General features: G+C 37.5%; 3 protein-coding genes across 7 annotated transcripts in view; 1 reads left to right on the top strand and 2 right to left on the bottom strand.

The window, feature by feature from the left end:
* Positions 1–70,544: 70,544 nt before the first annotated feature.
* On the bottom strand, positions 70,545–127,583 carry Slc38a6 (solute carrier family 38 member 6). 4 transcript variants are annotated; one of them, XM_015489900.2, is made up of 16 exons: positions 127,451–127,583; positions 126,158–126,288; positions 122,600–122,673; positions 107,061–107,113; positions 103,622–103,661; positions 93,714–93,792; positions 86,472–86,554; positions 85,950–86,008; positions 81,738–81,803; positions 81,452–81,505; positions 79,578–79,657; positions 79,125–79,225; positions 72,990–73,114; positions 71,704–71,848; positions 71,504–71,598; positions 70,545–71,337 (listed from the first exon to the last, which is right to left on the bottom strand). In XM_015489900.2, exons 1-16 carry the CDS (start codon positions 127,556–127,558, stop codon positions 71,257–71,259), a joined length of 1,374 nt encoding a protein of 457 aa, XP_015345386.1. In that variant the 5' UTR covers positions 127,559–127,583; the 3' UTR covers positions 70,545–71,256. The 4 variants fall into 4 exon arrangements, with proteins under 4 accessions (XP_015345386.1, XP_048654413.1, XP_048654411.1 ...); XM_048798456.1 differs by lacking the exon at positions 127,451–127,583 and adding an exon at positions 126,455–127,408; XM_048798454.1 differs by lacking the exon at positions 81,738–81,803.
* Positions 127,584–127,654: 71 nt separating this feature from the next.
* On the top strand, positions 127,655–134,157 carry Trmt5 (tRNA methyltransferase 5). Of its 2 annotated transcripts, none has more exons than XM_015489888.2 (5): positions 127,655–127,809; positions 128,916–129,571; positions 131,554–131,678; positions 132,946–133,597; positions 133,907–134,157. In XM_015489888.2, exons 1-5 carry the CDS (start codon positions 127,805–127,807, stop codon positions 133,990–133,992), a joined length of 1,524 nt encoding a protein of 507 aa, XP_015345374.1. In that variant the 5' UTR covers positions 127,655–127,804; the 3' UTR covers positions 133,993–134,157. The 2 variants fall into 2 exon arrangements, with proteins under 2 accessions (XP_015345374.1, XP_048654410.1); XM_048798453.1 differs by having other exon boundaries at positions 127,755–127,873.
* A 3,524-nt stretch (positions 134,158–137,681) lies between these two features.
* The window catches only part of Mnat1 (MNAT1 component of CDK activating kinase), a 226,978-nt gene continuing 226,463 nt past the window's right edge, over positions 137,682–138,196 (bottom strand). The window contains exon 8 of the mRNA XM_015489875.2: positions 137,682–138,140. Within this exon, the coding sequence (XP_015345361.2) occupies positions 138,020–138,140 (121 nt within the window). The 3' untranslated portion in view covers positions 137,682–138,019. The remainder of the gene's footprint in view (positions 138,141–138,196) is intronic.

Raw genomic sequence — 138,196 nt, 5'->3', positions numbered from 1 at the left:
ACCCCCCCCCCCTTTTTTAAATTTTGAAACAGGGTCTTGCTAAATTGCTTAGGGACTTGCTAAGTTGCCAAGACTGGCTTTGAACTTGTAATCATCCTGCCTCAGACTGCCCAGCCCCTGGGATTACAGGCATGTGCCTCTCTATTGGGCACAATACACACTATAAAATAGCAACCACTCTGGAAAGCAGTATGGAGATTCCTTAGAAAACTTGGAATGGAACCACCATTGGACCCAGCTATCCCAATCCTCAGTTTATACCCAAAGGACTTAAAATTAGCATACTATAGTGACATAGCCAATGTTTATAGCAATCAATGTTTATAGTAGCTCAATTCATAATAGCAAACTATGGAACCAAGTAGATGCCCTTCTATAGATGAATGGATAAAGAAAATGTAGTATAGACACACAACGGAATATTACTCAGCCTTAAAGAAGAATGAAATTATGGCATTTGCAAGTAAATGGATGGAGTTGGAGAATATTGTGCTAAGCGAAATAAGCCAATCCCCCAAAAAACAAAAGCCAAATGTTTTCTCTGATATGTGGATGCTGATCCATATTGGTGGAGGGACTAGTGCAAAATGGGGGAACTTTGGATTGGGCAGAGAGAAGTAGGGGAGGGGAAGGGGTGTGGGAGTGGGAAAGATAGTGGAATGAGACAGACATTATTACCCTTTGTACATGTATGATTGCACAAACGATGTGACTCTGCATCGTGTACAGCCAGAGAAATGAGAAGCTGAGCTCCATTTGTGTACAATGAGTTGAAATGTTCTGCTGTCATGTATAACTAATTAGAATAAAAATAAATAAAATGGCATGTAAACTAACGCCACCATTATTTCTGTTTATTAAATTTTTTCTATATTGGCTGATGTGCTAACTACTTGAGATAAGTTATTTAATTTGATCTTCACATCAATACTGTGGAGCAGGATTATTGTCTTTAAAGATAAATAAACTGGGGCCTAGAAAACTTATTTAACTTTCCTAACCACAGGCAGCTAGTAAATGAGACTGTTGTGATTGAAAAGTGTTGGTTTTAACCATTATATACCCAGTTGATTTGTTTAATAATTTGTGTATATATTATAAGCATACATCTAGAATTATATGTATATATATATATATATATATATATATATATATATATTCTAAAGTCAAGTGTATAAGTCCCTTCCTTATTACTCTCCTCCTTCTTCTACTGATAACTACTTATTAGATTGTTTATATTTATCCTTCCCTTTTATGAAACTATAATCATATAATACATGTATTTTTATACAAACATGTACTCCCATTCATAGAACAATAGTGGTCAACTATGATATTTTTCACACCTTGCTTTTTTTTTTTTTTTACTTGCCTCCCAAAATCATATACTGATCTTCATTCTGCCCTCAGTTGCAGAATACTCCACTGCATGACTACACCATGGTTTATTCAACTAGTTCCTGTGGATAGGCATTTGGCATTCCAGTCTTTTCTTTAAAGATGGTGCTACAGTGAACAGCTTCATGCACACCCCCCTTTTTTTTCTTTCTTTAAGAGAGAGAGAGAGAGAGATAATTTTTTTAATATTTATTTTTCAGTTTTCAGTGGACACAACATCTTTATTTTATTTGTATGTGGTGCTGAGGATCGAACCCAGCACCCCGCGCATGCCAGGCGAGCGCACTACCGCTTGAGCCACATCCCCAGCTCCATGCACATCCCTTTTAAAAACTCTTTTCCTAGTATATTTCAGCATAGATCTTTGAAGGCAGGACCACTAAGTCATAGGGGAAATGTAGAAATGTGTCTGCTAGATCTTCTGCAGAATATGCACTCCTGTAGTAAAGTCCTATGTCCCCATAGTCTTTTCAAGAAACCATGTTTTCAAATTTGGAGATTTTTTTAAAAAATAATTTTCCTTGCCAGAGAAATTGTGTGTGTGTGTGTGTGTGTGTGTGTGTTTTAAGTACTGGAGATTGAACCCAGGCATGCTCTCCCACTGAGGCACGTCCCCAGCCCTTTTTATTTTATTTTTGAGATGAGGCTTCACTAAGTCACCTAGACTGGCCTCAAACTTGCCTCAGCCTCCCAAATATCTGGGATTTGATACCACACCCAGCAATTTATGTATTCTTTAAAGAAATTTTGAGGAAAAATTAACACTACCCAATTCTCAGCAATCCCTTTCTTTGGAGTCATTTTCTCCTTACCTCAAAGCCACTTATGTGGGGAGCTTTCTTCCGGGTGGTTTTCAGAGGGCTTACCTATCTCTTGGTAGTACCAGGTTTCAAGTTATTATTGCAACTGAATCCACGATGTCTGCCTATGCCCTTATGTACATAAGGCACATCCTTTACCCTGCTTACAGCAGCACTTCCTGACCCAAAGAAACTCAGTCCAAAGTTGTATACAGAGCTGACTTTACTGATGGGTCTGGCAATGGAGAGGGATTACCCTCACATGACAGCCACTGGTCTTCAGGGGAAGAAGAGACAATGCCAGTCTCTGGCTCATACCTCCATGGGGGAGTTCTCACAGCTAGAGCCCCGGCTTTCAACTTCACCAGGCTTGCTGGGCTCCTTCTCACATAACTTCCCCTCTCTTCCTGCCATCAGGAAACCCAAACTTTTTCACTTAATTCGACAGAATATTCATTTCTATCATCTAGCTCACTCTAATTCTACTGCAGACTTTCAATCATTATTGCATTCAAAATAAGCCATCTTAGTGGTTTGACCACCAAAACAGTTTCAGCCATAAAAGGAATTCCACCAATATGTCAACACATTTCTCTACCCATCAAATTTAAATGTATAAGGAAAGAAATGAAAATCACTTGTGATCCCACAGATCACTGTCAACCCATTGGTATTTATCTATTGAAGGTGTGAGACTCAAGATTTTTCTTTTCTTTTCTTTTTTTTTTTTTTTTTGTGTGGTGGGTGGGGGGCAGTGCTGGGGATTGAACCCAGGGCCTTGCACATGCTAAGCAAGTGTTCTACCACAGAACTACATCCCAATCCCCAGGCTAAAATTTTTTGTTGTTGTTTTAAAGACTCTTTGTCTATATGAAATATCTGAGTCACCCCCAAATTAGCAGGTCAGCACCACTCTGACTGCCCAGTATTGAGCAATTCCATAAAAAAATACCTTGCCAGTTAGCAGGAATAACATGTTCTCCAGGGTGCTCTCCTGCAAATGGAGCCCAGCCAAGATAACCCCATAAACATGACCCCTGGTGCTCCTCAAAGCATCTGAATGGACCCTCTTCCTCCCACATATACTCAGAACAGGGGGTACAACAGTGTTCCACAAAGGAAGGGGAGAAATATGGCAAGGGTCCCAGTCCAAAAAAAAGGGTGGTACACTTGGCCTTCATTGTTAGTCCAGTCTGGTCCCAGCTACTCTAGGAGGACTTCCTTTGAGAAAGGCACTTAAAGTATGTATGCTGGAGGATGAAACATGAGGTGTGGGATCCAATCCAGGGGCCTGTTTGCTTATCTGAGGGTAGTACTGTATCTACTAACAGAGAGGTAGATACCAATGCCAGGGGCTATTCCCAGTGAGTCTAATCCAATTGGTATACAGCAGAGCTCCAGACACCTTTTCAAAGTTACTCAAGTGACTCGATTATGGACTTGGGGCTAACAATCATTCAACTTAGTAGTGTTGAAAATCCTCACCTATTCCTTAGAAACTAGGATTAACATATTGAAGGAATTAACCTCAAGTCACCTAAGAGGCCAAGACTAGAGCCCTGATATCCTTCCTCCTGATATCCCACCCTTACCTTCCTTTAGAGGATGAATATATATAAGTTGTGTCTTCTACCTATCACAACTTGAGAGCTCCTACCTTCTCTCTGGTGCAGTTTTTAGGTGCTCTACTTGCCATTAACATCTCTGCCATTACTGGTCCTTAACCTTTATGCTACCAACAGCCAAAAGTTTGCTCACCAATACTTGGGAAGTACCTTTATAAAGACCCAGTCTTTTTCAACTAGTCGATATTAATCATTTGCTCTGGCTAAACTGGCTGAGACGAAACCCAGAGTAGGGCTTGTTCTTTTTTGTAATTAGTGAAACTCCATGAGGAAGTACAGGTGATGTGACTTCCAGGCCTATTCTCCATGGGGTAGAACCAGCCTGAGAGCAGAGGGAAGATGAAAGTACACATTTCCCTCTGCTGATGGCCAATTACAGGGCCGACCTGTTGACAGCTGACGAGTCTGGTTCAGACATTGTAGCTTGAGCTGGGGTTTGGATTCTTTCAAACAATCCACACATAAGGAAAGGAAAATACCCATGTGATTTTCTCTGACACTTTCCCCAAGTTCCTTTCCCATTATTGTCGTTGCACATTCCAGAAAGAAAAAACATTGAATTGAGCATTACATACATTCCTCTCTGGAAGAAAACTAAGTATGTGGATTTTATCATTAAAGTCCCTGTATACCAACTTACTTGGTAACCCTAGAAAATCTAGAAAAATTCCATGCCCTTCTTCCTCTGGCTCTAAATAGAGTTAATACATTGACTTCAAAGGCCTGCTAACTCTAGCATTGCTTTCATTTTCCTTGTTGATTATTGGATGGTCAAGAAAGATTCTCTGAAGTAAAAGCGAGAGAGCTGGGATGTCACTTGGGTCCTGGCAGGGAGCAGAAGGCAAATTCAAAATGGGTGACTGAAGAGAGTTCATTAACAGATGATTTACAGAGATGTGGGTAAAACCACTAGGGATGAGGAAGCACCCCAGGGCTAACAACAGCACTGTGGCCTTTCCCATCCCCAGGCCTGAAGGGGCAAGAAGAGAAAGTGGTTTTAGGAATCTGGTGAGACCTGTCATTGTAGGAGCTGTGGTCTTCAGTAAGGAGTGCAGCTACCTCCAACCCACACCCCAGCAGGGAGAGATGGGGAGTAAGTACCCCAGCCTCATTCTCTCTGCCCCTGACCTCCTGCTGGGCCTCCCTTTCAGTGCATCCAACAGGAAACTACAGGACAAGAGAGCCCAGCCAGTGTAGTCCATAAAGGTCAACCTCCCAGGGCACAGAGCAGGGTGGAGAAAGGCAGAATGGATCCAGGGGACAAAAGGAGAATATCCCCCAGAGCTGGACAAACAGCCCCATAGTTCACCCTAAAATAACAAATCTATATAGTCATCTACAATGCACTCACTTCCTTCACAGTGTGTTATCATTTGAATAACTGGGAATACCTATACATATTCCAATTTATTATCACTGCTCTTATTGAAGCTAGAAAATTGTATTACCCTTAGATGTCAGAGTTGGAGCAAACCAAACTATTTAGCCACTGTGAGACCTTGAAGCCCTTATCAGGCTGCCTCCACCTCTGGTGACTGCCCCACTGTAACACAAGAGGCCCCCACTGGAAATTCCAACAGCATAACTACAGTTGCTCTGCCTGCTCACTGTTGATTTTCCTCTCTCCTCAGCTCCTGCAGGGTGGAATGTCAGCTAAATGGCAGGGAGCCTGCTCACCAAGGGGCTGGCTGATTGCTTTGGAAACCCAGCCCTCTCCTGGAATTTAATAAAAACCACCCCAAAACACCCAGACACAGGGTGGGGGCACTGGTTCTTTAAATGATGCTTTTCTTTAAGGGGGGAAAAAAATCTATCTATGCCGGTAAGAAAAAGGAGAGAAAGAATCTAGTTTTTCAAAGATAGAAAAAAAAATGTTTTTAATTTGCAAATTGGCTAATTCCATTCCTTTGCACAAAACTCTTTGATGGCTATCACTGCAGAGGGAATGAAGTTCAAGTGCTTTTGCCTGAGAGCTAGCCTCAGCTTTTTCTACCAAACTCATTATTCTCCTTCAATTACCCTTCTTTCATCTAACTGGGTAACCTGGAGGGCATTTTCTATGCGGTTCCAGGTATACTCCCAGACACAGCTTTTCCACACTGTAGGCCAGTGGGTTCCTGGCAAAGGTGATCCTGTTCCTCAGGATACATTGGCCATGTCTGGAGATGCTTTCGCTATGCTGAGGCAGGTGATGCTACTGGGAAGAGTCCAGGGATACTGTTAAACATCCTACAGTGCCCAGGACACCCCCATAGCAGTTATGCAGTATTTTAGTCAGTGTTTTCACTGCTGTGACCAAAACACTGGACAAGAACAATGTAGAGGAGGAAAAGTTGATTTAGTGCTCACAGTTTTGGAAGTCTTAGTCCAAAAGATGGCCGAATCCATTGCTCTGGGCTTGAGATGAGTCGGCACATCATGGCAGAAGGGTGTGGAGAAGGAAAGGAGTCCAGGACATGACAATCAGGAAGCAAAGAGACAGTTCTACTCACCAGGGACAAAATATATACCCAAAAGGCACATGCCCAATGACCCACCTCTTCCAGCCACACCCTACTGCCTACGGTTACCACCCAGTTTATTCTTATCAGAGGATTAATGCAGGATTAGGTTAAATCTCTAATAACCTAATCATTTCACCTCTAAACTTTCTTGCATTGTCTCACACCTGAGCTTTTGTGGAACACCTAATATCCAAACATGCTGCTCAAAGTGTCAGTTGTGCTGAGGTGGTGAAGTCCTATTAGAAACTATGCCCAATTATTATTCAGCTCTTCACATTGAAATCTCATCTATTCATCAGCGTCAAAGCACTCACTGTACAATCCAGTGGCCACTTCTCACATGTGGCTTTTAAGTACTTAAAATGCAGCTTGTCCAAACTCAGATGTGCTGTGTTGAACTACTAGTCAGGTTTCTAAGGGTTGGTATAAAAAATGGAATGTTGACTGTTTCATTAATTTTTATATGGATTACACATTAGAATGATACTATTTTGAATATTCTGCTTAAATATAATACATTATTGTGGTTAAATTTACCTATTTCTTTTTACTTAATTAATGTGGCTACTAGAAAAGTTTAAATTACATATATGGCACAATTATATTTCTATTAACACTGGTCTAGACAGAGATTGGCAAAAATTTTGTCAAGGGCTAGACAGAAAATATTTTAGGCTTTGCAGGCCGCATACTGTCTCTGCCACATGTCTTTCTCTTCTTCTTTGTCATCTTTATTTCTTCCTCCTCCTTTTAAAAATATAAATCTTTTAGAAATTAAAGCACTTTTAAATCTTTAAAAAACATAAAACCTCTTTAAAATATAAAATCTTCTTGAGATATAGAAACCATTCTTAACTCAAGGGGTAAGAAGTAGACCTTGGGCCCAGAGATAGCAGGTGGCCATGGCTGTGGACCTATGGAGGTCAGTGAGATCCAGAAGCCACTCTCCCTGCCTTCCTTTCATAGTGGACTTCTTGGACTTCCCTACACCCTTCCTTCTACAAATTCTAGTATCTGCATCTCAGCCCTTTCTAAATCCTTGGCTCCTAGAGAGTTGATATCGTCTTTCCCAAATGTGGATCCTCCAGTGACTGGCATGGTGCCTCATGCCCAGCACGGCCCAGTGAGGGAGACAGCAGCATACAGGGGGGAGGAGCCCAGGCCACTTGGAGGTCTTGGCCCTGCCCTCCTTGACCTTCCACTTTCTTCTTCTCTAAGTGGAGCAAATGAGGAACCTAACTCAGAGAGTGAGTGTGAAGATTAAATCCAAAATAAACAACAGAGTCCTTGGTCCTCTGCTCTGAGCATTGCCGTGCATCTCATTATATCATTATCACGTGTATGTGATTAATTGTTGCAATTACGAAAACATTTGTTGAGTTATAGAGATGAAAGGAATGTGAAGATGATTCTTATTATTCTCCATGTTGTTAATGATTGTTCTTAAAAACCCAACTTTTTACTGAATTACATTATAAAGCCTATAGAATTATGCTCTTCTATTTCCAAATATTTGATTGTTTTTCCAGGGATTATATCCATACATAAATGAGTATATGTTGGCAGCTCAGAATTAACAGGGTATTTTTTTTTAAGTTCTAAATTCCTTTCAAATGGGAACGAAGTGTTCTCCTGACCCTTCCTACACTCCATATTACTGTCGACATCTGCAACTAATTGATGATCTATAAGTCAAAACTGTGACCAATGCAAAAAACCTTTAGCTAAGCCCGCCTCGGCTTGGCTGACCCTCCTTAATATATTTCAGATTAAGACTAAAAAAGGCACCTTTTAACTGTCCAACCGAGCACCAAACAGTAGCCACGAGTATTTATCAAACATCAAATAATAACATGATCAGATAACATGCTTACCAGTGAAAATCTAATTTAGAGCTTTTTAAAAGTTTCATTTAAATTTTTAAACCCAGAGACATTTTTGAGAGGTATAGAGAAATATATTGTCAGCATGCAATTTAATTGATTAAAGTAACTCTTTATGTCAACAAAATCAAATTATGACCATCTGAATAAATTCATAGTAAATCAATGACATTAAAAAAAAAAACCCACAAGAAAAGCCAGCATGCTATTCTGGTAAAGGATTTGGGACCTCCTCAAGCCTGTTTCCTCATCTGGGAAATGGGGACAAGAAGAAGCTTCCTTACATAGGAATCCTTGATAAGAATTAAGTAGGATTCAGTTAAAGGGAAATAGAAACTATGTTTCAAATACCAGTAACAAAAGGGGGACAAAATGTATAATCTAGACTTAAAGTAACAATATCTTTTAAAATTAAATTAAATAGAGGTAGTAAAGTCTGGCTCTTTGTATTTACCAACTGGCCTCATCTGTATTCTTCAGAACAGTCAAATAAATAAACCTGGAGCCAACTTCACAGCTTGTTGCTAATCACCAACTGCATTGAACTGGGGGCTCACACACCATGATTTGTTTCATCAGGCCAATGTCTTAGTTCTAAGGCCAGTCCTCCCCAGGAACAGTCACAGATACCTCATCTAAGTTTTGGTTTCATTCTTCACAGAGGATGCTTCTCTTTCTGAGATGTACCATGGGATAGACTGCATTTTGTCACGCCACCCTAAACACATGCTCCCCAAGTTGGTAAAACTCTATCCAGACATTTTTATGAGATGTGATGAAGAAATAGAAATTTCACTTCAGAAATATAATTGTTTATTTAAAAACCAGATTTGATATAAAAGATATCTGTATTTTAAAATTATCAGTAGCCTTGAGAATGATGGTTGGATTTTAGATATATTTTTTTAATTTGTTGTTTTTAGATATACATGACAGTAGGGTATATTTTGACATATTATAGACTTTCTTTTTTCTTGACATCTGCACATCTCTAGCTCTGGGTCAGGTTGTAGACACCTTCTTCCATTCCAGCTGCCACTTCTCAGTGCTGGATGGCTAATCTATAAAATGAGGTGGGAGATACAAGATCCTCAGAGCCAAGCACATAGTCAGAGTGGCCGTATTCACCCCAAAGGGATAAATTCCTTGGGCTGGATGACTGACTTGCGTTAGTTTCCCTTTACCTTTAGGGTTCTGAACTTGTTCAGAGTTCAGGAGTGTACCAACCACCAGTCCACATTAAAGCCCTTCAGGCAGCTAGGCCAGCCCTGACTGAAGGCCAGGCCACCAAGAAGCCCTGAATGCCATACTCCGGATGCATTTGGAAGAAAAGTGGTTTTCCTACACTTGAAGCTACTGATGGTTTGGCCTGTCCCCCTTCTGTGGTCAGGATCGGGGCAATCAAATATCAATAGTGACTGGCACCTCCATCTCTCCTCCTACCCAAGCACACACTGAAGCAGGGAAGAGAAAAAGGTGGCTATTGACTTAAGTACCTCCAAGGTGCTTAGGCAAGATGCTTGGTGCTTTGTATATATTGTCTCATTTAATCCACCTCTGGAGTTAGGTGTTTTTATCCCCATTGAATAGCTGAGAAATTTCAGAGATCTTAAGTCAGTTGACTGAGGTCCTATACATAGGATCATAAGCCACAGAGACCAACCCAAGTTTGACCAATATATTCAGATTCACCCCCAAAAGGGGGTGTGCTAAAATTGTTCCATAAATCCCAGACCTGACAGAGGGTCACCTCTATCAGGGTCATTGCGACCATCTTTTTTCCAATGCTGAACACACACACACAGAGAGTAGAGGATGCCAGGGGGATATGGTTGCTTTGATCTGCTCCAGGTTCCTAATTCAGAGCCCTGGAGTCCTCCGCTCGGCTTGAATTCATCCTGAGCCGAGGGCTGGCCAGGTCTCAGAAACGCAGGGCCGTCCATCACTTGTGTCTCAGGCTTGCTCCTCAGAGAGCCCGAGTCGACCACAACCGCCTTGGCCCCATTCCACTGTGAGGGAGTCACAAAACTGGCATTTAAGTCCAGAGCGGAAAAAACACCCCAAGCTTGTTCGTTTTTCTGACAGGTGCTGGAGCCCATGAAAGGTCAGATTCCAGCGCACAGTCACATCCTGGCTTAGCCGGCTCCAGTCACACAAAGGCCTGTCTGTCTCTCCAGAGCGCTGGGAGCAGGGACCGAGGCCAAGGGCTTAAAATGGCTGCCCGATGGCCCGCTCCTGCTGATCCATTCCTTCACGGACATTGGCCTAAATGAAGCATTGGGAAGCCCAGCTGCCAAAGATGTGTGAAACAGGCAGAATGAAGAAGAATGCGGGCTTTTTCTTCTGTGTAATTGCCAGAGATATTACCCCCCACCACCAACCCCCCCCCCCCCCGCAGCCCATGAATCCAGGCCCTGACTTGGCCTGCTGTGGCTCATTTGTAAGAGCCCTGGGACACTTGGGTTTCATGTTCAAAGCCTTGCTGGGCTGGAAAATTGAGTGAGAGCTGTCCCTCCAAGCCCTCTGCAAGGATCGAGGGAAATGAAGGAGTTTGTTCTCTTCCTCACCGATGCATCCGGGAGTGCTCAGGGTCGCAGTGTTGTTGGAACAGAGGGTGTGTGTTTGAATGCACGTAGCCACATGCCTTCAACCAGGAACGTTTGTTTTTGCAGCCTTTATGAAAACATCCCCCTATTCAAAATGGCTCCAAGGACCCACGAGCCTGTATTTGAAGTTCCTTACCACCAGCAGTAGGCTGAAGTTCTTTTCATATCTCTAACCTTCTCCAAAGGAGCTCTAATGACCCCCCACCTTTCTAGTCACATGACTCCTTTCCCTTTCCTCCCCAGCTAACTTTGCACCAAACTGTGAGGCTGCTAGCAGGCAGGTAGTTACAGTAGCTACTGCACATCATCCTTGTGAAGATGATCTTGATCTTACAGTAAGAAGTGTAATTGAAACTTCTTTTAAATAGCAAGCTCAGAGTACCAATAAAAAAAAAAAAATTTTTTTTTTAACCTGCCTACTCAGGTAAATGTTTTTTTTAAAGTCATTTTAGAGTCCTTTCTTTTCCTACCACTTGAAAATTAAATCCTGACAAGAAACTTTCTCAGGGAACTAAGCCGCAGGCTGGAAACTGAGGCCTGGCTACTCATTCCAGCTGTGTCCTGGGGCTAACATGTTCATATTCAGAGCACCTGGAAGCCTCAGATTTATTGTGAGCACCACAAAAGACTGACAGCAGAGCTCTCCTTGGGCCATCTTTCCATGTGTCTTGAAAGTGTCCCCAAACTCTAAAAGTTCTGTCCTTGCCACAGTCCATTGGTAAGACTCGTAAGTTTCACCAAAGTGTTAATTCAGTGAATATTGGCTAGTAGCCTATGTGAAAAGGTAGGGTGTCCTTGGGGCCTGTCACATGGTCACTTTATAATTAAGTCTCCCCTTCTCTTATCAAGGGACACAGACACTTCCCTAGTAAGCATGTTGATGGCTGCACCCATTATGTGCACACATAGCTAAGCTCTTTTCAGGCATGGCCATTAATTTTCCTACTACTTTATAAAGTAGATATGTTTTATTCCATTTTATAGAAAAGGAGCCTAAGGCTCAGAGAGGCCACTTGATAAGTTAAAGTCAGCACACAAATCTTTACCAAATCAGACTCCAAAGACTGTGCTATTAGCCACCATGCTACAATGCCTCGAAACCTAATGGGGCTATTAAGAATAAATAATTTCTGATAATCTTTTTAAATAGTAGAAAACATTTTGGTGAAAATGACTACCACTTATTGGGCAGTCAGTATGTGCTGGGCACTATTAGGAGCATTGTGTAAATCTCTTATAACATTCCTTCAGGGTAGGTATTCATGTTCCCATCTTATATGTTAATGGCTTGATAGACACAAAAGACAAAACCAAACCCCCAACTTCATTCAAGAGTAAGAGACTTTGGCAATTCAGCTCAACCACATACAACATAAATTTGGCAGCAAAAAAACTCAGGGCTAAGTTGTGCTGTCGTTGTTTACAATGAATCAAAAGACATTCTGCTGTCATCTATACCTAATTAGAATAAATACATAAATTCGTTAAAAAATTCAGGGCTACATTGCTCTTATTTATTATTATCAGAAATCATAACTATGGCATTTCTTGAGCATAGAATGCCACATCATGTAGGGCTCCTTTCTTGGTAGGCTCATTGTTCCATGTGGAGGATGTCAGCTTTCCAAAAAAATGTGATTCCTGTGATTTCCAGACTGCCTGGGGCTTCATATGTGTGTGTATGTGTGTGCGCGTGTGTGTTTGCACATATCCCGCTATGTATGTCTGTCAAACTGCAGGGAGCTTTCCCTCATTTAAACAGCCAATTAAAACCCACTTTGGCACTTAACACACGTCACTGCTTCTCAGTGCTCAGCTGCCTTCCTGGCAGGCCTTTAATTTGATAAAGAGCTTCTAATAACGACTAACAGAGGCCCAGTAAGTTAATTAAACCCTGTCCTTTATTTTGCTTTCAAGGTGTGCCCTCCTCATAAAAAGCCCAAGGTTTGTGCTCGCAAATGACTTTAGACAATGTTCCATGCTTCAACGGGAAAAGTATGTCTGTCATGTCCTGGCAAGTTACAAGTAAAGACTCAATTTCAGCACCATGTCAGACTTTCACGGAGGCCAGAAGCAGATGGGAAAAAAAAAAACCCCTCTGCACCCAAGAGTATGGAGGCCAGAGTTAGAAATGGAAGATGAGTTTCCTCTGAGAGTATTATGCTGAAAGATGGCCTGGCTGTCATATCAAACTCCATTATCCCATTTCTTTAAAGTAATCTGAGAGTCCAGATGGGTTGTATAAACAGAAGAGGAGGTTCCTGCGAGTTCACTCTCTTAATGAAGCCCGTATGTTTGACTCATGTAATAAGTATTTAATCATGCTGATGAAATTCATTTAAACTTCAGCCACACACACTGTAGCCGAAGCCCTGATAAGGCCCTACATCACTTGAGTCAGCAACAGCGGAACCAGGTAGGTGAGGCCAAAAGTGGATGGCATCTTGCAGGGAAGTGGGCTTTGGAGGGCACCACATGGAAAAGATAATGAACCCTGAAAAGCTGGCTTGTAGACCACTGTCTCTGAGTCCTTGCCGTGGTATGCCACATCTGTCATGATAAGATGCTGAAGATATAACAGATCAGAAGGTACATTAGAAGCAAAGTTTCTGCTGCATGTAATAGAAACCCCCCATAAACCAGCTTGAACAATCTGAAGGTTTTCTGAATACAAAGCAAAAGTCCTAATATATACGGCTGCAAAGCTGGTTCATTCAGAGCTTTCCCCACCTCTGTTCTGCACTCCGAGGTATGTGCAGTTGTCCTCAGGCCAGCTGCCTCCATGATCACAAGATACGCCAGCCAGTACCACATTACAGTCAATAATGGCAGTGGAAGAAGAGAGTCATTCATTCCTTCATTGATAAAGAATCTTTTCTTAAAGTGTCTCAGTCCCACTCCTGAACATTTTCTGTTCAAAAGTCAATTACTGGCAGTGGGATGGGATCACCATGATTGACTCTTTATCTCTGAGTGGCAATAGGGCAGTGTCAGACTGGAGCCAGCACATACCAGCTGGAGAAAGCTGATAGTGAACATCTCTTCCCAGTCCTGCCTTAGTGACCTCATGGTGGTGGCTTTAAAGTGGCCATTGTTGGACTGTTTACACCACAGGGATTGTCAAATACTATATATCAAGGTTTGGTTTTGTTTCCTGAAGATCCAAATGATAAGCATTTACCAGTGCAGCACTGTGACAGGATCACCTTGCTTATAGTTGGGGCCAGAATAAAACTGGGGTGCTTGTAGCTAGAAGAAAAGTAGCTAAGTGAGCTCAGAATGAGCAATCCACAATATCTGCCTGAGAAGGGCTTGGGTTGCCCACTGGTTTTTCTCTGGGAAAACATAGCACTCAGAGACTAAGGAAGATTGAAATAACTTATAAACAGTAGGGGAAAAAAGTGGCTTTAGAACTATCCTTAAGGAACCTGCTCAGGTAGGAAGCAATTGTTTCATTGATTGGCTTCATTTTTCCACAAAAAATTTAAAAGCTTCTCTAAGAGAGATCTTGGTTTTCTTTTAGTTAAAATGGCTTTCACATTGCTATGCATTATAATCACCTAGTCTACTGACACAGCAGGCTTCTGGGATGTTCCTCTAGCAATCTAGCTCAGCAGGCTGGAGTAGGGCCCAAGACCCTGCACCTTTAACAGTCACCTTCCCCACCCCAGAGTGACCTAGATGTGAGTTATCTGAGAAGCACATTCATAAAGAAAAAGAAAATGCTTCCCTCATGGGCCTAACCCAGAGGTTGGCAAACTAGTCCATGAGCTAAGAATGGTTTTTATGTTTGTAATGGTTAAAAATACCAAAAGAATACTATTTTGTCATATTAAAATAATGTGAAATTCAAACTGCTGTGTCTATAAATAAAGTTTTATCGGAACACAACCACACTCGTTTGTTTACATAATGTCTGTGGCTGCCTTTGTACTATAATGACAGAGTTGAGTAGTTGCAACAGAGATCATATGGCCTGCAAAGCCTAAAATATTTACCATCTGGCCTTTCTGGAGAAAGTTTGCCAAGTCCTGGTCTAACAGGTTTCATTCAATTGAAGAACTAATGGCATGGGGAAGACTTGGTCTCCCAGTTCTCTAGCAGAAGGATCCCAAACAGTTAGGCACATGCCAGGGGCTGCATCAGACACCTTGCAGCCTGGGTGTCAGTCTGAAGCTCTGATGCCTTTGGCTCAAGGACTGACAGTCATGGCCAACTGTCTCTGTCTCGGACTGTGGCAGAGCCCTGGAGAGATGGATTTTGGAGATGCTAATGGTGTCTTTCCTAGTGACATACTCCAACCCATCTCAAACTGATAACCATCATGCCATCATCTATGGAACCTCTACTCTCTCCACACCTGTCTTTGTCCATTTTCTGTAGCTATAACAGACTACTAGAGATTGGGTAATTTATTTTAAAAGAGATTTACTTAACTCACAGTTCTGGAAGCTGAGAAGCTCAAGGTCACTGGCCACATCTGGCAAGGTCCTCATGCTACAGCCCAGCATCACTGATGGCATCACATGACAGCAGCACGTGCAAATGCAGCAAAAGAGGAGAAACAACCTTGGTGTGGAACAACCCCTTCTCATGGTAACTAATACAGTCCCACAAGAATAAGAACCCCCACAAGACAGCATTATTCTCTGCATGAAAAAAGATCACTGGTGACTTGAACACCTCTCAAAGGTCCCACTACTTATTAACATTGTGACATTGAAAGTCAAGATTCAACATGAGTTTCAGAGGGGACAAATCACGTAACACAGTAAGGTCAGAAGAGAGAGTGGCTATAAACTCACTCAACAAATGGCTCCCCTCCTCCCAGAACTTATACTTCAGCTGAGAAGGAAATACAGAAGACTTCTAGGCAGGGCAAAGATAGCAGTAGTTCCATTTCAAGCTGTGGGACTTGGGCAAAATCAACACTTAACCATCCTAGGTCAAGGCTCTTGAAGTCAGGGTTCTCCACAAAAGAGGGACGCCCCAAACCATGCAAAAGAACAACTTCCAAGGCTGCTGGCCTTCACTAATGGCTCTGCAAGGTTCCATTCAAACAGTATTGTTGACAGAATGTTGCTGATGAGGACACAGAATGTGAACCTCAGGAAGAGGGGGACTCAGAAGAGGGGACTAGACAAGGATGAGGGATGAACACACAGGAAGGTGATATGGAGAAGGATCGTGAGAGGAAGTGTAGGTTGGGTGAAGAGACCCTTGCTAGGGTTGCATCATGGTAGTTAGGCTACACAGATCAGGTCGTATTATAGAGGATGCAGAGCCAGAGTCCAAAATGTATACTTAATTCCAAAGGAAAAGGAAAGCCAGGGTTGGGTTTTTAAATGTAAATTTTGCATTTAAAAACATATTTTAAATAAAGCACAAGTCATAAGTAAATTTCCATTAAGTGAGTCCATCCATCTAACATTGTTTCTGTATCTGCACTGCTCCATTAAGGCATCTCCTCCTGGCATATAATTAGCAGTAACAATAATCAGATGACTTACATTTATATGAACTGTCATTATTTAAAAATCATATTTACATGAATTATTTAAGTTTTCCAGTGTCACTTGATGGGTATTATTACTATTATCCTCATTTTACAAAGGCAAAAGCAACAAGATTGTCTATTAAGTAGAAGAAATTGTACTCTACCATTTATATCCTCACTCCATTATTGGTTCAATCATTAAAATGATGCTTTAGATATATATTTATTCATATAGAAACATGGCCAAAATATATTATGGTGTTTAAGAAAATAGACCAGAAAAGAGTCAGATAATCTATGTCTTAAGGAAAGTATCATGGGGTGGAAAACCAGAGTCAGGCCATCTGTGTACAAACCCTAGTTCTGACATTTACTGGTTATATGACCTTGGACAAGTCATGCAAATTCTGCAAACTTTACTTTTCCCCTCTGCAAAATAGGTATAATATCTCATGTGGCTATAATGCCAATTAATCAGAAAATCTACATGTGGTAGCAGAATAATGGCACCCCTCCTGAAAAGATGCCTATGTCTTTGGGATCCTGCTGTCAAGCCCTCATCACAGCCATGTCAATCCAGGTGAGCTGAGAGGTGTATTTGGAGCCTTTTGGGAGCAGAGGAAACCATTCACAGTCGGTGGCTGCCTTAGACAGGTGCCAGGAATTGGAAGGGTTGGTGGTATTTCTGTTTTATCCCAAACCATATTCTGGGAAAAATTAAATTGTTTTATCTAAATGGCCTGGATTTAACTGCTGTTTGAAATTTTTACTAATTCACTTAGTGCCCCTTAAATATCTAGATTCCCAACTACTGTCTTGGAAGGAGGCAGTATAATTTCCTTACTGAGCACATGAGCGTTGAAATCACATGTCCAACTTTAAGCTCTCCCAATTACCAGTGGTATGATCTCAGTTAACCTTCCAAAAGTCCAGTTAGCTCTTCTGTAAAAGTCAAATGATGATGTGTTCCTGACAGGTTTTGAGAGGATTCAATGAGAAGATGCCAAGCACTCAGCACAGTACCTGACAATAAGCACTCCATAGTGGTAACACACAGTCCCAATTGCCCACAATGTGCCATCTCTCCAAGAGAAAGGACTGCTACAACCACCACTACAGCCATTCTCTCCTCTGCCACTGTCATGAGGCCCAAAGCATTCACAGGCTCAGTGCAGACTTGAGCATACACAGGTCTGGGAGGCCCCAGAAGACCAGTGAGATGGCAGCCATGTGCAGCAGCCTGGCAAACTCAGAGAAGCATCCCTGGCATCCCAGGGTCCTGACATCTCCTACTGCTGGCTGCCACATGTGGAGCTGAAACATAAGCAGCCTGGCTTACATCATTTCTCTGAGGAGAATGCCAAGGGTCTGCCATGGGTGAGATTGGGGAGGTTTGGTGTGAGCTACCACTCTTCCTCCTCGTCACGAGTGAATGGCAGGAGGGAAGGGGCCTTGACTCACTGGGGGATTGGTCAAGGTGTCCTGCCTATGATTTTTCCATAGTTATCTACCTGATAACTGCCCAAGTACTCCCTGGGTCTTTGAGTGAGTTAAAGTTCTTGGCCAAGAACCCCTGGCTTTCACAGCTGGCAAAGCTGGGTGAACCCCTCCCACTCTATCTTGGCTGTTTCTCTGCCACCCCCCAGACCCCAAGGACACCATTGCTTTAATGTAACACAAGAACAATGCAGGGCACCCTGTACTGAACACAGAGAGGTGAGTGGCCACTTTCTCATTTTCTTGGAGCAAAGAGATGACTTTGAAAAAAGTTCAAGGACCTTCATTGTATAACACAAACAAAGTGGGTCAAGGCATTGGCTACTTTGTAGCTGATCTACTCCTATGGAAGGAAGCTCTAACACCCTAGAGTCTGGTGGCAAGAAATCAAGATAAGACGGAGTGTTGGAAGGAAGGAAAGAAGGGAGTGGAGAAAGGAAGGAAAGAAAATTTGACCTTGTAGTTTTAAATCAGGTTTATTTCAGAGGGGCAACTACCAAAGCCCTAACAAGAGCACCATGGCTGGTACTGTGACCCAGGAACCATATAAAGTACTGAAGGTGCCAGAAGAATGCATACGGCTAATGACCAACAGCCACCCCTCCCAACCCCCGACAGCAGGTGCAGGGAGGAGAAGAGACAACTGGAGCCTCTTTGTCTTTGTCATCTTAGACCATAGTGCCCACAAATGACGTGAAGCCCATTTGTTCTGGGAGGGAGAGAAAGAGGAGAAAAGGAAAAAAAAAAAAGATTAGCTCACTCTGGCTCCATAGATCACTGGAAGGGAACGACCTTTCTGGGAAGTTGGAGCTCCTACCTGGAACCACACTGACGGTGAACCTGGGTGTCCTAAGTCACCAGGGTTCTGGCAACAGCAGCCCCAACCACTGGCCCAGGGCAAAGGTGGGGGTTGTTTTGCTGGGAGCTGAGACAGGGTACTTTCCCAGAGGACTGGGGGCAGGCATCTGCCAGACCAGGGACACAGGCCCATTTTGTGTGCTGCCCCTTGGGTGTGATTGGGAAGAGAGAACAGTAGTGGATGGCTGTCCCTGGACTATGCTAAGGCCTGGCATAGCTGGAATGTCCTTGGCCAGCTCTTTGTGAGCAGAGTCAGTCAGCAGATGAGTCTCATGATCAGATGACTTGGGCTTGCTGGAGTATTTTCCCCAGGTTTCAGAATCATATGAGGTAATTGGAGTGTCCTCGCTGTCCTTGTTAGATCCCTCAGGTAGCTCTCTCAGTTCTAATTGGTCAGCTGGTACTGAATTTGTTTAGCCCAAGTGGGCATGCCCAAATGGTAGATGTGCCAAGGTAGAATTATAATAGTTTACCACATTCTCCCATCTGTCACAGAACAGGACGCATACACAAAAAAAGAACAGCAGGTGTCCCTTTTACCACCCCAGGTGGACTACACATATTCTTGGCCCCCACCCTTTACCACCATCAGAACCACATCCCTGTTCACATATCTGCCATGGTCTTTTAAAAGGCTCTACTCCAATGTCCTTACTTCTGGAAAGTCTTCCATGACATCTCCCACCACCTCATGTCACCAAATACCAGAGGACCAATAAGAACTCTTCTTTCCTGCATTTGTTTAATAAACAACAATTAGGCTCCTGTCTGTGCCAGACGCTGTCCATACAGAAGAAACAAAGACTCGAGCAGTCCCTGTCCTCACAGGGCTTGCTTTCTTGTGGATTAGAGAATTCATTTAGATATAAAAAAATAAGATGGCCATGTTCAGTAAGTGTTTTAAAGGAGACAAACAAGAAGATAGGAGAAAATAAAAAAGACCAAAATGAAGAAGCTACTGTAGAGGGGCTGACAAAGGTCTCCTTGACGAAATGACATTTCAGCAGAAACTGGAAGATGAGAGGAGCTGGCTATGCATGGTGCAGAGGGGACATATGCGCAGAGAGAAGACCAGTGAGCAGAAGGGACAAACTCCACTGTGATTGGAAGACAGGCTCAGATTGCTCAAGGTGGAGAGGTCACCTTGTGGGGAAGGTGGAGAAGAAGTTGGGTGTTAGCTCCTGCTCAGGGTGCTCCAATAATTTGTTTTAACTCTCTCTCATTAGATGTGCTTCTGACTTCTTCCCATTAGTTTAGTTCCCTACCTTCCAAGTTGGGTGCAGATCCTTTAAGGGTAGGATTATCTTTGGCACCATGAGTTGTGGGTGGATGGGATGCACAGTTGGTCCCTGACCACCTGAGTAGATTTCACATCTGTCTGCCCACTCCCCTTTCCCTCCTCTTCCAAAGTTGTGGAAGAAGTCCTAGTTGGCTCCTCTTGAGGGAGAAAGGGGATGCCGAGCCAAGTGGTCAGAGGAACTGGCCTGACCTTCGTCCTAAGATAACCTTGGCACCTGAGATACAAAGTTCACAGGCCTGGAACTGCTTCAGGCTCTGAGAGACTGTCCAGCTGCTGGCAGTGCCAAGGGTGTTCAGTGAGACTGAGCACCTTTTATGGGCTCATATATGTTTTGCACACATGCCTGAAAATTGTGATCACTTTCTCCCTATTGTGTAGAAATTGTTACCTTATATAATAGCTCATAAAAATGAATCAAGTTAGGGGCTGAGGTTGTGGTTCAGTGGTAGAGCACTCACCTAGCATGTGCGAGGCACTGGGTTTGATCCTCAGCACCACATAATAGTAAATAAATAAAATAAAGGTATCATGTCCATCTATAACTAAAAAGTAAATAGTTAAAAAAATGAATCAAGTAATAGCTGCTCATTCAATACACATGATCTGGTCTGCGGCAACAAGCACTGATTGGGCGTACACTTTTCTTTTTCAGTTAAACACGTTTCCATGTCAGGCACAGGGATGTCAGGAAGAACAATATAGCCCCTGCCTTCAGAGAGCTTATAGTCTAGTTAGAAAAAAAATACTTATAAACAAATAAATAATACAAAGTATTCTATGATGTGGACACCAGTTCTGTTTACACAAAAAGTGATCAATTTCACCTGGGGAGGAAAGAGAGAGAGGGTGGCATTAGAAAGATTTCTATTTGTTAGAAAGAGTTACTCACTGATGAGACAGAGGACATAAAGAGCCCTTCAGGTACAGGAAGCAGCATCAGCAAAGGGGCAAAGATGTCGGAAACCTAAGTTGCATTAACTATAAAAATATTTGACAAAGTTCAAGAGTCAGAGATTGGAGAAGAGGGGAGGTAGGTAGTAGGATTTGTGTGCTGGACTTAAGAACTTGGACTTGACCGTTTTGGCATAGGACAGGGGATGGTAAGGTCATGTTTGCCTCAGGGAAGGATTGCTAGGTTGCCAGTGTGGAGACTGGGGGAGAGGGATTTGACCTAGGAGGCCAGGAAATCAGTCCAGGCATGAGTGGAGGACAGTCCTTTGCAGTAGCCAAGGGTTGAAAGAAAGGGAAGATTCTGGAAGTGTGAAGAAGTTGGAATTTCCAGGACTGAATGCTGCCTGGCTGAAGGAGAAGGAGAAGTGAGGAGTCAAGCCACACTCTCAGGCTTCCCTTGGGAGCAGATGATAGAAATTTTCCCAGAAGCAGAATAAAGGGAGGGTGTAGATTTGGCAACCAGCTAGAAAAACTTGAGTTTGACTTACTCAGCACCAGACTTAGACCTGGGCAACTGGGTCCCTCTTCTTGGCCCCATACTTGTGTGGCCCCATTCTAGCCTTTTCCTGGTCACCCCATTTTCCATGAGGAAGGGCAATTAGGTGGGGAAAAGAAGACATGTATACCTGGACCCAGTGATGCCTCCTTCTAGACCTTGCTCCAGGTAATGGGGGCCTGGGAATTCCCTGCCCAAATAGCCCTGGCCTGTGGCCTATCCCTAGAACTGCCGCCTCAGGATGGGTCCATACGGCTGGTATACACACTCCTGGTCCTAAGCAGCAGCCATGTGGTGGTGTGGAGATGAAACTTGGTTGTGCAACCTGGGTTATCCCCACACAAGGCCCCTTGAAGTGTGGAATAGAATAGTGGTTTGGGAAAGCATGGCTCTCCATTTGTCTTCTGCAAATATTAGAGACCGACCTGGAGGCTCTTAAGAGTTCCGAAATCTTCTCTTTTCTAGACTAGTTACAATACCAGCAACCCCACTCTACCCCACCCATGTTGGTCTCAGTTTCCAGAGTTCTTATTATCTTGATTACCCTCTTTTGAACTGATTCTAAATTTTGCAGAAGCAGGAATCTAGATAACTGCTGCATTTATTCCACAGTCAGGGAATATGGTTTTAATTACATGAACCAAATCCCCCAAAGCACTGATGATTGTAGAGGTGACTCTCAGGTTTTGTAGGTAGGAGAGAGGGGAGCTACCTGGGTAAGGCTTTAGAGCTGCCAAGCTGTAATTCAGAGGAGCAGATGATGAGCAAAGGACAGGGAGGGCATCCATTACCTGCATCTAAGATGATTCCAGTAAGACAAAGGTAAGGTCCACTTGGCCTGCAAGTCTGTGTTCCTAACCCAGACTCCCCTCCACTCTTCCTTTTGTCTCTTTCATGAAATCCAGTAGTTCACCCTCTGCCTTTCCCTCTGCTCCTGTTACAACACAGCACCTTCTCCTTAGGAGCCACAGCCATCTGGATCTCTTCTCTGTGTGTCTGGCCACCTTGTCAACTCATTATCCTTTTAATAATCTCATCTGAAAACATATCCTTTCTCGTTTGCCCCTCAATTTTTCCTCCTCCAATGACTTTTCTTCCCTCCACCTTGCCCATTCTCTTTCTCTGAAGCATTATCATTATTACTTTATAGAACACTGGGGGATAGATTGCTCAGAAAATATGCACTGTAAAGTAAACGCATATGGTCATGTCTCTGAATTGCCGGGATCTAGACCAGCTGTGCAACTTCACAGGCCCAGCTGTTTACCTGTGCACAACCCAACAGCTTTTGTGATGTGGATGCTGGCTTAAAAGCTACTCCATTACTGGTCAGGAGCTTCATGTGCATTTAACCCTAGATCACTGAGATCAATCAGACAGCAGCTCTGGTAGATGACTGGGGTCTAGTGCCCCTGGCAAGGCAAGTAGGAACACTTCTCCAGCTCAAGCAAGGAGCAGATATAAATTCCAGACCTTTGGGAGTGCCTGACATCTGTGTCCCTGTGGTGTTTCATAAGCCCTGACAGCTCCTCACCATTGTTTTGGGGACGCCAGCACCCCATTGCCTTCCCTGGAAATGAATATTCTCTCCTGCTTCAAATCTTGTCCCAGAATGAAGGAGGGGAAATGATTGCACATACCAAAAAAGGTCAGACACCTGAAAGAAAAGGGCGCACTGCACATGTTTGCATGGCTTCCAAGAGCCCTCTGCAGTTCCTATCAATTGGCTCTTTGGTGTGCCCCTCAGGTGGGGAGAAGCCCAGGATCACTCTGTCAACAGCTCTATCTATAGCTGAATCCCCATCCTTCACCCTGGGCTCTACTTGCACAAGGCTCACTGACCTCGAGGCTCAGCTGTGAGGATCAATCATCTCCTTCCAGAATTCATCATTCAGCAGCTGTGGGCCCTCAGCTATTTTTATCACCCCAGGAAGCCGGTGGCCAAGGACACTCTGGGCTACCTTTGCAGGAGGTGTTGCTGTAGAAACGAACAGCAGGTTGTCAGGGCAGCTGAGCCTCCGCTGCAAGGTTAAATCCAAAGTGCCTGACCTGGAACAGGAGAGCACTTGATCTTCTTCCATTCTGCAGCAGTGAAAGAGCCCCAGAGGCTTATGCTGGGGAAGCAGATGTCCCATGGAGGGGACAAGGCCAGGGATACCACGGAAGGACTTAGGGTGGGAGGGGGAGGGAAACAGGACATGCATGTGCTCCTGCCTGCATTTCTCCTTCCTACACAAGAATTTGGAGGCTCAAGACATCCAGACACCTGGCCTCAACCACCTGCACAGCCCCAGTCCTTGCTGCACTCTCTGATGACAACCTGTCATTTGGGGGTGCTTCCTATAAGCCAGACCCCAGGCTGGGATTGGGACAGAATCTGCCTTGGAGTTGTCCCATGCCTAGAGGAGAAGAGAAATCAAACAGGGTGTCACTAAACTCTGATGGTCCCAGCACCCAAGTCCTTTGCTTTGTTCCCAGTGAAAGAGCCAGCAGGGTGCAAGAGCAGGTGACACTGGAGTGCTTTATATTTGTAAAGGTTCATCTGATACCCTAAACAAGCTCCCTCAGCACAACCCTCTGAGGTAAGCAGTATTTTTAGTATGTTTAAAAATAGGCTGGACGGCTGCTCGGGCACCTGTGTGCTTCACTGCTCACCAAGTGGGAAGAGCAGACCTCACTAACGTCCTAATAGCGAAGGGCAGAAGTCCCTGATTTCCTGGACATCTCTCATCTCAGAAAAGGAAAGGAGGGAGTGGTGCTCACATAAGAGAGCTCTGGGGTCTCTAGGAAGAGGGAGAGCACACCCATGCACACACTCCTGGAGAAGCGGGGCGATGGGGAAGCAATGTCCTCCAACTCCTCCAAATTCCAAGGAGGGAGAGAAATGAGTGTTGGTGTGTTAGAAACCAATACCATCTTGCTGGGGAGAAGTCCCCTCCATTGAGGACTAGCTGGGGGGAGTTGCCAAGGCAGCCTAACCAAGGTGCCCTTCCTGGTGGCAGAGGTGGAATGAGAATGGCTCCAAGTCACATCTCTAAGGGCAGGAGTTGGGGGCAGGATTTGCCTCAATCCGCTGAGCCAGTGGGCTTCTGGCCTGGGAAGAGAGGTAGCAGCACCAGAGGTCCTAAGAGGTTTATCAACAGTCTCAGGGCCTGCAGTCCAGCTGGGCCAAGGACTCCCTCACAGCCCCAGGCTCTCTGTGACTGTGACTCCTGCCAGATACTCTGCTACTCTGAAATAGTTTCTTCCATAGCCAATCTCAAAATTGGTGAATCATCTGAAGAATAAAGTCACTTGACACTCTCATTACAGATGAGCAAGAAAGACAATTTAGCAATTTAGTATTGGATTTTAAAAACGCAACCTTGAGCTAATAATTTCTGCTTTATCAAAGCAAAGAATGCCTAACAATAGTGGAATAGTTCAATGAATACTGTGCATCTTCTTGATGAAATCCTGTGCCATTAAATATTGGATGATATGGGAAGGTGCTAACAATACAATGCTCAATTTTAAAAGGTGGAGTAAAGACTATATATAGAGTATGATCTCAAGATTTTATTATTGTAACAGTTGCTATAAATAAAAGGCCCTTGTTTAAACCAATTCCTCATAAGCCATTTACTTGCACTAGAAGGGAGATTTGGGGGTAAACGTGCTGACAGGTGTGCAAAGCAACAGAAGAGATGATTTGGGAGGTGATGGTGGGGAGGATGGGGGAGGAGGGAAGCATGGAGCCCAGCAGGGGACAAGGAGCCTGGGGGTGTGAATCTGAGACCTCCCAGAAGGAGGGTCTCAGAAGAAGAAATCTCAGATATCCCACACAGTGGGCCGTCCACAGGGCACAAGGTACCTGATATTCCATCTGAAGGTGTTACCCTAACTGTGTACTAAACCCCAACTCTGTCCCCACCTACAATTTTCAGTAAATTCCACTAAATCAATAAGCATTTCACCTGAGTGGAGATTTAGGGTGGAACCAAGGAAAGATTTTGTAACCATCTCAGTTCATGAAATATAGAACCACACGGAAGTTTCTAGAAACATTGGGAAGGACTTCTGGAAGGCCTGGAATAGGACTGGGCCTCTTTCTGCCTGAGGGAGGCTGGGAAATAAGTCCTCACTGATATCTGGCCTAGATATACATGTGGATATGCACATAATGTATACACACAGGATGAAAGAACATGCTGGGTGTTTAACAGTGCTTATCTCCTGGCTAGTGGGATTGTGCTAAAAATTATTTTCCTTTGTTTTATGACTTGAACCTTCCAACTCTTGTATAATGAACATAGATTTTATAATTTGGAAAAATATAATAAATATAAACACAAAGCATACATCATGGACACTGACCCTTCATGTAACTGAGGTCAGTGCTGGGTGCCTGGGACCCTGCCTTTTTTTCCATTGCCTATTTGAGGATCTGAAAATGCTTTCCTCCCCAGCCATCAATCCTCAAACTGTTCTCAGAAAAAGAAAAGACAGGAAGTTGAGAGAACTTATGTTCAAGATCCTTTCTCTGGATGATGCCATCAAACTGTCCACTGACCAGCACAAGGAGATCACATGAAGCCCCAGGATGGAGCTCAGACACATGCCAGACAATTTCCTGTCTGTAGCCCAGAGCCTTCTGCAGATCATAGTGTCAGGTCTGTGCAAACTAAATCATAACTACAGTTGTTGGAAGGACAGAAGCAACTACCATGTTCTGCTTTCTGTGCTTTCCTCAGACATCCTCTGTTTCTGCACATCTCCTAAAAACTTGCAAGTACATAACATTCCACTCTGACTTTTGTCTTTGAATATCTTTCCTTTCCTTACAATAGAGTAGAAGCCTATACTGTTGGAGTAGTTCTCTTTCTCTTCTCTTTTCTTTTATTGAAAGGAAATTCTGCACAGAATAAACAGAGAAGAAAAGTCAATTGACCCATATGCCCACTGCTCTTCTTGGGTGGGCAAGGTAAATATTGGAGTTTAATATGATAATCCCTATTCATAATCTCACACTTGGAGTCTTTTTTCCATTGCCTATTTGAGCATCTGAAAATGCTTTCCTCCCCAGCCATCAATCCTCAAACTGTTCTCAGAAAAAAAGACAGAAAGTTGAGAAAACTTATGTTCAAGGTCCTTTCTCTGGATGATGCCATCAAACTTTCTTGATCATCCAGTGTACGTTTGATAGCCATCTCCCTCTGCCTGTTCTATCTTTCCCAAAGAAAAAAACAAAACTCTGTGATTATAACAAATATTAGAGGAATAGACAAGAATCTCTTATTTACTTTATAAAAATATTATTCATGTAATTTTATATTTTATTTCTTTATTAAATAATAAATACTTATATTTTACTTTGTATATATTTTAATAATGGGTGTTTAAATAGACATTTATACATATATAAAATATATTTACATAGAATTATATGTGATAATATGAAACAATGCTTTTTTTCAAAAGTTTAGTAATGCTTAATTCTTGTAGGCCTCAAATAAATAACCTTTGGTAGTATATAAGTAATGAAAATTTATAGAATCGGGCTTTGTTTGCATGTAAGAACTTAGCACTTTAGATTTCATAATCCCCTTTCAGCCCTTCCATTGGACCATAACTCGGAAGTTGCTTTTTTCCCTTAATGGGTACAAAATTGTAGACAGAAGAAAGGAATAAGTGCTCGTGTTCAATAGCCCAGTCAGGTAAAGATAATTAACACTGATTTTTTTATATGTTACAAAATAGTTAGAAGAGAAAATTTTTAATGTTCTTACCACAAAGGAAATATAAATGTTTGAGGTGATGGATGTACTAATTATGCTTATTTGATCATTACATATTGTATACATGAATCATCACACTCTATCCCACAAAAATGTACAATTATTATGTATCAATTTAAAAAACAATTTTTTTCCCTTGGGAGATAACAATCTAGACTTCCCTTTTAAACTCGGATTCATCTTGTTTGGATGCCTAAGCAAAGCAGTGCTCACATCTGTATAAAACAGATACTTACTCTAATCACGAGTTTGCCCTGCTAGTAGTCCTCTGAGGAGATGATTTCTATCCAGGCCCTCAAGTGAATGAACAGCAGTGGAGAGACTGAGCAGTGAAAATAAAGAAGTCAGTTTGCTTACCTTTCCCTCAAATGCCTACCCTCTTCTCCTGGGGCTTCCCAGTTGGCATTCTGAGCAGTGAGTCAGAAGAAAGGTACTGAGTAATGGAGTTTGAAAGAAGAGCAAGCCATATCCCCGCAAAGGCCGGAGTACAGAAGAAAGCAAAGATGAATGAAGGTACAGGAGAAGGCTCAGAGGTTGCTTCCCAACAAGAGAACCTCCTATCACCTTCAAGGGCACTGGAGCACCAGCCACCTGAACCTTTTTGAGTGATTAAAATTGATCCCACAGAGTTACAGCAAATGAAAAGTGTTTCCATCCCCACGGGCCTGGCAAACTTTGACGTCCTTTCTTCTTTACTTCTAGAATCCTGTTTAGATTCAGTTTTCTCTTGGATTCAATGAAATCCCTGGCTTCTAAGAAAAAAAGTTTCTCTGAGGGTTCCCTGACCCTTGTTAACTACAAAATAAGGCCCAGTGGAGAGGGCCTCCTTCCTTTCTCACCCCACTAAAATTTCAGGGTTGTTTAAAACACCATATTTTTCATTTCTAACTTAAGACTCATAGAAGTACTAACCCTCTCTCCATTTTTACAGATGAGGACACCAAGGCTCAGAGAGGTTAAGAAACATGTTTAGGGACACACAGGTACAAGTGGCAGAGGCAGGCTGGGGTTCAGGCCTGATTCCAGAGCCTGAACTCCTTCCTACAAGGGTGAATGCCCAGTTTTGAATATTATTGGAAAAATGAAAAGGGGGGTACAAGAGGCAGATATGAGGGGCTGGAGGAAGTGGGAGAATGAAATGGATATGAGTTACCGTAAAGGAGTATATGAATGACAAGCACCCTTCACAGCCCTGTGCCTATGCCCAGTGCTGAGGAAGCACCAAGGTATCAGACCAGTGGCCTCTCAGCCACGTTAGCAAGGCCAGAGGAGGAAGGGAGAGGGCAGGGGCAGTGTCTGTGGGCCCAGCTGTGAGCCATCTTAGGGCTCAGCTGAGGGAGTGGAAGCAGCCCTGGTGAGGAACACACTTCCTGGTGGTAGAAAGGCCTGAGAGCAGGACTGCCACTGGCTACATTATAGTCAGTCCATTTCACAGAAAACACACCACTGCCCAGCCTAGCGAACAACATAGTCCCCGAGTTTAAACGTTTCTGTGCATAAGGGCTGGGTACAAGTTTCTTTCCTTGAGTTAAAAAAAAAAAAAATAGCCTGCAAGATGACATCCGGTGATTTTATTTGTCCTATAAAAGTGTAAATATTGGAAAATCTCTAAGATAGAAAAAAATAACTACCATGAAATTCTGGTACAGCTTGTTGGACAATGACACAAAGGTTGTCAACACAAAGTCTATACACTCTCTGTCCTAGGCACTCTGTCCCCAAATAGCTCAGCTAGCCTTCACGTAGCCCCCTCCCCTTCCCTGTAGCCCTCATCCCCTCACACATCTCTAGGGTTCTCTTTGCCATGTGCAGGACAACCTATAAACCTGTTCCTCCTTATAAGGCCCCATCACATCAGTATCACTCAGGAAGTGCCCTGGTAGGAAAATCAAAACAAAACAAAGTTAAAAAAAAATAAACAATGTTTCCTAAATTGGGGATCATTCTGACTTTTGTTATCTTCCATTGTAGCTAAGTATCAGTCTCTGTGCAAGTAAGAGAGTTTGGTGGCTTCTTTTTAGACTCCACAAGGAGTGGGCATTGTCACTGTGCCCTGGAAACCTCTGTGAACCTGGTCTAATCTTGCCTGCATGCAAAGAGAAATGCCTAGAAGGAACCAGGGATTGACAGAAAGGGTTTGGCTGAGCCCCAAAGAAAATAAAATGATTCGACCCTAAGGAGGCAGACAGTCCTGATTTGGGGCACACGAGGTCCATGCCGAATGGAAATCCAACTGTTGCAGAGAGTGATTGCTCAGATGGAGCAAATGTGCTGTGAAATCAGCCCTTGGAAAATCATCTGGAGTTCATCTTAGTGAAATCCAAAAACAATAATTGCCTCCCCCAGCCTGCTCCAGAGGGGCCTCGGGAGCTCCGCTTGTCAGAAGCCCGGAAAGCCGGAAAGCCGGCAGGAGTGAGGCCCTGGGTCTCCAACTCTGCCCTTGTTTATTTACAAACCTGCTTTTCTTTCCCACCTCAGTTCATCCTTCAGCTCTGTCCTCCTCCAACCCCTGGGGAGCCCAGGGCATCCATCACTCCTCTCACATGGCAGGCGGCAAAGACACAAATAAAAAGAGAGACAGTTAACTCCATGACTACCTGGCACCAGGATGCAAGCCGGAGCCCACACAGCTGGAGGGCCTGGCAAAGGGATCCTGATGTGCTCCCTGGGGAGTTCTTGTCTCACAAGTGGGAGGCGGGCAGACCTGCAGCTTTACTCAGGGACACTGCAGCAAGTCAGAGGGGAGAGAATCAGAAGGGAATTGCTGAGATTTCCTAGAAAATAGAATGACCCTTTGAGTTGGGTTTTGTTTGTCATAGTGAACCACTTCCTGGCCTCTGGGACTGATTTCATTTCTGCAAAATGGCCTGAACTGTCTGCATTCCCAGAGGCACCAGGGGTTCAGCCCAGAGAAAGGCTTCACCCCCACAGGCCTCTCAGTCTTTCCCAAAGCTCTCTTACTGGAATCACTCTTACAACCCATGTTGACTAGTGTTCTGAGTAATCTAGGAATTAATTACTATGTGATGGGCAGGTTTAGGGTATGGCAGAAGATAGAGTAGAATGGGAAACTTTTCTGAGGACCAATGATTCCTATCCCCAGAGCTCCCCTCTGCCCTTGACACCCTCCCTGAGCCTAGTGCTAGTCCACTCTGGGTCTGTGATCTCACTCGAAGAACTCAGATGGTAGAGCTGAAGCAGAGAAGGTGGAGGGAGTCATGGGACGGAGGGGGAGGATGTTTGTAAGCTGCTTAGCAGATCAAAGTGACAACATGTCAAATTTTCCAAGCTGGTTTCCAAAGCATTATGTTAATGGGTCTTCCAGAAGCCCATCTCTCAACAACCTGAAAAAGGTTTGTTTCCCAACTTTTTCTGCCACACACAAGATGATGTTTGTGTGGGCAATACAATCCCAAGGGCCAACCCACACTTGTGCACAATTCCCAGCAAAATGGCTACCTTCTACTCCTTTTTCTCCCATCCATGAAATCAAATCAGAATAAAAGTGAGAGTGAGGGGCATTTTTATGGGGCAATCTAGAATCCATTCTAGTTTGAAAAAAAAAAAATCAGTTACAAATCATTCACAAATTTTGGTACTTTGCTGGAAGGACAGAAGAGAGTGGTCTTTGTGCTCTTTTATTGGAACTATGATGAGAGAGAGAACTGGAGCGAACACTGGGCTTCCTGACTGTTTGATGTGACTCCCAGGCAGCAGGGTTCGCTGCCCTGATTTCAGGGGATGGGGAGCCTTTCAGTTATAGTGACCTAAGACTGGTATCACCCACTAAACTATATGAGTAGCTTTCTTCAGCCCTGGTAGTTGTAGACTGGGAAATCCCTCATCTGGTAGGGGTTTGGGTAATTGAAGTATAATTACATTGTCAAGACCCCCATGGTTATGGTCACATGACTCAAAAGAAGGCGTGAGACCCTATGAAACAGAGACATGCTGCTGGATCATGTAAGGGCACAGATGAGGCTGAGGAAGTGGGGGCTGGCAGCGAGAGGCCAAAGACTCTGGTGGAACAAGAAAGGATAACATGGGAAATAATGCCTTCAGGAATTCCCAGGAAATAGGGAGAAGGATTCTCTCAGAATCTAGAACCTGCTTTCTATGTTTGGGCTTCCAGAAAGCTGGTGAATTCTTTTCCTTTCCCTCCCTTCCTGCCTCTAGCAGAAAATGCAGCCAAAACCATGTGTTTCAGTACTGGGGGTCCAACCAGTAGGGTGGTAAAAGTAGCAGCCGTGCCACACCACACCCCTCCTGCCGGCACCACCCAGCAGCCCAGCCCTGCCCCTCACACCAGAGGGCCTTGGACCAAAGATCCCACACCCATCAGCAGCCATGCTGGCCTACAGGCTGGCTCAGGCTCTTTCAGAGCTGACTTAGTATATAGATGTGATTGAAACCAAAATGGACAAGGGACATTTATACTCTAACCTTGGTTTCCTTATCACTCACTCTGTAGACAGTTTAGATGTGATGAACATAACAGACTATTGTCCCCACTATCATGAAGTGGCTTTTCTGGTAGAGACACAAGGAAATACATTTAAAAAAATCAATAGATTTAAAAACAGCTCTGGGATGACAAGGATTTTCGTCTGCTTTGCCTTCCTGGATCCTAGAATGGTGTTCAATTAAAGAATATGATAAACAAGGGAAAGTGTCCCAGTGCGGTGTCAGGGCCAGGACAGAAGTGTGCTGAGTTGGGGTTGGGAGGTTCCCCTCTCATCTGTGAGACAGGATCTGAGAGCACACCGCTTAGCACAAGACTGCCCGTCACATGGTGAGTGGACTAGTTCCCCAGGGCTGCTATATCCAAATACCGTAGGTTGGGTGGCTTAAAAGCAGAAACTAATTGTCACATAGTCTGGAAGCTGGAAGTCCAAAATTAAGATGTCAGTAGGTTGTTTCTTCTGAGGGCTGTGAGGGAAGGATCTGTTCCAGGCTTCTGTCCTTGACTTATATATGGCCATCATCTCCTTATATCTTTTTGCCATGTCTTCCCTCCAGAGTGTCTCTGTGTCCACATTTCCTCTACTTAGAAGGACACCAGTCATATTTGAAGTAAGATCCACTCTAAAGATTTCATTTGACTCAGTTACTTCGGTGAAGATACTATCTCCAATTAAGGTCACACAGAGGTAACCCTCTGTCTCTCTTCTGACAATGCCAACATCCTTTCTACCTCTCCTTGGCACCTCTGCTGGGACCGTGCACCCTAGAAAGCCCTTTTTGCTCTTTGCATCTTATCCAAGAGAGAGGATAGAGGGGAAAGTAGGGCAGAGAGAATAGCAACACACACACTGTCTGTCTATCTTGCCTTTTTCTGAATCCACATGGTATTCTTTGTCTGGACTAGTTCTGCAACCTGTGGCCAACTACAGCAACCTTCACTAATGACCTCACTTTCCTAGTGTGAAGGTGTCACTATAGCTAGATTGTGAAGCTGAAAGCAGACACTGTCCTCAGATGTTTTCTCCGTGCTCTTTCTGATCCCTGGCTCCTTTGGGTGCTGAGTACAGAGCTGGGTTTGTAGTACGTGCTTAGTAAATCAGAGCTGAATACGGCCTGGGGTTAGAGATGTAGCGTGGGTGGGATCCATGCAAATACATATTGAAAAATCACCATCTCTGGAAGAACAATTGTCAGGCCCATTTCCTGCTGTGGATAGAGCCAGGAGACGCTCAGGGCTTGGCAACCTGACAGCTGAGGAGCAGCCAGGGAATTTAGCAGGAGACAGAGAAAATAAGCCCTGTGGGTCTGGCCCAGTCCCATCAAAAGCAGACTCAGGGCAGAGCCTCTTAACCCGGATTCAGGGGCCAAGGTGGGGAGGGGGCTGGCTAGGCCTGCATAGGTCCTCTGTGGGCCAGAGCCTGTGAGAGGCAGAGGAGGTAGCATTACTTAGGAAGCTGATAGTTCAGCCTGAGGCCAGGCACAGTGTGAGGATCACAGTAGTTGTCACCTGAGAGGGACCACAGGCATGGCAGCCATGGCACCTGCCACACCTGAACCCCTCCTCTGGTTGAAACTGTTTGCCCTTGACCTAGGCTGGTGTGGGGGTGGGATAGCTGCAGAATGGGTCAGCAGTGGGCACCTGCCTCAGTGATGACCTGCCTGTAAGCTAGTCATGGATGTGTGTTGTGGGCATTGTGGTTGTCACCCCAACATCCTTTCCACCCCCAGAAGACTTCATGGTCATTCAATTTCCCTTTTAAATTCAGGAATGAGTGTATGGTTACATTTTTTGGCCAGAAAAAAAAAATTTTACACACAAGTCTTCTGGGGACTTCTAGGAATAGAAAGGATGACAAAGACATCTCATCTTTCTTTGAATGTGGTATGCCAATGTGATGCCTATGACTGGGGATGCCATCTTACCACCACCCAGAAGATGAAACCAACCCTGAGGCTCATAGAAGAGAGGGGTGGAAAGAACTTCAATCTTTGATAGGATAATTGTACCCTTAAAACAACCAGTCCTCAAACTTCACTCTTTCAATAATCCAGTTCTAGAAATGTTCTCATTATGCAAGTCAGCACCAGTGGGGTTCCCATTACTTTCAGCCAAGAGCATCCTATGTAATGTAACCTGAAAGACAATCAGCTAAGCCAGGGAAACCATCTCCATCCAGGACCTGCTCAGGACAGGTGGCCTACGTGGTTCAGATGACTTAAATAGTTACCCAAACTTTTATTTTAATAGTTGTGAATTGTTTCAGCATGTTAATTTTTAAATGTAAACAGAATATCAAATCCAGGTCAAATTTCCTTCTAACATATAATATTTAGGTTAAAATATGGATGATTTTTAAGGAGATTATTTTAAAAATAATAAGTACTAATGGGGTTCTGGACATGCTTCCTAATATATGGTGCCTTCACATTTAAGAAAACAGCAAAAGAAAGAAGGTTCCTCTCTGACCTTTTCCCTTTTCCTCTGAAGCAGGTTATAAGACTCTCATGTGAAGGTGCCCCCACTACACCCAGAGGAGAGGAATCTCCTTATCTGGAAGGTATAGAAACAGAGAAAAATCTGGACAAATGGGCTTGTTAAATCCTCCTCTCCCCAGTTATTACCATTAGATCACATCCCCTCTGTTCAATCATGTTTCCCCATGACTGTCCATTCTTCATCAAACTGAAGCCTGAAAATGTACAGGTCTCCCTCTTTCTTTGATATTTATTTCTGAAAGCTCCAACACTGCATAAAACTTACTCTAAATGAAGTGCATGCTTTTTTTCTGTTTACCTATCTTTTGTTATAAGGGCCTCCCCCAGGAACCTAGCAATGGGTGAGAAAAGAACTCTTTTCTTCTCTATAGTGCAAATGAGATGAAGTAAAATATAGTAAATGGCATGTGACTATCTGATATGTGGGTAAATAGGACGGAGGCTACTAGGGACCGTTCAGTAGAGAGTGAGAGCAGAAGGGAGCAGAAATGCCAAGCACAAGAGACTTTGAATTCAACTCTACCAGTCAAGAACCTTTCACACGTCATTCCTAGGCCAAGAGCTGGGGATACAGCAAAGTATAGGACACTTTCCTGGCTATTCTGGTACTTCTGGTCTAACAGGGAGATGGATATCAGCTAAACAACTTGACAACATGGTTTAATTACAGTGTAGGTAAATTCTATAAAAGAAACAGAGAGGTGTTAGTGTGTATAACAGAAAGGCCTGACTTCACCTAGAGGGAATGAGAAGGCCATGGAGAGGGAGGGAAAGAGGAAAAACCTTGACCCAACTCAGTTCCAGGCCATGAGTATCCTTAAAATAAGCTCTGGCTTTAGAAAGTTGCTATGTCATTGTTTGCCCCCTTCAGAAACTCCCTTGTTGGAGGCGTAACCCCTATGCATCAGCATGTGACTATACTTGGAGACAGGGTATTCAAAGAGTAATTAAATTAAAATGAGCTATTTAGGAGTGGCCCCTAATATAATTGGTGTCTTTATCAAAAAAAAAAAAAAAAGGAATTTTGTACACAAACATACATGGAGGAAAGACCATGTGAAGATACAGAGAGAAGACACAGGGATGATTTTTTTTTTTTTTAAGGAAAATTTAAAAAACAATAAGTACTAGTGGAGTTCAGGACATGTTCCCCAATATATGGTGCCTTGGCCATCTGCAAGCCAAGGAGAGGGACCAGGGAACAGATCCTACCCTCATGGCCCTCAGAAGGAACCAACCAGTTGGCACCTTGGTCTTGGCCTTTCAGCTTCCAGAACCATGAGACAATAAATTTCTGTTTAAGCCACCCACAGTCTGCAGTACTTTGTTAGGGAAGTCCCCCAAAATTAATATAGGGGCCTCAGTGACTTTTGGTCCTTTGTAATCATAAGAGCTTGACTGGACCTGACTTGAGTTTGGAAAGTGAGGTCTTAACAGGTCCGGCAATTCACTAGGGCTGTGTGGGCACAGCACAGCCCCCTCTGTCTCTTGGGCCTCATTGTTCTCCCCAGCCCCAGCCTCAATAAGACATGTGCAGCAGACACCCACCTTCCCTCCTGATGGGGAGCAAGCTGGCAAGGAGAACTCCAGCCCCTGCCAGGTTATGGGCTCCCTGATGTTCTAGCCCTGGATCAGTTGTAACAGTCCTGCAGGGAGGATGAGGTTTACTGCCAGGAAGAGAAACCCCAGGAAGCCAGCCTTTTTGCTTCTTGGGACAGAGGGGGCAGTGGGGTGGAGTGAGATTCTCTAGCCATGACTCATGCTAGGTTTCATGGGGAAGGGAAGTTTAGAGAGTCATAATGACCATACTGAAAAGCAGTTAAACCCATTTTCATGGCAGCATTACACAGAATTAAAAACTGCACAATTTGATATTTGCAACCACAGCTGCACAACAAAATGGGCAGCATGAATTAATTTGGTGTCCTGAATCAGGTTGAGTGCATATGGCACACGAGCCTGGAGCCAAGGAGCTCTGAGATGCAGCAGAAAATGCCTTGTTCTTCGTTCCTTTCATATTCCTCTGGCCCTTGAAATTACAGGGGTGTCTGCCCCAGGGAGGATACCATCAAGCTGGCCTGTGCTGGTGAGAGAACAGGGGCCTGGCTGGCTAGGCTTCAGAGTCTTACGTCCCCATAAGAGGGAAAACCTCAGACTGTCGTGAAGGCAGAGAGTTTGTGGCCATGGCTAGAGCTGACTAGTTTTTCCACTTGCAGTGCTTCTGGGTCTGAGCAAACAGCTCCAGCAACAGAAAGAGTTGGATAGACAGCACTGAGGAAATCCCAGAGAAGTGGGGGGCCCAGCAGGGAGAAAAACAAGTTTTTTTAGAGAGGGCAGGAGATTGGCAGGTGCTAAGTCGGGGGTCTGAGGTTCAGCCAAGAGCTTGTGCTACACACCAGGTCAGAGCTGGGAGAATCTCACCTCACCATCAGCCAGGGTGCTGGGGGCTGGCCCTGTACAGTACTTTCAAGCCAGCTGGTTGGTATCATCATGTCCATTTGACTGCTACCATTAATTGAGCACCAACCATCTACAAAGTGCAATACCAGCAACAGAGAAAGCTTCAAAAACAGGAAGTAACAGATTATTCTTTGGCATTACTGTCTTTGAACTTAGATGGTCAGTGACCATTGACTTCTCTATCCCCTCTTTCAAGACAGTCAACAAGAGGTGGGGTATCATCACATTAAAGGGAGTTATTCAATCAAATCAACCCCTCACCTGTCCCTGAGTTCATCCAGTCTCTATTTGCTTTACGCTAACCTGGCTTCCAAAGGTATCCAATCAATACATGTTGTGTAGCTGTCCAAGGAGACATAAAAAGCAGCCCAGGTTAGAGGACATGCCTACAAGGATTTGTTGCAGCCTAACTGAAAGAACACGCACCCACGTGAACTCTTACTAATAGCTCAGGCCTTGTAGATAAGGGCCAGGTGAGGGCTCCGGGCTTTGAAGAACCAAGAAGCCACTGTTTGCTACTACTTTCTCAAGTCATTCTTGGATGACACCTTATCTTTCCCCTGCATGATGCTGAAAGGAGGAAACACTTTTAGAAAGGAGTACCATGAAGGAAACCATATCCTCCGGGCAGACTTTGCTCTCTCACCCCTAGTACTCTGTCCCAGCAGGGAAAGGAATTCCAGAAATGCCAATGGAACTAGCTTACCCACCCTAGTAGTACACAGAACTATTTATCAAGGGCCTACTATGTGTCAAACAATCTTCACAATTATCCTGAAGATACAGATGGCATTTTTACAAATGTGAAAATACAGATAATGAAAAGATTAAGTTACCATTGGGCAAGATGCAATGCTATAGAGTCTGATGACAAACATTTCCTTCCCTGCCTGCCCCGAAATTGCTCCATGTTTGCGTAACTGCTGATTGTAACTCATTTCAGTTTCAAGAATAATACATTTGGAGTAAGTCTGAAAGGGAGTTGAGCTGCTATAAATAAAGATTTGTGTGCATGTCTCTTGAGCAAGATCCAGTAATTTGTAAGGAGCCACAGTTCTACCTGGAATTCATTTTTCATTCAGGAGTCAAGTCAGCATGATCTTTCTGTGTGCATCACAATGCAAGAAGAGTGAGGCCCTCAGCACTGCTTCCTTGAATCCTGCTGTGCAGGGCAATTTATTCTAAGAACTACACTGCAGAGCTGCAGAATGTGACCAAAAATAGAAATGCATGTTTTGCATATTTCATACCCTAATGCTCGAACTTTGACTCTTTATATAGTGGGCTGGGACCTGCTGTGGTTAATCCAGGGGACTGACACTCAATGTGTCCCACATTGCCTTGAAATTCCAGTTAACCTTCAGAAAAGCACTTGCAGGAGAATTTAATATTTTAAACACGTTAGTCTCACCTAATGCAGCTGAAGTTTCTAAAGCTAAACAGGTGTTCAGGACTAATGTGTTCTTCCAGGCTTGGGCCATGGTCAAGCCTGGGTTTTCACTTGATGTTTTGAAACAGTGAGGACGACTGACTAAGGAGATGTGATATAACCTTAATTAACAACCAGCTCACTGAGATCAACTCCTGAATATGATGGTGTGGGCCAGGGCCCTGTATGGTGAGCTAGAGGGTGATAAAGCCAAGCTAGGGAGGCAAGCAGAGATCCAATAGCCGAAATGAAGGCAGAAGCAGCAAAGAGAACAAAACCTATTTGTTTCCTTTCACAATCTGGGTCCCTGCTGGTGCCTCATTTGCTGACATCAGTCATGCATCCCTTAATGCTGTGCTTCACAAATGACCATCACAGGTCAGCAGCCAAATTAAAGTAGTGGATTTTTCATAAACCAATTGTACTTCATTCCAAGCACTATCTTTTGTTCTTTAATTCTATCCTTTTAATTGTTTTATTGTTGCTGTTAAAATGTACTTTCTTTTAGGAAGTATTGGAAATATTAAATGGGAATTTGTTTTTAATATTTTCACTTAACAAAATAAAAAGCAATTTGTCTAGGCTTGGGCATAGTCAAATACAGGTCTTAACTTAATGTTTTTACCAAAATTTGTAGATATTTTACTGGTTTAGAAACCTCTGTACTAAAATGTTATTCTCAGAAAACCTGGGTTTTAGGATGCAGACACTGCATGTTTAATCCACCACAGTTCAGTGAAAATGAACTTGCAAGCAGAAGCCCAAGTTCAATGAGAACAGGGAGAGGCAACCCACTGAATGTCTGGAGAAAAGACTAAACTAGGAGTCAGGCGAAGTCCCGTCATGATCACCATTTCGCCATGACTCCCCCTCTCTCCTCTTCACTAAAGAGGAAAAAAGGATGAAAAGAAATCCCCCAAGGAGAGAGAAGGAGAACTGGGCAGATTATAGTATGGAAAGGATGTTTTATTATGGATGATTTACCACCCTTCAAAAGACATGGGTTATTACCAGGGCATCTCTTATCAGTGTTCTCTGTCTCTCCAAAGTCCTGAACAAGGGAAATTGCCTCAAAATGAAGCAGGAAGGGTCTAGTTAGTACTTGTTGTTCCCCCACCTTCTCTATCTTTTGAGGCCAAATTAAACTTCTTTCTGACGCCTGTTTCTCCTTGCCCAGGCAGGCCCAGTCACTCCTGCTTCTGTGCCCCTGCATTACTTTATTCATTCATCCAGAATAGCACTGCTCATTAGGTATTTTAATGTATTTATTTATTTTTTTTGCTTCTGGGGATTGAACCCAGAGATGCTTTACCACTGAGCCACATCCCCAGCCCTTTTTATTTTTTATTTAGAGACAAAGTCTCATTGAGTTGCTTAGAGACTTGCTAAGTTGCTGAAGTCTGGCTTTGAACTTGTAATCTTCCTGCCTCGGGTGTGTGCCACAGAGCCTGGCTCATTGGATATTTTCAAATATGCCATTTGCTTCTGATTATGAAAACATAAAAGTCAAGAGGTAGAAACTCTGGAATAATAATAAACTTACACAAAGCTCATTGTGCCTGGCCCTCTTCTATACAGGTTACAGATACTCCACTACCAATGCCTCATCCATCAAGGTTCTCCCTATTTTCAGAGCTGGGACCTGTTACTAGTTATCTTTCTACTTCTGGGGTCTGACACCATGCTCGCCACAGTCAATGCCCAATGAAAGAACTTTGTGTTTATAGGAAAGATACAGCTTGATTTGGATAGTTGAGGTGTTGCTAAATTTAGGAATATGGGGCTGGTCTAGATGATGCTTGGGAAACTTCTCTAGTTCTTCAGCTGTGGGATCCCATCATTCACTTGCATACTCCACAGTTATTTGGGGAAATTATATAGATATGTGTCAATATACTCATAATTTATTAATCAACAACTGGCTATTATGGGTGGGGACATAATTCTATCACCACCTTGGATGTTCTGAGGTTATGTGGGCATGTACTAAATTATTTATATGTGTGTGTGTGTCCCAAAAGGATTAGCAAATTAGTACATTATGCCTATTTCAACACTTCTATTTTTAAACTGAACTATTTACTCACTTAACTAACTTTTGGCTTTTCCAACAGTTCTGAGCCCAGCAAACTGGTGTTTGATGAAGGAAGAAAAGTAATAAACCAAACATGTTGAGGTTATTCTCCCAAATAACTACTTTTCAAAAATATGCCCTTGCTTGGAAGGCAAAATAGAACTGGAGAAGGTCCATAGAAATGCAATAATATGGTCAAGAAAATGAAATGGCTCCTCTGGACAGCCAAAAAGAAAAGAAAAAGAAAAGAAAGAGGTCTTTTTCCTGGAAAGATGAAGGAAGAAAGAAACAAAAAGCTATAAAGTAGTGAAAAGTACAAAAAAAGATGAACATGAAAAGTTGGTTCCAAATTCCCAAATATTTTTCCTTTCTACCTTGAAGATTAAGGTACATTTGCACAAGTAAGAGGAAATATTACTCTTTACACATTGGGTAAGAGTATGAAAAGGAGGATTCCTTTTTCCACAGAGAGAATGAAAGCTAGTGATTGGTTTGGGGATGGATGGATGATGAAATCATAATAATTTTTTTTTTTGGGGGGGGTACCAGGAATTGAACTCAGGGAGCCCCCAACTACTGAGCCATATCCCCAGCCCTATTTTATATTTTATTTAGAGACAGGGTCTCATTGAGTTGCTTAGCACCTCACTGTTGGCGAGGTTGGCTTTGAACTCGCAATTCTACTGTCTCAGCCTCCCGAGCCACTGGGATTATAGGCATTACACTGCGCCCTTCAGTAATAATGAATTATTAAGAAAAAAATAGGATATAGGGGGAAAGTAGTAGTTTCCTAAACTAATGATGCTGACATCAAGATTGGTAGTGGCAGATATGCCTCTACCAATCATGCCTCAAACAAAATGTTATGCTGAATGGACCGCAAATCAATACATAAAAGTTTAAACTTACGTTTCCATATTTCCTACTGAGTTTGTTTATCAGATGATGAATTTGACTTTTATTCATATGCACAAATTATCCCCTTCTGACCACTTTCTTGGCATCACTATTATACAAAAACAATTATCTTCTAATAAAAGTTCTTATTTTCAGTGATGTGTGCTGATCCTTCCTAACAGACACTAATTAATTGGACACTAATTAATGTGTAGGTCTTTTTGACTGATCTCTTTTATTAACACTGACCTAACTTCTGCCTTCAACCATACACATCTCTAGTGGTTTAAAATCACTCAATTGCTACATGTTCCAGATGCGACAGCCATAGGAATAACTCCTTTATTCGTAAGCTCTCTATAGCTCTGGGCTGGAGACACTGAGTACTGGCACCCAGGTCCTGGATGTGCTCCCTGAAGGAATATATATATTCTAAATGTATAAAAGGAGAAGATTAAAAGTGTTGGGAACCCGTCATGAGTTTTGGTTCAGATTGTTGTTGCCATTCCTCTGGCTTCTCTTGACAAAGCCTTCACTTAGCAGATAATAACATTTCACCCTGCAGAACATGTGATTTATATTAATGCTGCAGCAGTGCCCAGCAGGGCGGCCAGCTTTCCCAGGGCTGCTGGATGTGTGTGGTGTTCATCCACAGAGCCCGGGCAGCAGCACGATCTTCAGCTCCAAGGAAAATCTTGGAGATCATTGCCTTAAATGGTAATTATTCTGGCAAAGGTCCTTCATACCTTGCTGTAAATGTTATCCCACCAAAAGCAGAAAATGACTTTGTGGAAAGTCTTTCTTATTTTAAAAAATAGCTGTAGAAAAACAGGCAGCTTTAGAAATGAAATATGTATGTTTTTGTAGGCCATTATGAAATAAATTTTCAATAACTAATGATTATTTCACACACCCTTTTGCCTCTTTTGAAGTCTTTCAAGGATTCAACATCCCAAACCAAATACACTCTTACGTATTTCCAAACTATCTTTTTTCTCAGGGCTAAAGAGAAATTCCCATGAAGTACCATTCTCCCAGGATGCAGCACCCTGTCTGTGCCAAAGAGAAAACACTATTATAACTGTGTTTCTCAATATTAGGGTACATTATGAATACAAAATCTTAGTCCAAATCCCCTTGGCCATATAAAACATGTCACATAATTGCATTTTTGGTTGGGGAGGAGTGTTACAAAATAAATATTTCCCTGTTAGAACACACTGGGAAATGTTTGCTGACACCTACACTCAAGCCCAGCAGGTTCCTTTGGAAGAGTTTGGCAAAGAGCAGGCCCCTCCTAATGAGGTGCTGGAGTTGGTTGAAAATTAAATATTCATTTACAAAAAAATGCTGCATTTAAAAAAAATCAAAACGGAGGCCTGCATGTGGGTGTCTGTGCCTTCTATGTTCCTGGTCTGTGAAATGTCCTGGGTCAACCAAGGATCATGGTTTTTATTGAATTGCATCATTTCATTCTTTCTCTTCCTAAAGCAGTCTGTGGAAAATATCAAGACATTCTTTTTTTTTTTTTTTTCCCATTTCTCAGAATTTTTTTTCCCCTACTGGAAAATTACTCTTGAAATTGTTGATGGTTACTCCATTTGGTTTCAAGAAATTCAGATCTGCAAGGGACATAGGAGTACAAATCAATAAGTGTACAAATTGCTAGTTCCTCTTGGAGAGTTTTTTGCTAGACCACAAACTCTAGATCATTCTGGCTGCCCTGACATGCCCAGTTGTTCTAGGAGCCTTATCTAGCCTGACCCCACTTTCCTCTGGCTGCCAGGTGGAAGTGTGACAACAACAGTAACAGTGGGGCTCCTACTCTGGCCTCTCTCCCTCTCTACCAGGAGACTGAGAGTCCTTATTCCCAGTTACCCATGTGCTCTTACTTCCATATCCAATAATTCCTCTTCCAGCTCCTCTGTCATTAACAAAATCTTTCTCCATTCTTACACACTCAACCACTCATTCACTCTCACCTCACACAGACCTATCTAGTTCTGTGACCTTAATTTTTAAGTGGAATGATGGCTGCAAATGAGTTATTTTGCTGATATTTTCAACTCAGACTGCACACATTTTGTTTGTTATTATTTGTTGGATTATTACTTGCATGAAATCTTTTTTCATTCTTTTTTGAAAAATTTTTTTAGACATTGATGAACCTTTATTTTATTTATTTATTTTTATGTGGTGCTGAGAATTGAACCCAGAGCCTCACATATGCTAGGCAATTTCTCTACCACTGAGCCACAACCCTAGCCCTTTCACTCTTTTTTTTAAGCTTATCATTACCTTTATATTTAAACTGGATTTCTTGTAGACAGTATAAATAGTGGTCTTCACTTTTTAGACAGTTTAATACTCCTTGTCTTCTAATTCATGTGCTTAGATCATATTTTATGTGCTTACTGATCTGGTCAATTAAAATCTATAAGCTTGATAATTTTTTGTTCCATTTATACTTTGCTTTTTTATGATTACATTTCACTTCCCCTATTTGATTCAGATATCTTTAAATTATTTGTTGTAGCTGTTCTAGGGCTGATAATATATAACTTTAATTGATCAGAGTCCACCTTCAAATAATATACTGCTCACTTGTAATGGAAGGATCTCATAATATTTACTTCTCCCTCCTAGTCTTTGTACTATTGTTATATTTTATTTTTACATTTCCTGCAGACACACTACTACTATTTTTACTCTTGACAGTCATTTATCTTTTAGATTAATTTATGAATTTTAACTGTATTTTAGTTTACCTTCATTTATTCAATTTGCAGTGTTCTTCATCGCTTTGTTTAGATGTGCATTTCGATCTTGTGTCTCATTTCTCCTGCTTGAAGAACATTCCTTTATAAGAAGATTCTTGTAGATGATGACTGTCAATACATTCTTAGCTTTTATTTTTTGTTTCCTTCCTTCCCTATGTTCACCAGTAGCTTACGGGGAAGAGTGTTTCACCCTTTCCTCTGTAGATTAAGGCTTTTGTTCCGGGAAGGAGAAGGGAAAGAGAAAGTGGGGTTCATGCCATTCTGCAGATTTGCACTATGAAGAGTGTTCTGCCTCAGGATTCTGGCCATTCTTTTCTGATAGTGCCTGGTGGGGTCCATGGAGAACATCCATCTGTAGTCCCCAGGAGCTCCACTCTCTCACAGCCCACATTCATTCTCCACAGATTCTTTTCCTACTTCAGCTGAATTCTATTGAGCCCCCCAGCTAAGCAGGGCTCAAGTGTGTCTTCTCCATAGCTCACATCAATTCTTAGATTTCAAGTTTTGCCTGCCCTGTGAGATCAGCTCTCTGATGAATTTTAAAAGGTAGTAGATTTGCAGTTTTTCTAGAGTTTTATTATTATCATCATTGTTTTCGAGTGAAAGTATATTCTTTCTCAATCTTTATATCCTGAAGTTTCTTTTTAACCCCATATTGGAGAGTGAACCCAGGGTGCTATAACTTCCAAAGCTACATCCCCAGCTTCTTTATTTTTTATTTTGAGACAGGTTCTCATGAATTTGTCAAGGCTGGCCTCAAATTTGTGATCCTCCTGTATCAGACTTCCAAGCCTCTGGGATTATAGGCATGTGCCACCAGGCTCAATTTATATCCTGAGATTTTATTCCTCTTTTGTCTGATTAAATCACAGGGTCATTTCACTTCTCAATATTCTTTTTCTCATCCACAAGAATGCCTTTAGTGACACAGGATGAATAGAGATAATAATATTCTAATAAGAAAGTATTTCTATCACCCTTGAGGTACCATTCTTCCAAGGGACAGCTGTACTTTGTGGGGTCCTAGAGAACCAATTGAGGAAGAAGCCTGGATGCCTCAGCCCACTCCAGAAAGGGTGGGTAGACAAGACATGAGAAGGCAAGAGGGCCTTCTCAATTTTCAGGCCTTGCTTCAGTCTCCAGTGCTGTCTGACCTAAACAATTGCAACCTAGAAGGAACTGTCCCCTTTCTAGAAGAATCCCATGTGCAATGTCAGGATCTCCCTCTTTGCAGCTAGAGGATGGTGAGGATTGTGTTTTAGCTTGTGCAGGTGAAGATAACATGGTTGAGAAGCTTCACTTCCTGGAAATAGGAAATAGAAGCCGGAAGACACAATCTATTTCTACTTTACACTGTACCTGTTTAGGTGTCTGAGGTGCTCTGGCTTCCAGCTGGTTCATTTGATTTTTACCTCCTAACAAAAAGGAGAGATAAGGCAAATAAATGCACACACTCACCTAGTATGTATAAGGCTTATATGGCAGATGGGTGTGAAGTGAAAGTTGATTGACTGACTTTATATAAAGGGATAATGATAGTAGATTGATAAAAAGGATATTTATCTCTGCTCCCTATGGTTTTCAAGGATTCTTGGGGTTAGAGAACCTCATCACATAGCAGAGTGTCTACTATATATACTCAGGGCTGTCTTTCATAGTAGATACCACCATTCTCATGCCTTCAAAGACTTCAGTGCTCTCTACATAGTTACCAGTGAAACTCCAAATAGATGTTGCTATAGAAGAGCATTTTGTTCCCTTGTTGGGTTTCCTCAATTCACATGTGCATTCAACATATCATCTTAAAAATACCCCAGAGAGGCATCTATGCTTTACAGGGAGAAAATTGAAGCTCAGAGTGAATAACTAATACCAAGTTACTCAGATCTTATAAATGCTCTGGAGTAGCACTAGGGTATCCAGGGCTTCCATGATGGTTAGAGACCTCCAGTGATGTTTTCCTTGCTTTTATCCTTAAGCCCTCCTGTTAGAGTCTAAGTTTATATATCAGCCAGGGTTCCAATAACAGATGAGAACTATTTTAGTTTGGATCTAGAGTATCCCCAAAGTCCCATGTGTTAAAGGCTTGGTCTTCAGCTGGTGGCACTACTGGGAGGTGGTGGAACCATGATGAGGTGGGGCCTAGTAAAAGGAAGCTAGGCCAATGGAGGTGTGTTCTCAAAGATATTGGGACCCTGGCCCCTCCTCTCACCCTCTGTTTCCTGGCTATTATGGGACAAGCAGCTTTACTCTGTCATACACTTCTTGCCAAGAGACACTGCCTCACCAAAAAAGCAATGGAGCCAATCAGCCACAGACTAAATCTCTGAAACCATGAGCCAAAATAAATATTTTCTCCTTTTAAGTTGATTATCACATGCATTTTGTTACAGTGATGGAAAGCTGACTAACATGACATTTAAAAAAAAAAGTTAAATAAAAGAACTTATATAAAGTAACAAGCAAGGTTTAAAGAAATCACCAAGGGATAGAGAAGTACCCAAGTGTATTAGTTTGTTAGTGTTGCTGGAATAAAATGCCACAGACATCTATGATTAAAGATGGTAGATTAGAGAATGGTTGCATTTCCAGTTGGTCTATGACTTGGGATTCAAGCTGCAAGAATACTGATTCTCCGTGAGAAGAGTGAAAGAAGGAATCACTGAAATTCAGTATCAGGCAGTCAGAGTCTCTTAGAGACTCAGAAATTTGGGTGAATTGAACAGAAAACGAGACAGAGTATATTGGGATCAAGCTGGTTGTAGTAGTGGCACTGGTACTGATTCACCACAAAGGGGAAGAATAATGCAGAGAGAAAAATGCAACTGACACTTTTGGTATGGAAAAACCTGTAAGTCAGAGAAGCAGCCTCAACTTAGCTGATCCAGAGGCTGCATAGCAAGCCACTGTTGAAAACTGTTCTGTTTCTCAACTGGCTAACAGAGAGCTGAGACGGGAACCATCTTGAGGAAGCCACGCTGCAGCTTGTGGCTGTGGGAGCCCAGCGGATCACAGTAAACATTGCCAAACTGTCCCAGAAAGCACCTACTACAGAGCCTAGGGTGTACCTAGCAGAATGGGAGTGAAATGGGCACAGACAAGACAGAATTCAGGGGAATTCAAATCAGAAATGCAGAGGGGAGAGCAAATCCACTCTGAGTCTGGCAGCTCATGTGACCAGCTGAAGAGGGTCAGAAAACTGAGCAGGTGGGTGTGAATATGCTCAGGGACTAAGCCCGGGAAGCAGTATTCATGGGCAGTAGAGTATGTGAGACCTGTAGAGGCCTGCAGAGGGTTGGCTCCCCTGCCCCACAAGTACAGTTCTTAGGAGGCTCCTGAAATCCAGACTCCCAGCAGAGATTGGCATCTGCCTGAACATTGGAGTGTGTTGATCTGATCTCTCCAGTGCAGATACCACCCAACAATGTCCGTAAAGCTTGATTAGACCTAAGCCCCAGCTGCTAGAACGTCTCTCTTAGAATTCTAAGCACCCCACCCTAGGAGTTTGCATCAATCTGGTTTTTCCAGATGAAATAATGATTGACTACTTCCCATTCCGTCCTACTTTATAATGGTGAGAAGAGTAGTTGAAAGCTACTTCAACAAGCTTCCCTATGGTTTGCAAGGATTCTTGGGGTTAGAGAGAATTCTTGGGGTTTAGGCCACTCCAGCTGCCAGCTTGATGAGCAACACAAAAATAGGAAGGGTTCATAACTCCCACTCCTTGCTCACTTGCTCTGGTTCTCTCTTTTTCTCTTGGTACAGAGCTGAAGAAGAAATGGAAGGATAGTCAGGCAGAAGCAGTGACCATCCACCCCATCAACAGTTTTTTAAAAAAATTTTAAAATTTGTTTTAATTAGTTATGCATGAAAGTAGAATGCATTTTTGTACTTTGATATATCATACGTAGATGGGTTATAATTTCTCATTTTTCTGAGTGTACATGTTGCAGAATCATATTGGTCATGTAGTCACATATATACACATAGTAATAATGTCTGTTTAATTCTACTATCTTTCCTAGTCCCACATCCTCTCATCAACAATTTTGACTGCCTCAGTGGAGATAATTATTTCATTTTTCATTAAGAATCTTTTTTTCTTTTTCCTGTTTTTGTTTGTTTGGATGCTTTTCCTATTCTGATTGGTTCATGGATAATTATGCATATCATACTTTGTTTTTCTCATTTTTAATATTTTTAATGGTATTTATTGTTCCTTGTCTTTGAGGGTTAGGGTTTTTTGGTTTATTTGGGTTCAGTTTTGATTTTGTTTGCTTGTTTCTTTCTCTCCTTTCTTCTCCCATCAATAGTCAATTTCTTGTTTTTGCTCTCCCTTTACTTTTTTTTGTTTCCTCCTCCTTCTTTATAGTGATCACTTGTTACATCTCTTCTGCATTCTCTCTGTTCATATTTTGAATATTCTAGATTGTCTTTTACTTTCCTTTTGCATTTTTTTCTCTTAATGAACTGCAGTTTTACAATCTTTTAGAACTATTTGGTTTATGTAACTCCTGCACCCACTATTCATGTTGTTGCACTACCATAGATCGCCTTGTTGACAGCTACCTACTGTTTACTTTAGTGCCAGATATAGTTCACAGCTATTTATTGTTTTTTCTATTGGCACTTGCTGACCCCACCATTCCTGTTTGGGGTAATTATGGCTACAGATGTCATATAGTAGGCACTAAGTATTTATTTTAATGCTGTATATTATTTCTTTGGTTTTTGTTATTATTTGTTTCCCCTTTTTCTGTGAGGGACTGGAAACTACAGGGATACTACAAGTTCACAGGGTAGAGACTCTACTGCTGAACTAAATCTGGTCAAGAGACAGCTCATCTGAATTCACATACAAACTAATCACACTCAAATTTCATGATACTCTAATACAAAGAATAGAAGAGACAAAACCCCAAAACTAACAACCAGTCTTAAGCAGGATCAGCTGGAGGGGGAGAGACTTCAGGTCCCCTACAGGGACTTACACTCCTGTAGCCAAAATAGAATTAGCATAAAGGCCATGGATATGAAGTGTCTTAGCCTAGATTACTCTAGGACACTTTAGCAAGAGAAGGCTGTGCCCTAAAAAGAGAAATCCATCTCAACAGATGCATAAAACCCAACACAGGAATATAAGAAATATGAAAAACAAGGTAACAAAATACCTCCTAAAGTTCATAGTTCACCAGCAACTGACTGAATGATCACTGAAGTGGATAAAATACCAGATAAAGAATTCAAAAGAATAATTATAAAATTGATCAAAGAATTTCAAGAAACCCAAAAATACAACTAAATGAATTAAAATAAGTCAGTACAGAATATGAATGAGAAATTCAACAAGAAGATAGAAATATTGAAAAAGAACAAAACAGAAATCTTGGAAATTAAAGGCACAAAAAAATCAAATAAAATTTCCAGTTGAAAATCTAATACAGTAGAAAAGATCTCAGAGCTGAAAGACAAAGTGACCAGCCTTAAACATTCAGACAGTATTAAAGCAAACAAGTAGCCATGATCAGAATATACAAGAATACTGAGACATTAGGAGACCAAATTTAAGAATCATTGGAATTGAAGAGGGTTGTGAGATACAGGCTAACGTCATGGATAATCTCTTTTTAGGAGATAATAACAAAAAAACTTTCTAAACCTTGACAATGAGAAGAACATCCAGATAAAGGAGGCATTCAAAACCTCAAACAGACAAGATCAAAACCTCTTCATGATAAATTATAAAAGCCTCAAAAGAAAAGCATCAGGTCACATTTAGAGGCAAGCCAATCAGAATTATTTCTGATTTGTCAGCACAAACTCTAAAATCCAGGAGAGATTGGAATGATGTGTTTCAAGCCCTGCAAGAAAATAACTGTCAACCAACATTTCTATATCTAGTAAAGATATCTTTCAGAACTGAAGAAGTAACAAAAACCTTCCAAGATAAGCAGAAACTAAAAGAACTCATGACTATTAAGTCAGCACTAGAGAAAATACTTGAAGAAATACTTCAGAGAGTAGAAATCAAAAACAAATCCCAGGCCTCAAAAATGAGCAAATCTCATTTGAAGAGTAGCTAAGCAATGAGAAAAAGGACTATATTAAACATTAGAAATAAAATGGCAGGAATTAATAACCATCTATTTATAATAACATTGAATATAAGTGGTCTCAATTCTCCAAATAAGCCTGTGTTAGACATAGGCTTTTAAAATTCTATCCTTGTTCTGTATGTCAGACATAGTCTAGAAGAATAGATTTAAAAAACAATACCCAGCTGTATGTTGTTTGCAAGAGATTTACCTCACGTGCAAAGATAGCCACAGGCTGAAAGTGAAAGGTTGGAAACTGATAAACCATGAAGACAGAGCCTGAAAACAAGAAGAAGTACATACTCTTCTCATATCTGACAAAGCAGACTTCAAGCCGAAATTAATCAGAAGAGAAAAAGAAGGTTACTTCATATTGGTAAAGGGAGTACTCCAACAAGAAGATATAATGATAGTAGATATTTATGCCCCAAATGTTGGTGCATCTAATTACATAAAACAGATACTACTCAAAGTCTCAGATGGACCCCAGTACAATAATAATGTACAACATACCTCTCTCATCAATAGGTAGGTCATCTAGATATAAACACAGTAAAGACTTTTTGGATTTGAAAAATAGTATAAATCAAATGGACTTAGCAGACATCCACAGAATATTTCATCCAACAACAGCCAAATACACTTTCTTCTCATCTGCTTGTGAAATCTTCTCCAAAATAGATCATAATAGAATAAAATTAGAAATCAACACTAAAAACCTCTTCAGAAACTGTATAAATACATGGAGTTTGAATAGTATACTTCTGATTGATGAATGAGTGATAGAGGAAATCAGGGGAGAAATTAAAAAACTCTTAGGAGCAAACAAAATAGTGATACAACAATATCAGAATCTCTGGGACACTATGAAGGTAGTTCTAAGAGGAAAGTTTATAGCTATGAGTGCCTGTGTACAAAAATCAGAAAGATTCCAAATAAAAAAACCTATTGATGCATTTCAAGGCCCCTGTAAAATGAGAACAAGCCAATTCAAAAACCAGTAGAAGGAAGAAAATAATTAAGTTCAGAGCCAAAAATCAGTGAAATTGAGTATAAAAAAATACAAAGAATCAAATAAATGAAAAGGTGGTTCTTTGAAAAGATAAGCAAGATTGATAAACCCTTAGCCAAACTAACAAATAGAAGACCCAAATTAATAAAATTAGAGATGGAAAAGTAGCCATCACCACAGACATCACAGAAATCCAGAGGATCATTAGAGACTGTTTTAGAAACTTATACTCCAATAAAGTAGAAAACATAGAAGAAATGGCTACATTTCTAGACATATATGACCTGCTAAAATTGAATCAATAGGACATAGAAAATATAAACAGACCAATAACTATCAATGAAATATAAGCAGTGGTAAAAAGCCTTCCAACACAGAAAAGCCCAGAATCAGATGGACTCTCAGCTAAATTCTCCCAGACCTTCAAAAATGAGCTAATCCAAATGCTCCTCAAAGAAATAGAAAGGGATGTAACACTTCCACATTCATTCTATGAATACAGTATCACACTTACACCAAAACCAGATAAGGACATATCAAGCAAGGAAAACTACAAATCAATAACCCTGAAGAATTTTGATGCAAAAATTCTTAACATTAGAAAATTACATTCAACAAAATATTAAAAAGAATGTACATCATGACCAAATTGGTTTTAGCTCAGAGATGCAAGAATGGTTTAACATATGCAGTCAATATACATAATTCATCACATAAATAGAATTAAGGACACTTAGTCATCTCAATAGATGCAGAGAAAACCTTTTCCAAAATTCAGCACCCATTCATGATAAAAACATTGAAGAAACTAGGGATAGAAGGAACCTATCTCAATATTATAAAGGCTTCTTACAAAAAATTGAAAGCCAACCTCATAGTAAATGGAGAAAAACTGATAGCATTTCCTGTAAAATCTAGAACAAGACAATGATGTTCACTTGTACCACTCCTATTTAATACAGTACTAGAAATTCTAGGCAGAGCAATTAGGCAAGAGAAGGAAATAAAAATAGGAAAGGAGTGTTGGCAAGGATGTGGGGGAAAAGACATTCAAACATTGCTGGTGGGACTGCAAATTGGTGCAACCACTCTGGAAAACAGTTTGCAGATGACCATCAGTGTATCCTCACATGTGCCTTCCTCTGTGCATGTACCTCCATCACATATGTGCTTCTTCCTCTTCTTAGAAGGAAAAAATAAGAGCTCATTATAACTTAATTACTTATTTAAAGACCCTATCTTCAAATGCAGTTGCATTATGAAGTACTGGGGCTAGGACTTCAACATATGAATTATGGAGGGAGGGGCACAATTCATCCCATAACAGCTTGTAACAATGAGGAGACTATTAATGCCCTATGACTCAAGGGGCAAGAGGAAGTGGAGATTACCAGAAGCCAGAACCCAGTGAGGATGGTTACATGGTGAAAGCCACTTGGAAGGAGCTGTGCATTGGCGGATGAATGCAGTCAACTCACAGTGGTCTGTCAGGGAGGGACAGGGGCAATAAACAGCCTGACTTCATTTTTCTCCCCACTCTTAGCTCCCACCAGTATCCTTCTCTGACTGAAACCAATAGGATGCCAGAAGCAAGGGAACCCGGCCACAATCCACTTATGTCAGCCTCCAGGCTTGGCAGGGGTAGGGGAGAGTGCCAGATGTTCAGCATGGTTCACAAACTGAACATTAAATAAATTCTGCTCTGAAGTGTCTGTATTTCATGAGGGACACCTAATTGTCCAGTTTGTCAGTGATTCCTGGCTATGTTCAAAAATGAGAGGACATTAAGGAAACATTATTTATGGCATCTCCTGATAGTCTTTGGAGATATCATCTTGAGGGTTGGGGCCAAGAGTCTTCCACTTTGCTCCAATAGATAGCAGAGAAGGGTCAGGCATGATCTTCTGTCTCATCAGGCCCCTTTCTATTCATCAAGTCCAGGTTTGTCCCAGGTGCATATAATCACACCTCTAGGCCTTGCTATACCCTTCTCCTTTCTATTGGCCAACTCTCTTTTTTTGTTGTTTTTTGGTTCTGGGGATTGGACTCAGGAGTGCTTTACTACTGAGCTACATCCCCAGGTCTTTTTATTTTTTGAGACAGGGTCTCACTAAATTCCTGAAGCTGATCTTGAACTTGAGATCCTCCTGCCTCAGCCTCCCAAATTGCTAGGATTATAGGTATGCGCCACAGCACCTGGATCTTGGCCAACTCTTAATTACCCTTGTAGAGATGTTCTCACTCCCAGAAACTTTTCCTGGACTCTTGTTTCTATTACTTTGGTTTCTAGTCTTTAATCACTCAGGTGCCCCTTCAAGGTAGTCCCAGTGTCACCTCATTGTAGCTTGACTGATACAGAGACTCACAGATGAAGAAAGCCCATCTGGGAGACCAAACATGGTAATAGGTTTTGGTCCAAATTTGAAAGCAAAATCAAAGCAGTCAGCAGGACTAAATGCCTTTCTCTGAATTCTCTGTAAGGAAAGGAGACTCTTATTGGGCAGTGTTATTTCTTTAGCCATGTGACAGAGGACAGTAGAAGGCAATAGGGTGATTATCCAAAAAATTAAAATGCTTCAATGTTTTAGTTGGGGAAACTACATAGGTGAGGCTGAGGATGTTGATATCCATCCATCCATCTAGTGACGGCCCACAAGGGCACTGTGCCGGAGGCCAGGCAGAGGTGATGGTCACTGCCTACAGTTATGACAGCCAGGTACTAGAGACTACATATAACATGAGTTGTTAGCACTACTGTGGACACCTCTGTGGAATTTCCCTGAGACAAAGACTTTCTCCCTGTTCTTAAATACTACAGAAAACATAGGACCACTAAGGAGTACAGAGCCCATCCCAATAGTTCAGAACATGGGTCTTGGTATTAAACTTCTATTCTGACTCTTACTAGCTCAGACACTGGATATTTATTTAGCTTCTCTGAATCTGTTTCATCATCTATAAGATGGAAATAATAATGTTTTCCACAGGAGATTGTCGTGAGGGGAAAATGAACTAGTAATAGAAATGAAGTACTTAGTAACTGTTACTTTGCTTATTTTATTGACGAAAGCACTTAAGGATCCAGGAGAGAAATTTCTGTGGGCTGGGTGGTCAGGAAAGGCTTCCTGGAGCATAAGACTCAAATTGGGCCTGGGAAGATGGGTTTGGGATTTCCACAGGTAATGGGTCAAAGGATGGGTCAAGTAATGACCCCCAAACACCAGACAAACTAGAAAAATTCCTATGGTCTCTAGGCCCAGACCCTTGTTTCTATTACTTTGGTTTCTATTCTTCAATCAAGCTTCCTGGCTCAGGCAACACCCTTTCTGTGGCCTCTGTTTCCAGGTCTGGCTAATTCCCCTCCTGCTCAAAACCCCTATGATTTGCTACATGCCATGTGGCCCTCTAATTCCATCCCAAGGCTCCAGAGGTGCAGATCTGCAAACCAGCATGATTAGCCACCATTGCTGGCTTCCCATTCAGCATATAAATCTAGTGCCTGGGATTACCTCATGCCAGAAAACTGAAATCCAAGTCAGATGGTTAAGGCATTAATAGCAGCGAGTGTTGTAAAGACTCAACAATGTGAACCTTCCCAAAATGAACCATCCTGACCTCCCTCGAGCTGACAATGCGTGTGTGACATCATGTGTAAATGAGCCTTAAATTTGAACCAGGTGCCGAGAGCTGTCTGGCGTCTCCTGGCTGCTGTATTAACCACTAACATGCACAAGGGGATTCTGAGGCAGTAAAATGGAGCAAGACTGATGGCAGTGACCAGGGCTGGGCGCAGCAGCTGTGGCAGTGAACATTCAAATCACGCCCACCTGGTTGGGCCCAGAGTCCCCAGGTCCTACGAGGCCTATTTCCGGAGTCCAGGGAATTTGGCTGCCTTTACTCTGAGACAAAAGCTCTCCATGCAAATCAAACCACTTGGACTTGCTTCTCAGACTTGATGTTGAGCTCTATTTTCATTTGCATCTATGAGGGTGGATGAACAGCCTGCAGTAGCAGTTACTGAGAGTCAAAGCCTATTGCATGCAGGTAGAAGCAGCCCAGATGTATTTGGGGGAGGCACAACTCATTTCCAAAGAGAGAGTCAGCTCAGAATCCTTGTGTGCTGTGATTTTTACCAGGCTGGGACCTGGAGAGGAAGGTATGCCTTTGTCCATCTGGCAGCACAGACAAGCAGGGCATCTCCCACAGAAGGTCACATGATATAAGCTCTAGAGAGCACTATATAACATTTGGAGGAAGAAAATTAGGTGTGTAAAATAGAATTAGGGGTGGGGTGCCTCTAGCATTGTTAGCTAGAAGTCAGAAAGATATAAAGAGGAGTAAAAGAGAATCCGGAAGATCCGGTTCTTAAAAATTAAGCCTGAATAAAATTAAGGCTTTGTTTTCTTGTTTCATTGTGTTTTATTGTTCATGGTGCCCAACCCCACATTATTAACAGCTTGGTCATGTTAATAACCTGTGTTCTGGGGCTGAGGCTATAGCTCAGTGGTAGAGTGCTTGCCTTGCATGTGTAATGAACTGGGTTGGATCCTCAGCACCATGTAAAAATAAATAAATAAATAAATAAATAAATAAATAAATAAATAAATAAATAGTGGGTTTTTAAAAATTTAAATAAATAACCTGTGTTCTAATCATCACTAACAGAAACCAGACACAGTGAGGACAGCATAGAGGTATTCAAAGTGCTTCTCTCTTGATGGGTACTGTTCTAGGAGCTCTATACATGCTGGAGAAAAGGAGCTGGAGCCAAAGAGAGGTGAAAATCCACATTCCACGGATCTTATGGGATTTCAGCTTCAAAGAACTCTTTTGTTGCTCAGGATGTGCTCTCAAAGTTGATGCCTACTGAGCACACCACACTGTACTATGAAGTCTCTGAGTTGGGTGGGGTGTGGTGGGGAGGTAGGTTCTGGATGGAGGATACAAAGGGGCTGGCAGATGTAGTCACTTTCCTAAAAGCCATTATAGAGTGGTTAGACAAGTAAACATACGAGAATGTGTATATTTTACAATGTAAAGAAATTAAATGTAGCATCAAGATGTGTGGGGTGGATTTCCTGAATAATGGAGCAAACAGAGTTATTTAAAGTCATGGTCTGGAAAGTGCTTTCAGAAAAGGTGAGTGTTGAAAGGTTTTGAGGGGAAATAAGAACTATGGTGGGGGATGGGGTAAAGAGCATGAATGGCTTGTGCAAAAATATGGAGACAGGAACCTGTGAGAAGTCCATTGAGATGCTAGAGGCCTTAATTGGATCTCAGAGTGTGAGATTTTTCCAAAACTGCAGAAAAAGCTCCTCATGCCCACCAGAGCTAAGACTTAGAACATCATAGTATAGGTTTTTAGATGAGTACCCTTGAAGGCTGAGTGCTTCTTTTTGCTTTTGGAAGATAATGATGGCAATAGTCCAGTGCAGAGAGGCAATTTATCTTTCTTTACCACCAGTTTTTATCATGCCTTGCTCCAAGGCCTTTAAAGAGACTGACTTTCTGCTTCACGTGAAGTCCAAATGATGCCTGGCTCCCAGCACTCTCTGCAACTAGAATCCTACACTTCAGCTTTATTTCTCAAGTTGCTATTACATCTTTGCTCCTGGAGATATTTTTACTTGTCTTTTCCAAAATCTTCCTTGCATTTTCCTTTTACTTGTCAGTATTTTCTATCCAAGCATGAGTTCCTTCCTCTCTTTTTCATTTCTACTTTGGTTATCCTTCAATTTTATTTCAGCTGTTATATCCTCCACAAAATCTTCCCTATTTACCCAGAAGGCAGGGAGTCCCAATTCTACGAATTTTTCCAGCACAGCTTTTAATGACACCAAGGTATCATCTTGTCAATAATCACCCATGAACAGCCTAATGTGCATATGGTGCATACAGTGGCCAAATCCTGCCCTGCAGGACACCACCATCCTAGTTAATATATACAAGTTGCTTCCATTGGATTGTAAGTTCCAGGAGTAGTTTACTAGCTAAAACTCAAATATTACAATAGGTACATAACAATCATATACCTATATGTCAGGGAAATCCATCCATTAATGGGGTTGGAAATTAAGTTCAAGAATTTTATTCCACCAGAATGAAGCCCTAGGTTGCTAGACAATGACCCTCTGAGTTACTGTAAGCAAGTTTTCATTTTGTTTTTCTAGAAAGTGACAGTATTGTAAAATGTTTAGTATCTGAGTCTGGGAGTGATTAGACATCTTTGGGGGGGTGGATTTGATTGAAAGAAAAAAAAATCTGGGGAAGTCATTTTTACATTGACATTAAAATGCATGAATGTAACTCCATTTAGTCTGCTTAGCTAATAAGTAGGGAACTATTCTGGATGAGTGAAAGAAAAGAATTTATTTGAATGCAAATGAATGACAAATCTTTAGACAGACACATGGAGAATCTAGCCTCCAGTATTTTATTTCTTTGTAAAATATAAATATTGTCATGTTATAATCATTACTGATGGACTTTTGGTATCATATAGACTTACAAATTTTATAGTAGAAATGCTCTGTGTTTTTAATTCCCTAAATTCACTTGAAATGTTGGCAAAATTTTTGTAAATTTGTACACCAGGAATTGATTATTTAGATTTTTTTCCTTCAAAAGGTCTCTACTGGGGAGAAAGTTAACAAAATCATTAATCTATTTTTGTAATCAAAGTGTGTGAGAGTGTGTGTGTGTGTGTGTGTGAGAGAGAGAGAATGTGTGTGTGTATGTTTCCTTCAAAATATAAGATAGCTGAAGTCAATGAGCATTAGAAATGAAGAAATCTTTGCTGAATTTTTAAAATGTAGACTTTGATATTTAGACTGGTAATTTATAAGTATTGGTCCATGAAAAAGTCTTTTTCCTGGCCCTTGATGAGAAAAAGAGTGTGTAACAAGTTTTTCATAAATCTAGACCTGCTGAGCTTAAATGACTGTATTTTAATTTTTTAAAAAAATTTTTTGGAGAGGATAGATGGAAAGTTTTTTAATGTCCTCAATCAACTTACAAAAGAAAAAGCTGGCAATCATATGAATGTCTAAAGATTTATTTTGAAGTTCTAAAGATTCAAAATAAATCTCAAGTCTGAGAAAAACTGACTTAAAGTACTGAGGGGCCATATAATATTTTTAAAAATTATATTTGTTGAGAGACGTAGATTGCAGAAATGGGCTCCTGACACTGTTTTTCAAGGGACTAAACTTTCTCAGAGTCTAATGGATAAACCTTGAAACTCACTGTTGTTCTACTTAATAGGCCTTTCTTTTGTGAATGATGTGACAATAAAACATGACTCAGAGGACACAAGCAGGCCCAGAAGCTGTTTGGAAGATGTGACAGAATAGATTTAGGTGTCACAGTTAATAAAGTAGCCTTCAACACAGTCAGTAACAACTATGTACCTGCTATGAGTAGAACCTTAGAACAATTTTGTGGGTGGGAAAAACCCTACACAACCTTCTAACAGTTGGATATACTTAACAGTTAAACACAGAGCTTTATAATCTGAAGGTGTGACCTTGGATAAGTCATTTAACCTCACAACTTCTATAAACTTTAACTTATAATCTATTAATTGAGGAAAACAACTGAACCTACTTCAAATTACATCAGACAATGTACTTGGCATAGTGCTGTCCATATATAGATGTGCTCATTTCAGTCATATTATTTTATTGAGACTGATGACCTTCTATTTATTTAAAATCCCACACGTTCTCATATTGGAACAGAGAACTGGGTAAGAGAACTAGCACGCTATAAAAATGGCCTTTACTCTTTCCTCATTGATGTGTCCTTTCCTAGGTGCTCCACTCCCTTGATTCCTACTGCCACCATCCAATTAAAGCTATGACACATGGTTCTGATGCCAAACACACACATAAAAAAACAGGTTGATAGAAGGCCAGTCCTAGGAGCCTGGTCTCTGCACTATCAGGCAGAGTTACAGGGAATCCAGGAAGATTATTCTAGTGGAAATGTTAGGAAGTGTAGAGAAGTCCTCAAGCCCAAACCCACTTCTGTGAAGGTTGAGTCTTCTAACAAGGGACATTTCCTTGCAAATACAGTTGAGGACTAATGGGCATCCATGAGAGGACATTGCATTTCTGGTAAGGTGTCAAAAATTACGTGCTCTTGGGAGGGTCAGCTTTAGTTGGCTCAATCACATCCCTACATGGGATGGTCCCACAACTTTCCAGATGTGCCAAGGACTCTCAGAAGCAGCAGGTGGCTTACTCCCCCCCATCCCCCAGTCATCTCTAGCCTTGAATTCTGCTTTTTTTGAGGTTTCTGAATCATCTGGATAACATAATGCTGTTCTTGTTCTGTTACTTGTGACTCTGGAGAAGGGTTTATATATGTAGTTCTATTCTCATGAGGGCTTTTTGGGTAGAGCTGACTTTACTGACATAGGCAACCTAGTTCAAACTATTTGACATTTCTGTCCTCACAGGCTGGACTCCCGCTGCTGGCCCAGCATCTCTGATTCTTCCCTTGCTTTTCCCCAATTCCCAAATCCATGTTCTTTCTTATTCAGACTGGTTTATCTGTTTCTCCCACTTCTCCTGGGTCTCACCTTTTTTTTTTTTTCTTTTTTCCCCAGTTGAGGTAGGAGTCACCTAATACAGAACCATATGAAAGCATACAGTTTTCAGGCATTTGTACACTCCCATTGCTGTACAATCATACAAGATCTTACCTTTCATCCCCAGGGAGCTTTGGAGATGTTCTTCTAACAAAGACATTAAAGACACGCTCCTTACCAAGAGAAGTTCTGGTGTTTTCTCCTCCTTATACCCTGTTCTTCCGTGGAGATGGTCTTTCAGCAATTGAAAAAAGATGCCATCAAACAGCTTTTTATCCTTTAAGACAGGGGATACAATCTATCTTTAAGTTAAAGTTGTGAAACATTTTCACAGAAGTTGCTACAGACTAAATTGTGTCTCCCATGTACTCCCAAATTCATACCAAAGTCCCAACCCCTCCATGTGATGTATTTGGAGATGGAGTCTTTGGGAAGAAATTAGGGTTAGATTAAATAATTGGGGGGTAGTGGTGGTAAATAATAGTAGCTTTATGAGAAAAGAGAGATGCTCTCTTTCCACCACTGAGAACACAGCAAGAGGGCAGCCTCCTGCAAGACAGGAAGAGGATCTTCATTAGAAACTCAATCAATCCATTCAGCACCTTGATATTAGATTTCCCGGCTTCTAGAGCTGTAGGCCAATATATTTATTTTCATTGTACACTGCCCAGTCTGTGGTAAAACAGGTAAAATAGTGTTTATCCTAAGAATATCACACTGAGGTCACCTTTTCTCATGGGAATGGCATATAAGCAATGGGGACAATTCTCAATTCTTCAGAATCACAAGTATACTCTCTAAATGCATCAGAAAGTAAGGTTTAACAAATATTTACATAGCACAAATTTTATGAACCTATTATGTTAGATATTTTCAGAGATGCTAAAATATACATGACAGCTCTTATTCTGTTGTTAATTAAAACTGACACTGAGAGTTAAAGTGTTCAAATGTGAAAAGTTAAATAACAGAAGATTTAAAGATTAATTCCTACTTTGTTGATGGGAATATAAATTAGTAAAACCTTTAGGGGAGGGCAATTTACTAATATCAAAATTAGAAATGCACATATCCTTTGAGTCAGAATTCCAGTTCAATGGATAGAAATTTATCCTACATTTATATTAATATATGTGCTAAATGATATATTGTACAAAGATAGTAATGGAGGCATTTATATAAAAGAGCAAAATTTTAAATGTTAAAATCCTAAGTATGTATTGATATATGCAATGATGGAATACTATGCAGTTGTTAAAATAGGTACTATTATGTGGATTGATACAAAATAATCTCCAAAACATAATGCTAAAGCAAAAATAGATATCTGGAACTATATCAAACAAAAGAGCTTCTGCACAGCAAAGGTGACAATCAATAGTAAAAAGGCAGCCTATTGTGTAAGAGCAAATATTTGCAAACTGTACATGTGATAAGGGCTTAATACCCAATATATAAGAGAAATAATTCAATTCAGTAATAATAACATCACCCACATAAGTAACTGGATTTAAAAATGGGTAAAGAACACGATGAGAAATTTCTCCAAAGAAGAATGGCTAACAGTTATAGAAAAGATACTTAACATCATTAATTATCAAGCAAATGCAAAACAAGAAAACACCCACAATGAGATACCACCTCACACCTGTACGGATGGCTATTATTAAGAAGACAGCAAACAACAAATGCTGGTGAGAACGGGAGAAACTGGAATACTTTTGCACTGTTGGTGGAAATATAAAATACTGCATCCATTGTGGAAAACATTATGGGGGATTCTTCTAAACACTGAAGACAGAACTACCACATGATCCGGCAGTGTCATTTTTGGATTATCCAAAATAACTGAAATCAGAATCTTGAAGAGATATTTCTTTTCCTATGTTCATTACAGCATTATCTGTGATAGCCAACAGGCTTAAGAAACTTAAATGTCTACTGGCAGATGAACAGATAAATGCTAACAATGGAATATTACTCAGCACTAAAAAAGAACAAAATCATGGCATTTGTAGGTAAATGGATGGCATTAGAGAAGATAATGCTAAGTGAAGTTAGCCAATCCCCCCAAAACAAATGCAGAATGTTTTCTCTGATATAAGGGGGGTGACTCAAAGTGGGGTAGGGAGGGAGAGCATGGGAGGAACATTATTTCTAGATAGGGAAGAGGGGTGAGAAACAAAGGGAGGGGAGGGGGATTAGGAAGGATGGTGGAATGTGATGGTCATCATCAAACAAAATACATGTATGAAGATTAAAAAAAAAGATATTGTGCTAAGCATGGTGGCGCTCGCCTAATAATCCCAGTGGCTTGGGAGGCTGAGGCAGGGGGATCTTGAGTTCAAAGCCAGCCTCAGCAAAAGCAAGGTGCTAAGCAACTCAGTGAGATCCTCTCTCTAAATAAAATACAAAATAGGGCTGGGCTTGTGGCTCAGTGGTTGAGTGCCCCTGAGTTCAATCCCCAGTAACACCTCCCCCTGCCAAAAAAAGAAAAAAAAAGTGATTTCACACAAAAAACATATTGTTCAGCCTTTTTAAAAAAGAAGAAAATCCTGGCATATGCTACACCCTGGATGAAATTTGAGAACAATTCGCTAAAGTTAAATGAGCGAAATATGATTAGGGCATGGTTCTCCTATAAGAGACAACTGGAGTAGTGAAACAGAAATAGAATGGTAGTTGCCAAGAGATGCAAGGAGAGGGAAATGGAGTGTTATTCGAAGGGCACAGAATTTTAGTCATGACAGAAGAAAAAGTTTTAGATATCATCTGCTTACAATGTGCATATAATCAACAATACTATAGTATACACACAAAAGTTTGTTAAGAGGTCAAACGCATTAGCTGTGCTTTTTTAAAAAATTATTTTTGTAATAACTAAAAAAAATTATACTAAGTAAAAAAGAAGTCAAAATACAAAGGATTCCATGTCATATACCAACATTTGCACGTGTCTGTGTGCTTGTGTATCTGTATTTGCTCTTTCTCTCTACAGACACACACACATATTCTTTCTATATATACACCTATTCTTTCTGTATATTCTGTGTATTCTTTCTCTCTCTATATATGTATATATATATATATATATATATCAAACATAAGAGACATTTCTCTCTCTCCATATGTGTGTATATATATTCTTATACATATATATACACACACATATATATGTGGGGGAGGGGAGATTTTAAGCAGGCATAGAATATATTTGGAAGGATACAGAAAGCTGTAAAAGTGGTTGCTTCTAAGGAGGAAAAACTGGGTGCATGAGGCAGAAATGGGAGGGAGACAATTTTTCAAATTTTGAATCTGTAAATGCACATAACACTTGAAAAACGAATTTCAAAAGCAATATGTAAAAACAAGAAAGATGGTATAAGTTACCAATGATATATATAATTTTTAATGATATATAAATATTTAAAAAAAAAACACAGCTAATGCGTTTGACCTCTTAACAAACTTTTATGTGTATACTATAGTATTGTTGATTATATGCACATTGTAAGAATCATAAATAAATGGTAGGTTGGAGTAGAGAATAAAGTATTTACAGAGGTAGGATTTAAGCTAGGCCTTGAAGAATAGGAAGTATTTGGATAAGTAAATGAGAGTTATATGGGCATTCAAGTGTGTTTGTGGAAGTGTGTGTAGGGGAAATAGAAGTGCAAGTGGGGTTGAAGAGAGAAGGCTGATTATAGAAGCAAGCTAATGAACAGCAACTCAAGTGCCAGAAAGCAAAACAGTTTCAGGGTATTATAGAATCTTTGCAAGAAAAGGATGAAATATTGCTTAGAGAGAAGGCAGGGGAATCAAGGATTCAGGGTAATATGGGTAAGCAGTAGGGAGTCACGGTAGGTTCTTGAGCAGGGGAATAATATTATGAAAGCAATATTCCCAGAAGACCATGGATAGCAAAAGATAAAATGAACCAGAAGAAAGATATGTTCTAGAAGGCTGATACAGCACTACAGTGACTGAGCATTAGAGTCATCTGGGAAGCTTTAAAAATATCTATCAATGCTTAGGTCGTCCCCACCGACCTCCATGGATTCTAACTTAATTGGTTGGGGTGGAATTTGGACGTAGTTGTTTTTGGAAAGCTCCCAAAGTGATTCTAAAAGAACAGCTTGAGTTGAGAATCACTGCAATAATCCAGGCACAAAGAATTAAAGACTTGGATTCAGGTGGGGATTTGGCAAGAGGTTGGAATAAAAGTAAATACAGGGGATATGATAAAAGCAAACAAGAGAGACATCTCAAAGTAAGAACTGATATGGTAACAGGTTGAAGGTCAAGAATGAAAAGATCATAGAGTCTATTAGGTTACTTTATACATTCATTCAACAAATATTAAGCCACTCCAGAGTACCAGGCACTGCCCTTGGAGGAAATGAAGCAGGGCAGTGACATGAGCTGATATGCATTTTAAAACAACTATTTTGACTGCAGTGTGAAAATGGATTGCAGGCGGCAGGAATGGCAGCAAGAACCCCAGTGAGGAGGTTAGACGAAAACAGCGGGGCTGCTAGCAGCGGAGACTGGGGAAAGAGGAGCGGATTCAGACATGTTGAGTTTGAAGTGACTGGAAAATCCAAACAGAAGTGTTCTGAAGTACCAGAAATACAGAAGACAGATGACAGTTTAGGTTGTTCCTACTAATTTGAATGACACTGGGGGCGGGGTGTGCTGAGGAAATGCAGAGTAGATGACACTGGGGATACTAGCAGCTTCACTAAATGAGTAGACTAACAACAGAAGAAACATTTCTAGTGGAGGGCTGCAGGGCTCTGTAGTAAGTCTTGTCTCATTTAACAGTTTTATTTGTGAATGGAATGAAGAAATGGAAAGATAACGAAGGATGTCAAGAAGCAGAGAATTGTCACTAGAATCAAGATTCAAAAATAGATATCACCTGCTAGAATGATGAGTGGAAGCTAACAAGATGAAATTTTATAGATAACTCTGTGTGTGTGTGAAAGCTTTGTTACTATAAAATATACCTGAGATTATCAAATTTTTTAATATTTATTTTTTAGTTGTAGTTGGACATAATATCTTTATTTATTTTTATGGGTGCTGAGGATAGAACCCAGGGCCCCACACTTGCTAGGCAATTGATCTACCACTGAGCCACAACCCCCACCCCCACCCCCATTATCAATTTTTAAAAAGGGAAGGTGTAAGCTGGGCGGGGTGGCACACACCTGTAATCAGGGTGGCCGAATATAACATATAACAGGGTGACTGAATATAACATTAAAGCTTTACCTATGTGTGCAGCTGCTGATTTTGGCAGGTCAGAGTCAATAGACAATAGACACTCCCTTTACATAAGATAGCATTGATTTTAGTAATAATATGGAAACAAGAGCAAATGCAGAAATGATAGGCAAAAGACAGAGAGAGGAAAATATATCACCAGATCAGGGAAACACTAACACCCAAACTAATGCAGCTAGAGAGCCCTGGGGTAGCTCTTCAAGGTCCAGACTGCAAAGTCCCTGTCAGAGTCCTCTCCAAAGTCTCATTCCCAGTGGGGCTCCTTAAATACAGTTAAAACAAAGAAACTCCATTCTAACAACCTGAATGACCTGATGATCCCCTCAAGGACACTTCATTCACCCAGGACTGGCTAGATCCCTGAAGGAAGGGAGTGAAAGTCTTAAGATAAGTCAATGGTTCTGAGTTCTGTGAATGAAACAAACTCAGCTTTCTTTAGATGTTCCATTAAGGGTGTGCTAAGGTCACAAAAGGCACAAGGACAGGAAAGATCTTTAATATTTCCTTAGCCCTTTACTGAGGCAGGAGGATGGTAAATTCAAAGCCAGCCTCAGCAAGTTGGCGAGGCCTAAGCAACTAAGTGAGACCAAGTCTCAAAATCAAAAACCAAAAAGGGCTAGAAATGTGGCTCAGTGACTTAGTGCTTCTGAGTTCAATCCCTCACACACACACACACACACACACACACACATGCACGCATGCGTTTCTTTTGGCTCACAGTTTTGGAGATTTCTTTGCCTTTGAACCATGTCAAGGAGGTGCATCATGGAGGAAGCACATGGTGGAGGAAGATGGTCACCTATGGCAGCTGGGAAGCCAAAGAGAAAAGAGGAAGGGGTGTGGTCCCAAGGTTCTTGAGGGCATGCTCCCAGGGACCAGGAGACCTCCCACTAGGCCCCACCTCACTCCCAATAGCACCAAGCTGGGGACTAAGGACGTAACACAGGGGCCTTTGGGGGCCATTTAAGATTCAAGCCATAGCAGGGTATGTGTGTACATTCTTTCACATTTAAAATGTTTAAATCAACAGTATTGGGTTCTAGGAATCTTGACAATCACTTGTAAAAGGCCTGGAGCTCTTGTTAATCCAATGCTTTGTTCCAAAAGTGTAATGCTATTGCTAAAATAGCTGATGTAAAATGTTGATAGTGTTTATTATAAAACAATAAAAATGACTTTTCTGGGAAGAATACATCACTAGTGAGAATAAATGTATTGGTCAGGACATTTGTAGAGTACTATTTTCTCATCAGAATGCTGCCTAAGTGGCTAAAACAGACAGAGAAGGGGAGAGTTATATGGTTGGAAGCCATGTCATTTGAGGGACAGTCAAGTAATTAAATTGTACCTATATTTAGTGCTTAGCACCCTACTTAAGCTTAAGCTTCTCCCAAATATTCTCATTACCTAACTTGGAGAAACATGGTGTATTTTCCCTGGCAGAAAGAAAACCCAGCCTTTAAGGATGGAAAGTCTTCACTAAACTAAGAGAATTAAAGTAAAATAAGAAAGAGGTAGAGATGGGATTTGACCATAAAGGAAGTTTGAATCCAATATCTTCTTTAAGTTATGTATATGAAAACGTACGTATACTTTTTCCTTTGTTAAGCAGTTTCACTTAGCAAGTCTATCTGAAAAGATTTAGTTAGAAAAAGCGAAGTTGTATCTGAGCATGTCTCAGACATGATGTCTTATTTAGCTTTACTACCATGGGACTAGCACAACTCCTAAGACATAAGCACTCAGTAAGTATCTGCTGAGTGAATTAGCCAATCCCTTTGCTTGTCTATGCATCAGCCCACAGATGAACATTAGATAAAATATATACTCATTCAAACAAGAGAGAAATATTTCTCTGCAAGTCTGTTTTCTTTATAGCATCCCATGTTACAATGTCTTTTCAGCCATCTGTCCTCGGTTCCCCCACCCCTGGCAACTCAATTTTCCTCTCCACCCATCTACTTTGTCCCATGAGTGAATAAGGCTTTCACTTCCACCTGTCTACTTGGCTATTAGCCAAGATGAGTCTTCCTGCTCTTCATAATTGCTTGTCTTGATTGACAACCCAGGAACTAGGACAATAGGTGATCATGATAGTAAAAACATACATCAGATTGTTTAGGAAGAGTGAGAAACAAAACAAAAGGAAAGAATTCCGACTGCAGCAAGGAAACCACTTTCAAAATATCTTCACTCATCCTCCACCAATTTTTTTTCCTATCTCATTATAGAAAGACTATAAGAAGAGCACTGGTAGAAGAAAGAATTATTTGTGCATGTACATCAGAAAAATAAATTTCTTGGTACTATAAAAGGTTCTAGAACATTCTAAGGCTAAACACAATGACATCTAAAATCCAGGCAGAAAAAATGTGAAGGAAGAACATAGGGCTAATTCTAATGCAGTCACAAAGCACCATTATTACGACAAGAAGAAAAACAGGTTAAAGTTAATTCAGTTCAGTTCATTTGTTTCTAGTATCTACCTTCTGTCTCTGAAATTGTACTGGCAATGTCAGCACTGCAGACAGCACAAAGAAGGAACCCTCTCCACACCCTGCTACCCAAAGGTTATCCGGTAACCTGATCCTGCAGACTGTAGGGCAGAGAAAGAGGAGAAAAATCTGTTCACATTGAAAAGAGATATTTTAATTCATTAATATCTTACATACTATTCACCATTTTATTTGTGTTAAGATAACCTTATTTGTGGACTCAAAAATGAACCTTTTCAATCTCAAATGATTGTAGCACTTCTAAAGGGTGATATACACATTTCAAATACAAAATAGTACTGAAACAAAGGACACAATGAGAAAGAAAGGAAACTTTCCCGAATGATCTATACTCACTTCACCAACCCAAGACTATGGGAAAGAAAAAAGTTCTTAAAGGTAGATGCTTTATATGTAGGGAAATAAGAAAAAAAAAAAAAAGAGATTTTGCAAAAATGAAAATGCTTTTAGGAGAACAAGAAGGCCAATGATTACCTCATAACCCATTAAAAGCATATAAAAAGTTTATCTGAAAATGGATTTTTTTTGCTTTTCCATTGGTGACTTTACCAGGATATTGAGCTGAGGTTTACAAAATGCTGTGCTAGGAAGAAACATTATAATATAGTATCAAACAAAGAGGTTAGGTTGATTTGGTGGCTTGCTACCCAACAAACGCCATATACAGAACTGCCAGATAGTAGAAAATGTATGATATGCTCAAGACCAGCTCTTTACCTACATTTTAGTGAATTTCAGATCCTGTCTCTAGATGGAAAAGGGTAGGGGGAGTACAACAAAGATTTCCAGACCTTGGGTGTTTAAAGGGCCTTCACACAGTAAATCACCCCACTGCTGTCTTGTTTTCTCCCCAGCCAGACTGAAATAATACAGCACCAGCAGAGGTGTGAATTACCCCCATTCATCTTAATGGAGTGTTAACTTCAAAGACTTGTTTTAACCATTTAAATGCTAAGCTCATGAGTAAACATTCTGTTTAAAAATGTATAATTTAAACCTTGAACATATGAAAGTAATTTATAGTCTTGGTATTTCGTCTTTTAGTCTAGCAAACAAGTCTCCAAAAGTTAGAAAAGTATGTAATTTGTGCTTTACTTAGTTTTATTTTAAATAGTTATTACTTAATAAATTATGAACATTAAACAAGAAGGTCCATATTTCCAGAAGAAAGGCTAAGGAGCACTTGAACAAGGTGTCTTGGTAACACCAGTGAAGGGCACACTGCTTTTACTGGCCACCCTCCAAACTCAGAGAATACTCTGTCTCTAAACAGGTAACTATAAGGCAGAACATGAAAATAAAATGGAAATGAACGCTTCCAAGAAAAATTTTTCTTGATATTAACTAAGCTTTGTGCACAGCGTTCCACAGGTTATTTGTCCCTTTTGCTAAACCTCCCACCATACTATCCCGTGAGAGGTGACAAATGTATTAATTGATGCACAGCTGTCATCACACTTAAGATTTGCCCCAGGGGGGCATCCTTTGCATCTGTTGTAGATTTAGTTTTTCTTTTTCTTTTTTTTTTAATTACTGGAGTTAGATTTATTCAAACAGCTGGACACCTATGTCTACTTGGATCCATAATTTCAAAAACAGAAAGAGTAGGTACAAGTAGAAACCTATCAGATTGATGGGCTCTGAATCTTCATGGGAGGCCTTGCCTAGTTATGCCCCTGGGACTATGCTAAGTGCCTAGTTTCAGGAAGGCATTAGGATGAGAGTACAGCTGGGGTGGAACTGTGGGAAAGCACTAAAAAGAGTGCTGTTAGAACCAGCTCCCCAGTGAGTGAAGGCTAGAAAAAGATTCTGAATATAATACTTGTATAAGATGGAAGATGAAAAAATTTAAGATATGTTTCCATGTCCTTCATTCAAAGTAATTTCATTTTCTAGGTACAGACAAAAGGTCAGAGAAAGGGGACAAACATTTATCTACTGAGAAGCCCATTTTGGTCTGCATCTAGTTAGTATATAGAAGCCATTTAGTCCTCTCAACACTACCCTCTGACAGCCATTAACTCCATTTTATGGATTTGAAAGTGGAGGCTTAGAGATAAGTGTCTTTCATTGAGATGTGAATCCAAGTCTTTCCAGTTTAAAAGCTTTACTTTTTCCCATTACACCATATGTTCTCAAGTTGCCAAAGCAGTATCTCTTTGAGTTTCTTTTTTGAAAGGCTCAGTTATCAACTTTGTAGCCTATTTTCTAGATTGGAAGAAAGAGGGCACCTGCAAAAATGTACATTTCCTTATATGCAAATTGGAATTTTGAATGCAATTCCCTACTTTACATGTGGACTAGGATAAGATTACATTTTTAGTGATACACCCCGGCTTCCATAAACTGCTAACCATGTGACAGAAAAGCCCTAGCTTCTGGCTTCTAACCAGAAATTAGTCATGTCAACAGGAAAACTGCAATGATTTATAACCTACAAACAAAATATAATTTAAATGATCAGTATTTGTCTCTGTTTGCCAAGTAGAATGTTAACATGTTTTAGTGGCAGACTGATAAAGCTCAGAGCTTTCCAATCCACACAATAACAGGAAAATCTCAAAAGTTTTTGGATAAGATTTGGAGGTAGGGCAAAATACCAAGTGGAAAAATCTAACAGTTGTGATTGATGGTAACAACATTCACCCATAAGCTAAGATTCAATACTGAATATAAACTGAACATACCTATTTATTAAAAACAAAACAAACTAATAACTGACTCAATATATTTAAGAACATTAAAAACTTCTGCTCTGTGAAAGAGACTCTTAGGAGAATTAAAAGAAAATCTCTGCAAAACAATTATCTCATAAAGGACAGGCATCCAAAATATACAAAGAATGCTTAAAAATCAACAATAAGAAAACAATCCAATTAAAAAAACAGGCATAAGAGTTGAATAGACACTTCAAAGAAAACATACTAAGGACAAATAAGTATATGATTAGATGCTCAATATATGTCCTTAGGAAATTGCAAATTTAAAAAAATGATATAACACTACATACCTATTAAAGTGACAAAAACTCAAAACAATGACAATACCAAATGCTGGGCAAGGATGTGGAATAACAGAACCTCTCATTCATTGCTGGCAAGAATGCAAAACCTTACAAACACTTTGGAAGGCAACTGGTGGTTTCTTAAAAAACGAAACAGGCTCTTACCATTGAATGTAGCGGTGGTCCTTTGTATTTACCACCCCCCCCTCCCCAAAGCTAAAAACGTGTCCACATGAAAACCTGTACCACAAAGATTTACAGCAGCTTTATTCACAATTGCCAAAACTTGGAAGCAATAAAAAGGTCTTTCAATAAGTGAAGAAATAAACTGTGGTACATATATACAATGGGATATTATTCAGAATATTATTAAAAAAGAGATGAACTATCAAGTCATAAGAGACATGGAATAAACATCATTGTATATAGTTAAGCCGAAAGAAACCAGTCTGAAAGGACACATACTATTATATGATCCCAACCAGATGGTATTCTGGGGGGAAAAAAAAAACAACTATGGAGACAGTAAAAAGACAATACAAACAGTGGTTGCTAGTGGCTGCAAGAATGAACCCGAAGGTAAACAATTGGCTTTAGTTAATAATGTTTCAAAATGGTCTCATTAAGTGTAACTAATACATGGTGTTAATAATAGGAGAAACTGCTCAATGATTCTGAAGACACAAAACTACTCTTAAAAAAAAAAAAGTCCATTGATTTTAAAAAATCCCCGTAAATGAAACATTGACTCAAAATACTTAAGAGCATTTTGAGTTTGTTTCTTATTTTAATTAAACTGCTATATTTCTACTTTCTCCTACACACTGCCATTATGTTCTGCTTTATTCTGTTAATGACTTTAATAAAAATGTATTTTTTCATCAAAGTGGCTTCCAGAATTATTCCTTCTTGCTTATGTAGGTAAATTATTCTTCATAAGTAGGAAAATATTCTTTCATTTGTTAATCCAATCAAACACGATGAGTGCTAAACTAAAATTCCCAAGCAAAATTCCAGAGATGAGCAAAACAAAAGCCTGTGGAAATAAAAAAGATAAAATAACAATTAAGAGTATTTCATAAACCTCCGTTCTTCCCAATAATGTTTTCATAATATTTGACTTTTTGAATATATATAAAATAGTATCAAATGACAAATTAGTTTTTAAAAAAGAAGTCTTAAAAGAAATAAAAACAACCTACCCCAAGCTTTTTCCATGAAAGAAAATCCTCTCTACTAAGTTTAAGATAAAATAGTCCTGGGAATACAAAAATCAAACATGTTGATGTACTGGCCCCTGTAAGTTGGAAGGGAGAAAAGAAAGATGTTGGATTCAGATGTGAGGTGGAGTAATAATTTTATCCATCTTATTATGTGGATTTTTTTGAAATGAAAAACTTACCAACTACACCAAAAACATTTCTAATGTCAGGAACATATATTGCAAGTAAAAGAATGATGATATTGAGTACTAGAGTAATCAAAGAATGGCGAATCCATGAGAATGGAAAATTGGAGAAAAACATCATCATTAAAGCTTTTCTGGCCTGTATAAGACAAAAGGAAATAGACTTAAGCAAAGAGGAAGCATCAAAGGCAAAATATTTGCTTAGCAAAGCACATGTACAGTAACCATGATATTCTTGCCTCCAAACTATTTAGATTCCCAAACTATAGCATAAATTGTTTCAAGTGTTTATACTCATAAACTACGTGTTTATCACATAAAACTTTCTACATGAGCTCATAAAAATTATTTTGCATTAGTTCTAGAAAAAATTTTTTACAGGCAATTTTTTCAGGTTGTATAATTTAAAAAACTACCAACAGTAACATTGTGTGATGAGATCTCAAAGAATCATTTTCACTAAAGTCAACAGAAAAACAAATGGTTTAAAACAGAAAAAGATCTGATGTCATGAAAAAGAAATACCACTTACTACTTTAACTTATATTATCTGTTTCACACATGTAAATATGAATAATTGCTCATTACACTGCCCACAGCTAGGCAGTCGGTCACATTCCATGAAAGTGTGCCCAACCCCTGTTGCACTCTTGGCACTAATCTCTGCATAGGGAGGGACAAACAATCTTGAAGGCTCAGTTCTTACAAAATTCGCTGTGAGATTCAAGACATCCATGCAGAGGCAGTTTTACCCAAAGCTTTTGTTTTCACTTTCTCAGAAATTCTTAAGATTCTTATGTATAGCAACTAGATGCAGAATGAAAATCTGTTCTGCCCCTCAAGTTATAATTTTAGAGCAAGTCAAATATTTTGAGTAAGATTAAACTAGCATGTCTATGTGAAAATAAAACTACAGTAAACCAGTAGGAGCTTATTTTTGCTGACTTGACTATTTCCTTTTCATGCATATTCTTTTGAAAGTAGAATACAGAATTGGGGGAATAAAACTTTAGAACTACAGTCTCTAAATTGGAAACAATGCTGTGGGAGAACTTAAATCTAAACTAAATCTCAGAAAGCACAAATTAGCTTAGTGGTTCACTGTTATTTCGGGGCTTTCATGGGGCCATATGCAAGTATGAGGTCTTTGATCAATTACTTGACAAATGAATAAGATATACAAGACTAGACATGATTCAAAGGTTCTAGTCTGCAAAGAATTAGTGTTGCCATATTAGGGAGCCACTACACTAAGCAACAAAATCTTTAAGCATACTTACAGGGAAGTGGATTAGAGGGACTGTCAAAAGCACAGCAAATAGTATGCATAACTTCACAGTCATGACAATAACATCATGTGGCAAGTATTTACTATAACCTTGTAGTAATTCTGACTCCACTTTGTCTGTAAATAAAAAAAAATACTAAAAATCACATTATAAGCTATGTTCTAAGATGTCAATAATGGCAAAATCATTTTCCATAGCACTAATGGATCCTAATAGATTTAGATTCCCCATTACCAAATACATCTCTGGCCTTTTCCCTATTCCATGAAATACAAAGACATTAGTTAAATATATTCTTGAAAACTACATTCTTTTTAAATTTTTTAATGAGATTAGAAACCAGGACAGGCAACACCTACAAAATTATGACAGTTAATGTGTTTAGAAATTTCTCTTTAGAACTTTTCTACCATCTGAGGGTTTGAACACTCATGTTGTCTGCTTATATAGTTGCTTTCTCATGTATTGTTGAGTTTGGTCCCTATGATAACAATATAAATAGGTAAACTTAAAACTGTAAATCACTTGCCTAAGATCACACAATACAAAGGAGCATAGCTGACAGGGTTGTACACCCAATATTTTTGGGGTGCCCAAATTGATACTTATACAACAATACCATGATATTTCCTCATATCTTACAGTATTTCGTGCATATTACCAGTTTTTGTCAACAATTCATCTATAGATTCACCCTTGGTGAAAGAATGAAGTGTTAGGGAAATGGTTACTCAGAAGCAAGGGCAGCAGTCAGACTTTTTGCCTCATGGTGTTGCCATACTCACAATGTCTCCCCTCACCCCAAGTCAGCTGAAGAAGAGTGTGGGTGCTCAAGTACACTGCCACTTCAGTGTCAGTGGGCAAAGACTAGTTAGTACTTAAAACAGAATGGTGTGCACATGCCTGTAATCCCAGCGGTTCTGGAGGCTAAGGCAGGAGGATTGCAAGTTCAAAGCCAGCCTCAGCAATTTAGCAAGGCCCTAAACAACTTAGCCAGACCTTGTCTCAACATATAAAAGGCTGGGGATGTGGCTCAGTGGTTAAGTGCCCCTTGGGTTCAATCTCCCCCCACAAAAAAAACCCCCAAAATCAGAATGGTATTTTTCATTTGAGAGTACAGGTTGTAGAAAGGATGCTTTGAGGCAGATTAAAAAAAAAAAAATCAACTATACCTTTGTTTTCAAGAAACTTAAAATTTAAAGGGGAGAATGACAAATTCACACGTACATAATACAAATTATACATCCACATAAATACACATATTGGTAGAAGAAGGTCCAAACAAAGAGCTTTGGTGATTCTAAAGACCACAGAGCAATGTTCAAATTTCACCACTTACTAGTGATTTTTCCAAGTCTCAGTTCCTACATCTTTAAAATAGGGACAATAATACATTGACCTATAGAGTTACTAGGACATTAAATGAGTCAATCAATATATGTGTGCTGGTGTTCAAAACTGTGGGAAAAGAGATTCTTTAGAAGAAAAAAACAGCACAAGTGGAAGTCTTAAAGTAGCAAAGGGAATGTATATCTGAGAAAATAAGAAGTCCATTCAGTACTGCAGTCACTGAAATATAATAAGCAGAAGTACAAAGAGGGAAGTTGGTGACAGGGCTGGAAATGCACTGAAGACCTAGGAATACAGCTCTGTGTAGGGGTTAGACCAATCTTGCATGTCACAGACTTGCAATAGTGATTCAGGAAGGAGACTGTATTATAATCTGAACGAAGCAAAGTATAGACTGGAAGGAAAGAAAAAGAGGGATAATAGAAGGCTACTCTCATAACCACTGAGAGGTAATGAACTAGACTAGTGATAATGGAAATGGGAAAGAAATGAGTTGTCTAAAGTATTATAGACGAAATTTATACAATGTGGGACTAACGGACTAAGTAGGTGACTAAGAAGAGCCAGGAAATCCAGAAATCTGGATTTTATTTCCAAATCTGTGAGATACTTGGGAGTCTTTTGAGAAATATGGCAAACTATTTTATTTCCATTTTCTGAATCATAAAATAAGCCATTAACACTTCTTGCTTAACAACCTCATAGACTTTAAAAGGTCTGCTTATTATGCAACATTTGGGCAGTGGCCTAGCTCACCAGAGAACACTTTTCTCTTTCTCACCACATAATGCTTTAACATCTGTAATTAGAGTCAATATTATTAATCTTTGTATATACTTATAGGTCCCTTTAATCTTACAAAAGTTAGATATTAACTAAATCTTGGGAATTCTGGGTAAAAGGATTCCAAGTAGCTCCAGAATCCTGAAGAATTAGATTATTATAAATTCAAAATATATGTCACTTGTCCACTTTCTACTTTCCCAGGATGAAAACCTTTCTTCCGAGTCAGTCATTCTGTATTCTTAGCTGAACTGTAACATATGTAAGTGATACAGTGCAACACGCTTCTCTAGATTCCAATAAATCTCTACTAATCTCAGAAAGGACCTGCTGGCGATCTCTGCAAGTTCTATCGCCATTAAAGTCAAGAGCCTGTCCTGTATAATACACACTGTCAAACAGGGTCTGAAGCTTATTAAGATTATCATAAAGTAGCAGAAAGAATACTGGATTAGCATTCAGGAAACCTGCCTTTAATTCTGTGACAGGTAACTTCATCACTCTGGGCTTTAGCTGCTTATCTAAAAAATGAATCTAAAGCTTTAACTCCAGACTAGACCTTCTGATAAAATCTCAGGCTCAATTAGCAATTTCTTTCCATAAGACAGAGCTCTTGTTGAACTTATAGAAAGACACCATAAAAAGTTTTTCTTGCTTATGATTAATAATACTTAAAAGAACCACTGTGAAGAGTAAAGCAGTTTCTGCATCTTCCTGACTATGGAGAAGAGTTAATTTTTTTTGGTACTAAGGATTGAACCCAGGGGTGCTTTATACTGAGCTACTTCCCCAGTCCTTTTTATTTTTTATTTTGAGAAGGGTCTCACCAAGTTGCTGAGGGTCTTAATAAATTGCTGAGGCTGGCCTTGAATTTACAATCCTGAGTTGCTGGAATTACAGGTGTGCACCACTACACCTGGCAAGAAATTACTTTTATACAATTGCATCTGTCTATATATAAAGCTAGCTATCTGTCTTCTTCTCTATCATCTACCTACCTACTGTGTGATTTTTCTTAGATGTACATTTCTCCATTATATAAAATTATGATACTTTGAAGAATTTGCATTATGGAGATGGGATTAAATCATTTTAGTTGATAAAGACATTTCATTTACATAATGAAATCCTTTAGGTTTTGCTTTTAAGCAACAATAATGGATGGATGAATGGTGACGGAGGGAGAGGGAGGGAGGGAGAGATGAAGAAGTGGGGAATGAGATATCTATATATATGGATGCCTGGAGCTTAAGTGAGCATGAGCAGTTTTACCGAAAGCTCACTTAATAAAAACTTGGGATGAAGAGAGGTTTTACAGCATAATCTTTGAGGAGGCAGCACAGTTAATAAAAGCATTGGATTTGGAAAGAAACAAAATAATTAAATCTCAACCCCATTATTCATTAGCTATAGTTACTGGCCTAATTATTCAATCTAAATGAACCTATACCACCTTACAGAGTTGTTATAAGGATGAAGTTAAATGATATATGTAAAGTATCTGATACTTAAATGTTAGCTCAATAAATGTATTAGCATCAATCACTTCTCCACATCCCTTTCAATGTAAGCTTTGTTTCTGATAATTTAATACAACAGCTCCTAAGTACCTAATGATTCATACAATTAATGTAACTATTTCTCAGTCATCTTGGTATCAGTAAGGCCATTTGAGGTTTCTCTCAGGTAGTTCTACTTATCTATAGGGAGGAGAAGGTCAGTATTTTTGGACATTTTTTTCAAAGTTGAAGATTCTAAACAATGCAGATTAAGTATCCGTAATCTAAAAATCCAAAATATGAAATGCTCTGAAAATTCTTTGACCAAAATTCTTCGAGCACAAAAGTCTGCAAATATTCTGAAATCCCCCAAACTCTGAAATCTGAAACACTCTGATCCCCAGAATTTCAGATAAGTGATAACCAGTAGTATTTGTGCCAGGTGACAATCTTAATTTTTTAAAAATGCAGCTATTCTGCTACTCTAAATCTTTTAGAAACCCAAGAGGACCCAGCTATGATATTAATAATCCCAGCTATGATATTTTATTAAAACAGAAAAGTATTATGATTTCAGGTTTGTATAAAAATGAATATATTGAAAAACCAAAAATAAAGTACATATATTTCAAGAAGTTTGCTTTTATTAGTGATGATCACAAATGCTTAACAATTTGTTTTCACTTTCTTTGTAGTGTGTCTCACAGGGCACCATGCTCACATTGGAAAAAATGCTTTTCTTAAAGGTGCACAAAAAGCTCTACTACTCTCTTCCTATATCAGTATAAAAATGCAATAGCAGATTTAGATATATGGGATGGCCATTATTATTGCTGAAATAACATAGAGGCAGCAAGAAAATAAAGACTACAGAGAGCAATTATAATTTTCTCCCACATAAATGTCATGGTAATATGGCATATACAGAAAAGTTATATTTAAACTATTTTATTAAAAACAGAAAGAAGTACAGTACTAAAAGAGCACCTTAAATATAATGAAAGTTATAATAATAATGCCAGCAGTAGCTCTCATTTGTGAAGGACCATTATATGAATTTTATATATAATTGATTTCTGCTTCAAAACAACTCTATGAAGTTATTCCCATATTACAGATTAGGAGATAAAGCTACTGCAAAGTGAAATAACCTGTTCAAGGTCATACAGCTAGTTAAAGTAGAGGAGGTATGTGTACCACATTTGTTGGATTTCAAATAAACTTGCTGGATTTCTTTCCAAAGGGCTGAGGAAATGTAGCAGTATAAGCAAACATTATCACAAAACTTGTCAGACTCGGGAAAATTCTGTGCAATAAGAAAAGTGCCATTACTAGTCATGACATTATTAGTCATCACTGATGTCTACAAGCTGAAACATATTCACAAGACAATCACACAAGAAATGATAGTTATTCACAGCTAAGTATTACCTAAGTAATAACAGCCATTTACTTGCAGACTTATAAAACAAAAGCATTCATAAACCAAAAAGTATATGCAGAATTTCACAAATTGAGTGTAACTTGTGTTACAATATGTTTTTATGTAAATTCAACAAGTATGCTTACATATCAAACAAGAAAGCTTACAATTTTTATTCTTGTTCTAGAATTCTGTTTTACTTTTTCCTCAAGTTCTTATCAAGAGAAAACTACCCAACATAACAAGCAGGGAATTTTTCCAAAATATATAAAAGATACTTTTATTTTGTGAATTTAAAACTGTCTTTAAGAATAAAGGAGAAAGGTCATGGTGAGTTATAGAATGTACATCTGATGAATTCTGGAGACAGAAATATCTGACATCTAAGTGTAAAACTAAAATCGAGTGTAAAACTCTTTCCTTTTCTCAACTTGTTCTTTTGCAATTAAAATGATTTTACTCTCTCAACCCTAAAACTTCTGAACTAGAGTATAATATACTGAATATGCAATTTTAAAAAACCAAAATCATTATCTTTTTAGAAAGACATCAATATCCCTAAACCTGAAATATACTTAGGTGTATAAGAAATTTTTCATATGAAGTCATTAATCTTTAATTTGATCCACCTTTCTAAGAGAAAGAGAATCATTTCTATAAGGTCCCTAGAACCACCACAATACTGCACTGTAATCTGGGTGGCCTGCACAAATTAACTTATTACTGAAAGTCAGAAAGAAAGTCTATAATCATGTGTGAGATCACTTATGTAATAATTTATTTTGTTATCTCTATCTAAGAATATACTCGCTGGAAGTGGTGGTGTACGCCTGTAATCCCAGTAGCTTGGGTGTCTAAGGCAGAAGGATAGTAAGTGAGTTCAAAGCCAGCCTGGGCAACTTAGTGAGGCCCTAAGTAACTTAATAGGACTCCGTCTCTAAATAAAACATATATTTAAAAGTTGATGGGGGGTGCTGGGGATGTGGCTCAGTGGTTAAGAATCCCTGGGTTCAATCCCTGGTACCCCACTCCCGCCCCCCCCAAAAAAAAACCCAAATAGAATATACTCACCATAAAAAGTGAGGTAACCAAAGAGGGCAGATATAAAGTAAATGAGAAAACTTAAAGCAATTGCTGTATTGGTTACATTCTGCATTCTTTTCTTTGATGGGCTAAAAGACAAAAATGGCAAAGGTAAAACCAGTGATATGAATTACAGCTAAACAAACAAATGTCTCCCAAATTAGTCAAGAAGATTCTTCAATCATTCAAGACATAATCTATCAATAACTGCACACTGGAATTAGTAATGTGAAGTCAGCATAGGAAGATTACATTTCCTGGAAACATTCTTAACTGAGAATTAACTTGCTTTGTTTTATTTCATTTTAAATTAACACTTAGAATCTAGTGATGATATGAAGGGATTCATAAATGAGAGCGTCATTCAATTTGATGAAAGCCCTCCAGGTAAAAAAACAAAAATATTTAATTCATTTAAAATACTCCAGGATTCTACAGTACCTTTGAAGTTCACAGTATATCGGCAATATTGAGGTATGGCAGAGAAATGAAAAAGCCATGGTTGGTATAGCGTAAGCACTCTGAAAAAGAATTTTAAAAGACAATTAAATGCTATCCTATTGAAACAATTTCATTTGACAACAGTTCTTTTAAAAAATCAATGTATTTCATCTTTCATGAGTCATTTCTTTATAAGATTTTTTTTCTTTTCAGAGAGATATACCTATAGTTACCAGCAAATGTTTTACTTAGCTATACTAGGGAGAACATTTTTAGGCTGACTTCCCATACCATTTTGCTTTATTACAATACCGCTTCTACGTTATTTAGGTAAGATAAAAATAGTTTAGGTAAAATAAATAATATTTAGGTAAGATAAAAATTACACCTTAGAAATGTTCTCATTGCAATTCTCAGTCTTTACCAATGTATGCACAATTTAAATACATCTTAATACCTTAAGCACTAGGCAATATTGTTAATAATTTTAAATATGTTTTCACCAAAATGTAATCCATAATAAAATAATAATAAAGTGTTAACCATATCTTTGTACTACTGCAAGCATCTTTGATCAGGATCTCTTTTAATAAGAATGAATGTCATTTATTCTAGACCTAAAAACTCTTTAAGATCCCATGGAATACATAAGCTTAAATTTTGTTTTGTTTTTATTATTAGAATACTTAACAAGAGCCAGAGGGAGCTATAAAGGAAATAAGTTACCATCTAAATGAAAATATGGCCTTTTCTCTTTTATGCTCTAAAAATATTTTCCCTTAACTAGCTTTAGGCTCTTCAGCAAAAGAAGTTCCAGATGAAGACCTATTTGGGGATATAATGCCTAGACTCCTAAAATATCTGAGAGGGGCTACGAGGAAGGAAGTTGTAGAGTTTCCTGAGGGTGGATTAGGGAATAAGAGTTTAATTCAAAAATTCTCTATTTCATACATTGCTTAATTTCCTGGCTTGTCAGTTACTCCACTTAGATCTTTAAGGCACAAGGAGGTCTTTACCACGCAAAAGATGTGGTAACCTCCCTTGTGGGGCCAGAGAGTCATTTCTCATTTACAAACTAGGAGATACAGAAAAATTCTGCATGGAGGAGTATGCAGACTTCCACAGTATAAAGCTGCACATGAGTGGAGGGGTTCTACCATTTGGGACCTACAAAATGGGATTTTGGCAGAATTAAGACAGTGTAGAGGAAGAAACCTGCAGAAAAAAGGAAGACTTTGTGCTCCTCTACAAATATTTGTAAAGCAGAGACCATCCAGATCACAGTTCCTGCATCCTCTGCTGATGCTCAGGGGCTCTTACAGGCATTTTTGAGTATCCTATACCCCTTAGGCTCTTAGAGAAGGCAAGGGGACTTAAGGTTTTTAGTCTGACTCCTGGCATCATAAATTTCAACTTTGGAATGTTGGTCAGAAGATATATTGGCAGTACTCAATTGTTGGTCCAGTGATGAGGCTGCTTAGCTACAGACCAAAGTTCTACTCACAGGGGAGGAGTTTTTGATTGTAATTGGCTATTTAGCTTTACAAGTCCAGAGGGCAACAGGAAGTCTGTATCCACAGAGGACCTTATTGGCCAGACCAGACATTCGGTAAATCTGTTCTTTTAGGCAGAGGCCCATTTAAAACAGGCTCCATTTAAAGGCATGCCAAAGGGGGAAAAAAAAGGTGGCTGTTTCATAATGGGCCACCCTGTGTTAAATAATATTATTCTTCTGGTAGGCAATCCTATACTTAGCACATTCATGAAAATTAATTAGTTACAGGTACAAAGACCTAAGAGACCCTGTTACACAAATCTCTTAAAACTTGAAATGTGAAAAATCAACCAAAAGTATCTGTTAATAACTTACACACCTCTTTGGAGAAATGAAAGAGCTTTGGTTTACAATCATCTGTAGCATTTGAAATCTGTTTAAGAGTATTGAGGGGAAAAAGAGAAACCAACAGCTATTAAAAGTCAGAATACATCAACAAAAAATTAATTGTATCATTACTAGGCTTTCAAATCAAATTATTTCAAAGCAAAATTCCAAAATACATACAACCACTACTTTTTTATTAACAAGGAAAAAATTATTTGCTTGCCTTTTCTCCCTTTTTAGTTTAAAAAGGCAAACAACAACAAAACAAAAACTATTACCTGGAAGAATTCCTCTGTATGATTTAATGTCAGAGGACAAGGGATGGCCCATTTTTTAATTATTATCTGTAAGAATAATATAATCAGTACTCAGATTATTTCTAATAAAATTCATTGATTTCAAATAGGTCAAAATTATTTTCATTAGTCTAAAACCATGCCAAATAGCTAACAGAAGATTCTTTGCTGGTAAGATTTTCCCCAGTTAGAAGGGGTCATCATTTAACAGTTACCTGTGGTAGGACTATGAGGGATAGGACAGAAAGTGTTTCACATGTGTTTAGTGGGGATCTTTTCCATTAAAGACTGGGGGTATTTCCTGTCAACTTTCAAAACTCCTACAGCATCAGTGTTTTTTTTTTTTTTTAAGTGTGACTCAAAGGGGGAATGTGTTTTGTCAATGGTACAAAAATATGATTATTTGTTTCAGTAGCAGTCAGAGAAATACTAATAGCAGGTTTGGAAAAGGCACAGGGAGAAATATGTAGAGACTTTATGTAAAGGTGGACCTCAGGGATTTCTGATGAATAAGTACTTTCACCCTCCTTACTTTTTCAGATTTGTATTATTTTTGGTGAATGTGGAGAAAGCTGGCTAGAATAAGAGCACATAACTGGGAAATCCAGCTGGTAAAAATAAATTAAAGAAAAAACATTAAGAGAAACCCAGAGGGATGCTATTTCCCAGAAATAATCAATGAAAATGTTTCAGGATTTTACTCTTAATTGTGGCCATCCTGTTCCTGGACCTAAAGTTGTAGCTGTGTCAACATTACCATTGTTGCCGTTGTTTCAGGCACATAATTACTCTGTAAATGTTTGCTCCGGGCTGAATCCCAGCATACAAAGGGGCAAAGGAGAATAAAGGAAGTATTTGTCCTTTGCTGGAGACCAATAAGTAAACACTATTTCTATATGGTATTTATCTAGATTTTGGATCTTAGCAAATTAAATCAATACTTTATACCATGATAAAACAAATCTAAAGAAAATATACACTTTTAGGATTAAGTTAATGAGTGAACTAAAGAGTCACTCTAAATTAAAAATCTCACCAAGGAAAAATAAGAAAGGGAAAAAAATATAAGGATAAACTGGGCTAGCTGCTTTGAGGTAAGTTTTCAATACAAAATAAAACTCGATGATCAATTTACCAACAGGAAAGAACAAAATCAAAAGCATAATCTCACCATTTTTTTTTTTCCTGAAAGGTTTTCAAAAAAAGGATGAGGATGAGGTAATGGAAAAGCTGGAGAAGCAAGGTCATTACTGGTCTCTATCTTTTGCCATGTTGACACAGTTCCAAATTTAGTCTCTCACTTTTTCTCCTTACCAGTAGTGGTGCTGTTGGCAGCAAAAGCCATTTATTGAGCATTTGCCATGTACCAGGTATCTTTTTCCCCCTTTTAAAATAGAGATAAACTCATTAGCAGCCTTTAATATTAATATAAGTTCACCTAATTTCTGTGCAAAGATCCACCCCAAACCCAAGCCTGTGTAGTAGAATAGTGTGGCTAGACATGATGTCCTACAAAGCAGCAGAAGAAAACAGAAATGCAAAGAGACCCAACAACAAACAGCAAATATTTATAAGGAGTTCTTGCTTGGGTTGAAGATAACACATGGTAATAAGATAACTCTTGGGGTTAGAACAATGATTACTAAATTAAGTATTAAAAATATCTGTTCAATTGCACAAAAGGCCCTTCTTTCTTCCTGCTCCAAGTCCTTCCCAACTTTCAAGGCTCAGCTTATTTTACCTCCTTCCAAATTCTTCTTTACTCTAGCTCTCAGTGATTCTTCTCTCAACTCTCGTGACTCCTACTTTGAAGCAAATAAATCAGTATTTCATTAGGTAATACCTATGGTGTTTTCTAATAACTTAGTCTTATCTTTCCTACTATGTGGATTGATCTCCCCTACTGGATTGACTAGATTATAGTGACCATGCAAAACTTTCATACACTATCATACCTAACATAGTGCTTAATAGAAGAAAACCATTTAACTCTAAATGCTATTTATTTGACTATTGGTTTACTGAAATACTACTTAAAACACTAATCTGTACTTAAGAGAAAAACTTGAAAAGAGTGGTAATCCATTTGTGTACTAAGATGGACCAAAAAAAGGTAGTTCTTTTTTTTTTTTTTTAATGGTAAATCCATTTGGTTTCTGTCATTCCAAGCCACTGCTAAAATGAAATTTATTTTTAAAAATTTTAGAGGGGGAAAAATTTATGTCATATTTAAAAAAATATGGGTTAATATATATGCATGTATTTTTCCTAACTGCTATTTCAAAACCTAATACTTACTATTGAATCTATAATAAATGTCAATAAAAAAGACCACTAAAAAAATTATAGAGTGCATCTCATTATCCCATTGTAGACCAAATTTAAACTTTTCATAGGTAAAACTCTGAGCAAATGGTTTGTAAAAGCATTACAATAAATACAGAATAAGGGTAGTATTTCTATATGACAGTTACAGCAGAAATCTGTATTGAATTAAAGAGTATTTGTCATGACAGAAATGAAAACTATAGTAGACATATCATATCAATACATTTCACTTACTTCAAACTATTGACTATGAAAACTAAATTATTCTTACCAATGCAAAGAGAAATGTCAATTATCTATATCCTACTGACATAATGAGAACTGTCAATTATCTATAAGGGAAAAATTCACTGTTACCTACACTGATTATCTTCAATACCTATATATTCATCATTTGCATACACAGGCACTTCTTTTTTTTAAAAAAATGCATTTATTTATTTATCTATCTATCTATTTATTTATTTAATGTGGTGCTGAAGATTGAACCCAGTGCCTCACACGTGCCAAGCAAACGTTCTACCACTGAGCCACAACGCCAGCTCCTATGCAGGGCACTTCTAACTATGCAGAGGCTTCCCAACAATCAACATATGATGAAAATAGTTACTGTTTCTCTCTTCAATATAGAGCATACAAAGTGTATGTTCAATTCATTATTTGTCAGACAATTGTAGGAGGGATGATTTTAACGTTGGTAAATTCAGTAAATGTAAACACTATCAAATACTTTCAGATTTAAGAGTATTCATGGAAAATAATTACTATATACAGTGAAATCAGGGTCATTTCCACTTCATTAAAGTAATTTAATGCTATTTTATCCCTGTGTCTCAGAAGATGGTTTAACCAAAGCTAAAGGCAATGCACCCGAAACTGTTTTGACAGTTTTGAAATCTGGTTCTATAATATGGTTTAACTATTGATGTGTTGTCTTGCTTATAGCATGACATCTGCCTTCTATTAATAAGTAAATAACAAAGAGAAGTTTAACCAAATTTATGAAGAGATTATTTGGGCATATATATTCTTGGCAAGCTAAATGTTAAATCCTATTTAATGTTTACTATTTAGATACTGACTGTGGAATAAAATGCTATGGAAAGAAAAAAGGGTTTAAAAATTTCACATGAAGATATTATCTTTATAAAATGTTTAAGATCTGCTTTAGAATAATAAAAAAGGAAACAAGAAATTTAAATTCTATTTTATCTTTATATTATTTTATAACTATCAAAATAAGTTAAATTTAACATCAGATATTTTCCTTTTATAATAAAAGTGACTAGTTTAAAATAAGAAAGAATATATCCTACATATAAAGAGTAATATTTATTCCCAGTACTATTTTCATAAGAACTTATTTATACTGAATAACCAGGGTAGAGAGGAAAAAATTCAAGCAACCTGGTTCTTATTAGATATCCTTGGTAAAGTCCTAGAAACTCTTGTTTCATCAATCAAACAAAATTTCAAAATTAAGATGACTAGTACCAAACTGACTTTACAGATTAGAGCCGACTGTTTCTTTACACAGTGTTGTACATAAATAAACATATACACCTACACAAAGAATTCTATTCCATCTAGAGTTTTAACAAAATTGGTGTGCTCTTCTCTCTAGTTAACAGTAGGTGATACAGAATTTGAGATTCTACTCTAGCTAAGCTTCTTTAGAATGAATGCAACGAAGGAGATAATTTTGTGAAAATTATTAAATTCTTTTGTGAACAAAACTACTTTTAACAACATACTAAATGGAATGGGCTAACTTCCCAGCACAAAACAGACTTAAAAGAAAAAAAATCATTAACATGAGTCCAATTTTAGGGAGGAGATAAGCAATGCATTATATTTTAAACTTACCACAAGAGCAAAGAACACCATAAAGAAAAATGATAAACTACTTGTGTAGCCAAGAAAGCCTGTAAAATAGCAGTAAAATAAAAAGCAATTTATAAGGAAAGTGATCCTAAACGTACCGCTAAAGCTATACATCTTGGGCATGTTTTCTATTATAGTGCTTGGTATCTGGGGCTTAAGGCTCAGAATAACAACATTCCAACTATCTGTCACAGATCATTTATGCAGCTCTGTACAGCAGAATTGGAACTGGCTTACCACTAATGGTACACTGTAAGGAAAGGCTGCTCTTTAATGTTCCGCTGTAAAGATTTTATTTTAGTGGGGCAGACAAAATACTACTGCAAACCAAGTAAAAGGTTAACTAGGCAGGGTTGAAGGCTGAACAACCTAAAATAAGGCCAAGTTTAAACTATTCACCACCACCACCTTTCTGCTAAAAATATGGTACTATGAAATTTAAAAGCCTCTTAATATTTCTCTCTCTCTTCTAAACAAATTATGTACTCTTCCATAAAGACTTACCTATTTTGGGAAGAAGAGCAAGAGGGAACACTATGCCAACACAAATAATTATTAGTAGTGTTTGTCCATCCAGATACCACGACCTATCAGGGAAAAAATTCTGTTTTAGCCACAGAACTCCAGTGTTTGTTCTTAGATGTGTGTGCACGTACTCATGTATTACAACCATCACAAAAGGCCTACTTCCTTTTGTTAAAATGTTCTTATGGGATCTTATTATTCTTATTAATGAATTTACATTTAGGTAATATACAAAAATAATTTTTAATTACCAAAATAACATTCCACTGAATATTCTGTGATGAAACTAAATATTTGGTATATAGAATTTTCTCCTGTTTCATAACAGTATTGCATTCAACAGTTCTCATGCAGGCAGAATTTTTTCTGTTTTAGATGATTATCTTAGAATAGAATGCCATTATAAAAATGCTACCGGTCTTCAACCACCAAAATTATAACTGCTTAAAAATAAGATAATAGGGCTGGGGTTGTAGCTCAATGGTAGAGTGCTTGCCTTGCATGCGTGAGGCCCTCGGTTTGATCCTCAGCATCACATAAAAATAAATAAATAAAAATAAATAAAGATATTAAAAAATAAATAAAATACAATCCTTAAAAAAATTAAGATAATAGTCAATGTTAGTGAGAAGGGATGAGGTGTGCAAAAACCTGGTAAAAGTATAAACTACATAAATTACCTTTATGGAATGAAAATTTGCATAGTTAATGAGAGCTTTCAAATAATTGAACCCTTTACCACTTAAAAAGACTATTAAAAATAAAGAAGCAATCAGAACAAAGATTTTTGTACAAGTTTATTGAAAATATTTAAAATGGTAAAAACTGGAAACAAACATCTAACACCACTACAATTCTGAAATAACAATATGTTGAATATTCACTAAACATAATATGTGTATATATATATGTGTGTGTGTGTGTGTATAGCATGATACTATTTTGAAAAAAAATATGGATGCATTAAAAATTGAAAGGAAGTATAGTGTATTGTTAGCCATTTTCTCTTGATGGTAGAAAAATGGGTAATTTTTCTTCTTTGTAGTTTTCTATATTTTTCCAAAGTTTCAGGATAGGGAATGAACTACCAGCTAAGAAAATATTACAATCTACATATAAAGATGTTAGAATAATGAGAGGGAAAAAAGATCAGTTAGTGTGATTATGTATTTGTTCATTAAAAACAAAAATCCAGCACAGCAAATCAACAATAAAAACTGGATGTTCATTTTTAAAATGCCAAAAGGATACACTTAAAATACCCAAAGTAGATATTTCTATGTGGTAGCAATATGAGCAATATTTATTTTCTTCTTGTTTGCATGTGTGTGTGTGTATGTATGTTCTCTCTCTCTCTCTCTCTCTCTCTCTCTCTCTCTATATATATATATATATATATATATATATATATTTTTTTTTTTTTTACAATATAAAATTCATGTATAGAAATTTTTAAAACTTAATTTCCCAAGACCTTAACAGATTTGTATGTAAAGGACAATGAAAGATAGGCAGGGGTTGTGGCTCAGTGGTAGAGCGCTTGCCTAGCACATGCGAGGCCCTGGGTTCGATCCTCAGCACCACATATAAATAAATAAAATAAAGGTATTGTGTCCAACTAGAACTAAAAAATAATATAACTAGTGAATATATATGAAGAAAAATCTAATCACTGGCTTTAATTAAAGAAATAATCACTTTGTTAAAATTAAACTAGTACAATGATTAAAAGATAATATTGAAGGATGTATGTATGATGTATGTACATCATACATGCTACTGATCTTGTCAATTAGTAGTCTCCTCTCAAAAACAATTGTCAATATGTAGCAAATACAATAAAAATGTAGTGGTAATCTATTCTAAGATAACCATCTAACCGCAGAAACAATTCCACTTGCAAGAGAGTTGTTGAATGCAACACTGTTATAATATTAAGAAACAGGAGAAAATTCTATATACTCAACATTTAGGTTTATAACAGTATATTTAATGCTTTAAAAAATCTAGTAAAATGGAAAATGCTAATGATATAAATACAAACTATATGATTATTAACTATAAAGAGCTGGGAGAATTCAAAGAAAATAGAAGATTAGAAATTAGGTAGTAATAATATTATATATAATTTATCAATGTATACTTTTCTAAATTTTCTGTAATGAAGCATAACATACCCAAACACATGCACAACAGTAATAAAATAAAATCCATGCTAAAATGGGAGCTGGGTGTATCAAAGGGCAACAGGGATTTTTTCAAATCATTTAGTAGGTGATCTTAGAATTCACTTTGCAATAATGCATCATCTTTCACTCTCAAAAGGTAGCCAAAGTCTTCCACTCTCATTTTAAATTAAGAAAGTGTTTTCTTCTACCTGGGTTTCAACCTCTGGCTTCTAATATGGACTTTATGATTCAGTGCACATCCTTCACATCTTAGTTTATGAGGAAGTCCTCCCTCTCCACAGTACTTTGAATCAGTCCTATTGGGTGCCACCAACTTCCTCTTTGATCATACTTTTTCCTTCCCTACCTACCCTAATTTGTGTCCTTAGGACATGCATGTGCCAGAAGATATAACCTATGCACAAGTATTTTTAGTAGTCACATACCTGAACCTGTGCTTGCTACATGTGCAAGTGCCCCTCAATCCTTTGTATGCAGGAAGTACAAAGAAAATACACATATTAACAATATGAAATGAAAAAAAAATATGAAATGATACTCAACATATCTCTTTTCTAGTCACTCTTAAAATTTAAGACCCAAATTGGAACTTCAAAATCTCTCTCACTGAGGAACACCTGGCAACTAAATTTCTGAAAGTGGCAAACAGCCCAAGGCTCTATATCAGACTCAGACAGTTGCAGTGACAGGAGAAAAAAAAAATGCCCAAAGGAGCACTGGTGCAGACTCCATCTGTCAGTTCTGCTGTCCCTGATAGGTAACAATACTGCATTGTATATTTAAATGTCTGTCAAGAGGTATATTTCATATGTCAAGTGTTCTTACCATAATAAAACAAAATAAAAAATCATTATAAACCAATCGGACTCTTCAAAAATAAAAACAAAACAAAATGACATGAAGGAAGAATTGTACAATAGCGAGTATGCTAATCCCTAGACTAGGACTCTTTTACATAAGATAAAAGAAGCACTTTGAAATCCTGAACAAGAGTTACTTTATATTATTTCAGATCACAATTCATGTCCATAAAAGTCACATTACTGACCAAAGCACTGAACTGTGGGTCTGAAGATAACTTTACCTCCTCCCAACAGTAACTCAGAATTAGAGTTATGGAATGTCAGAGCTTGAAAAAAACTTAAGAGATCATCTGGTTCAGCAGCTTCATTATGTCTGTGAAACCAGCAACTGGATGATGATGATTTTGAGAGTAGCAACGGAAATAAATATTCTCTAGTCTTCAAAAATTATGGTACTTTTCAGATACTACATCATTTATTTCAAGATCATGCTTTTCACAGGACTGAACTTTAAATTCTCCATGAGAAAAGGATTTTATTGTAAACATAATTTTTCTATCCCTGGCTTGGCTATTGGTTATCATTAATCATTTCTTATCCTTATTAATTTATGTAAATAAAGGCAATTGTAAAGAGAGTGCTTTCTTTAACATTTACTCATTAGAAATAAAGACAATATAGTGATATAACACAATAAAGTTAGTTTAGATTTCAAGTATAGGTCATAGTCAATTGTCTCAGCCTGAAAAATATAAACCAATAAAATTTCAAAAAGTACATATTAAATATTTTTTTCATAAACCAAGATTTTAGAAAAATATATTAATCTATCTAACAGAACTCCTGTTTTCCTACTATGATCTAAATACACATTCTCTTTAAGCCAAAAGAATTAGAGTAAAAAGTTTTATACTTCCTAGAAAACTTGTTTGATCTGTTGATTTAATCCTGTAAGATAAAAATGTTACAAGTATGAAATATAGAGTATAAATCCTTAGCTGTATTGTAAATGCTTTGGCATGCAGATGTTTTTTCCATTTTTTAATGAAAACCAGATTTATTTATAAGTTGCTTTAATTTCATTCTCGAATGGAATGGAACAAGAGTATCATATGTTCTGAATTAGGATCTTACTCACATCCCATATCAATTATGTAACTCAAATGCAAGACAACTTAATTGTGTCAATCATATTCCCCTGACAAGATCATTAAATGTTAATAGAGAGCTTCCAACTTTTAACAGCCATAGATTTAAAGAATATAAGTTATTCTAAAAAAAAGATATATCATGAAAGTTCAGTGTAAGTATTTAGAGACCCTTATTGATACACAAAATACATGTATGAAGATGTGAATTTGGTGTCAACATGTCTTGTATATAGAGATATGATAAATTGTGGTATAAAGGTGTATTAAGAATTGAAAGGCAATAATAATAATTATAATAATAAGAGATCTCATGTAAAAAAAATTTTAAAAAGTATTTATAGCTTCTGATTTTTTTTTTTTTTTAGAGAGAGAGAGAGAGAGAGAGAGAGAGAGAATTTTAATTTTTTTTTTTTTTAAGTTTTCGGCGGATACAACATCTTTGTATGTGGTGCTGAGGATCGAACTTGGGCTGCACGCATGCCAGGCAAGCGCACTACCGCTTGAGCCACATCCCCAGCCCCATAGCTTCTGATTTTTAATAGTAATTTTTGAAATTAGAATATAATGAGTATAAAATTCTGTATAAAGGTTTATGTCACAAGGTTATGCCAAGCCCACAGATAACCCAGAAATAAGTATGCCTGAAAGATCTTCATTGGAATTTATAGTAAGTCAAACCCTAAAATAAAATCCTATCAATATCATATTGACCTCATAGAAAAAAATACTGCTATTTAACTCTATCTAGAAATAAACTGCCCTAAAAGATAATAAAGTCGACTATAATACATTTGCTTAAACTATTTTTACAACATTAACCTTTGAAAATTTTGGTGCCTTTTAACCAATTAATATAGTCACTTATTAAGTGTTTCAAGACTTTGAAATTCAAAATAAGTGAATATTTATTATGGTGAAAACAACATGAGGTCATTATGTGCAATTTTAAACATAAAAGAGATGATGCAAACTAGCCTCAATATTTTGAAGTATACATTTTTTGAAAAACCTGTTTCTGACACAAATATAACATTTTAACTAATTTTTTACTAATATGAGTGAGGAGAAATAAATTTTAATTTTTAAAACAAACCGGAAAAAAACCAATAATGTAAATAGCAATTGATTTAAAATGAAGTTGATAAAAGGATCAGTTTAGAGATAGAAGACCTAAGTTTCAACTAGTTCTGTCACATAGTACTTTGTTTCTAAAACTACATTTCTCTTTCCATAAAGACGTATGACAATAAAAAATATAAATAGAAGTCACCAAATTCAGGACCAAAAAAAAAAAAAAGGAAAACACATATGACAGACAACTATTAGGATTAACATACATTAATGATACATTCAAATTTGACTGAGCTTCCTGGCAGTTTGAGCAAAAAAAGAAAGAACATCTTCAATACAGTTACTATCAATGAAATTTCTTAATTCTCCACATTTACGCTATATTATACGCTTAAAGGCATGTATATGTACAATATCTTATTTCACAATAATTTTTGTTAAGGCAATATTGGTAACCCAATGATACCAGGTAAAGAAATCTAAGGCTCAAAGTTAAGTTAAATGGTCAAAAGTAGTTAAATGCCTGAGGTTATTAATATGAAATGAATACAACATGCTTCATTCCTCTTGGTTGAGCATTCTTCATTCTACTTCATGTTGCCTTGAATTCTTAGCTTTATATTATCAAATAAATTTCTCACATAGAATTTGAATATTGGAAGCTATCCTCAGTATTCTTACAAGCAAATACAAAAGTGAATTTCAAATAACTATTTCTTATTTAAATCAGTTATCAAACTAAGCATAAAATCAAAATGTAATTATATAAAGCTGAAGATAAATCAAGGTCACTGTATCAGATGTGACAATGAATGTATAAACCTCATAAACTATAAAGTACTCTAGAAGGACACTATCTTCTTATGATGAGAAAACATTAAGGGTTTTTATGACCTTTTTTCAACCACTTTTTCTTGATGATTCCTATTCAGATCTAAAGCAAAAACACCCTCCTTACCAATATGTATCTTCATTTGTCTAAGTAGAATTCCTTAATGGAAACTATGTTGTCAAAGGTAAAAAATAAATTTTGAAAACATTCCCTGCAATTACTGGGGCAAAACAACCAAAAAGGGCTGGGGATGTGGCTCAAGCGGTAGCATGCTCGTCTGGCATGTGTGCGGCCAGGGTTCAATCCTTAGCACCATATACAAAACAAACAAACATGTTGTGTCCGCCGAAAACTAAAAAATAAATATTAAAAAACAAAACAAAACAAAAAAACAACCAAATATATAAACCTAAAAGCTGGCTGAGTTTTATGTAGTGATTTGAAAACTGTATAAAATAACTTGACAATGAAAAGAATTTATTCTGTCTTTTCAAGTTCATTTTTCAAAAAAAAATCTTGTTCTATATAAGGAAAGGGAAAGAATAATTAATTTTGTTTTTTTTCCCCATAAAAAAAGAGATACATCAATATAGTCTATAGGACTCAGACTTTTTTAAATAAAGGAGAAAGTATATTGTGTTTTGGTATTACTCGAATTAATGTCAAAAAACAGGAAATGAAACAAGTCCTTATAAATAATTTTTTAATCATGCTGTATAATAGAAATCTCACACAGATATGTTTGTAACTTCACATTCTTTGTTACTGTGATTTGTTGAGAAGTGACAGCAGAATTTTTCACTTTTTCGTGTTTAAGACCTTTATTATCAGTACTTTTAATCTCCTCCCTGCCCTCACCCCAATCTTTCATATCCTCAGAAATTTATCCTTCACTCTTCTTCAAGAGTTCTCTCTGACCTGTCTTGTCCTCTCTCACACCCTGAAGGAATGCAAGGGCTTATTTGGTGCTTCACCAAATACACCACCGAGCTTTGTACGCAGTGCGTAATCACAAAAATATATGCAGAGTGTTTTCTCCTTTATTACTATCTACCCCATCTAATCTGCAAATGTCTAAATGACAAGGAATACATTTGTTTCACTTGCCACTACAGCTTAATAAATATTTATTGAATTAATAAATGAATGGATACAATGCGAAATATTTTTCTTACCCACTATAGTCTCCAGTCAAAAATTCTGAAATAGCAGCAGGAAGCTCTGTTTTAATAATTAAAAGATAAGATGACATAGCTGCAAAAAAAAAAAATTCTATTAAAATTCCATAATTTTTAACCATTTAAAGAGTAATCTCTCCAGGAACACAGATGTCCATTAGAGATGGAATAACATATGAAAGACTACTTCATAAGGTACCACCCCAAAGACATATATACCAGGAACAGAGATAAGTAATTTTGTAGAGAAGAATAATTGGGTAAGTACATTAAGTATCCTTTGTTTATATTTCAAATCTAGAGCAAAAAATTTAGATAAAAGGGTCTTGATTATAGACCACTTTATAAACAAAATTTTGTTTGAAGTTTTGCAAAAACTCTCTTACACGTTATTTCCCATCTAAGGCATCAGAGGTTAGTTTAGTAACTGACATAGAAACAGAAGTTTAACAAGTAGGCCAATAACTTTGATTATTTTTCCTTTGTTACTAGGGAGAAACACCATTCCAGCAAGTCTCGTTCCCTCTCTCACTTGCTCTTCCTCTATTTGCTACCCACCCCCACACTATGGACACAAGTTATTATAAGGCAAATATAGAACAATCAATTATATTCAAAATTGTCCTCTGAAACAGATTAGAAAGATCCATTAGAAAGCATTACGAAAACTGAAGTTATAGAATTTCCAATTTTTACTCCACTTTTACTCATCTGCATTATGTAATCAGAACCTGAAGCTAGTAATAGTTCTCACATTTTATCTGACAGGATCCAAGAAATAACTAGTTTTTATATACTTTAATAATTATGTTATTGCTGATATAGCCATAAAAACAAATTCTATGAACCTTCCATTATTAACATGGCTATAGAATACAGAACTCATTTATCTACAAATTTTTAAGTTTAAGCTTAAATAATTAAGTATAAAAAATGCAGTTGATTTGGAGTCAGAACCTCAGTTTAACAGAGCAAGAATCTCTCTTCCCTCAGAGATTAAGAATATGTTTTAAAAAAAAATAGCTAATGAGGAAATGTTCATGAAGAAGAAAGAGTGTACTCTGTGTGCACATTAATTTTATTACTTATTTAGATTTCAGGAAACATTTCACTTTCTCCTTGGACCTATAAAAACCAAGAACACAAATGAATGCCAAGTCTGAATGATAAAAATCATTTGATGAGAAGCTTCAATAGTTTAAGAAGAATGTGCATTTCTCAATTAATCTATTAGAAAACTAGCTGAATTTCTCCATGATTACAATGCCATGCGACCACTTTAACTTTAAAAAAGGGACTCCCATTAGTTTGTATGTGAATTTGTATGAAGATAGACTATCACTCACATTTTTTAAAGTAAAATAACATACATCTATGGCAAAGTAAAATTTAGAATGGTTAAATAAATAATCACTTCTTTATAATAAAAATATGCATATACATATTTTTCAGTGCATGGGTGTTTCTTTTTCCCCAGAAGAAATGCAGCTGATGATTAAAACCTGCTAAGATGTTTCTTCAAACTCTTTTACTTTAGGGTACTACAACTGATTAGATGTGAAAACGTGTTCTATGTTATTCATATTCTCATAATGAAAAATGTCTTCAATTCAGTACAGAACAGAAGCAAGGTTTATATCAACCTCCTCCACTAAAGGATTTGGAGTCTCTACCATATTTTATCTATTCCAAAGAACTATACACATGTGGTGCAATGATAAAAATCATGAGTTGATTTTTTCCAAAACTATCCTAAAACTAGAGAGAGAGAGAGAGAGAGAGAGAGAGAGAGAGGAAGAGAGAGAAAGAGACAGATATTCAAACAAGGAATGCAATGCAGACTTCCAACACAATGTAATTTATGATCTGCCCATCAGTCTTTCTTGCTTGGATTAATCCAACACCACATGCATTTCTAAAGTTTCAGACATTCATCTCTTTCAGTAATTTTCTATTATTTCTTTTGGATCTTTCATTGTAAAAAGCTTCAATGAATATGAGATCAGATTTCTTTCTAATATACAATCTGTCATTCTTTCCAGAATTTCTATTAGCCCCTGGCTAATCATTTGATCACTTTTATCCTCTCTTGTAGCCTTAACTCTTTGGCTTTCAAATGGGAGTCCTGTTTCATTAGATTCCAGTCTGAAAAATCATGTATATTTTAAGAAATATGAACTCACCAAACACATGTTTCTCTCTCTCTCTTAAAAAAAAAAAAAGACTTCAGCTTACAAGACACGAATATAGTAAAACACGCAAACTACTGCTTCTTTCTTAGAGAATGCTGGCATATGTTTTAAAAACTACAAAACCACAGAGCTTACCATGGGGGGAAAACCCCTACTGATTAAGCAAGTAAAACAAAGAAAGACACTACTCTATTCACTATCAAAATTATTTTTTCTTAACCACAAATAAACTTTCATGCAAGGACTAGTACCTTAACATATTATATTACATATAATACAGAGAAGAAACAAAAAAGGTTACCAAATGCACATAAGGTTAGGAAATACATCTTAACTGCATCCACATAAAAAGAACAATCTGTTCAATAAAATGAGCTGGAAAAGTTTCAGAGATATAATATCAATTGGAAAGTTCATATATCCATTGTTTTTAACCAAAAGGTTCACCAGGTCTAATAGCTGGTTGCCATATCTTTTGTCTCATGTCTTTTATTAATAGCATAAGGAAATGTTTAAAGACTTATCTTAGAGACAGGTCATAAGCAAGAATTTGTAAATGATTATTGCTGACATCAATACACAGTGTAGACTCCCTAGTACAAGACACAACATGTTGTAGTCCAAATTAATAGCTGTAACAGGGTCATCCATAAGCACCACAGTTATGGTTAAGTAGTTCTGAACTCCATATCACCAAAGCCAGTATTAGTGCTAGAAGACATACCTTGATGACAGTTACTCAGCCATTACAAATCATTTAGTTTCACCACATTAACTAAATAGATATCTTTTGTCTTTCATTTTAAACATAACTAACAGAACTCATTTCATAGAAACTGCCCTGAGAAGGAAATTTAAAAATCTGTCAACTAATCAAAACACAGAAATTGAAAGCATTCTTTAAAAATCATGTGGAGAAACAACTGCTACATTAAAAAAGGACTAAAATAGGGTAAAATTAGATTAGGCTATAGTAAGTAGTAAGGTATTAATATTGGTTGACTTAATCATAAAAAGAAACACATGAGCTGAGCCATGGAAGGTTGAGGGAAGAGATGCAGGAAAAAAGTGGAAGGGGCTCAGCAGGGACATCCAAGAGAACAGCCAAACTTTTTGAATTCTGGATGCCTAGTAAATGCCTGGCAGTATTCTAAATGATACAGAAGTTGCTTCTTCATTAACTTTCACACATTCCTGAGAAGTAGATATTATTTATTTCACAGATAAAGATATAAAAGCACAAAAAAGCAATAATATTTAAGCTAGTGATAGCTGGTGTCTCAAGTTTCTTGGCTTGAGAAATTTGCTTAGTATGATATGAGCAAGTGCAGGAGAAAAGTGAAGCAATCAACCAAAGTACAGCAAAAATGAAGAAAGTCTATTAAAAGGACCATTCTCCAGAATTCCTTTTGTATTCTTTTCATTAGCACTTAAACAACAAACTGCTGAGTTTAATAGTGGTTCAAAGAAAATAAAGAATCTATAATGAATGACATTAGTCAGAAGCTTTATCTACACTATAATTTTCATTTCACCTTGAGATGTATTTTCAATTTTGTAACTGGTTTGGCAAAGTGATTAGTTCAAAATTCACTGTTTCATCACAGGACTTTATTGCATTTACCACCACGAGCGGACTGTGTTCACAGCTATGATTATAGTTCTGAAGTTTCCTAATCTCATATATTTGAGATTTAATACTGCTTGGAAATCTAAAAAAATCAAAACAAAAATCAATCCCTCCGACCCCAAACTCCATACTCTTAGAGACTATTTTTTCACCAGCACTCTGAAAATGCTTTTCAATTTGTCACTAAACATACAACCTTAAGAAAGGAAAGACTTATTGAGCTTGGACCTAAGAAATCATTAGTTTACAAAGATAATTATTCATTTTGTTAAACAGTTAAAATACATGTGTGAAGAAAGGATTACTTACAGCTGTTTTAAAAATAGAATTATGTTTTCAGCACTTGGGGGGAGTTCAGCAACTTCTTACAAGGATTAGTCAGTCAGCCCTAAACAAACAGATGTACTATGGGAGGAAATAATAAGTTTGCCTTTCCATTTACAAGACATCATTTTATTTCAAAGTTGTTTTTAGTCATGGATAATAATGGGTTTATTCAACATGTCTTATTAACCTGGTGCTTCCACTAAATGTAGAAATGCCACTGAAATTCTATCCTCACTTAAACCATATACAATCTCTCTGTTTTTAAATTTTTTTTTTAATAAATACGAAAACAATGTCATTTCCCTAATTTGCGCAAAATATAAATCAAAATATATGATGGAAAGTATTCCTCCACAACCTTAAAAAATACTTTGCTTTATCATGTATCAAGACCTTAAATTTAAATAGAAAGTGATCAGAAAATCTACTATTTTGAAAATCTCATAAACTTCAAAAGAAACCATTACTTGGGCTGAGATTGTGGTTCAGTGGTGGAGCGCTTGCCTAGCACAGGCTGGGTGGGACCCGGGTTCGATTCTCAGCACCACATAAAAATAAAGGCATTGTGTTGTGTCCATGTACATCTAAAAAATAAATGTTTTTTTTTTTAAAGAAACCATTACTAAGAAATACACTGTTTTGTAAGCCTCTTTAAAATAACATGTTATTAGTATATTTTGTCAAAGGAAGTAATTTCGAAAAAGACTTTCCTCCCGAATTTCCTGTACTTCTATTCTGAGTCAGTGTTTTCTAGAATTTTGCACAATTCTGCCCCAGCTGACCCAAAGTTGCAGTTTGACTACAGATAAACTGACCAGCAGATGGCGATGTAACAGCATGCCCAGTCCCAATTTCCCAAGGGACAATAGGAATTGAAATCTGACAAAACATCTGACTCTTACTACTTTGACTATACTCCACCCTCCCCCTCGGCCCCACCAAGAATAGAGAAAGAAAGTAAATTCAACTTGTTTAATATTAAATTTTAAATATGTCAAATACTGAGAATTTGAGATTTTTTTTTATAGTTCTCAACTTAAAATGATTTTATTTATACTTTCTTGTTTATAAGATTTAGAAATTGTATTAAATGAGTATATAAAGGATTGGTGGGTTTCTTTTAAACCATGGATTCCCAAACTGATGGGGCTAATCAAATCTGCTGGAGTAAAGTTTGTGTGTTCTGTGCCAGAATAGAAAATCTGGGTCATTCTAAGCAATTTTAGGAGATTTCAGTAAGACTACTGTTTAGGATTCTCTAATACATAACAACAATAAAATATTTAATCTCCTTTGAGAAACTGAGGCTTTAAAGAACTAGGAAAAGAATATGCTGTCTCTGGTAGTCCTTCATATTTATAAAAACAAAATGAGTAGTTTAACATTTTCCCAGGAGCCACTCAAACTTCCATGTTCTGAGTTGGGCAAAATAAGAAATAAGAAATAACATAAATTGACTTCACCTTTATCATGTACCTGTAAGAATTAATAAGACTTTCTCTGGCTTAACTATAATGAAATGGGGTTTACTGTTTCATTTCTAGTGATCTTTTAGTCTACTAAATAGTCTTTCTCATGAGTTAAATTGAATATGAAAGTAAATACTTACCTTAATTTTTAGGAAAAGAATCAATGCAACAGAGTAAAAGAAACTATCTTGAAACTACCTACACTTATTTTCTGCTACAATTCTTAATCATTTTATGGTTAGCTAATCAAATTCAAACTCTCTAAATCAGGATTCTCTTGCCTAACAACAGCATTCAATATTAAAATTTCCAGACACCTCTTTTCTGACTCTGTCCTGGCAGCAATGGCTCTCAGCAAATGCTACTCCAGTTTCTGCAAAAACAGGCTGCAGAGGGTTACCTCTGGAAATGGCCTACTTCAGGGCCCTAATTTGTTACTGTTGAGAGGAGATCAGGAATCACTGTTAAGTAATATTTTACCATACGGGTCTTCATTTTCCAAAGGCAAAGCTTCTTATAACCTTAAAATAAGGGTTCTAAATTTAATGAGTTGCATTTTTTTTCCATTGTAAAATTTAAAGATTATTGACAGCAGTTGATTTTTTTCAATCAATTTGTCAGGTCTCATAAGGGCCCTGTGACTAATACTTGGTGCCTGACTGGTCTTGGGGGATTGAGATTTTTCTGTGAAGCTCTGACAGTCGATTCTTTCTGAAAGAAACTATATGCTCACTTATATACTCTGTGGTCTTTTCTTCCTGGTCAATCAATCATTTCACTTTTTCCTCCAAGGGATACTAAGCTGGATCACTAGCTTTCCCCTCTCTCTCTTTGTCTTTTATTTCTTGCTTTCTTCTTATAATAAATACTACTTACTGAATGCCAACTATGTACTAGTAGTTAGGATATAAATAAATTAGTAAATTACTTTTATTCCTGAAATATGGAAATAGAGAGAATAACTGGGCCTTTGCTAAAAAATCATTGCAACAAAGATTGACGAAGAGCAATTTATGATGATTTTTGCCTTTAAAGGCCTGTCTGTTCCATAATTTTTTTCATAAATTCACCAAGGGCATCATATACTAAGAAAAATAAGAAACATTTAAATGTTACAAAGGATAAGAGTTAGGAAGCATTAATCTAAGATATTATCACTTAATTAAAAATAAAGATGCCTCCTCATTGACTGTTCCTGCATTAAAATGTTAATGCCTGAATTAATGTGCCTCCCAGTGCCAAATTAGAATCCCAATGTTTATAAGAAGGGATTCTAAGCTCCATACTTTTCACCCCCAATAATTTAACCAAGAGAAGAGTGAATGAGTTCCTTCAGACACACACCTATCCAATGGCAGAGACTGGAGTAGACAGAATTCAAGGTACTTCACTTTTAACCCAGTGCTCTGCACATAAGAGTAAGCTTCAGATTCCATTATAATAAAGGAATATTGCATATCTGTCTAAAAAAAAGAAAACTCTGTGAAAATATGTTTTTGATTATTATTCAGTGGGCTTTCAATAAATAAACTTAAATGATGTGAAGAAAATAATGAGGTTCATCCTAGAAACTAAATAATGCCAGGCGTGATGGCACAGGCCTGTAATCCCAGAGGCTTGGGAGGCCAAAGCAGGAGGATCATGAATTCAAAGCCAGCCTCAGCAAAAGCAAGGTGCTAAGCAACTCAGTGAGACCCTGTCTCCAAATAAAATACAAAATAGAGCTGGGGGTGTGGCTCAGTGGTCAAGTGCCCCTGAGTTCAATTCCCGGTACCACCACCTCCTCTCCCCACAAAATTACGACAACTGCTTCTAAATTTTTTTCAAAAAATTCTAAAATAAGCAAATCAACTAACTTGGAGTTTGGAAAACTGATGATTTATATACCATCAAATTCAAGATTTTGAATTTGAACATTCTGTCAATTGACCAAGCCAGTTCTGTTTGAATGTCTTCAGGAATAAGAACACCTTAAAGGAGTATAGGTCAACCCTATTATCACACAGTTTAATTATAAGGGTATTTGCTATGGTCTGAATGCTTTCTATAAAGCTTATGTTTTAGAAACTTAATCCCCAATATAATAGTGTTGGGAGGTGGGGTCGAATGAGAGGTGTTTAGGTCAGAAAGATTCCATTCTCATGAATGATTTAGGTACATTGTAAAAGGGCTTAAGCCTGCAAGTTTGATGTACCTCACCATATGATACCTTCACCTAGCAATAGGGTCCTCACCAGATGTGGCCCTTCAATCTTGGACTTCACAGCCTCCAAAGCCAAAAAAGTTTCTGTTCACTTTAAATTACCCAGTCTGAGATATTCTGCTAAAGGAACACCAAACAGACTAAGATAGTATTCTAGATGAAGAAACCAAATCAACTACTCTGTAGATGTCTATCTATTAGAACCAGTTTTGCCCTCTCTTTTTCATTATTTCATTTTAGCCTTTCAAATATGTGAAGCTAGTGATAGATGTAACATTCCCTTTTTTTCTTCTTGATAAATATATTCAAAATATTAGAAAGTACTTGGAGATAGCTCATACAAATCATTTTGGCTCCATTCAGTTCAAGAAAGGTTTATCAGGTTCCAGTATTGTGCTGGTTGCTGAGAGAAGAAAGAGAAAATGATACATAATCCTTGCCTTGGAGGAGATTACGTGAGGGAGAGAAGCATATTTGGAGATGTCAATCTAATAATAGCAAGTGCCAAATTAAAGTCATGTCTAAACAAGATTATGAAACAAGAAAGAGACCAGCTGGAATACACAGAAAGATATAAAATGGGCATTGTGGCAAGGTCATGAATTTGGAACCAAATTCCTAAACTGAAAATTCTACATAATTTGTTAAATAATGATTCAACCTAATCTAAACTGCCCCTATAAAAATTCCTAAAGAAAGAGACGAGTTTTCTTGATTTCTAGAGTGAAGTATAAAGTAGTGTGTGTTAGAAGAAGATAATTTGGTATGACATCTAAGAAAGCATTCTTCTCACTATTTTTTTTCATGAAATTCAAAGAATTAAATCATTCAGATTCAGGATTCAAAAACAATAGAAAACACAATTCATTAATGGAATGTTAATTTTTTCTTGACTAAGAAACTCATGAAAATATAACTTGGTTGAACAATATTTAATGTGAAATAACTCAGATCTCTTCAATTAAACTTTACTAAGCTGTCATCTTAAAATATTTTAAACTGTTACTTATAAAGGGTAAGATTAAATTCATTTGAGCCCAGCACAGTGACCCATGCCTATAACCCCAGCAACTCGGGAGGCTGAGGCAGGAGGATTGCAAATTCAAACCCAGCCTTGGCAAATTAGCGAGGCCCTAAGTAACTCAGTGAGACCATGTCTCTAAATAAAATACAAAAAAGGGCTGGGGATGTGGCTCAGTGATCGAGCACCACTGGATTCACTCCCTAGTACCACACACACACACAAAAAACCCCAAACCAAAACAACAACAACAACAACAAAAACCCACACAAAAACAAACTTCCTTTGACCATACAATCTTGTATAAGATTCAAATCCATGTCAACCTTCCCTATGAATTGTCTTTTTACATTAATGACATTTATTTAGCATCCCAGTCAATGATAAAAGAAAATTAAGACACTGTTCAGCTCTCTATACAACCTCATTCCGACATACATACATGACTCCTATATTTTGAATTTAAATGTTTAATACATTCAGTCAACTATCTATAATTAATAGTAATTTTTATTTCTACATAGTTCTCAAAATTGGAATCATTTATAGAATCAGTTTTAATAGAAATTAAAGATAAATGTGAGAATGCTTCTGATTTGTTTCAAATTTATTTCTTAAACCACTTGATCATTTTTAATTTCTTAATTACAATGGGACAACTGATTGTTCACAGCTCAGAGAACACCAGTCACTATAAAGTACTGCCTGCGAATGGGGGTGATTATGAGAGGATAAAAGTGAGGGGAAATATTTTGGAATTGTCTGGAAAGTTTTTCCAAAGTGTATCCCATCACTATCACAACCACAGAAAGCCAATGTTTTAGAGATGTGTCACAGACTTTATAAGAAGAATGCAATCAAGGTTTAGCCAGAACTGAAGTTAGAAGCCTTGTGACAAGCACTGCTAAAAAGGATTCTCATTAGGCCAATGCTCAGGGCTTCCGTAGATACTTCCCTCTACACATCACTTTCCCAGTTAGATGTATAGTGAGGCAAGCACCCAAAGAGAGACAATTATTTCTATCACTTATGTGCAATAAGTGGTACACTTTCAATTGCTTACCTCCAATATTCTGAATTATTATGGTGCCTGCCACCACCACCTATAAAAGAAAAAAAATGTATTCAGAAGATAAAAGGGGAAACTATGTAAAAGAATTAGTATTTTATTAAAATCCAAAAACTAATACTATAAAATAGATGCAGAAGTCATGATAATGAGAAACAAGAATGAATAAATTGACAGTTATTTGTAATACAAAAAATTAATAAAAATTACATAAAAAGGCTTTCTTTAATAGTTCCACAATTACCATAAAAATGTTTTGCAATTTTTTGGCAGTCATTTCTGAATAGTTAGACTTGTTAAAAGCTAGTAATTGGTGATTATCAAAGTTAAAAACCTGAAATTGAATCTGGGGAATCTGAGGGTCCCTTTCATATTGGTTTTACCACACTACTTTAGCAGGAAGACCAAGATAGCTTGGAGTGTGCTGTGCCAGTGTAGTCTTGCATAGAAGGAAATCATACACCTTCTGAGTATATTAGCTTGGCATACTCCTAGCTTTTGAAAATTCTATGCCAGGGATTAATAAAGTCTATAGCAGAAAACTCCAGAGCAAAAACATTCTCACACCCTGAAAATTTAGACAAAATGTTTCAAGCTCAATAATGTGAAGTAAGCTGAGTGTAAGAAAATAGAAAGTAGTGAAAACTGTAGTCTATTGGAGAACTCCCCCTTCAAAATGGAACAGTTTTGCTACTCAGGTCTGGTGAGTTGATGACATGTGAGAACACACATCCAGTGTAGCCAGATCTTCTGATTTTTAAAGGAAAATCAGAAATCAATGTTTTTCAAACTTTTATGATTATCAGCTGGCAACATATTAAAAATAAAAAAGTTTTGAGCCAAACAATATATGCCTGAGGACTAGTTCAGGCTGCAGGATTGCAAGTTTATGATCTTGGATAAGACCTCTAGGAAACTCAAGGAACATTTTGTCCATCCTTGGTGATAAGATGTATTCAGAGGAAATAGTTAAACATTGCACTTCCATTTGAGCTTTCTGAGGACTCAAATCTTGGTGGACTGCAATCATCAAGGGATGTTTGGATCTATCTAACATCATTCAGTCCTCCATGAAGTGGGAACAGATCAACTGTCAGGCCCATCTCTACTAGGAATTCCATCAGTGACACAAAATTTGTCTGTCCTGGAAACAATCAAAGGTAAGGCCTTGGGGTCTGCAGAGAAGTGATATTGAGTTGAAAATCTGGCAAAGTGTCTTTAGGGATATGGTAATTACCATTCTAATGTTTTCCAGAGGGAACTCTGCATCACAACCCACTTAAAAATTAGTTTCAAACTCTGTTATTTATGAAAAGACTATTTTAAACTGTACACTATCTTCAGTACAAATTATACCTACTATCACACACACATATAATATTTGAATGTATTGTCTATCATGAATGTATTATCTATCAATATATTGCAAAGAAGTAATAACATCTTAATAATTACTTTTCCATTCTTTAGCTGAATTTAAGCATTTAATATCTACAAAGCCAGATGAATGTGCCATCTTCAGTGCCTAGCCCAATGCAGGGCATGGTATCTATTCAATAAATATTTATCTGATAAGTAAATACATCAATTTAGAGACATTTTTTGAAATCTTCCTTAAAATTTCAAAATATTTCAAAACAACTGATTCTCAGAATACTATCTTGTATCATATTTATATGAAATCTAGAGACAACAGGAAAGTTTCAACTCACTTGTGAAGTGGAAAGGAAACACAAACAAGTAATAATTCCTCATCCAAAGTATGCTCTGTCTAGTGCACCTGCCTATTATGAACTGGGTGCACATATTAAAGTAATAATGCAACAGCTCTAGAGTTTTAGGAAAAGGAGACTCAATCCATTACTCTTCTTTTAGATTGTTGCTGCCCAAGGATGCATGAAATACTAATGTGAAATGACAGTGATCAGTGATCACACTTAGATTCATGTTTACAGACCACATTAACTGGGGAGTTTTCTTATATAATAACTTTTTTTGTCCTTATTCTTTGATTAAACTAGCTGTATCAAATTCATCACTGATTACACTAAACCTCTTGATTTTAGGAAAGAGAACCTGTTACCAGGGATGATGAATACAATCCTTTACCCTCAAGTAACATATTTCCTGTTTTGTGCAAATTTCAAGTTTTTAAGGTCTAAGCCATGAGACCACCTAGTATATGATTTAAACATTCCCTTTTATACTTTAAAAACAGTTAATTGGAATATAAGTACAAGTTTTTTTTTTCCCCTCTCCATTATATAGTTGTATCTTTTTCCTCCCATACTCACTCCTTAGAAGTTAATTTAGCTGCATGTGGTGGCATACACCTACAATCTTACATATTTGGGAGGTTGACACAGGAGAATTGCAAGTTCAAGGCCAGCATGGGGGATCAATAACTCAGGTTAGCCATTTACAAATAAGGTACCCTTTTAGATTAAAAGCAAAAGAAACAGTATGTGAGGTGAGACATATGTTACTTAATTTAGCCATTCTGTAATCTGTATATATATTTTATAACATTCTATACATGGTAAATATGTACAAATTTTGGTTTTCAATTAAAAAAAATACAAGCAAACAAAAATACAAAAACAGATTTATAAACAGAAAAATTTCTGTTTGGAACCAACATAAATATGGGTTCTAGAAGTATGATTAGCTCTTCAGGGGGGGGAAAAAGTACTATAATACTGATAGCAATGCTCAACTCCTGATAATCTGCGAAAAAAGATAATGTTTTTCTCTAGCTCTGAAATGAGAATACCTATAAAAAATGAGTGCCACTAAATTTTGCTGTCATCTTTCTTATTCTAAGTAGGAAATGTAGCAGATTTATAATCTGTAGTCACAGGTTGTGGAATTGGCTTTATGTAATTGTTGATAAATAGGACCCTTGGGCTGGGGTTGTAGCCCAGTGTAGAGTGTTTGCCTTGCATATATGAGGCACTGGGTTTGATCCTCAGCACCACATAAAAAAATAAATAAACAAAACAATGTTATAAAAAAAAATAAGACCTTTAAACTGCTCTGGCCCTTAATTTTCTCACCTATAAATGATGGGGTAGTTAGGTAATCTTTCAGGATTGTTTAACTCTCAAATTCTATGATGTTAGCTGGGCTCAGTGGCACACATATGTAATCTCAGTGTCTCAAAAGCCTGAGACAAGTTCAAAGCCAGCCTCAGCAATACCGAGGTACTATGCAACTTTGTGAGACCCTGTCTCTAAATAAAATACAAAATAGGGGCACATATACTTGTTCTCTCTTCCTGCTCCCATCATTTTCTTTTCTTCTTTTTTTACAAACTTTTGTTTCCTTTTATTCCCCAAAAGTCTTTCTATTATATATACTTGTCTCTTAACTTGAAACAGAAGGAGAAAATGCCTCTTTGGTTTTGGACACAATAAGAAAAAAATAAAATTACCTTTCCGGGTAATCCAAATGCAAAAAGTCCAAGATCTTCATAAGATGTTACAGCTGTTAAGAGAAATGATCATTTTCACTTTTACACAAACCATTTATGTGCCAAGTCTTCAAGGAAAGAAAGGTATTCTACTAAAAACTAAGCAGAGTATAATTTTTAGGATTCAGGCCCATCAGAACTAGACATAAATATGAGGAAAAAATAAAGGTAATAGAAAGAAAGGTGAACTTAATTAGGTATTTTATATAAAGGTCTTTAGAGCATTAATCTCCAGGATATATAAAGAACTCAAAAAATTAATACCAAAAGAACAAATATCCCAACCAATAAATGGGCAAAGGAAGTAAACAGATACTTCATGAATAAGAAATATAATCCGTCAACAAATAAATTTTAAAAAGTTACACTCCTCTAGCAATTACAGAAATGCAAATTAAAACTACACTGACATTCCATCTCACTCCAGTCAGAATGGCATTTATCAAGAATGCAAGTAACAATAAATGTTGGGGGAAAAGGTACACTCATACATTGCTGGTAGGGCTGAAAATTGGTGCACCCTGGAAAGCAGTATGGAAATTCCTCAAAAAACTTGGAATGGAACCACCATTTGACCCAGTTATTCTACTCCTCAGTATATACCCCAAAGACTTAAAATCAGCATACATCAATGCAGCCACATCAATGTTTACAGCAGCTCAATTCACAACAGATAAGCTTTAGAACCAACCTTCAATAGATGAATGAATAAGGAAAATGTGATACATAAACATTAGCTATAAAGAAGAATAAAATTATGACATTTGCCAGTAAATGGATGGAACTAGAGATTATCATGTTAAGTGAAATAAGCCAATCCCCAAAAAACAAAATGCCAAATATTCTCTTTGATATGTGGATGCTAACAGACAATGGGCGGGCAGTGTAGAACAGAAGTTCACGGCATTAGACAAAAGGGAATGAAGGGAAAGGAAGGGGGACAGGAATAGGAAAGACAGTTGAATGAATTGGACATAACTTTCCTATGTTCATATAAGAATACACAACCAGTGAAACTCCATATTGTGGAGTTTCACAAGAATGGGATCCTAATTAGAAAAAGTTATACTCCATGTATATATGTCAAAATATACTCTCCTGTCATGTATATCTAAAAAGAATAAAAGGAAAAAAAGAAAAAAACAAATTCCTTTGTTTATTGTTAAAAAAGTCTTTGATAAATTTCTTCGTTAAATCTTTAATTTTCAACCCAAAATATAGCCCACAATGCCTGTGATTTTCATGTCCTTTTATTCAACAGTGATGATTTCCCCTTTAAAAAAAATCACCAAGGACTCCTTTTATTAATGTGTTTCATATTCTGAAAGATTTTATCTCTCTAATGGCACATAATAATTATTTCCCATTTTTATTAAGCAAAAGTTTCTGATCAGTATAAGGTAACCATTGTCAACACAGTAATCTTGGTTACCAACTAACAATCATCTATGTATCTACCTGACATCCCCTCTGCATCTATTTTAAATAAATTGTATAAACTGGTCATGGGTCAATTTGTGATTTCTCTAAAGTGTTCTGAAATACTGACAGTTGCTCAAACACTTTCAATATTAATTCTGCAAACTCCTAGTGGCTTGGGTTCACCTTTCCTAAAACTACTGGATGATCACACTAAATTTAAAGCAGTAGTAGTGACTTTTTTTTTTAGTTAGTATCTCCCTAAGTTGTCCAGGCTGACCCTAAACTTTTAATCCTCCTGCCTCAAACTCCCAAGTAGTTGAAATTATAGGCATGTACCATGGGCCCAGCTAGAAGTAACAACTTTAGTAGGAACTTTTGAAGACCTGTGGTTTATAAGGACAGAGTCCTTAGGACAGAGTATGTAGCAAATCTCAAGGTTGTTTAACCAATATCCAGGCTATAAGAATTCAAATGGCATAATTACTTAATATCCCACTTCTCCCTATACAGTACTTGCATACACATTGTCCAAATTTAAGTTTTCACTGCAAAAGTTTCCCCAAACTGGATATGTAAATAAAAGTTAGATAAAGTATTAAAGTTGTACAATACTTTCAAAGACATTCACTCTTCCAGGTGTCTAGCATGATAATAATGTATTAACGGTGGAAGCAACACTTTTATCCAACAATTAGTAGGGCATATACTCTTCTTCATCATAAAAGAATAATAAATTACATTCTTATTTCACACATTTAAGCAATGTATTCATTAAAAAGATGAAAATTAAATGGCTTATAAAGGAACCAAATTACATCCTTAGTCCATATAGCTTCATGTTTAAGTTAGTAGTGCTATCATTTGTGTGAAAAGTGCATAAAAAAGGGGGAGGCTTGGGATGTGGCTCAGTGGTTAAGTGCCCCTAGGTTAAACTCCCCATTAAAAAAAATAAAAGTTCATAAACTCATAGTGCTTATGCTAAAGAGAAGCAGATACTAAGGCATGGTACAATAATACACATCTCCCATTGGCCAAATATACAGCTCATCATTTCCTAAACCCAGTTTTAATAAACTGTTCAACATAAACATGGGTTTTCTTTTCTTAATTTTTATTGTTGGTTGTTCAAAACATTACATAGTTCTTGATATATCATATTTCACACTTTGATTCAAATGGGTTATGAACTCCCATTTTTACCCCGTATACAGATTGAAGAATCACATGAGTTACACATCCATTGATTTACATATGGGTTTTCTTATCAACTTCCACTTATCAGCAAAATATTCGTTTGTACTTTCATAACTAAAAACTTCCAAGTATATACAAATAAACATTTGTAAAAAAATATATGGCCTTTATATATTATAATATAAACTCAGAAAGAAAATAGTACAATATTAAAAAAATATGGAGTTTTAGTAATTAAGAAAAAATATTTCAATTTTAATCTATTATCAGGGTAATCAAAGGATTTGAAAAATCCTTTGAGAAAACTTTTTGGATGATTCAGCTATTTTTAAAAATGGAAGCCGGAGGTGGGGGCACACACCTGTAATCTCAGTAGACTGGGAGGCTGAGATAGGAGGATCACAAGTTCAAAGCCAACCTTATCAACAGTGAGGTGCTAAGTAACTCAGTGAGACCCTGTCTCTAAATAAAATACAAAATAGGGATGGGGATGAAGGTCAGTGTTTGAGTGCCCCTGAGTTCAATCCCTGGTACCAAAAAAAAAAAATGTATTCACTTAATGCTAAACACAGTACACAAGTATAATTTAGTTTTGAATTTGAATTTAATTATAAGTAGAAACCTTTATGCTTTAATAGTGAAAGATTTCAACAATAATTTTATAAGGGGTAGATTTTTGATTTTTTTAAATTATTTTTTTAATACCTTTATTTTATTTGTTTATTTTTTTGTGGTGCCGGGGATCGAACCCAGTGCCTCATGCATGCTAGACAAGTGCTCTACCACTGAGCCACAACCCCGGCCCAATTTTTGATATATTTAAAACACAAAATTAAAAAGCAGAATTACGAAACTTTTAGGACTGGCATTTTCCTTCCTATGTGAAAGGCCAAAATTCTTTGCTTCAAATACACACATTTTAAAGTAAATATCATTACAAAAAGTAATCATTATTTTAATCAATAAATTTTTACTAGTTTGTTTTAACATTTTTAAACCTAATTGACAGCATTATATACAGGCACAATTCCTTATACTTAACATTCCAGTCAGCCTTGGTACATATATTAAACCAGAAAATTGTCTACACGTTAACATGCATCTAATTTGGCATTTAAAAGGTAATTTTATTAGATTTTTTATTATGTGAACCAACTCTCCAGAATATCTGTGATCTGTCACTGAGCCATGAGATTAAAGAAATATCACTGTTTTTAGCATTCTTATAATATTACAATTAAATGTGTTCATTCTTTTTTTCTTTCTTCTTGTTTTCTTTTTCTTTTTTCTTTTGGAAAGTCCCTTCTCAGAGATGCTGAGTTAGTCGGTCTTGGGGTGGGACCTGAGATTCTATATTTTTTTGTTTTATATTTTCCACTTTTTTTTTTTATTGGAACACTACATTTGTAACATAATGATGGGATTTATTGTTACACATTTGTACATACTCACAATATAACAATATATTTTGACCAATACATTATTCTTCAGAATAATTTTTTCTTTTTTTTTAATATTTTACTTTTTTGTTGTACACAATATCTTTATTTTGTTTATTTATTTATGTGGTGCTGAGGATCGAATCCAGGGCCTCTCATGTGCTAGGTGAGTGCTCTACCGCTGAGCCACAACCCCAGCCCCAAGAATAATTTTCTTTCCAGGAATTTAAAGCAAGGAAGCTTTTCTGTTACATATGGGAATGCATCAAATATCTTCTTTTCAAATGACTTCTTTGGCAAGATTTAATTGTTTGTAAGTTATCAAGAAAATACTCATCAAAGAGTTTAACTCATCGCAGAGTTTCACTAGGGTTATTTATTTATTTGTTTATTTGTTTAGGGATGTGGGAATTAAAACTAAGACCTGATACATACTAGGCAATAGCTCAACCACTGAGATACACCCCCAGCCCTGTTTTACGTTTAAATAGCAGAAAATAAGTATAGAATGCATATTTAGTAAACATGAAAAACTAAATGGATTGTTTATTATGACCAAACAATCCTAATACAAAAGAATCTGAAAAGAATAGATATGCAACCTTCACTGTTCCAGGAAATATAATCAAACTAGTAGATTAAGGAAGACAATTTAAATTGCAACTTCTGACATTTTAGCAATCTCAAGCTTGCTCTCTGGTTCTATTATTTTTCAGTTTTATAAAAATATCACTAAGGACAACAAATTCTCAAACTGAAAGTAAAAAAATAAAATTAGACTTTTAAATGGAGACCGAGTACAGTGCTCAAGTCCTAATTCTAACGTTCTAGTCAGCATGTCTGGGTAGTCATTCAGTTCTGTCACTGTCATCAGACTCCTTTTATGTTGCAAAAATTAGAAGCACTTTTCCATGCCTGGACATCATGAATATGAATAATGGCTTTTGGCTTAACTTCGAGGCTTTACTAAAATGTGTACACAGTCAGCCAAAAGCTTTATTTCCACATCCTTGATTTTTAATGGTTTTCTGGAGCATCTCAGCATATAAACCAAAACACCAATGAAACACTTTTTTAAAGTTCTGTTCTGTCACGTAAGCAATTTCTTAAAATGCTGGTAACAGAATAAACTGGTATTAATGGTTGGAATGCGATTTGATTTGAACAATCAGTGGTTAAAATGTTTAGAACATTTGACCCCTGGGAGCTTTTATATTAGGAAATAAGACTAAAATCAGAGAAAGATGCAAAGATACTCGTCACAGCATGGCATACACTAGATAAACAAAACTTAAATGCTCAATAACAATAAAGGGTTGATATAAATTACAGTAGGCATACCTGATAGAGTAATATAAAGCCACTAAAAACTGTGTTTATAATAACATGAAAATGCCAGTATTATTTAAAATACAACAAATAGGATTTGAATAGCTCTATAAAACAAAACACAAAATGAGTGGAACAAATTATTCATAAATGGCAACAGTAATAGTTTAGTCTTTATTCTTTTTTCCCTTCTTTTTCAGGTATTTTATTTTATTTTTTTAAAAATATTTATTTATTTATTTTAGTTTTCCGCGGACACAACATCTTTGTTTGTATGTGGTGTTGAGGATTGAACCCGGGCCGCACGCATGCTAGGCAAGCGCGCTACTGCTTGAGCCACATCCCCAACCCCGTTTTTCAGGTATTTTATACTACCTATATAATGGGGGTAGTGGAACTTTTTTTTTGGTATTGGGATTGAACCCAGGGGCACATAACCACTGAGCCACATCCCCAGCCCTTTTTAAATTTTTTATTTAGAGACAGGGTTCCACTAAGTTGTTTAAGGTCTAAATTGTGGAACTTTATTTTTAAAAACCATAAAGTTGGGCATGGTAGCACACACCTGGAGTTTAGCTACTCAGGAAGCTAATGAGGAGGATTCACATGAGCCTACAGGTTAGAGACCAGTCTGGGCAATATAGTGAGATTCTGGCTCAAAAACAAAACAAAACAAAACCCTAGAAAGACCCCCACGATACTTGAGTGGTTCCATTTTCTCTACTCAATATCTGACAGATTTCATTTAAGCTGCAATTTTAATTTTCTCTAGTGTTATTAACTGAAGCATTTCTATTATTTTTTTTGCTCTTGTATGATCAACATCTTATGAGAGATGTTTTAAGAGATAAAAAAAATAAGATATAATTATCACCAATCACATGAATAGGATATTCCTAAAGAAAAGAAATAACATTAACTATGAAATTAATCCAGTCTTTTACAGGAATTCATATAAGCAGTACTTGGCACAACCTTTCTTAAATAAATAACTAAAAGCAATCATTAGTAATCTATTTTAGAAAATTATTTTTTGATATTAAAAAAATCAATGTTATGTTTTGAGGAGGTAGAGAGCTATAAATCTTAATCAAAGTAAACTGGGAAAAAATTTCTTCTTTAATGTACCATCAAGGCACACTTTAGTGCTATTTTGGCTAGACCAAGAGTTTGGCCTCCACAGAAATCATTTGGAAAGCTGCTTCCCATGAAATAGTGGAATATTTCCAGCTAGTTACTCCAGTGTTCTGTCTGCTTTGCATTTTTTCCTCAATGAAATAGGACAATTAATAAACTCTGGTTACAGTACAGAGCCCAAGTTTCAGCAGCAGCAATATTATCTTTGGATCTGGATCGAGGGACGTGAGTTATTCAAACACAGTTTAACTCTCAGAAAGTTGGCCATTTGGAATGTGCCCTTATTATTCTGAAATTCTTTTCTTTCTTGTGTTTTCCATTATTTTCCTCTCAACTTTTTTCTAATAGTATCCATGGGGTCATTCATATTTTGAGTATTCAGTATGCAATTTAGTGGCCATTTCTGATCCCTCTTAATGTGTTTTAAATTATCAGTATACCAGCTGATTGTAGTATGATTTTAGAGCCCTATTTACAATAAAAGAAAATAGAATGCTAAGATATTACCATTTTTCAAGTAGCAATAGATGCTGTAATGCTGCATGGATAGAGAGGGTTCTGGGATCCCAATAAACTACTTAGCTCTACAGTAAACATTATGCTTTAGTTTTAAGCTTTTATATTCAACTTATAAACATGAACAACTTCAAATGATCACATAAACAAAGAAAATACTGTCAATCTTGATAATGTAAGGAAAGAATTAACAGACTATGGAAATAGGGAGAGGAGAGTTGAAAGAAAGGATAGGAGCACAGATGTCAAGAAGGCAGAGTCGAAAATAGGATTTAAAGTTGATGGACCAAAAAAGAGATTACATGGTTTTTTTTTGTTGTTTTTTTTTTTTGAGTTACAAAATAACCAATGAACAAACTATTGAGTAGAAACTAATAAAAATTATTAAAAAAAGAAATTATAAAGAAAAAGGGAGATATTAGTGCATTTGAGCTAAATGCTTATCGTTTGTAACAAACAGACTATCTCTTAAATCAACATATAACGAGGGTTATTATCTAGACTTGGAAAGACAACATTTTTAAATTAACTCTGGGAAATATAAGAGAGGTGGGAAAGAAAGGGTAGGAAATTGCTCATACATAAGTGCATATGTGTGTATATGTTAGCATATAATACTTTTGATAAAAATAAAAAATTAAATTAAAAATTTTAACCCTAGAAGGACTCACACCCAATCCTTTCCTATGGCCCAATAACAAAAAGTTTAGCCTCTGTCAAGGAAGCATTTACTCCAACATCAAAGCACGTACAAATGATTCCTGATATAATTCCAAAATCAGGAGTAGAGCACCTGAGTAGAGCACACACAGTCTAACCCAGGGTTTTGCAACCTTGTCACTACTTTTTGGCCTAGATAATTTTTTTTTGTTGTTGTTGTTAAAGGAGGCTGTCTTGCATACTGTAGGAGTTTAGCAGTAATCCTGACCTTTACCCACGAAATGCCAAAAGTGCCTCATCCCTGCCATCTGCCCATCCCTAGGTATGACAATCAGAAATGTCTTCAAACATTGCCAAATGCCCTGGTGGAGAAAAATCAAACCCAGCTGAGAATCACTCAATAATAAAACGGATGAGACAGGAACAGTAATGCACTGAAGACAGAGTCACATAATGAACCCACTTGATTAACTGTGGTCTGTTGGCTCACTAATCAAAAGAAAATGAGATTAAAATAGAGTTTGGACAGCTGACTACCATTCCAAATGATCAGCAAATGTCCATAGTGAGCTATGATTTGGGAAACATGAATCTGTTATATTTCAGTTGTTTTCAGTTCTTGTGTGCCTCTTACAATGCTGAATGTTATTCATCTTGACCCTAAAGCGATCCATGGCCTTTCTATGACATCCAGACTAATTCTGGGCAAAACCAAACTAAATGAACCAAATAAAAAAATCCTAGCAACTGTCAGCTTTCCTGAGAAATGGTATGTCAAGAGTGCAACATGTCATGTAGATAGTGAATACTTTATCTTATAAACTATATAAAAAAAAATCTTTTTTTTTTTCTTATATAAGGATTGAACCAGTACTGGGGATTGATCTAGGGGGACTTTACCACTGAGCTACATCCCCAGACCTTTTTTACTTTAAGACAGAGTCTTACTAAATTGCCAAGGTTGGTCTCAACTTGGTGATCTTCCTGCCTCAGCCTCCCAAGTCACTAGGATCATAGGTGTGTGCCACTGTACACAGCAGGAATTTCCAAAGGTAATTTGACTAAGCATAACTTTTGCATTGTATGTTAATTTTGAAACTTATAAAATGTAACTCCTCTATAGTTTTAGGACATTCATCCATTCATTACCCACATATCCAGCTTTTATAAAATGCCCTGTGTGTGTCAAGCACATGGTAGATGTTATAAAAACCATGGGGTTAATGATCTGAATATAAACTAAATTTCTAGGAATACAATTACCATGTAAATGCAGGAAACCCTAACTTGGTGTGTTACTTACTAATTTGTTTGGAATTTTGTCAAAAATTGATTCCTAAAGGGATGGAAAATATACACCAACATTTACTTTGTTTCTTCTTCTTTTATTTTATTGTAATGGCATTATATAATACATAGGTAGTACACTGGTTTTCTATGGCTGCTCTAATAAACTATCATAAATTTGGTGGCTTACAACAACAGAAATTTATTTTTTTCACACTTCTGAAGGCCATAAGTCCAAACTCAAGTTTAGCTGAGCCAAAATCAAGGTGTCAACATGGCACACTCCTTTTTAAGGTTCTGGAAAGACTCTATTCCTTGCCTCTTCCAGCTTCTGGTAGCTGTTAGTATACCTTTATTTGTGGTTTTATCACTCCACTCTCTGCCTATGGTCACATTGCTTCTTCTGTCTGTGATCTTCCTTCTGACACATATGACTGAATTTAGAGCCTGCCAAGATAATCCTGCTATCTCAAACTCCTTAACTTAATCATACCTACAGAGTACTTTTTTGTCATATAATATAACATCCACAGGTTCTAGGAATTAGGATGTGACTGTCTTTTGGAGGGCCATTATTCAGTTCACCACAGGTACATTATAATACCTACTGAATTTTTTTTTTTTCAGGTAGTAACAGGAGCATTTAGAAACTATTTACTATAAAAAGGGAAAACTACTGCCCTAGACAGTTTTAAAAACTTTTGCTTTAAAAGACAAAACAAGTTGAACACAGTAGCTCTCCCCTGTAATCCTAGCTACTTTAGGGGAGGATCATGAGTTTAAGGCCATTCTGAGCAACACAGATAGACTTCATCTCAAAACAAAACAAATGGGGAAAAAAACCCACAAAACAAAATATGGACAGCAAAAGACCCTTTCACTCCACATGTTCCATTACTAAAAATAAAAATTCTCATAAAAGAATTGTAATCTTCTTTAGGAAGAGGAAGACAGGGGACTATATTCTCTTTCTCAAAAAAAGAGACTATGTTATAGGATCCAGAAAAGACCAAAATTCTCTCTGGAAGCAACAAGTGGTGAATTGCAGTATCTACCTTGAGTCTTAAACCTCTCACTGCCTCAGCAAAAAAGCCCACATATTTTTTCCTTTTCCTTGGTTCTATTTAGTTACACATAACATTGGGATTCATTTTGACATAACTATAAAGGCATGGAATATAATTTGCTCTAATTCAGTCCCGGGTACTTCCCTTTCCCTTCTCCCTCCTCCTGTTCCCTTTATTTCTTCCCCAGCTCCCTTCTGTTTCTTTCTTCTTCCCTTACCTCCCCCCACCTTTTTCTTTCTATGATTAAAGCACCTGAAATCTACTGTCTTGGCAAATCTCCAGTAAATAATACAGTATTAACTATATTCAACACGCTGTACATTAATTTTTATATTTATGCATCATCTATGATTTCATAAACTTTGATCATCAACTCCTCATATCTCCCACCTCCCCAGAGCCCCTGTAAACTGTGTTCTATTCTTTGTTTCCATGTCTTTGACTTTTTTAGATTCCATATGTAAATGAGAACATGCAGATTTTTCTATGTCTTGCTTACTTTACTTAGCAAACTTGGAAAGATCTCTTTTTTAAGGCTGAATAATGTTACATTGTAAATACATAATTTCTTTATTCATTCATCCACTGACAGACACTTAGGTTCTTTCCACAATTTGGCTATTGGGAATGATACTACAGTTGACAGGAGAGCACTGATTATCTCTACAAGGTACTGATTTCATATCCTGTGTGCACATAACCCAAAGAGGAACTGCTGGATCCCATGGTTTCTTTTACCTGGTAGTATGTATTTTAAATTCCTCTATGCCTTTTTGTACCTTTTTTTTTTAAAAAAAATATTTTATTTTTTAGTTGTACACAATACCTTTGTTTTATTTATTTTCATGTGGTACCTGAGGATTGAACCCAGGGCCTGCATGCACTAGGCGAGCGCTCTACCACTGAGCCACACAACCCTAGTCCCCTTTTTTGTATCTTGATGGCTCATTTCTTTATTTATTGTATCAATATGTCTCAATGGCTTTTTTTTTTTTTTCATTCACTAATGAGGATATTTTGGTTGCTCCCAAATTTCACCAATTGTAAATAACACTGCTGTAAACATCCATGCATAGGTAGACAGTAAGTCTTGAATTCATTTTAGTAAATACCAAGAGGGGCATCACAGAGTAAGTTATGTTTGGTTTCACAAAAAAACAAAGCAAAAATACAAAGAAAAAAATGTATTCCAAAGTGGCTATAAATTTTACATTATCAACCTCAGATCAATCGATAAATACAAATCTCTTAAATCAGCACCACACATACAATAAACTCAATATAAATTTTATCTTTTAAGAAAACAAACCTTGACTAACAAAGGGAATGGTATTATTTGCATTTTGCACCTTACACTCAAACTCCAGATGAATATACATCCTTTGAGGAGAATGCAAACAGGATTACTCAGTCCTATTTAAAGTATTACTTTTCCCTCCTCTTTAGGATCCTATAATTTATATTCATGTTATGATTCAACTCCAATATAATCCTTGTGAGGGGTTATGGCATGATCTATCCAGTAGCAATAAGGAACAAGAATTAGATCTAAGAAATATTTAAAAATTGATTAGTAACTTGGTGACATATGAGATAAAAACTAAGTGATACCATTCACTGGGGTAGGCACACAGGAATAGAAACACATTTGAGATGTCAGAGATGAAAGGTAAGTTTAACTTCGAACACACTGGGCTTATAATGCCTATAGAACATCTAAATGGAGAGTTCCAATTATAGCTGATATGGGTATATGGAGTGTGGAGTGAAATCATCAATCTATAACTGGTCAACTATAACAGTTTACAGTATTATTCAGAGACAGCAAGGCATGAAGGTGATAAAGACTCTGGTGGGGTAGAGACAACTATGTGAGGGATAGTGCAAAGGTGGGAAAATCAAATTAAAGTCCTAGTAGGGGGTGAAGAATTGTCAAAGAGCTGGGCTATTTCAGAGAATGAGATAGAAAAGTGGAAGATGGTGGTGGCTGGAGAACTGGACATTTAAAAATGAGATTTTGGACGGCAACACCATTTTGGTAATGACATGATCAACCAAGAAAATATGACCAAGTAATAAATAGCTGAGGTAGATAGAGGATGTAATCATTGAAGAGATTCAAGAACTAAAAATATTATAATATTTGGCTACATGAACACAGAAATCATCTAAAAATATGACAGGGCAATATTGAAGAAACTAAAAGAAATGGGAGATTAATATTTTGGCTTTTAACTAAAATATTCTTGAAATGACAGGAGATGGTATAGGAGTGTTCGGACAATAACAACATGGAGAGGAGTAGGTGGTATATACTTATGTGATTCAAAGTTGGGGGTTTAAGAGGAAGAAGATGGTTGAGAAGTAGATATGAGATATAACCAGGGCACCCATCCAATCTTATGAATGGTATGAGGGACATGGAAGGAAAGAGTGAACAATGATGCAGTGTCCTCAGAGGAGCTGAGTATTTTCTTAGGTTACGAAAAGGAAAAGAATGTTCAGAAAAGAATTAAGGACATGCAGGTTTTGCTGATTGTGAGTTGAGGAGCATAGTGGAAGGGTTTTAGGAGTTGGAGACTATAGGAAAATGAGGTCAGAAAATAGGCAACAGCTGTAATGGATGAGTCTGGGAAATAAAGAATAACTGAGTGACTGACATATTTGAGATAAATATTATGATACTATTAATCCAAATGGTCTTGAGGCATAGGATGGTAATAACAGTGCTTGGGAAGGCTTAGGGACTAGAGTAGGGGTTTGGGCCAGAAGCATACAGAGTTCTATAATTCTCATTCCCGTCTGCTAATAGTGATGTAGAGGCCAGAGGAAGGGAGCTGAAAGTTTAATTCCAGAGCACAAGATGTGTTCCCATGGAATGGCAATAAGCCAACTGTTTCTAAGATCACAGTGTCCATGACACTTTGCAATATTTCAAGATTTTGTCCCAGTGAGTACACGTAATAGGAGCTAGCATTTATCAAGGACTTGAAATTTTATACACGTTATTTTATTCCATTTTTAGAACAATCCCAAGAGGAAAGTATTATCAGAGCCATTTTACATTCAGCAAACTAAGGCTAATGAGAATAAGATACCTTATATGCCACCTCAGCTCCTGCTAGACCCAATCCTATATAAAATCCAAAACAAGAGAATTTCATGTGAAGAAATACTTTGGTTTTTAATCAAGATAAATATTTCTCTTCACTTTTTACCTCCAAAGAAATTATTTTGTAAAGACTTAAAATACCTCTTTTTCTGGATAATGATTCCAATACAAACACTGTAACTAGTTTATGATAGTCCAACAAAGCAATAGCAAAAATTAGCTACATTAATTCTCTAGACTTCTGCGAATGTATTGGGGAGGGAGAGGGAGCCTACCTCCAGAGAATTACAATGACTGAGGAATTCAATCAATGGAAGACACGTGCATCAGTTCAGTACATATGAAGAACCATGAAAAAGTTAGTTCACAGACCCAAATAAGCTACAAAAGTCAAAGAAAAAAAAAAAGAGAAAGAGATGTTTTCATTTTATATGCCCAAGAGTTACAGAAAAGAAGAGGAGGCAGTGTTAGAATTTTAAAGTTAAATACAGATGAACTAAAAGGAGAGGGAAAAAATTAACATTATTTAGATAGCTCCATTAAGTTGAATACTACTTCCCCAAATTAAATAAAACATTTTAGTTAAAGAAGACTTAATTGCCACAGAGCATTAATTTTTTAATAGAATTCATCAAAAGAACTTATTACAATGTTAAATAAACTATCACAATTCAGTGAAAGTAATTTTCACATAAATAAGCAAAATTTCAAAATTAAAATTTTAGTTAAGATTCAGCAGGATATACAAATATATTTATCTAAAACTATTATTTGAGATGTGGTTACAAACAACTTTCTGCTTTGCATTGTTTCCTAGCATTTTCATCTGTCTACACATTCACCTATGAGCAGAGACACGCATCTGTAGGCAAGATGACCAAAGCAATGGTACATATTACATTTATGAACTATGAATCCTAGTTGTTTTTTCCATTAAAAATCACACAGAGGGCTTGCTAAGAAATCTGTTTATAAAAAAAGATTGACAGGTGTTTCTGATGAATAGACAAGTTTTAGGAAAACAACTTGACCAATGGTTTTAGAACTATGTTCTGAAGAGTTTTAAAATTCTCCAAAAATATCTTTGGATTTCTTTCACCTGTTTAAGTCCAGAATAAGCCAATTTTTGTTTGTTTGTTTGTTTGTTGTTGTTGTTGGGTACCAGGAATTGAACTCAGGGGCACTCAACCACTGAGCCACATCTCCAGTCCTATTTTGTATTTTATTTAGAGATAGGATCTCACTGAGCTACTTAGTGCCTCAATTTTGCTGAGGCTGGCTTTGAACTCGTGATGCTCCTGTCTTAGCATCCCAAGCTGCTAGGATTACAGGCATGTACCACCATGCTCCGCCCAGAAAAAGCCTATTTTTAAAATCTATTTTATGTATCCATTCTGCTTCTAAAAGTATGAAAGCCATACAACCAGACAGAGCTAAGTGAACTCTCCAATGTGGAAATTCAACTCCTGATTTTGGCATCAAAACTGATCTAATCCAAGGATAATAGAGACTGAATAGATATAAGACCAGACCAGGAACAATGGCTATAGGATATGTGTTAATGTCAAAAGGAAAACCTTACAAAGGTAGTTGTGTAATTCATATATTTTTATTATTGCAACTTTAAATAACTTATACATAATAAAAGTTCCAAATGGAAAAAAATATACACACATATATTGTATTAACTGCACATACTTCTGTCAATTAAGAAAAATTACCTTATTCGAGACTTGTAAGTAAAAATATCAAGCATATTAAAATAAATTCAAAGCTTTATGACCTTGCCTCCTAAAATCCTAGTTCTGCCACTCCAAGCTCTGTCTAGAAGACAGAAGGCAGGGAAGGAAGTTATAGATCTGAGAAGGTATTCTCCTTAAGGAAATGATCAACCAAGGAGAAATAAGATCATAATGAATATTGTTGCTTCCCTGTAAGCATATGCTTTGAACACCTCTTAGGTGCCTCCCTTAATCTACTCTAACCCAGAAAACAACATTGTGCTTTGTGGTGGAAAGTAGTTAAAATGCTAGTCTCCTTCTTCTGTCCTGTGCTTGGATATTTCCCCATAGGACTTGGCCTATATAGCCTGGCTTTTGAAATTTTTCATTTCAACCACTCTATGTATTAATGGAAATTAGATTTTTTGTGTGTGTGAGTGCATGTGTACGCATGCTGCTGTAGACTGAACCCAGGGCCTGCATACTGAACATACATTCTACTACTAACCTATACTCTTGGCTCTAGCAATTAAGATTTGAGATATCCAATCCTATATGTAAACAGAAACTCAGGGCACTGCTTCATCAAATGAACCAGCATGGTAATTTTACTCACCTGTCTGAATACACATACTAAGCAGGAGATGAACTGAGTAAGAACCCAGGAGAGCAACCATCAGCAGCAATAAACTAAAATATAAGGGAACACATAGTTAAATCTCACCAGAAGTGTCTCTTTCTTAATGGCATCTCATTACAAAAGCAAATTTCTTTACATTCAAATGTTCACAGGAACTACCTCTGAGTTGTACAAGTATAGTAGAAATTAAGAAGATAGTTTTCTACTCTTCTTTATTTACCAAGATTTATGTAAATGAAAACTACTGCTTTTAAAATTTAAAAAAAAAATGAGAAACAAGGTTTATTAAAAAAAAGAAAACTTCCTTATTTTACATTCTTGTCTGCTGACTGCTGGTTCAGCCATTCAATGATTTTGATACTTCCCTTTTGTGACTAGTTTTGTCCTATTCTAAGCCTAACAAAAATTTTAGTTATGAAATCTCACTGTCTTTGCTCTTCCCTCTCACCCTCCTTCCCATTCCAATGATGTGGACCTCCTTACCATATCTTCATCTATAATATTGAGACCATATTTCCTAGCATCTATTAAAAAAACATTCATTCTCCAAATCAAACCAAAACAATTCAGTTAACACACTTCTAATGATGCAATTTGAAAACTGCAAACAATGTAATTAGTGGAGTCCTCTCAACAGCATTACAAAAAGAAACAACTACTTATTCTCAGAAAGATACTAGCAGGATCAGCTTTTAGCTATAGAGCTATCCCCAGGGGTTACTCCAATAGTTAAAAAAATTCTATCTTTGTGGTTCACTTAATACTTGTTAATAACAGTTTAACATCACCCAAAGGGACAGATGATATGATTCAGTGAGCCCACATCTATGTTAGACCTTGATATATAAAATATAATTTCTCACAGCGAACCAAAAAATAAGTCCTATAATTATGACTTGCCTACAGTGTCACATATATTTTTGTTTTAAAATTATGAAAGTCTGTGAACACATCCCACAACAAAAGCAAGATGGGATATTTAAAAGTTGATTTGTTTATCAAAAATTTTGGAATAAAAGAAAGAAAGATACCCAAATAAGTCTCTGTATTTTAAATTTTCCAGTAAAGTAAATCTACTTTTAACAGTAAAACAAAATAAACTTGAATTTCATGCATTCAATTTGCCATGGAGCTAGATGCTAAAGATAAAGTCTAGTTCTAAAGGATTTCAGGGTTTAGTGGGAAAGTAACAAACAAATTGTTATAATAAATTATAATAACATTATGAATATACACAAAGTATTGTGGAAAGCACATAAAGGCCAGAAAGCCTTCTATTTTGGGCTAATTGGCCTATGAGCTAAGTCTTAAAAGATGCAAAGGAATAAGCATAGAATACCTGGCTTCAGAAAGTGAAATGAGACTACTTAACAATAGGAGAAAGAGAGGAGATGAAGAGAAATGAAAACAGTATGTGTTTTATTTGCACTCAAAAAATTGCTATTTATAAGTAAGCTGCATAGCTGATGATATGGTTTGGACCTAAAATGTCCCTCAAAGGATCATGTATTGAAGGCTTAGTCCCCAATGCAGCAATGTTGAGAAGTGGGGCTTTTGAGAAGTGATTGGATCATAAAGACTCCAACTTTATTAATGGATTAATCCAACTGATGGTCAAAATTGAATGGGATATTGAGAGGTGGTGGAAACTGCAGGAGGAGAAACCTATTAAAGTAAGTGGATTTTTGAGGGGCATGCCCTTCTGGACAGTATCTTATACCCGTGGTGCTCCTCCCCCTGCTTCCTGACTGCCATGAAGTAAGCAGCTTCTCTCTGCCATCTTTCCACCATGAGATACTGCCTCACCAAAGGCCCAGAAACAGCGCAGCCAGTAGACCACGGACTGAAATCTCTTAAATCACAAGCCAAAATAAATCTTTCCTCCTTTGTTTTCTCAGGTATTTTCACAGTGATGAAAAGCTGATTAACAGAGCTAACAAATTTTGGAGACCTAACACAAATGAGTAAGCTAAATAAGCCACCTCCTAAGGTTATAAATGGGTACAGATCAAGTTCTGTATTTAAAATTTGCCATGCTTTTGGATACAGACATGTACTGCATAACAATATTCTGGGTTGATGAATTACATATAGAATGGTGGTCCCATAAAATTATAATGAATGTGAAATATTACTATCACCTTGTGATATCATAGCTGTCTTATCATATTGCATTCACAAGTTCATGGTTATGCTGGGGTAAACAAACCTCCTGCACTTCCAGTCATACAAAAGTGTAGCATATACTATTATGTATAATATATAATACTTGATAATGTAATAAATGACTGTGATACTGGTTTATGCTTTTACCATGCTATAAATGTTATCTACAGTGTATTCCTACTTACATGAATAAAATTTAACTATAAAAAACAGCCTCAGACATGTCTTTCAGGAGGTATTCCTGAAAAGGGCATTGTTACCATAGGAGACAACAGCTCCATGTGTGAAACTGCCCCTGGAGACTTCTAGGAGGGACAACATATGGAGGTAGAAGATAATGATACTGATTATCCTGACCCTGTGTAGGCCTAGGCTAATTTGGGTGTTTGTATCTCAGTTTTTAACTAAAAATTAAATAGGAGAACAAAAAAATTTTAGGAAAAAAACTTAATAGAATGAGGATATAAAGAAAAAACATATTTTTTGCATAGCTACACAAGTGTTTGTGTTTTAAGCTAACTATTATCTTATTTGCCTATATTATTCAGTATTGTAACATGCTATCCAGGTTTATAGCACAGGAACAACAGGTGGAATACAGCCTAGGCTAAAAGAGCCAAAAAGTTTAATTTTTTTTAAAGTTTATAGAGTAAAATGTTACTATAAACTAAGGTTATTTATTATTGAAGAGAAAAAACTTTTTTTATAAATATATTTTAACCTAAGAGTACAATGTTTATAAAGCATATAGCAATATACAATAATGTTCTAGGCCTTCATATTCATCACCACTGACTCACCCAGAGCAATTTTTAGTCCTGCAAGTTCCATTCATGGTTTTTGCCCTATACAGGGGCATTATTATTATTATTATTATTATGCTGGGGATTGAATCTAGGGCCTTGTGCATGTGAGGCAAGCACTCTACCAACTGAGCTATATCCCCAGCCCCAGGTGCATTATTTTTATACTGTTTTTACTGTATCTTTTCTATGTTTGTTTAGATACACATACTATTCTGTTATAATTGCCTACAGTATTCAGTATTGTAACATGCTATCCAGGGTTATAGCACAGGAACAACAGATGGAATACAGCCTAGGTCTGTAGTACCATCTATGTTTGTATTGTGTATGATATTCACACAACAATGAAATTGCCTAAAAATTCCTCAAACACATCCCCCTCGTTAAGCAATTTATGACTGCATACAGCATCCAAGCTACAGATTAGCAACAAGGGTAGCAAAAAAATCACTAAAATCTCAGAAATAATTTTAACAGAAATTGTATAATTGTAGCTGCTGAAACCTAACTTTTTTCTTCTTAATGTACAATCAAAATGAAATTAAAAGAAAAAAAAACTCACCTAAATCCAAGGATACCTGTATTAGCCATAACATAAGCTAAGCCAAGGATGCCACTTCCCATGATGGCATTCATCAAATTAAAGACTGAGAAACCAAAGGAAACTCCTGGGGATACCTGTCTTTGAAGTTCCTGTAAGCACAGAAATTTAATAGTGTTAAATATCTGGAGAGTGAAGTTCAAATTTTGCCCAGTAAATCACTGAGAGGTTATGAAGATCATTTCCCATAAACAAGAAGGCTTTGCAGGACATGCTAGTTGCTTAATCAGAACAGGTTTTCTTTTGTTTCCTTCTTACCTCCTAGAGATATAGCTTCAGGAATCTGGTTTCCTAGGAAAATCATCTCTCCCAGTACAGAGGCCAGGTAGGCTTCAGGAAGAGACATGACTAATCTTGTGACTACAAGATAGGAATGGGATGGGGACTGAGAGGAGGAACATGGACTCAGCTCATGTGATTCCTTAAGAAACCCTGAGTCAGCTTGTGGAAGTGCTGTCCACAACTGTTCTTCCTATTACTAAGGCTGCAAAATCAAATCTTTATTTTTATACTTATTTAGTTCTCCCAATTGGAACAATGGTTAGGAATACCTTGCAGTGGCAATATAATAAATAGAAACAATTCAAGATTCTTTGGCAAGTATATCCCTGAGAATACCATGTCCCCAAATAGCAGTTGGGAGCAAAACTCTCCAAGAATTTCAGTTAAAAAGCGGAGGTGCAGGCTGTGAACACAGCTCAGTGGTAGAACACATGCCATAAGACCATGAGTCAATATATTTAGCACCGCAAAAATAACTAAATAAAAAAAGGGAAATGTTATGTGTGCTTATTACCAGGCAACCTCCATTCCTTCACCACTACAGATATCTCTATTGAGATGTTCATAGCCCTCCAATAACTAAATCAAGAAAAGAAACATCTCGTTACTCTTGCAAAGACCTCACAAAACTGGTGGAGGACACTGGAAGGCGACAAGGACACTAACAAACAGCGATGGTGGCTCAATCCCGTCGGGTGCCCAACCTCTCTCCACTCAGTGCTGCATCTCTTCCACCTGAGCCGGTACAGAAAAAAAACTTAAACTTTTCTCCCTAGAATGTGGGAGGTTGCGGCCACACTCGTAAGCCTCAGGATCTCATCTGAGTCTCGGCTGCTGCCTTTGGGACCCACTGGCAGGCTCCAACTTCATGCCTCTCCCCACGCCTCCCCGGTCTTTTCCAGTTCTTATTTGGCAGGCACTTAAGGGGTGCTGCAAGGCGTCAGCGCCGGCGCAAGAGCGGAGCCCACTTACGTTGCTTAGCAACGGGCTCAACTCTTCGGCTGCCGCCACCTCTTCGGATGGCTGGGAAGAGACGAGCCAGCCCTGCTCAGCGTTGATGCTCCCCCAAAACGCCTCCATGTCACTCCTTGGTGGACTACCGGGTCCATCCGCGTGCCTCAATTCGTGCTCTACGCTCCAGGCGTTAATCGCTCCAGAGGCGGGGTTACGGGCCCGACCCTTCCGGGTTCCGGAACCTCACTGGGGCAAGGAAGAAAGGAGCCACTCGTCGTGATTTGATGACGGTGCCCCTCCGCGGCGATCAGTGATGACGTCACCGAAGGCCAGGCAAACCATCTGCGACCCATTTTCGAGCCGCACCAGAGCATGAGGTGAGAGGGGTCTGGTCTTCAAGCCAGCTGCCAGAGCGACCCTGGAATTGGGAAGGTGCAATTGGTGAGGTGGCAGCCGCGGGACCCTTGATAGTGCAGCCCTGGGGCGGCACGTCGCCTTGGCCGCTGGAGCGCGGAAGTGCTGCGAGGCCACCCTGCCATCCGGTTTAGCTTAGGTTCGAGTACCGGGTAATAAGCAATCTGCTTAAAATGCTGTTTTATACCAACTTTTAGCCACATTTACAAATCGGACAACGGGACTCAAATTTACCAAGCATCACCCACCTGGTTAAAAGTGCTAGACGCAATTTAAATCCTGAGTGTGAGGTTGAGGTTTGACTTTGTCGCTTTACAGGATTCTGGTGCCGGGCCCTTTCCCCTTACAATTACTTGTTTGCTATTTTAGAAAACAAAGTGAATGACAGTGTTTAAAACATTCAGGAAAGCCCCTTGTCCTCAAAATACGTTAGACTCTGCTTTAAAGTTAGGACATGTGGCAGTAAAGCATGGAAGACAAACAACCTAACAATATACTGTATTAGGAACACAAGCACTAAGGTCAGTCTTACCTGGTTTTAGTCCTTGCTCGGCTACTTACCAGCAAAAGACTTTGAGTGTTAACTTACTTCTGAGCCTTCGCTTACGCAGGTCTTTTACAAAATGAGGATGCAACCCTACACACCTCCCGATATTTAATAATATAGCATCTGATACAATAAGCACCCACAAGTGTATCCAGTAGCACTATATTGCTATTGGTAATATCGTATATAATAACCATTTCATCTAAACATGACACTTTGAGTCAAATATCAGGCTTCCAATCCCAAATGCATTCTGTAGATTCAAAGGCTTATTGAGTATAGGGAGGCAGATGGATCACTAATGATGTAGCATAATGTGGGATGAAAGTCCACATTTTTTACTATTTATAAAAGTCATATTCTGGAAAAGATAGTATACTTCTCCCATAGGTTGTTTTATTTATGAGAATTTAGGTTATTTGAAATTTTTAATAGTTTTATCTCAAAAGTCATTGTGAATGTGTTCATTTGTAGCTTTGTGGTATTTTTAAAATGGATTCTTTCTTTCTTTCTTTCTTAAAGAGTTGTATGGAGGCCATTTATATTCTCAAGAAGACTTCTGAAAGTGGAAAACTGTAATGCAACTGTATCAGAATTGCTGATCCCACTAGCATGGATAACAGTGACACAAAAGCTTAGGAAAGTGCCTGATATTTTCTTTTGGGGTCAAAGAAAAAGATTCTCAACCATGCCAGAAATAGAAGCAAATAAAAGAGACTCTGAGTTATTTTCACCACCTTCTGATGTTCGAGGAATGATGAAACTTGATAGAACAGCTTTTAAAAAGACAGTCACCATTCCAGTGCTTAAAGTGAGGAAAGAAATAGTCAGCAGAGTGATGCGATCCCTTAAAAGGGTAGCACTGCAGCGCCCAGGCATAAAGCGGGTGATTGAAGATCCAGAAGATGAAGAAAATAGACTAATTATGTTGGATCCCTATAAAATGTTTACTTGTGATTCCTTTGAGAAAGCAGAACTCAGTACTTTAAAGCAACTTAATGTCAGTCCACAGATTTCTAAATATAGTTTGGAACTAACTTATGACAACTTTAAGTCAGAAGAAATCTTGAGAGCTGTGCTTCCTAAAGGTCAAGATGTGATTTCAGGGTTTAGCCGAGTTGGACATATTGCACACCTGAATCTTCGAGATCATCAGCTCCCTTTCAGGCATTTAATTGGTAGGTGAGTTGTAGTGATATTCATGTACTAGAAAACAAATGGCAAATTCTATTTTCATTTCTTAATTTTTTTGAAATGCCAAATTATAGAAGCAGAACAGTTTATCATTGTAATTTTAAGCCAGATCTCCAGCCACATATCTTTTTCTGAGGGCCATTTTGGAATACCCTTTCCCGAGTCAGCAGTCTCTACATGCTGGTCCAGGTTTTTATGTACACCAATACAGAAAAATTTGTTCTATCTTGAAAAGAATTCTTCCTTTTGGTGCACAAGACTATTAGGCCCTTGGTACAATATTCAGTACTAAGTTTCATGAATTTGAGTATTGTATCGCCAAAAGTACAACATTGCTTACTTTATGTGTTCGTTGATTCAACTAATTAAACCTCTTCTATATGTTACTCACCATACTTTTTTTTTTAGTGTTCCTAGCTTTTTAGAAATAATGTTTATGTGTGTCCTGTATCTGTAGCTCCAGGTTTAAACTTGAGACCTTGATTCTTTAGGATAAAAAACAGAAGACTAATCAAAATTATCCTTATCCTTATAGAAATATTTGATGTCCATGCATTTTTCAGATTACTTAAGAATAAGAGTAATTTTCAGAACTTCTGGGAATTACTTTCAGCTTTAAAAGGTGTGGTATACAGTACTTTGCATGGGTAGAATTTTAGAACTGTGCTGTTAGGCATTTCCTTTGTTTTTAATTGATGAAAGGGATTGATAATGCCTAATGGTAACATAATAAATACTTAAGCAGATCCTTATAATTATAACTGATATCAAGTGTAGGATTTCCTATAGTCATTGTCTACCCTAACTCAAACATTACTATCTCATTTCTACTTTTAACATCTCATAAAGAGGCACTCAAAATTTAAAAAGAAATATTTCCATACAGTAGTAATTTTAAACCTTTTATCATAGAACTTCAGAATTACTTTTTATTTTTAAAATTTCATTCCTCATTTAAAATAAACCTGAATACTCGAAAATTGAGTTCAGTTACCTGAAGCAGAATAGAATAAAAGTAACAATTGATTAGAGTTAGATATTATTCAGAATCAGGTATCTAATTATTGGGAAGATTAAGACAAATTCTGATTGTATTTCAGCATATTTCTGTTACTGAGTACTTTTTACTAACAAATTATCTTTCCTTATGCAATGAGGTACAGATAGATATATAGATTATGATAAACTTTTGAAGTGCTGACAAAAAAACAGACTTCAGTTAAAAAGCATCAATATGCCATTTCTGATGTACTTTATAGCTTTTCTGCTGTGATATTACAATTGAAGTAAATTATGTTTTATTTAGATAACTCTAAAGAGTCTTATTGTTGTTGGAAACATTGTTTTGCTGACGTAGATTTCCAAAGTGGAGGCACTGGTTTCAAACCCACAGTAAAACAAACATTTGGTTTGAGGCCAGTGGGGACAGGCAGATGTTTTTGCTGGTGTTTTCTGAGACCATTTGTTGCCAGTGTATTTGCATCTCTTCTTTCCATTCTTTACAATTCCTTATGGTCTACCTTTTTTGCTCACTTGATGTACATTTGAGAAGATTTAATAAAAACATGGAAAAATAAGCCAGGTGTGGGTGGCCTATGCCTTTAATCCCAGCTACTTGGGTGGTTGAGGTATAAAAGATGGAAAGTATGAGACCATCCTGGACAATCTGGCAAGACTTTGTCTCAAAAAATTTAAAAAAAGGCTGGAGACATAGCCGAGTGAGCACTGCTGGGTTCAATCCTCAGAAATGGAAAAAAAAAAAAAAAGTACCCATATATTTTTTGTATTAGAGACTGTCAGATATTAATTTTAGTAATCTGTTGAATTTTTAGAATTGTATGCAACATTACACACATTATAGTTTTAAATCTTTAAACCGAAGGAAAAGACAATTCATTTAATATTTCCACTAGCTTTTGTTCTGCAACCAGCAGGTTATTTTTATTATGAATTTTTCATCTTTTAGGCCAAGTTATGATTGACAAAAATCCAGGAATCACCTCAGCAGTAAATAAAATCAATAATATTGACAATACATATCGAAATTTCCAAATGGAAGTGCTATCTGGAGAAGAGAACATGCTGACCAAGGTACAAAATCTTTTGTTTTTTTCCTAGTATGGTGTATATCAAGAATAATGTTTAGAATTGTAACAGATGAAAAAGATTTAAAGTATTTATAACATCAAATATTAATAAGTTGAAGATTGTGTATATTTATGTACTATTGATGGAATGATATTCACAGATAAAGCCTTTTCAAAGGAATTGGTTAAATCCAGTGGACTACTCCATCATTAAATATTTTTTATCTCTGTAATTGTTAAAATAAATTGCCCATTGACAGGTTAACTGACAAAAAAAGCAAGTTGTAGGATAAAGACATATTTAAACCTTCCTGGTTACACCCAGAGATACTTTTAGTTGGCAGAGACTTGCAAAAACATTTCCAACTCTGGAACATTTGATGAGGTTGGAAGGGCAACAAAAATACGTTCAAATTTGAAATTAAGGTCCAGGAAAGGCGGAGATAGAAGATATATTTTTACTGGATTTATATGTTAGTAACTTTCTAGTCTTTGATTTTTTTTCCTCAATAAAATAAGGATATTAACAATGGCTGAGTCATATTCCATGATTATAATTTTATTTTCTGTTTTCAAACGTGTCTGTGATAGACCCAAAAGAAACTACTTTTGTTCAAGACTCGGCACCACTGTATGTATTTAGTTTATCCATGAAAACTCAAATTTGGGAAAAGAAATAACAATATGGGAATGATTACTCTATAAACTGGCTCTCGTTTATAGACATGAAATTTGCAAAGTTCAAATAACTGTCTAAAAATAGTAAAGTACCTCAAAACTTAATGACACAGCTACCATTGCCTCCCTTTTACTAACTGAAAACTATAAAGGAAAGCTTGTTTGCTATGCAGAATTGCTATCTACAGTTTAGTTTAGCTACTTATAAAGATGTGTGTGTTGTGTTGTTTTAAATGATGTTTTTTCTCTCCATCTATGACATAAGAGTCTAGTTAAACCAGTCAGCCAGTTGGCCTTTCTGAAAATTTCCTCATGTGATCTGGAAATGACTCCATGGTCTTTTGGGATTGAGGTAGATGACTATTTGATAACTTTCCTCATGAAAAAGTCCAATTCAAGATATTAACTGGCCCCAAGAATAGCATAAACACCAGAATTCTAATTAAAGTGCCTTTAAATGCACTGTTACTTTTCTAATAGTAGTAAATTTAAATGTGTGTGTGTGCTCATGTGACTAGGCATACCTTTCCAAAATCAGTGGCTGGAATTTAGGACCAAGCAGATTGACTAAAAACATTATATGACTTTTTCAGGTTCGGGAAAACAACTACACCTATGAATTTGATTTTTCAAAAGTCTATTGGAATCCTCGTCTCTCCACAGAACACAGCCGTATCACAGAACTTCTAAAGCCTGGGGATGTCCTATTTGATGTTTTTGCTGGAGTTGGGCCCTTTGCTGTTCCAGCAGCAAAGAAAAACTGCACTGTATTTGCCAATGATCTTAATCCTGAATCCCATAAATGGCTGTTACACAATTGTAAATTAAATAAAGTAGACAAAAAGGTGAAAGTCTTCAACTTGGATGGTAAAGACTTTCTCCAAGGACCAGTCAGAGAAGAGTTAATGCAGCAGCTGGCACTGCCAAAAGAAAGAAAACACTCTGTCCACATTGTCATGAATTTGCCAGCAAAGGCTATAGAGTTTCTCTGTGCTTTCAAATCACTTTTAGATGGGCAGCCATGCAGCAGTGACCTCCTTCCCATAGTACACTGTTACAGCTTTTCTAAAGATGTTAATCCTGCTAAAGATGTTCAGCAACAAGCTGGAGCAGTGTTAGGCATTTCCTTGGAAGCATGCAGTTCAGTTCATCTAGTAAGAAATGTGGCCCCTAACAAGGAAATGCTCTGCATCACCTTTCAGATTCCTGCTTCTATACTCTACAAGAACCAGACCATAAATCTAGGTGAGAAATTTCTGGAGAATTTAATGAAACTATAATACCTTGTAGCTTTCTTTGGGATACACTATTAAATTTGGAAATTGCTTCTAGTTCATTATTTTGGTTCACACCCCTTGCCATTCAATTTTGACTTGTTTCTCCAAATGTTCAGTTAAACAGAATTCTATTTCATTCAAGTAATAAATCCACAGGAATGTTATTTCATATCTAAATTGGCCATATTACAATTCTTAAAAAAATGCCTGTATTTTTTAGTAGTACTTTCAACTGTTAAGTATCTTATCTAAAATATGTTTTCTGCTTTTATTACAGAGTATGGCGAAGATCCACCTCTTAAACGGCAAAAGACAGATAATGTCTTTTCAGAAGGAAACACACAAATTGCTTCAAACACTTAATTGTAAATGTTTTTCCCATCTGCCTACTAGACTTATATGTAATGAAATACAACTTATGTGATTTCATAAAATTGTAGCATTCCTTTACTATTTAACCCTTATACTTTGCCCTGCTATTTTATAAACTGTCACTAAATTAAAATTTAACTAAATGTACTAACTATATTTTTATCTAAATTATACTATGTAATTATTTTATAATCTAAATTACATCTGTTTATCCGTTAAATACACTTAAATATTGTCTGTCTTAGGAAGTCGTTTTTGAAGATAGAGTAATTGCTATCTACCTAGGAAGGTATTAATAACACATTTTAGTCATATTTAGTGAAAGAGTATAGTTATTTTACGCAAGTACTTCTCTAGTACTGGTTATCACTATAAAAAGTCATTAAAATATGATATTACTTAGAGCACTATAAAGAGTCATTAAAATATGATATTACTTAGAGCAGGGACACACAAACCACATTCTATAGGCTGAATCTGGCCCACCACCTGTTTGTAGTATTGGTTCACCACCTTTCTGGCCTTCAACCTGAGATTCAAATGGTTGCATTTTGTGACATGTGAAAAACATGAAATTTGAGTTTCAGTGTACATAAAGGTTTTTTTTTTTTTAATATTTACTTTTTTTAGTTGTAGTTTAACATAATACCTTTATTTATTTCTTTATTTTTATGTGGTGCTGAGGATCGAACCCAGGGCCTTGCATGTGCTAGGCGAGCACTCTACCACTGAGCCACAACCCTAGCCCGTACATAAAGTTTTACTGGAACATCCCCTACTCATGTTTTCATACTGTCTATAGCTACTTTCTTAATACAGCAGCAAAGTGAACAGTTGCACCACAGTCTTACCGTGACACATCTTCATATTGTTGCTTACCATACTACAAATCACAGTGACATGGATGTAGTAACTCAACATTTATGCCATATATACAGCCCAGCCACAAACTTTTTTATTATCAGTACATACTTATATCAGGACAAGAAAAGTGGACTTGGAATGTTGTGCTTTGAAAGCACAGTGGAGTGTGAATTATTTCAACACTGAATTAGATGACAAAAATCTATAGCTAACTGAAAACAATACAATATGCATTACTACCACCAGACAAAGCACTTGTCACAGTTTGATCTTTCCCAGAATGTTCTGTAGTTGAAACACATAGCATGTATCCCTTTCAGGAGTGAATTAGAACCCTTCTTTCTTGCCTAAATGCACTGAAATTCAAAACTGTTTTGAAACTCAACCCAAGAACTGTATGCTGATGTTAGGCTGGAAAGTACATGTATAAATGATGTTCATATCAACCCTTAATTAGACAGAATATATTGTAATTATAAAGAAAACAATATTTAAATGCTTCAATTAGTATTTTAACTCTTACCCTTTTCACTTAGAGTGGGTAAATAAATGTGTTATTATTTCATTATTTAAATCTAGGCTCACCTTAAACTTTCAGATGTGATCTCAAGTAAACTCTTGATGAAACCATTAGAAAATAACAGCTAGAAAACTCATTGGGTACAATTTTTAAAATTTTGATAACTTTTTAACAGATTCTTGCCACCTTAATTGGATTTTTAAAATTATTTTCTTACCACCTGTGGACCACCAAAAGATAGCTTCTAAGAAAAGCTTTTAGAAGAAATATTTATGTTTTCCATTCTTTTAATACCTGCTTTAAAAAGAAGGTAGTTGTTAGCAAAACAATTTCAATATAATGACTTTCTCAGAACTTCTCAGGATATCAACAAGATCATTTAGTTCATGTCATTTATGTCCCATAGAAGGTCAAGATACTTGTTCTTCAAACCTTCCTAGAAGTCTTACGAAGTCTGACTACCCAGACCTGGTTTTAGTAGAGCTGTTATTTATATACTTGACAGTTTAACAATTATCTCTAGAGTATGGACTCTGGAGCCTGACCACTTGGGTTCAAATCCCAGCTCTGCTATTTTTATGTTGTATTGACTCCTGGCAAGTTACTTAACTTGCATTTCCTCATCTGTTAAAATAGGGAAAATATTAGCACTGTTGTAAGGATTAGGTAATACATAAAGCAGGGAGAAAAGTGCCTGGCAAATATGTAATACAGTACTTTGTTGATCATTTCTGCTGTAGTATTACAAAATGTTAAAAGGCTGGGGATTAAAGAGTTGAAAGATTTGTAAAGTTTTTGTGTTTGAGAGGAAATCATTGGAAGGGAAGGAGATAAGCCCATCTGTTTAGAATATTTCTGTTGTCATTAGGTTATCTTTTCACAATTCCATTTCATTTAATAGGTCAGTTAACTTCTAAGGCAGGCTCAAAGTCAGTCTTTAAAGCCTTTGAAATGTTTTTATTAGCCTTTGCAATGTTTTATTTGAATGATCTCTTTTTTTGTGCCAGTAGGGATTTAACACAGGGGTGTTCTATCACTGAGTTATACTCCCAGCCCTTTTTAATTTTTGAGACAGGGTCTCGCTAAATTGCCAAGGCTACCCTAGAACTTGTGATCCTTTTGCCTCAGACTCCAGAGTTGCTGGAATTAGGTGCAGACCACTATGCCTGGCTCATTCTCTTTAAATAGATTTTTTTTTTTTTTGCAGTTGAGTGCAGCAAAGCCTAAACTGTGAGTTCGATGTTCTCACTATTCTTTGAACAGATTTATAGGTTGTAGTATAAAAAATAAATCTTCCATTAGTCATACCTAATAGATAAAAGGAATAGGACAGGCACCCTGGTAGGGTATAGCTAGAATTGGACTTAGATTAAAAACAAACCAACCTGTTCTAATTCTGGCTTTCTATTAATTTGTGCATATGATCTTGGCCTAGTCAATTTAATTAATACCTTGGTTTTCTCATTTTATCAAAGACAGAAGTGTAATTAAGATAAAAATGTACTCCTGAAATTAATCCCTATATAAGGCAGTGTTGTGACACACAAATATTCCACCATAATATAACAAGTCTTGTTTTCCATAACTTTTGACCCATATAATTGACTTCTATTGTGATAGTGATATGGCAGGAGATCATTTAATTTCTTTGATGCTATGTTCATATGCAGTGGCCTATGTAACAGATTTATACAAGGTATCTGAGATACTGCAAATGTCCATCCTATTCACAATCAAACTCTAAGCAAAACCTGGGTATAATAAAAGCCTTTGAAGTTATCAATGGGAAACTACATCAGAGCCTAAATTTACACATAGGTAAATTTCATTTTAAATGTATGTTTTCTAGTCTCTAACATTTCGACATAAAATGAGCTCACATTGGAGGTGAAAGGTGCCATTTAAGTAATAAGTTTTTGTAACTTACTTCTTTGAATCTGTCATTAAAGCAGGTTAATGTTAATGCTGTGATCTGGTTTATCCTGCATATGCCTCACAGCTGGGAACCATAACACCTTGATCAAGGTTTCCCTCACTTTTCACTGCTGAAAACAGGCCCTGAATTCTTAATATTAAGGGAGTAACATTATCACAGGTCAGGTTTTACTTGCCACAACCTGCTGGTAGAATGGAATATATCCACTTGTCTGGACTGGTATTAAGAAGACATTAGAAAAAAAGAAATTTTATGAGAAGAAATAATAGACTTGGATATTAACACTGAATGTTGTAATCAAAATGGCATTTTAAAATGTGTTCAAGTAAAACACTGCAATAAAAGAAAAACCACAAAATGTACTATAAAGTCTAGCTTTATTTTTAAAAAGATTTTACAAGTCTGTCAACCTTAAACATACATAGGTGAATTATTTATTCCTCTCATCAGATGAGAAGCAATGCCTCAATCCTGTCAGAAAAAAAAATACATAAGTAAAAAATAAATCTTTTCACAGATAAGTATTTCCTATATTTCTCAGCTTAGTTCTGAAATTTTCTCTTTATAAATACTTTAACACAGCTGCTAGTGATAGTCCTGTTATGCAGCTGCATATGGCTATAATTTTACAAAGTCAGCTTTTTCTAGCCCCCTGGTTTGACTCCATGGTCCAAATCTTACAAATGGAGAAATAAAGGTTAACTGGGGTGCCAGAAAAGCCCACTGAATGCATCCTGTAGCGCTCTGTGACAAGCAAGAGAAGAAGTATAGCCTCCAGCAAGGTCCTGTGGAGAAGCAGCTCTGACGTGGCTTAAATACCTGGGGGGGGGGGGGACGGAAAGATATAACACTGATATAAAAGCACACAACAAATT

This window comes from Marmota marmota, unplaced genomic scaffold, assembly GCF_001458135.2.
Source record: "Marmota marmota marmota unplaced genomic scaffold, marMar, whole genome shotgun sequence".
In the NCBI taxonomy this organism is placed as follows: Eukaryota; Metazoa; Chordata; class Mammalia; order Rodentia; family Sciuridae; genus Marmota; species Marmota marmota.
This window is presented reverse-complemented; position numbering and strand designations above follow the sequence as displayed.

Coding starts and splice junctions, on each gene's coding strand:
- Slc38a6 (XM_015489900.2), bottom strand. CDS start 127,558: ATGGAGGCGTTTTGGGGGAGCATCAACGCTGAGCAGGGCTGGCTCGTC. Junction 86,555..93,713: donor TTGACTGGAGACTATAGTGG/GTAAGAAAAATA, acceptor TTTCCCTGATAG/GTCGTGGTATCTGGATGGAC. Junction 71,338..71,503: donor TTTCATGGAAAAAGCTTGGG/GTAGGTTGTTTT, acceptor TTATTTCCACAG/GCTTTTGTTTTGCTCATCTC.
- Trmt5 (XM_015489888.2), top strand. Junction 131,679..132,945: donor AAGAGAACATGCTGACCAAG/GTACAAAATCTT, acceptor TGACTTTTTCAG/GTTCGGGAAAACAACTACAC. Junction 133,598..133,906: donor GAACCAGACCATAAATCTAG/GTGAGAAATTTC, acceptor CTTTTATTACAG/AGTATGGCGAAGATCCACCT.